Source organism: Nyctibius grandis, chromosome 5 (assembly GCF_013368605.1).
Source record: "Nyctibius grandis isolate bNycGra1 chromosome 5, bNycGra1.pri, whole genome shotgun sequence".
Taxonomy (NCBI): domain Eukaryota; kingdom Metazoa; phylum Chordata; class Aves; order Nyctibiiformes; family Nyctibiidae; genus Nyctibius; species Nyctibius grandis.
In genome coordinates this window covers 36,477,985-36,622,163 of record NC_090662.1, presented here as the reverse complement: position 1 = coordinate 36,622,163, position 144,179 = coordinate 36,477,985, and the positions used below count along the sequence as shown (strand labels likewise).

Below are 144,179 nucleotides of genomic sequence, written 5' to 3'. Positions count from 1 at the left end.
AAAGTTGAAACAGCAAGCTCCTGTACGCATTTCTTTCCAGGGTGAGGTTTGCCATTTAATGATGGTATGTAGCTCTTGAGCCTGAGCAGGGACAGGTCTCATCCAGAGAAGCACCCTTCCCCTGCACAGGGCTCAGGTCCCTCACCACAGCTTAAAAGTCAGCACACATGCCCTTTTTGTACTAGCAAGAACTCTTGCTGTCCCCAAAAGCCTCCTGGAGAGGGTCTTTGTGGTTCATAGTGCCTGACTATATGTTGTAACTGTCTCCCCACAGGAGGGGGGCATGGGATGGCTGAGAAGCTGAAGGTTCATGGTGCCAGAGCTGCAGTCAGCACTGGTCCATCAACCTGAATTGCTGGATCTCTGCCTTGTCTTACAAAAGCAGAGGACAGCATCTTCTGCCTTAGCAGGAGACTCCAGTAACAGGGAACACTGCTGTAACTGGAAGTAGCAATTAAACGCGATACTGGTTGTGCTACATAGCAGGACTTTAATAGCTCAGAAGTTAGGAGAGTAAAAGTAATCATCATTCACACAAAAGCACACATCAAAATGTATTTCTTTGAAAAACTAAGGCAATTAATTTAAAATCACCAGGATAGAAAAAATAATTACATCTATACCACTGAGTGAAAGGAAGTATTGTCACTACTATCATAGTATCATAGGCTCATAGGATAATTCAGGCTAAAAAGGACCTCAAGATGTCACTAGTCCAACCTCCTGCTCAAAGCAGGGTCACCTCTGAGACCAGACCAGGTCGCTCATGGATTTATCCAGTTGGGTCCTGAAAACCTCCAGGGATAGAGACTACACAACCTCTCTGGGCAGCCTCTTCCACTGCCTGATGGGGAAAAAGTATTTCCTTTCAGCCAACATGAATGTCTCTTATTTCAATTTATGCCCGTTGTCCCTTGTTCTCCTGCCATGCACCACTGTGAAGAGCCCAGCTCCGTCTTCTTGCTAACCTCTCCATGGGCACTGGGGGGCTGCTGTTGGGGCCCCCCAAAGCTTCCTCTCTTCCAGGCTGACCAAGTCAGTTCCTTCCTCTCTTCCAGGCTGACCAAGGCAGCCTCTCCTCACAGGGCATGTGCTCCAGCCCCCAACAAGCCTGGGGGCCTCTGCTGAACTCACTCCAGTTTGTCCATGTCATTCTTGGCTCGGTAGCTAGATATGGCCTAACAAGTGCTGAGAAATGGGGGTTAATCCCTTCCCTCAATCTACTGGCTAATGCAGCCCAGGAGTGTTCCCAGCACCTTCTTCTCCTTCACGTGCCCAGAAGTGTACTCCAAGAGGACTCACTGAATAATTTTCTGAGGGAACAAACTGAGGCTGACCAGGCTGCAGTACCCTGGGTCGACCTTTGTGCCTTTATGAGGATGGATGAAACACTTGCCTTTCTTCAGTTGTTGGGGACCCCACAGTGATCTCCATGACCTTCCAAAGATGATAGAGAGCAGCCTTGCAAGGCATCAGCCAGTTTTCCCAGCAACCTTGGATGTAGCCCATCTGGTCCCATGGACTTGTATGAGTGAAGTTCTCATAAGTAATCCCTGACTCAACTCTCATCCACTGCTGGGAGTTCTTCCCTTTGAACCCTGGGAGACCTTGTAGCTGAAGACTACAGCAAAGACAACACTGAGAACCTCACCCTTATCTATGTCTGCTGTCACAATTCACTTGCCCAGGCAGCAATGGGCCCTCATTTTCCTTGTTCAGCCTTTTATCATTGATGTAGTGCCTGAAGCTCTTCTTGTTGCCATTGACATCCCTTGCAAGTCTCAATTCCAGCTGAGCTTTGGGTTTCCCGATATCATTGCCTGGGCAATATTTCTAAACTTCTCCTTTGTCATTCTTCCACCTCCTGTATGCTGCTTTTCTGCACTGGAGCTATGCCATGAGCCAAGACAGCTCCTGTTACACCCACCTGCCTTCCTGAATATCAAGGTGGGCCTTGCCTATGCTTGGAGGATGCTGTCCTTAAAAGCTTGCCAGCTCTTCTGAGCATCTTTCAGAGCTGCCCCATGGGGTGCCACCTACCAGTTCCCTGAACAAGCAGCACTGTGCTTGCTGGGAGTCCAGGGCCTGTGCTGTGCTGCACTCCTTCCTCTTTCCCCACAGGATCTTGGACCCCAGTATTGAATGGCCACTACAACCATTGATACCACTGACTATCATGTCCCCAACCAGCTCTTCCTTGTCAGTGAATAGCAGATGCTGGGCAGCATCACCCTGCTTGGTCCTCCCAGTATCTCTGTCAAGAAGTTCTCCCTTGTTCCAAAGCAAAACATTAAAAATAGGGATTGAAATGATAAAAATATGAGCAAGGTTTACAAGTTAGCATTCAATAAACTATCCATTTCAAGCCATCTCTGAGTTTGATCACAAGCATATTTTATGCATTAGGGGAAGAAAAAAAAAGATAACTTTTATTTTGTATCAAAGGAACAGAGTGGAAGGAACAGAGTAGAAGAATGGATCCTTTTAAACTCTGGCTTACTGCATGAGATTTTCAGCTTTTGAAAGGTCATAAAGAACCCTGAAAGATCCATGGATTGTCTCCTGGAATGTGAGAACAACCAATTAGGTCAAATTACATCTCTGTAACGTAATGCTGAATCTAATAGTGATCAATATAGGATGCCTAGGGTTTGAGTATTAGAAAGAATACAAATGAAGGGTGTTCTTGTGTGAAACGCCATCTGGTACCCCAGGACACTGTCTCATCTTCAGCAGTCATTGAGTTTGGACTGTTGGGGCTGCAGATTGCATCTAAACCATACTTCTAAACAGTCTTGGTAATCCCGTCCTTCCAAACTCATCTAATTTCCTTTAGAGTTCATTTATAACTTTAGTAGCAATAAATTACACAAATAAACCGTGTGTTGTGTTGGAAAAATGCTTCCTTTTGTTTGTCTTAAACATACAGTTGAGGCTGTCCCCTAGCTCCTGTGTAATGAGAAACAATGGAAAACAACAACAGTTCCCCGTTAACCTTCTTTCCACTGTACGCAGTTCTCATAGATCCCCATCAAAGCAGCTCTCGAGCATTTTCTTTCCTGATCAACTTCCCTTGGGATACATTTCATATGTCCATCTGTCTCTTATCCCCTTCCCATGTGTCTCTCCCACAAACACGAGTTTGAGAACTGTTTACAAAACAGTCCACAGATCTCCTGGCAGACTGTTAAGCAAAACACAGTTTCTAGCCAAAGTCTGTGTTTTGGAAACTGTGTTTCTTTAGTAAGTAGAGTTTGATTTTTATTTGATTATCTCCATTTGCTAAATGTGGTTAGCTAGCATTTTACAACAGCTATATTTCATCAGCTGGAAAGATGAGAGGGACTGTGATGCTGCATTTGGAAATGGGAGTGGGAGAAAGATGTCAGGAATGGCCTTCACCAAGGTCTTTTAAGTTTTATGTATGCAGAGGGCTCCCTGCATCCCATGTCAAGGCGACTGCTGTGTGGAGGTCATCCCTGCCACTCAGGAATTCAGGTGGGAGGCTTTGGAGGAGGAACTGGAGATTGTCAGGGAGAGGCAGGACAGGGACACTGGTGTGTTTAGCCCCAGTGCACAGAGCGTGCTGGCGTTTGCCCCCTGGGCTGTGGGCATCCTACCACAGCGGTGCCCCGCTCACCGTCCTGGCTGCCTCATGCCCTCAGGAGCTGGGTTTGTGCCTTTCCTGCCACCACCCTTTGCTTCCGCATGCAACATGGGGCATGGAGCAGCACCTTTGGTGTGCCAGCATCAGGACACAACTCTTCCTCTTTGCCAGGGCTCCTGCAGAGCATAAGGCGGTCTTAAAATACTATCCTTGGTGCAGTCAGTAGGATTCTGGGCATTTTTGCCTTGGCTTTCGTGACCTTAGGAGCCATAATCATATAAATCAGTGCCAGAACATTATTTCTTGCCATGAATGTAGAGTTTCAGCACACAGCAGAAGATGGGGTGACGAAGCAGCATGTCACAGACGAACTCCCTCCACAACTCCCTGCACTGATGTGTGAGGCTTTACAATTCAATATGTGGCAGAGCACATCCTTTCTGTTTTTTTTTTTCCTTATGGAGCTGGTCAAGGTGCATTTTACTCTTTTATTAGCAAGCCAGGTCCAGTAATTTTACTTCTTAGGGGAGGGCTTACTTTGGCAGTAACTCTTCTGATCATTCAGTCCAGAGCTGCATGTGTTGTCCTTACAAAACAAACTCCTTCCCCTGCCTCTCATCCTCTCCTGTAAACACAAAACCCACCAGTCAAAGACATTATTCTAAATAAAGCTGGGACAGGACAACATCTTGTCTTTTTCTTACGATGGCCAATAATGGTGATCAAGATTAAAAGAGAAAGAAAAACAAGGTGAGGCTATTGATTCTTTCCTTGGTGACGTTTGGTTTTAGTCTAGGCTTTGGAAGACCTAGAGAAGTTTCCTCAACTCTGTCGTATTTTATATCTGTCTAACTTATTTCTCAGTTTTGAGTTTGAACAGAAGAGCACCTCTCCTATGAAGACAGGCTGAGAGAGTTGGGGCTCTTCAGCCTGGAGAAGAGAAGGCTCCAGGGAGACCTTCTAGCAGCCTGCCAGTACCTGAAGGGGGCCTACAGGAAAGCAGGAGAGGGACTTTTTACAAGGGCATGTAGTGATAGGACAAAGGGCAATGGTTTTAAACTGAAAGAGGGTAGATTTAGATTAGATATTAGGAAGAAATTCTTGACTTTGAGGGTGCTGAGACACTGGAACAGGTTGCCCAGAGAAGTTGTGGATGTCCCCTCCCTGGCAGTGTTTAAGGCCAGATTGGATGGGGCTTTGAGCAACCTGGTCTAGAGGAAAGGTGTCCCTGCCTGTGGCAGGGGGGTTGGAACTAGATGATCTTTAAGGTCCCTTCCAACTGAAATAATTCTATGATTCTATGATTCTAAGTCTTGGCTGTCAGACACACGTTCGTAGTTTGTGGATGGAGAGAACCAATGGGGAACGTACTCAGATACAACCTCTGAATTTTCAGTTTAATGAGTCATAGACTGTTTAACTTTTTTTCTGTGTAGAGTAGTAAAGTAACTGAACTCTCATGTTTTCCACAAATAAAGCCTTTTGTTTTCTAGCAGCTCTGTTGCTGTAGCACACCACGCAGATAGTTCTTTTTCTAACTATTTTCACATCACAGTAAAAGGAGTAACCTGAAGGTACTTAACAAAGTTGATGGGCATTTTCTTTGGCAGTAGTGTCAATATTTTGAAGACTTTTCACTTTCTTTTGGTTTAACCATTTAGCACATTGTTTTAGTTTTCTTTAGTACCTTAATGCTCTAGATCTTTTCCTCTTATCTATCCAGACTTCTCTGCTAATGGCTGCAAGCCTTAATTGTGTAAAGTTAAAAAGAGTAAAACATAAAACATTAGTTTTGCCAGTGCAGATAACATACAGGAGATAACAGCATTTACCTATGACTTTCACCAGCATAATCTCTTACAGAGTATACTGAAAATATGCAGACAGCCAATCTGCGTAAGGTTTCTGTGAGTGCTCTGGACAATATTTCTGACTAGATCTTCATCTGATTTAAGTTGGCATTAGTGTGTAGACTACACTTTAAAATTATTTCAGTTATGTGCACTGAACTCATGTTTATCTCAAATTTAAACAAAGTTTAAAGATGGCCAAAGATCACAAGCTCTTCTAACCGAGAGCCCATTTGTTCTTACTTGAGTGACAGAAATTTTAAAGCTGGTTAAAACTGCTATGCAGCCAGATGCTTTTCACTGGGCAAACTGAAAATCCTGATTCAGAAAGGCTTCCAGCGTATATTCAGTCTCTTTGATACTCTGTAGAAAGAATTAATATGGTACAGAAAAGTTCCAGAAGTTTTCAGGGAAAAAAAAAATCCCTATTTATTCCAGGGAACTCATATGGGGTAAAAAAAAGTAGAATTAGATTTAAAATAAATTTTCATGTGAATGATTAAATTACAAACTTACTGGTGAAATAAACTGAGAAATATTTAGAATGTGCTTTCCATAAGCAGTATTTCAGATTATGATAATTTATTTCAGAATTTATCAGTTCGGAGTTACAATTCCTACATATCATCAACAAAATGTACTGTTACTCTTCAATATGATTCTATTTTAACTACCTTATGATGAATACTAATAGGAATACCATGGGTATTTTGAAAAATTTTCTCTATAGATGTCTGTATTCCATATTTGTATTATAACATCAGGTTAAATTCAGTTAAATCCTATTTCAGAACTCTATAGATACTCTTATTTTAATTTATGATTAAAACATAGTGATGGTTTCTGTTTTAAATTTTTTTTTAAAGAGATAAATCAAATTTATATACCTTAGTTCATAGTACATCTTAATCTCTAATACAAAGTTTATAAATCATTAATCAGAAGTAAATAATGTACACATTTTTAATATATTATCTAATTGCACTTACTTTATACTATCCAAATTACACATGCTACTTCTTTTTTCTTCAAGATATACATGCCATTTAGTGTCCACTTTGTTTAGTTTTAGTTAGCAAGTAACTATTACAGATTATATTGCTTCGCTCCTCTGTTTTTTTAATGAGGGTATTTTCCTCTCAAAACCACACTCATCCATTTTTCTGTGTGTAGCTGCAGGTGGACCTCTACCACTGGAGAAATCGGAAAAGTTGTGGTGTTCTCCTTCATTGGTGATCTTGGTGGGCATACTTTATTTTTATAGGACTTGTAGGAACTATGGATATAAATTAATAAGAAACATTCAGTTTAGGATTTAGACTTTCAGTTAGACCTTGAAGAGAGTTTGAGCAAACTACAGTACTTCATCAAAGCTCTTGAAGATCCTATTTCCTAAAGCATGAGGGGAAAAAAAAATCAATATTTTGTTAAATAAGCTGTTAACCACAAAGGTTTAGATCATCCAGCACGAGTTTTTGACCAAGGGAAAGGGAAAAAAAAAAAAAGATGCAGAGACTTTGTGCTCTACATCCCCATGGAGGGGCTAGGCAAATTCCTGCGTATGTGCTGAACGTTTCAATGTCAGCCGTGGTGCGGTGGGATCCGGGGGGGAAGTGAAGCCACCACCGCCAGTGCCACCACTGCTGCTGTCCTGCTACTGCTGTCCCCCTGCCCAGCCTCTGCTGTCACTCCGGCTCTGGGAACAAGTACTAGCGGGTCCATAAAGAAAACTGAGCTTGTGCCTCTTTCCAGCAAGAAGGATTACCTCTGCATTTTTCCAAACTCTGCAAAGGTTGTGTTTTAAACACTCTGTTGAACCCCACATTAGTACAGGTCTGCTGCATATTGAGTCAGCTCTTTTATTTTCTTTCAAGCAGGACAGAATATAATCTGATGCATTTCTAAGCAGTTGCAACAGCTGGAAACACATCTGCTTTCTTTCCTGCGTGGAGATGTTGTATACCCGTTGTGAAGGACATGGAAGAAGATTTCAACTTCTTTTTAAATTTTCTTCTGCCATTTTTCATAGTCTTATTTGGGTTTGGAAGGTCTCCAACACGGAAACTGCTAATTCACAATTTTTTGTTGCACGTTATTGGATTTGCAGTTTTGGCAGTTCTTAAGAATCAATCTTCAATCAGCAGCTTAGACATTTTCCCAAATGCCTATATTCAGACTGTTAAAAATATTATATATTTATATAATGTATGCTATATATCAAACATAATTCAGTTTTGCAGGGTTTGTCTGAGGTTGCTTGCAGTGGAAGGATCACAGTTCTGATCAATCTGTTAGATCTACAGGTGTTTCAGTGTTTCCTACCCTCTGTCACAGTTTTCTGTTTCATTGTGCATTATTAGGACCCTCTTAAACTTTGTCCCCTAAATAACGCCCCAGGCAATTACTCACTGGCTTGTGCTAAAGGCAACTGTGGATAATCTAGCTACAGCAAGGGAACATGCTTCCCTGGGATTCACAGTCGACAGCGAGTATGCTGTCTTTCTGCTTAGACACTATGCTGTTAGAGGGTTAAGAAAGGTTTAAGACACCACATGTTTATTTGACTTATCTTCCTTTATGCACAGGGTTTCTCCAAGCTTTATGTTTCTCTCAGTTCTCTGTACCCTGCACTCTGCACAGCCTCTCTTGCAAGTGCCCTGCTTCGCCAGTTGTGTGTGGCAGGGTCTGTGATGGCCCTTCTTTTTGCTTTTGGTTTGTTCTCTCATCTATAGTTTCCCCTAAAGGTTGCCCTTGAACATCTTCTTTCTGCTGTTCCCACCCACACACCACCTCCTGGGTGCTGGCTGCAGTACAGTACAGTGTTTCATGGCTTTCACTACTTTAGGTTCAGACTGATGCTTGTGATGACAAGCCAGTTCTGAGGCTTAATTTTTCTTCCTACCATTTGTGTTGGTAGAATTACAACAAAGAGTGAATAAGCAAGCCCTGTTCATCTTCTCCATGCCACTCGTGATTTCATTGACCTTAGATGTCTCTTTTCCATATAATGAGTCCTGCTGATTTAATTTTTCCCCTTTCAAAAGGTGTTCCAACTTTTGGACCACCCCCCTTTTCTTTCTCCTACGCCTGTACCATTTCTACAATGATTTTTTCAAATGATAGAACCTGAAATGTCACCAGTAAGACAGGGTAAATTCACACCATCTACACAATGCCATCATTTCATTTCTGGTTTGGTTTTTATTCCTTTCCTATGTACTGAATGCGATCATGTGGCACATATAGGACAACCAGGCAATAAGGCCCAGTCAGTGTGGGTTTAGGAAAGGAGATCCTGCTTGACTAACCTGATTTCCTTCTATGACAAGATGACCCACTTAGTGGATGAGGGAAAGGCTGTGAGTGTTGTCTACCTAGACTTTAGTAAAGCCTTTGACACCATTTCTCAAAGCATTCTCCTGGAGAAACTGGCTGCCCGTGGTGTGGACAGGTGTACTCTTCACTGGGTAAAAAACTAGTTGGGTGTCTGGGCCCAAAGAGTTATAGTGAATGTAGTTAAATCCAGTTGGCAGCCAGTCACAAGTGGTGTTCCCCAGGGCTCAGTATTGGGGCCAGTTCTCTTTAATATCTTTATCGATGATCTGGACGTGGGGGTCGAATGCAACCTCAGTAAGTTTGCAGATGACACCAAGTTGGGCGGGAGTGTTGATCTGCTTGAGGGTAAGAAGGTAGATCTGCTTGAGGGATCTGGAAAGTCTGGGTCGATGAGCTGAGGCCAGTTGTATGAGGTTCAACAAGGTCAAGTGTTGGGTCCTGCACTTGGGGCACAACAACCCCACGCAACACTACAGGCTTGGGGAAGAATGGCTGGAAAGCTGCCTGGCGGAAAAGGACCTGGGGGTGTTGATCGATGGTTGGCTGAATATGAGCCAGCAGTGTGCCCAGGTGTCCAAGAAGGCCAACAGCATCCTGGCTTGTATCAGGAATAGCGTGGCCAGCAGGACTAGGGAAGTGATCGTCCCCCCGTACTCGGCACTGGTGAGGCCCTGCACTTCAAGAAAGACATTGAGGTGCTGGAGTGTGTCCAAAGAAAGGCAATGAAGCTGGTGAAGGGTCTAGAGCACAAGTCTAATGAGGAGTGGCTGAGGGAACTGGGGTTGTTTAGTCTGGAGAAAAGGAGGCTCAGGGGAGACCTTATCACTCTCTCTGAAAGGAGGTTGTAGCGAGATGGGTGTCAGTCTCTTCTCCCAAGTGACAAGTGATAGGACAAGAGGAAATGGCCTCAAGTTGTGCCAGGGGAGGTTTAGATTGGATATCAGGAAAAATTTTTTCACTGAAAGAGTTATTAAGCATTGAACAGGCTGCCCAGGGAAGTGGTGGAGTCACCATCCCTGGAGGTATTTAAAAGATGTGTAGATGTGTTGCTTAGGGACGTGGTTTAGCGGTGGACTTGGCAGTGCTAGGTTAATGGTTGGACTTGATGATCTTAAAGGTCTTTTCCAACCACAACAATTCTATGATTCTATGACACAGTCTATAGGCTGGGTCTCTGCAATCACTTGGCAGAGCACAGGGGAGCAGAGAGGACGATGCTGTCCAAATGTTTTCTCCCTGTGATCATGGCTAGTAAAGCTCCTGTTTGACCTGTCCTAAATTGTACTTGTGTTATTATGCACTTGGAGTCTCCAGATCGCCAACACTTAACAAAGCCATGTGTCTTTCTGGCCACTTTTAACTGTGAACAGAGAGCTTCCCACAGAGCTACCAGCAATGACTCTAGTTCTCTTTTCTGAATGGTAACAGCCAGTTTAAAATCCATTAAATTCTATATGTCTAGTTAAGGTTGTTTCCCTCCATATTCATTACTTTACCTTTATTGACTTTGAATTTTGTCTGTTATTTTACTGCCGACATACTCAGAGTGTGTTCATCAGACTAAACGTAGATGAATGGCATCTGAGCCAGCCACTGTGTGCTCCCGTTGTAGGCAGTGGAGAGAAAGAGACATTTCTAGGGTTGTGATTCCTCCAATTCTAATGTATATATCTGAAACAGATCAGGGGAATCAAGCCTTTAAAGTGCCTGTTTCTCTCCACTGAGTACGAAAGGAGCCTCAGGTGACTCTCAGTTTCTCTAATGGCTATGTTGTAGATGTCCATGGTTAGGAAAGATGAATCCCACGTGTGTCCTGTTGTGAGCTGCCTCTGTCACACACATTGTGGCCAGCTTTTGTTTATATTGCCCTAAACTATTTTGTATCATCAACAAACTCTGCCACGCTGCTCTTCACTTTTCTCAGATGATTTGTGAGTAAATGGAGCACACAGCTGGTGGGACTCCTCTGGAAATCTCCCTTTTTTAAGAAAAATGACCTTTTGTTCTTATCCTTTCTTTTTGACTGCAAGAGCTTTGTTTATTTAAAAATCTTTTGGGAGGGACCTTGTCAAAACCTTTTTGGAAACGTAAGTATGCTGCGTCAACAGCACCACCACAACCTGTGCTCTCACTGACTCTTTCCAAGGAGCTCAGTGGATTTATGAGGTAAGATTTTCTCCCTACAATCTTCCAATTGTATCATGTTTGCCCGGTGTCTCTTAGTTCTATGATTTATCATAAGTTTCCCGGGTCAGTGTTCCCAAGTCCGAATGACAGGTCTGTAGATCCCTGGACCTTTTCTAATTTTCTTTTCCAAAAATGGAATCATATCTGCCTTTTTATTCCCTTAGCATCTTTTAAGTGGTGGGTTGTGCACTGCAGTTAGCAGTTCTTTTACAATCACAGGGAAATATGGGGAAATATGATACACTCCTGCTGATTCATTACTACCTATTTTATTGATCTGTCCTAAATCTTCCCCTACTACATTTGAGCCGCTCCTATTTTTTTCTCACCAGGAAGGCCCATACAATGGGAATCTCCCTGAGATCCTCTTCTGTGGTTACAGAGTCCACTTAGCTTTCCTCTTTCTGGAAGCCCCATGGGCCTTATTGATTACCTGGCAGGCTGCCTGCTTGCAGCATGTTTCAGAATGGATTGACTACTTTCTTTGATTCCTTTAGCTAGTTGTCTCTCAAAATGCTTTTCTGACCTGCCTCCTTATGATTTTACCTTTTGCTTACTAGAACTTATTCTTTACCGGCCTCCTAGTGATTTGTCCTGGATGTTGTTTATATTGATCAAATATTTTTCTTTCTTTTTGTGATGCAAAGGAAGAACAAGATTCTGTTTGTAGCAGATTAGATTAAGTGAAGCAATGACCTTCATTAGGCACATATTATTTCCTGATTATTATGGTGAAGAGATAGCTCGCCCATTTCTGCTCACAATCTATACTTTCAGTAATGAGAAAGAGAATAATTTCCATTAGTCTGAGATGGCCGAATATAGGCAGCACAGGTATTTGTGCTCTGGTACCCTTCTTTTCTATGCCAATTTTAGAATGCTTTCTGCCCCATTAAAAAAAAAGAAGAAACACCTTCCATTTTTAAATTAATTGAGTTAATGCTGTTCTCACAAGAGAAGAACTTCCTCAGAGGAAGGTCAATAATGTAATTAGCAAAACATAAATAGGAAAGTGGTGCTGAAGAACCAAGTTGCTGGCCAGATGCTTTGCACAGTATGGCTGGTGGACCCATAGGGCTGTGGGTGAGGTAGGTGTATCCCTGACACCAAAGGCCAAAATCTGCCCTTAGAGAGCATGGGGATGGAGGGTGAGAGGCAGGGTCTGTCCTTCAGCTTGGCTTGTGGAAAAGACAGAATTTGGCAAAATAGCTCTTGAGGCACTTGAAATTCGACACGTACTATGGTTTGGTTTTATGAGCATTTGATCTTTTGCACCTTTGCATCCCAAGTGTGCACAAAAGGCATTGTTTATGTTCTTTGTTTCAAGAGTTAGTTTTTCATCAGATATTCGTTTGTAATATTCAATGTTTTCAATTTGTGCTTTGATATTTATTTGCAGATATGAGTCTATCTGAACCCTGGAACAACATATAGCCTACTAATTCAGTCCACGCTCTCAAATTTTTGATCTTAATGAACCCTGTGATCTCTGGGAGGTTTTTAGGGAGGGAATCACAACTAATTTAGAATAATAGCCATATATGAAAGTTTGGACCTTTGTGACAGTTCATAAAGAGAAAAATCAACAGTTATCCAATAAATTACTGGCAATGAATTGTTGTCCTTGCTCTATTAAATACCACAGGAACAGAAGAATTGCTGTATTTTAACAGCCCACTAGTCTGATGAGTCCATTACCATTTCTTGCACAGTGGCCAATACCATATGTTTCAAAGAAAGGTTCAACATATCCTATGAAAATATTATGTAGTAAACCACTCACAGGAACAGTTATTAACAACTTCTGACAGCTAGTGCCTGATTTATGGCTTCAAACATGGCAACAAAAATCCGAAACGGTTTCATGTGTCTTTTCCCAAAATGACCCCTTTGAGTAACTGAAAGACTATAAACCAACACCGGGGTTCCACCTGCACATTGTGGTTTTGGTTTTGGTTTTGTTTTTATTTTTTAAAGAAGAGTTAATGGCATTTCAGGTATTTACTTGGTATCTTCAGGAAAAGGACACTTGTATTCATCTCTGTAACAGATACTGGAAAGGCAGTGGAAAAGGGAATTTCCCCCCACTGTTCAATGGGAACAATTGAACCACACCATTAACAGAGGGAATGAAGTCTATCTTACCTTCTCATTTTGGCTTCTCAAACTCCAGCCCTTGTTCCATCAGATCACAATAGGGTTTAATAATACAGATACCTTCTCACTGCTGCTAACTGGATTGAGACCAACAACTAATTTTACATACAGGAATGTCATTTTCCAATTGCTAAGCACTATTATCTTTCAGTCACTACTATGCAGAATCATTTTCACTAACAAGTCAAAATCTCTGGGTATTTTTTATTGCTTGTGATCCTTTTTCCTCATATGATTCAACTCTTACGTGGGTATATAATACTAGTGAGACTGTAAACTCTAATAATTTGGTCATGCGGAGCTCATCTTTAGGTGTTTGAATGCTCTAAGCTTGGTTTTCCTGATGTTCATTGACTAACACGTGGTTCCAGATTTTATTTAGTAGCCTGTGATTGTTTCTCTAAATACATATTTGGGCATGGATTGAATACATTTGGCAACACTACTTAGCCATGGATGACTGATGGACCATTACAAGTCATATTGACTGTGGAGAAGGTTAATCAGACAAATGTTCTCATTAACCTGAATCCTATTCATTATTGAAACCCAGACAATTTTCATTTTCACTGTGAAGTTAAGGCATGAATTATCTTATTATAAAACATGTTTATATACATGTTAAGTGTGTGTGTAGTTTCCGTGAGAGCTTTATAAAATAAGGAATATATTGCACAAAAATATTTTGTAGTGCTCTGCAATCAGAAAAAAAAAACCAGTACATGTAAATGAACAGAAGACTGTTCTTTTCCAGTGTACAAATGCATGAAAATGCTTTTCAGAGACTTTTTGTCAGCTGGTGACCTTGATGGCTCTTCTTTTCTACAATTTTTCTATTTTCTGTGTTCTTGTTTTTTGTTTGGTGGGGTTTTTTTATCCTGTTCAGTTTTTTTTCATTGTTTTATGTTGATTTTTCATTTTCCTTGGGCTGCTTCCTTGCTTAAAATACATGATTTTCCATTCCCTTCAGTAATGGTCCTCTTATTATTTTGTCTAGCCTCTTCCCAGTCTTGCACACAGCCTTAGTTAGTAATCTCACAGGTGGCACACTCTTGTCTCCTAGTAGTGCCCCTTGTGAGCTTTATTTCTCAAACCACTAGGTAAAGCCCTATTTATTTATCTTATTTGGCAAACATGCTATTCCATGATGAGTAGTATGTAGATAGCAGGTCAATTTATTCCTTGTGTGACTCAAAAATGACATAGTTATTTATATGATTTTGAATTATTAATGGCAATGTGCTATATGTATGACTCCATCTACATGTGAGAGAGGGAACAAGTCCAAATGAGTCCAAGGTGTCCTCTTTCTTTACAGTCGTCGGACTTCCCAATAAGTTTCATGTTGTACAGAATGCTGGAAGCAGTAGTATCTCTAGCACATCCTATAAACATATGGGGATGCCAAACCATAATTTAAATACTTAAAATCTTGTCTGTGCTGCTAGCTGACCCTGTCAGGATCTTAAGTCTCTAGGCACCTACATTTTTGCCAATAAAGTCCCTAATTTCTTGAATGATAGGTTGGGAACATGACCAACACCATCTCATTGCGGAGAGTAACTAGGTATTCTCAGATAGATAGCGACTAAAAGTGATCGTTTCTTCTATCAGATCAAGGTTTTGATTTCTTCTCCAATCAATGATTCATATCAAATAACTGAATAATCATGAGAGCAGAGACTGGAATGCAGTCCTCTTCCACCCCTACTCCAAGTTGCTAGATTAGAGAGTGATTTTCTGGCTCGCTAGCCTGACAGACATGTAGTTGTTTCATAAAAACTGGAACAATTTACTGGGAAAAAAACCTGGCAGAGCGGTATCCGGTTATACGCTGGTGGCCACAACAAGATCTAGGTTAAAATTGCCTTGGACAGAGAAGAGTGGCCAAGGCTCCCACAGACCTGGATGGGTGTCCTTGCTTCTCCTAGAAAGCAAGGAAAGCGAGAAGGTCGCATCAGCAGCTTCCTGGGGCTGAGGGAGAAGAGGCTTTCATCCCAGCCCCTTAGTGCCAGCTAGGTGAGAGGGTTCCCCATTCCTTCTGGTAGCTTTCCTAGATTCCATTCAGAGGCATGTGGGCATCTCCACATACTCAACAAGGAGCCTAGGTACGTAACCCAGGCTGGTTATTTCTGCAGGGGCCGAGATCTTGGATTAATCCCATGTAACAGGCAGCCTAAATTATTGTCTGGAGTTCTCCATTGACTTCAGAGGAGCCTAGCAAGATTTTTGTTCCCGGCTAAGGTTCTCAAAGTTAGTGGGATGAAGCCAATCGAAAGTGCCAAAAGTTCAGAATTGCAACACACAATATTGCAACATCTAAAGCCTTTTGTGGACTGATCTGCTGGGGAAATTCTGGTTAGGTAAACGCAGTGGTGTTTTACAATTGATTTTAATAGCCCTAGAAGTCATTTAAAGAATTCTGTACAAAAGCTAATGCTGCTACTCTAGAAGTAGGTATTAACTGCCTTTGCTCTGATAATATTGAGGGATCAAAGCCATTCCTCCTAGGTCTTGCTGTAATGAAAGATGGGTTTTAACCGTTCTTTAAAAGCAGTGAATCTTTTCAGTTCTTTTTCTCCTAAAAGCTCTTTCTATCAGATGTATTTCGATAGAGTTAGAATCATGTCCCTGTTTTCTTACTAAATGCTCCTATTTATATGTTAAAAAACCTGGCAGGTTCGCAAGTACTGAAAAAAATCTCAAGGGGACAGCATTTTTGAAATGGAAGGGGATTTGAAGTGAAAATTCATGAATATCTCTGTGGCTGGGTATGATTGCAAATCTTAGAGAGATCTGTGACATGCTCTTGTTCAGCAGAGTCCAGCTGGGAGCCGGCAGGTTGTGTCTGTGCAGCCCTTTGCTTTCTGCCTTGATGGGGAAGGACGTGGGTGCTCTGGTGCAGGTAGGAGAGGGGACTGGCGCTTGCATGGTGACTGTGGTTACAGCTGGAGAGTAGGCTGTCTGCAGGGGTTCATAAAACCTGGATCACTTTCATGAAACTGGGCTGCTGTCAGACTTTTGGTTTCGTTCTTGATGAAGAAATTCAAGATTGTGGAAACTTCTCTGATCTCGGCACTAACACACAAATCACTAGATATCTGCTTTGGCTTTTGCTGGTTACTTCTCTATGAATACTTACTCTACAGATGTCTTCAGAATACCAATCACCATATTGCATCATGCATCCTTAATACAGGAAGCAATTATAGCCACTGCCAAATCCAAAACATCTGCCTGAGGGAAGATCTTGCAGGCCCGGGGCATGAAGGTGTTGCTGTGAGATAAATCAGTGATGGGTTATTCCAGCACTGCCCTGTTACGTGGCTCAGCTCAGTTAATTTCATCTGATCATGCCTCCATCTTACTTTTTTGCTGTAGTGCCCTTAAACTGATGGATGAAAAGGGCCCCAGGAGCTGAGAAGGGCTGGAAGAGCTACTGTCAGCTGCCATGGGATTAGATCAAGCACTGCAAGGGAAGTGCTTGCACTTCCTAACACTGCGTGTTAGGAAGGATGGCACCACTCAAGATACTGGTCCACATTTGTATGCCTGATTGAAAGTCACTAAAGCCCGAGAACATACACAAAGATACCTCATTATTATACTTAATGGGAGGTTGGTTGTGTTCTATCAGGTTTCCTTTACGTTACAGAGTAGCTGGACAAAGCAGAGTCTTGCCACACCAACAGGCATCATCTAAAAGCCTGGAAATACTTCTGTATAAAGAGAGATGGAAGGACCACAGCTGCTTGATTCAGAGTGGAAGATGCACAAAATAATAAATGTTACAGACAATCAAGGTCTCCTATTTATTCTTGAGCACAATGACAAAACAAGGCAATTTGAAATGAAAGTGAAAAGCAGCATATCCTGAGTGGTGCATTAGTAATTTATGGTATTGATTGATGCATCAAAACGAAGGATTTAGTAAAAATAAAAACAAGGAAATGTCTCTGTATGGAGAATGAGAAGATCTAAACCCTGTTAGACAGCACTGGATGACAAAAGGCAGGCCCCAAATTAATTGGTAGTGGGTTTCTTGTCCCTTCCTTTTGGCAGTGATGTGAACAGGAGTCTTAGGTGGCCAGATGATTTCTCTGGTCAGGTGTGGCAATGCTGTGCAAACAGGTTTAGGCATGATTTTGCTAAAATGCTCAGCATGGCTTGTGTGTATCCACATTTCCAGCTAAAAGCTGTTTGATGTGACTTCAGTTGCATGCACTATGGACAACCTGTTGTCAGCAACAGTTGCTTTTCACAGCCTAAGCAATACTAAGGGAAGTGAATTTGGCAAGAAACTTAATTGAAGAGGAGTGTACTCATTCCTGAGGTAACTCCACTGACCTCGCTGGAGCTGCTACAGAGTTCAGTCTAGCCTTGACCTGTTTTTCTTCAGTTTGCCAGTCGTGCAGCTGGAGAACTGCTTCTGCTTCTGCTGTTCCATCCATCTTTGTTCAAAGTAATAAGAAGAGAATTAAAAAGGGTTCAGGGAAGGGTGGCAAACATGATTGGAGCAGAGGAAAACTCTCATATCAAGGGAGACTGACAAGGTTGGAGTTGTTTCCCTTAGAGATGAGACAAATAAAAAGGAGAACTAAAAAATGAACCCAAATAATAAATAGTCTAGAAGGACTCATCCACACGCCCCTTGTGATCTGCTAAAGGACCTTTAGAGGTCCATGACAATGTAATCAAATTAAGATTCTGCTACCTGCCTCTCCCTGCCTGCTGGCTGCACAGCTGGGCTCTCTGCCCTGTGCTTCTTTTGCCTTTTGGGCTATAAAGGCTGAAGACCATTAGTATAGGGAAGGTAGGGCAGGGGCAGTTGTTGTCCCTGTTTCCCACCCATGAAAACAAGGGCAGTCACAGGAAGTCAGAGAATATTCCAAGCCAGAGGAAAGGGAGATACTTCTCCACATAATACACAAACATCCACAGAGACAGGCAATAAACAAAGTTTTGAAGAGATTGTGCTTTGTAACAAGACTTTCCTGGGCTCTAAGAGCTGCTGGTAAATCTGGGTGCAGCTGTGCACGCTGGGGGAGGCTGCACGGTGGTTTTTCCATCCTGTGAGCCAGGCTGGGTGCCTCGTCGGGTGGTGGTAGTTAGAGGGCTACTGCCCTCCCAGCCTGTTGCTGTAAATCTGCTTCTGGTTACTGCTAACAGGTATGCTAGCATGTTTTCAACAGCTTACAGCAATTGAGGCTTAGGAGGAATCCTAATGTGGCACATTCATTATGCTACCTCTGCTTAATGCAAGGGATCTCATAATATCTAATGCTGACCATCTGTCTGCTGTTGAGGTGGGACGGACAGGGTGGGATGGACCATGGCTCCAGCTCCTGTGCTCCGGGGTCTGCATCTGCCAGCACTAAGGCCATACGGCCACCCTGAATCCTTAACAATTACTTTCCTCTCCAACAGGGAAATAGCTCCTTTCTTGACTCCAAAACCAGCTATATGTTGTCTAGAAGAGAAGTTTTTGCAAATCATTTCATTTTAGAGAGGGGTTCATGCTTTTAAAAGGGGTTCTCCTGTGCTGTTTCAAGCTCCACCCTTTCTTAGTAACATCTCGTTCCTATTGCTGAGAAGACTACCTAGTACCTTTTTGGATCAGTTAGGGACTAATGTAACACTAAAGTTATCAAAGTTTGAAAGCCATAAATGGAAATAGACTAAAATTACATGACATGTATTGAACTTTTTTAGCAGCTCATTGCTTTCACTAAATGAGGGAGTGCTCTGCACCCTGCCATTCCCACCTCCACCCCCTGCCTACTGCTGGTGTTTGCCTTGGGCTCTTGAGCTGATGTGACTCGCCATGCAGGCAAAAACCTAACATGACAAAAGCCAGGAACAGTTATCTGTTGGGATGGCAACCTGAACAGGCTGATGGCAGCTGAAGCGAGTGATGACTGGGTGCTGCTTTTAATTGTAAGTCACCCAGCTTAGGGTTTGGGGTTGGTTTTTATTCTGCTTGAGATAGTTTAAAATATCTTTTATATATCTGTCTTCTACAACTGCTTTGATAAGCAGGTAGGTGATAAGGCATTGTGTGATGCAGCTTTCCAGCTGCAACTAGTCCAGTCTCTCAATTTGAAATATGCATTGGTCCCAAAGGAGCACATATGGCCCAGAGCAGGCTGACTGTACCCACTGGCTGGGGCACTTGCCTGGGCTGGCAGATGTCTAGGCTACTGCTTCTGTGCCAGTGTTTCAATATTATACAGTAAGCTGCTTTTATTTGGCTGAGCAATTGATGGACTGATTAAGAATCTCTTGCTCTGTTGGTGCTGCTTGCTTTCCAAGAATGAAGTTTGGACTCACTCGCTCTTTTACAGCTAGGAGTACCCACTTTCACACTACAGGGTTACAACACACATCTGGGAAACAGGAGACCTGCCCTCTGCTGCTTTCACTGCTAAAGGAAAAGTTCATTTCCCTTAATCACCTCTCGCTTACCAAGAGCCTGCACCAGCATGTGGGAAGACGCCTGGCTGCTCCCACGGGATGCACGGTTCCCTGGACGGGAGAGGGGATGCACAAAGAGAAGCAGCGAACGTGTTTCCCAGGGAAAGGCAAGGCTGAGGTGACCGAAGCTTCAGCCACACTGGGGAGTCAGCTGCCTGAGTCAAGCCGTTATCCTGCATCAGCTGAGCCATGAGAGTCGATATAGTGTGTGTACGTACCCCGTGGTCAGCATGGAAAGCAGTATCTCACAGAGTGATGGAAGTGGGTCAGAGCGGACGCAGTTTCTCACACATTTGCAGTAGACTGGCAGCAGAAATGCATAATCAGTTACCACAGTTCAGCTGGTATTTAGTAACTCTGGGTGATGGTGATATATCATGAGAATAAGTCCTAAAAACATGCCACCTTGTGCCTCTGTATTTCATAGGAAACAACCACTGTAACAATCTCTGAGGACTCACTCAGACGAGTTCCCTAAGCAGTTGATGATAGCGCTGTACGTTCTCAGTAAATTCAATTTCATGTCAGTGTACTTTATTCTATGAATTTTTCATGCAGCAGCAGGGATGGGGAGTGCCATGTCCTCGCCTTTTGCGTGGTGGTTCGCTCACAGGACATGTGGGTTTGTAACCCAGCAAGCCCCAGAAATGGTAAAAATGCATCTCATGCCTGGGCTGGTTATGCTGGCTGGTCCCTTACTGCCCAGCAAACACCTGCAGGGGTGGTTGCAGGGAGAAACACGGTCATTTGGGAAATGAGAAGGACCAAGGCAGGTGACCTGCTCACAGGGACCGAGCCCTGGAGAACAGCAGTGGATCCCTGCTCCTAGCCTGCAGCGGTTTGTGCTGGGAGGACTGAGTCTCTGGGGCGTTTCAACTTCTCTTTCTTCCTTAGAGAGTCTTCGAATTCCAGGAGTTTATTCTTGTCTTAATATGAAGGGATTTACACTGATCATTCTTGTTAACAGCTGCTAACGGGAATATTATTCTTAAATCTCTTATGTTTTGAAGTGCCATTTAGTTTTCAAAAAACTCTCAAATTTTTAAGCATTCATGTGAAGAAAAAACCTACCAGACTAGCCTCTGCACTGCCTAGCTGATGTTATACAGCCTTCTCTGATTAGCTTTTAGAAATTATTTTTAGCTTAAGTATGTAGTGTAGAGCCCTAGACACAAAGCTTTTACAGTGCTTATCACTTCAAACAAGATATCAACACCCCCCCCCCCGCCTAATAAGAACAGATTGTAGGTGTGTAAGGGACTCCCTTTTTTCCTCCTGCAGACAGTTTTTACTTTTAATATCAAAAGGCTCGGCTGCAGTGATTCCCTGGCCGCTTCAGCCTGACTCCAGTGACGGCTGAGGCTGCGGGTGGGCTCCCTGCAAAAACTGGGGCACCTCCCAAGTTCAAAGCGAAGCAGCTGGAGATGGATGGGACGCACTCTGCAGACACATTTCCTTTCATTATTTTTAAAATTCCCTTTACTATATTATTTTGCTGTATTTCTATTCTATTTTTCTTCTCGTTTTTCTGACCCAATTAATGTCGCTTCACCAGAAATGGTTTGTACAGTCGTTAAAGGGGATCTGGGAAGAGAGAGCAGCTGTAAAGTAGATGCTGGGATGCTTTATCTGATAGCCCTCTGTGACTGCCCCTCTTTGTGTTCTCGAGGCCTTTGTATATACTAACCTGACTTACGTGAGTTTATCTAAGGAATTTAGGCAGTTGTACAGATCTCATTTTATGGGGGGGTTTGGGATGCTTATGTGAAAATTGAGTATATAAGTGGACAAAAATAATAGTAGAATAGAAGGCTATGTAAAGGAATTGCCTTCTAACACCCAGACAAAACCAGCAGGTTTGTGTGACCTAAAGCACGTAGGATGAGCTTTCTGATAACTGAGTGTAGGAATGCTTATTTAGGCCTCAAATATCAGGTTGCCAGGGTTTTTTTTTATTTTAATGTATGTGAAGAAGTGAAAGATCATTTGCAAAGTCAAGTGTAAAAGTAATAGTGTCATACAACAATTGCAATATTTTTTCAGGTGAACTTCTGAAGTTAACTGTTTGCATATTTAATTTTTTTAAAGCTTTAATTAAGAATATATAAGCTTTTCCATCCTAAGCTCTGGCTCACATCTGTTGAGTTGATGTCTTACATATTTGTTCTTTTCTAGAATAAAAGTCACTTGCTTTTAGATTGGGCAAAATTTTCTCGAGGGGTCTTCAGTACAAAAATTATGGAAAACATGGCATAATCGTCTTCGTATAATGTGAGATTTTCCCAAATTGAAAGATTCCTAAGCCATTCTTCAGAATATGGATGCAAAAGTTTATTTATAAAGATATCTGGCAAATTATCTTTATAATGGCATTAGAAAACTGCCCTGCATTGCTGCAAGTGAGGAGGGACGGCTATTTATCACTCTTGCCGTACCAGCCAATTTCTAGAAATGAGTCTGGCCAAAACAAAAGGAGGAGGACAAGTGTAACAATCTGTATTTGTATTTTATTAACATTCAAAGTGGGTTGCCTTTTCATGTTAATAGGTTTTAATGACTTTGCGTGGGAGAATGTCCTGTTTAAAGAAAGAGGGAACAGCTCATAAGTTCAAATATAGGAAAAATAATTTATCGTAACTCACGTAGCACGGCAGCATATTGAAATTTGTAATGTAACTTGTGCTGCCTCAGTTGTGAAATGCCCTCATCTTTATTCCACTCCATACAGTTCTGTAGTCAGCTGATAGACTGTTGCTAATAACAGTTTATCTTTAATACCTTCACTAACAGCATTATTTTGCAGCCCATTTTCAATGCAAGCTGCATTTTAGAAATAGACCCTATATTAGATCACATCCTAACGGCCTCTACCCCAGAGGGCAGAAATAAGCTGCTTAAATAACTTCATTATTGCCTTTGTGAATGCTTATATGGGCAACTCGGAGGCTTGTTGGACGATGGGGCTGGGCTGCTGAAGCGTGGACAGGCGGCCGTGTCTGCCCACTGTCAACAGCAGCGGTGGGGTCTCCAGTGGAAGAGGTTTTTCTCGCGTAACCCAGGGAACAGCCGCCAGCAGGCCCTGCCCCGCTGTCATTAGCGCTGTGTCATTTGGGAGCGCGCTGATGGTTGACGGCAGGTTTGCCTCTGATGTATAGGCGATTCTGAACTTTATTAAAGCTGCCCTTCACTTGAGCTAAAGGGAGGAAGGATTGGGAGCTGAGGTGGGCACTAAATTCACTAAGGCACGTCAGCGAAAAGGGAGCACCTAAAATCAGAAGTGCAAAATGAGTCCAGAAAAAAAAATTCAGTTGCTGCCTTGCTCCTGTTTGCCCTCCTTTTGAAAGTGCAGTGAAACTCCATACTACACCTTTAGATGAAGAGCAGAATGGAATGTGACTTACGGGCCTTACATGAGGAATTGCTCTCCTAATCCACCAGACAGGTAAATTGCATTGCATTTAGCCAGTAAAAGGTGGATGTTGGAGGAAACAGCCCATTAAGTCACCATTTACTAGTCCTAGAGAGATGTTTCTGAAGAAATAGATAACAAAGGTGTGAGAGAGCAGCCAAGTCTCTCATCAGCTTCTGGTTTTCGGTTTGGAAAAAAGACGGCAGTGTCCGGATCTGAGTGAGTCACACAGCTTAGAGTAAGTCCCTTTAAAATCCTCTTATTCATTACTGCACAGATGAGAGACATGTGTGCTACACGGGTCATGTGTTATGTGCAAGCAGTATCTTGGATGCTGTAGGGGACTTTTCCACAGCTGAATGTCCAAAAGTCCTCCTTGTAAGTGGTGTCAGACCCAAGGGCAGAGGAGAGGCTGCCTCCCTCCCAGGACAGCGCTCTCAGCCACCCTTTCACCGGCCCTGGAAATAAAGTGGGTTTATCCAATCTTTACTCCTATTTTTGGTTTTGACGGTGTTTCAGATCCTAACCCAGTCTGGGTGAGGCAGTGGGGCCATTGCACAGCTTGGTGAAGGCTTCAGGTGAGGAATTGCAGGAGGGCTGGAGCCTGGCTGGCCACATGGGGCTGCCTTTGCACCCGAGAGGTTTCAGTCCCGGGAGCATCCCGGCCCTCTGACCCGCTCTGCCTCTCCCTGGCCCCTTCAGGAACCACTTAGCTGATTAGCACAGCAGAAGACTAATTAAGCACCAGCATTGCCTACTTTTCCAGCTGTAGGAAAAAAACCCCTAATTTGGATTCTGGTTTGGGGACTCAGCCTCAGGCTGCTTCTTCCAGATGAGGTTGCACGCTGTGGAGGTGACGGCTGTTGCAGGTGAGGGTGTTGTGTGCGGGGCCGGGGCTGTCTGTCTCTTGGGACTTCAGCAGAAAGCCCACCTTCTCAAGAGAAAAAAAGCTGTTTCTTTTTCCTTTGTCCCATTTCTTCCACTCTGCTCCCACCGACAGATTTCTGCTCAGGGTTTCCCTTTTGATGAACTGGTATTTTTTCTGAAGACAAATAGGTGTTGTTGAACAATTCCCAGTCAGCTGTTTCCAGGATGATTAAAAAACTTCCCAGAGAGCTAGTCCTGGTGTGGCGTGCAGTGTGTGGTTAGAAAACCAGCTTGCAAACATGGCCCTTGGGACCGGAACAAGCCTTCAGAAACAGCCCAGGGGTGTTGCAGATACGGTGGGTGAGCAGAGGGGAGGGACACCCAAGGGTGGGATGTCCCTGGTGGTGCCAGATGGGGCTCCACCGTCTGCCAGGGGAAACAGGGGTCATGGTGGGTTTCTGGCTCAGGGTGGGAGCTGGCAGGGGCAGTGGCTGAAGGGTGGCTTCCAGTGCTGGGACTTGTGGCTCTGTTCCCTCATATGAGCCCATACTGGCCATGAACTGGTGATGATGAGTTTGCAGGGTGGGACCTTAAGTTCATAAGAACGAAAAAAAAACAGGAAAAAAAAAAGTAGAAAATTGAAAGCTTGACTTTGGATGGCCATATCTCATGGAGAGAAAATCTGGCTGCTGGAGCACTCCCCTTCTGCTTTTCCTCATTTAAAAATGCAAGTTGGAGTGGGCGCTGGCAACCCGCGCCCTTTGCAGGCACCCGTACTGCTGTTCCCAGTGAGGGGACCATGCTTCGCCCTGGGGCTTCCCAAAGCAGTGAGAATACTTGTGCTACTATTAGTAAAACTAATGTGGTTTTACAATGAAGAAAGCAGTTTTAAAATAAACCCAGCCTTTAGAAAACAATGTGAATCAGTACTTCGTTTCATGCAGTATCATACATCTCATTTTATTTCTAAGCTAAAACATCATTAACAAATGTAAAGTACATATCAGAAAATATTGCATACCTTTGTAACTAACTGATGTAAATATCCTAGTTTAATTGCAAGATTCTTTGTGTATTGTGCTTTTTCCTAATTTACAATCCTGACAATTTGTTCAGTCACGTTTGGTACATACCTAAGATCCAGATCCAAAAGCACTGAGATTTCTTAACTAAAAATTCCTCTAACGCTTAAGTTTACAAATGTGAATCTTAAAAACCACCTAGCATCTATGTAGCTTTTTTACTGGTTAATACAAAAGTGATGGAACTTTTTCCACCCTTCTATAAGTTATGATAAACATATAATGCATTGATCAGGTTTTCATCAAACCTCCCAGCAAGAATAAAAACCAAACACACTTCTTGACAGATACAGAGCACTAAAAATCAGCCTAAAAGCAAAAAGAAAACAATCTTAAAATCAATTCTGTTTGACAAGTAAAATTTTCAGTTCTATCTGGCATCAGCTTTTGGACTATAAATTGTCTCAAAGCATATATTAATGTCTCTAATGGGAAAGGGTCACGTAAAAATCTGGATTTTTTTATTTCGATCAAATTGCATGACAAAGCTAGGAAAAGTTAGGCCTCTGGTGTTATCTGCACTGTTATGGACTTACATGTGTTTTAGCACCAATACTTTAGTCTTAGGTCATTGTAGAATTATGTTAATTTTCACACCATGAGATCTACAAATCAATATGAACATATATATATTTGCTCATTCACACACTTTCCATGGAGTGAATATCATAGAATCACAGAATCATAGAATGGTTTGTGTTGGAAGGGACTTTAAAGATCATCTAGTTCCAACCCCCCCTGCCACAAGCAGGGACACCTTTCCTTTAGACCAGGTTGCTCAAAGCCCCATCCAACCTGGCCTTAAACACTGCCAGGGAGGGGGCAGCCACAACTTCTCTGGGCAACCTGTTCCAGTGTCTCAGCACCCTCACAGTAAAGAATTTCTTCCTAATATCTAATCTAAATCTACCCTCTTTCAGTTTAAAACCATTCCCCCTCATCCTGTCACTACTTGCCCTTGTAAAAAGTGCCTCTCCTGCTTTCCTGTAGGCCCCCTTCAGGTACTGGAAGGCTGCTAGAAGGTCTCCCTGGAGCCTTCTCTTCTCCAGGCTGAAGAGCCCCAACTCTCTCAGCCTGTCTTCATAGGAGAGGTGCTCCAGCCCTCTGACCATCTTCGTGGCCCTCCTCTGGACTCGTTCCAACAGCTCCATGTCCTTCTTATGTTGGGGGCCCCAGAGCTGAACGCAGTACTCCAGGTGGGGTCTCAGAGCGGAGTAAAGGGGCAGTATCACCTCCCTCGACCTGCTGGCCACGCTTCTTTTGATGCAGCCCAGGATGTGGTTGGCCTTCTGGGCTGCAAGCACGCACTGCCGGCTCATGTTGAGCTTCTCGTCAACCATCACCCCCAAGTCCTTCTCCTCAGGGCTGCTCTCAATCCATTCTCCATCCAGCCTGTATTTGTATTTGGGATTGCCTCAACCCACATGCAGGACCTTGCACTTGGTCTTGTTGAACTTCATGTGGTTTGCAAAGGCCCAGCTCTCAAGCCTGTCAAGGTCCTTCTGGATGGCACTATATATCTTTCACTCTTATTTTTTTGTCATCACTACGATGATTAATCTAAATTGAATCTGTTAATACAAAATATATTTTTTTTCTATTGACAAGCACAGATCCTCGCAGAAAGGTTCTTGGCTAAAGTTCAGTGAGTCCAGCGCAGAGCCACGAAGATGATTAAGGGAGTGGAACATCTCCCTTATGAGGAGAGGCTGAGGGAGCTGGGTCTCTTTAGCTTAGAGAAGAGGAGACTGAGGGGTGACCTCATTAATGTTTATAAATATGTAAAGGGCAAGTGTCATGAGGATGGAGCCAGGCTCTTCTCAGTGACATCCCCTTGACAGGACAAGGGCAATGGGTGCAAGCTGGAACACAGGAGGTTCAACATAAATATGAGGAAAAACTTCTTTACGGTGAGGGTGACCGAACACTGGAACAGGCTGCCCAGAGAGGTTGTGGAGTCTCCTTCTCTGGAGACATTCAAAACCCGCCTGGACACGTTCCTGTGTGATATGGTCTAGGCAATCCTGCCCCGGCAGGGGGATTGGACTAGATGATCTTTCGAGGTCCCTTCCAATCCCTAACGTTCTGTGATTCTGTGATTCAGTGTTTCTGGTCCAAGTGGGAAGGAAAGAGGAGGAGGAGAAGGAGGGAAAAGAGGAGCAGGGAGAAACATTTACCCTCTTCCTCCTGCCATGGGTGAGTCTCTGGGGCCCATCCTGGAATGCTGAAGGCTTTGACTCAAATCAGACTTCCCTGGCTTCAAACTTGGCAGGAGAGTGCCCAAATGCTGGATGGTAGCTGGGATAAGAGTTAGCTGGGAAGGACTCCCTGGGTTTCTTCTAATGAAATCATTTTATACTGTCATTTTAGATAATTATGCATTGGTGTAGGGATCTCAGTCTACTTTCCCCAAATCCCAGGTGAAAATGGTTTACTCCAGCCTTGTTCAGCCTTTTAAATCTGTTTGTGGAAAACTTCCCAAGGTCTTGGGTTTGCCTTGGGTTGTGGAAATATAAACCAGTTTGGACTCTTAGAAACTCTCTGGGAGGGAAAATATTTCCCATTCAGCTCTAGTAAAAAAAAAAAAAAAAGTTTTTTTCCTTTTTACTCAATTTTTAAAGGTAGCTAAGAGATAGATAATTCATTTCCTTAAAGTTGCCTTTTCGTGGAGCAATTGATGTACAAATGTTTCAGCAGATTAAACAATTTGGTCTTGCTACATTGGAAAGCGGTGCAGACAGCAGACCTGTAAATAGATTGAAAAGAAAAAAATGCTGGGAAATGCTTGCCATGAAATTAATTAGGTGTTTAAATAGGAGGAGCTGATTTCTGTGAAACCAAGAGTGCTTTTTAATCTTACAGAGTGGTTCAGAGATTCAGTCCTCAAGTAGAAGAAGTCCTAGAGGGCAGCTCTAATGTGTTGGTAAGCAAAGGACATGGACCAATGAATAAGAAGGCAATATCTGTTTTATAAACACATTGAGACAGCTTCATCTCTGTAATGTATTCATCGTGCAGCAGTAAAAGCACTTTGGCCCCATGTCTTGAGGAACATTCAAGTTTTACTGTTATTGCAGTGTGTCGCATGTCCTGCTTGGTGTTACTGCACACTCAATATATCTTTTGGGCTTGTAACTGGGGTGTGTCGGGGGGTATTTCTTTATACTTAAATAATCACGGGCCAGATTTTCAAGGAGTGTCAAAATGTCTGGCTGCAATGGAGTCAATGGGACCAAATGCCTTTATACCAGCTGGATCTGGTTCTGTGTGCTTAAAAATAGCCTAATGAGGGAAGGACCCATTTACCTACTGAGAGGTTTTGTGACCTACTTCTGCAGCTCTCCTTGTTCAGGAAGGCTCTGCTGGGCTTCTGCTTCTTCATCTCCTTGGTCTCCCCCAAATTGCTCACAAAAGCAAATTCCACCAGAGAGAGAGACAGCTGCTTCTGCATGTATTAATAATACACAGCTCTATAAATGATTAATAAAAGATACCACTGACTTTGAGTTATGGTGTAGTAATTCACACTTAGCTGTTTAGATGGCTCTCAGCCTTCATCCTTGCATTGCGCAAGGCACTTGGGATGAATGATTACCCTGTCATGCAGCCTAGTTGTTTCTAGTTGCTTAAATTGAGCACTGCAAATATCAGACGGGGTCATACAGCTCATTATGGCACACCAGAGAGACCTTGCCCACCACACGGATGGTCAAAATCAAAATGATCAATTTTTCAAGTTGCTTAATGATGTATCTGTGGGAAAACTGTTAGCCCTAGACTGCAAAGGCTCTGTCCTTTGGCATGCTGGGGACCTAAAGCTGGTCCAAAGACGTGTTTAAGCTTATGATCATGTTTAATCACATGTACAGACATTTTGGTGGATCCCAAGAAGTGCCTAGTGCAGAGCGAGGTCCTGCTGCTCCTCCGGTGGTGGATGTGGTCACGTTGCCTTCTTCCAGCACTTTCTGCTGTGCCTCTCCGTGTTCGCCGTGACATTTGTGTTTGTGTGAGATCTATCCCTAAAAAGAGAATACTTCAATTTCAAAAAGCTTTGCAAAGACACAAAAAAACCCAAACAAAAACTGAAAACTGAGAAGCTGGGGGCTTAGTGAATTAAATTGTCCATGTGTGATAGAGAACAGAAGCAGAAGTACAAATTTGCGTGGTTACCTGCAGACAACTGAGCGCAGTTCCCGTTTTACCTCAGGTGATTCACCACATCCCATTGTCAAATCAAAATGGATCAGAAGGATCACACCCGAAAAGTGTCAGTTTTTCACTGTTCATTACAAAGGGATCCTAGGGTGGCTTGCTCAGATATAGTTGTTTATGCTCCAGAGCCCTAAAACTTGGGGAGGTGAGCCTTAGCCTTCAAATCCCTGTTTTCCCCATCCTCTTTCACATTCTGTTGGGGTGACAGTACACAGGAGATGTTTTATATGCTGTGTCCATAGTACAGGCGAGTGAAAGGCCACAGTCATCACTAACATCCTGTTCATCAAATAATAGTCAGTGTTAAAATGCTGTAGTTAAAAAGTGTCTCTGCTGATGTGGAGTTTGTAGGGGTGTGAAATCCCCACAGAAACCTTGTCCCTGATCATGGTCTGCAACTGGGAGGTGGAAAATCCTGTTGGGGTGTCCCAGGTGGAAGGATAAACTCCAAAGTATTTAGATCCCCAGTTGAAGCCTCGCTCCCCTTCAGAGGAGAACATGGGGCCTCAGGAAAGAGTTTGGTGCCTTTGTGCTGGTTTCTGAGTGAAACAAACCTTTCAGGGGAAACAATGCTAATAGAGTCATCGCTTTGGCACATGAGCCCTGCTGGAAAGAAAGTCTGTTAATCCCCTCTATAGTCTCTCTATTTATACCCTTAGGCTGCACATAAACTGGCCAAGTACAAGAACAAAAGCTGACTAGAAATATCTCCTGTGACTGTTGTTCTCATGAGCTATTATCCCCTTTATTAAGGATCAGGCTAAGAACAACCTCTGTTAAGGACAATGTTCTGCGAAGAAATGTGATTATCATGCTGATTTAGGTGAAACTTGGTCCTGTAGCTTGCCTCTCCCTCTCCCCTCACTGCCCATTTTTCTTACTGTGCTTTTAAGTGGTGGTGCCATCAGCCAGGCTGGAGGAATGCCTTGACCCCAGCCGTGTCCCTTGCTTGGGGAGCAAGCCGGGTCGGGGGAGCGTCTGGGCTTGCACATGCACCAAGATCAGTATCAGCCTGGAAGTACAGTTTGTCTTCTCAGCCATTATTTTAAGATATTCGGTAATACAATTTTTACAATAAAAGAAAACAAAATCTTGGACGATGTATTTGTGTGTCACGTTACAGATGGGATCTTCTAGAGAAGGGGAAGGCATGGGACTGTTCACCAGATCACTGGTGTCCTTTCTTGTGTTTCTTTACTTACGATCGTTTTAAGAAATTAATGTATTTGATATTTCATTTGTTTCTTTAGTATATCTGAAGCTCATTAATATGATTATCTTCTCTGTGTTTTTTATTTCATGAATATAAAAATCCACACCAATGTTCTGTTTCACCATGACTGAATGGAGATGTTCCTTCTCGAGCTGGCAGGCAGTACAGCACGGGTTCCTTTGTGTCAGTCAGATCCAAAGAGGAAAACAGACCGAAGATGGCCTTTCTGATCTTTCTGCAAAGTACATTTCCAGAGGCTTTTGGAGAACTTCATCCTTCATGGAAATGCACCATCGACTGAGAAGATGCTTTGGAAATGTAGAGTGCAAACAACTCCAGTGGTTTTGTTAGAGAAAAAGGAGAGGGGGAGTTTCATCATACTTGGCTGTACTGAACGTGAAATTTCCTCTTTGGAAAGCTGTTTGTCTGCGTCAAGAACAGCTGTGATGTACCTTATGTTCCTGCAGTTAGAACTGTTGAAAAGATCTGATTAGACTTATGTGTAATGGGGTTACAAACAGTGACCAAATGTAATGTTTCCATTCACATATTAGAAGTATGACTGAGGATAAATTATTAGATAATGTGGACTTAGGGAGTCTATGAACTGAACGATGGAGATTCTTGAAGTATAGTAGTAAATTACTTTTTCAGACTATGTGGTTACAATTTTCTTACCCTTCCAGTATTGGACAATCAAAAATTTTATCTACAGGATACCCTGACCTTTCAAGTCATAATCCTGTTTAAGGCCAGACAACAGGAATAAATGAAATCTATGCAAAGAGCAACACATTGATTTGTAGGATTTTTGTACTTCTTGAGCTGTGATACTCATCTGTGAAATGAAAGTAAGCTACTCTAATAACGGCTTAATTATAGATAGGCCAGATGAGGCTGTTGGTATTTAAAGACAGAGCATGTTTATATTTAAAGAGATGAAACTCGTGCCACACTGGAAAGATAAAGCAAAAAAAAGGATAATGAGATAACGAGTGGTAAGAGTTTAGGCTTATGTCTGGGGCTGACTGGGGCCAGATGTTGAATTTAGATGTTGTGGTGCTGGATTCTTATGAGTGTGCTGCTGCTGAGAGAGCCCACCAGTGCGGGGCAGAGAACTGCCCTGATGCCGTTTTGACCAGAAGCTACAAAACTGCAAGTGTAGTCAATCCTCTTTCTTTGCAAGGCCAAGTGAAAACCAGAAGCAACAGGAGAAAGCAAAGATTTGGGAATTTTTGCACAAATGTGACTCTGTCTGGGATTTCAAAGTGGGTGAATCAGACATTTCTGATTTTTGTAAAAGCAAGACAAATCAGAGTATATTTATTAGGTCATATGCACAAATCAGGCAATCCTGAATCTGGAGGAGGGAAAAGAAATCCACCTCAGAGTCAAGGTTGAGGCATGCTTTTATCTTATTGCTGAGTGAAGAAGGGAGAAGTTGGAGACCCTATTGTCCACCACGCTGAAGATTGTCTCTTTAGGCTTGACTGTCTGAATCCACAGCTTGTCTCTGTCCTGACTGATTATTGTAAAAGTTTCTTTCTCTATTAAAAAAAGGTCTATTTAAATCTTTCATAAGTTTTTATTTTCCTGAGAATTCAGCTTTAATTGAAGAAGGATATCTGGAAAATGGAAGTGGTCCTTCTGAACCAGCTGTTTGCCAATGTCGTTAGCATCTCTTTGAGAAGCCACTTCTGAGAACAAGCCTCGCTCCTTCGCAGGTCCTCCAGTGTCCTCCTGGCTAAGCCTTGGTTGATGTTCAGCTTCCTCAGGGGGTTTGAATTTGTCCTGCTTTCACTTCCTTCTGGCCTCAGCTCTGCATTTTGAAGATGCATACTCACAAGTTAAGGCATCACATATTGCTCACTCCTGCTCTGACACAGACAGGGTTTAATATTAATCTTTGTTTACTCAACAGTAAGAGTTGTATTTAATCTAAGATCTGTTAAATTTAATGCTGATAAATCGAGCACTTTCTTAATGTATGCTCACATTCTGTCATAGTCTATTCTATATGTGCTGTACAAATGTGATGCATTGGCTTTGTAACCACACAAATAAAGACAAGAGACGAAAAGCATTTGCAAAACAAGTTACTTTTCTGTGAAGTAATGGAGCTGTGAGAGCTTCAGTTCATCCCATGCAAGGCTGAGGGTGGCTCAGCTGATCTAATACATTATTACCCCTGAAAGGGCAGGTCTCATCCTCCAGCTTCTGGCTGTGTGCTCCCTCACCCCTTGCACTGGTTCTGGTGCTGGCTGGATCTGTAATGAACCAGTTTGACTTGCTGATCCAGAACAAAACTGAACAGGTAAAAATGGAGGTAATTTTCTGCTGGGATGGTGAGTTGCATCATCTTCACGAAGGGCCTGAGGAATGCAGTGCACAAGTGCACGGTGAAGGTTAATGGAGAGGGGGAGGGAGGATCCTTTTGGTAGCAGAGATCTGTTAAACCCACTTAGCTGCCCCTTCCACTTCCTCATCCAGGACTTGGGTCCATGAGGGTTTAAAGCAATCCAAGTGGGTGCTGCTGTCCTATCCTGCTGTGCCCTGCCACAATGCCCTGCTCTTTCCATCCACCAGCAATCGTGTCCATCTGGCCCCGCAATGAGCTGGTTCAGTGCCCTAGACTGGCAGAAGAATATTCAGTATTTGTACTGTTTTAGTTTGGTCTCTCCCAGTTTTGCATCCTGAGCTAGTTCTCCAGGATGTCAAATGAACACAAGTGATAGCGGAGAAATGTGCAGGAAAGCTTGCTTGGGAACACAGGAGGTGGTTGAACTGTGACAGAGGTGGGTTAGGTTAGTTAAAACTGTGGCTGCAGTTCTATAACATATCTGGTTTCTGCATTTCTGTTTCCCCTTTGCTTGAATGAAGCTGGGAGGCACAGCTACATTTTATGTCTGACTGATTTTTCAGCTGTACAAAGCCATATGTATACAATGGACCTAACTCTGATACCTGGTTTGCAAAAATCTCTTTGCCCATAGGATGCTGAGAGGAGCCTAGAAGAAGGAGAATCTATCTAAAGAACAAAGGTACATTAATTTTAGTAACATCATACACAGACATGAAAAACAAAACCTGAATCACCAACCCATGTTCAGTCGTCAAAAATGTATGCAGCTGGTCTGATTAAATTGATGAGGTACAAAAATTAGCAAATAACTTACCTTAGACTCTGATAAGGCTAAACGGAGTTGTAAGAAATGGATGGACCTGCATTTCCAGGCCCATCCATATGTCAAGTATAGCAATGAGAAAAATTTCCAGCAGCGTTCCCATATGTACTGTAGATCATACTTTAACTGCTTGCTACTTTGGGCATCCTTCTTGTATTAAGGTCCCTGTACGTGATGGAGTTTGTAGTGCGGGTGATACCTTGGTGAGCTATGCACACCTTCTGTGTGCCCGTGACTGCTAAAGGCCGTTGCAGAACTAGAGCAGTCATTGTCTTTGATTTAGTAGCAAAACCTGTTTTCATTACTTGATCTCAAGTCCTGAGGACAGCCCAAATCCTCCAGTACTGGAGCTTTCAATAAGACATTGTTTGTTCTGCTGCGCTGTCAATAAGATGTCATTACTTTGGCTGCAAGATAAGAAAGGATTTGTTAATGGCTCCTCTTGGGGGATGGTGACATTTTTTCCCCCCTTATAGATCACTGGGGAAAAAATACGGGAGCAGGCTGACAAGGAAAGAAAATCAGTTGGGCTTATTTTTTGTATTTATGCCTCCCAGTTAAAGATTTAAGTTATGAAGAGCACAAATGCAGCCTTTTTCTTTTGTTTGTAGTCATGTGTGAAAACAGTGATATAATATGCAATGTGCATATCATATACATCTTTCTAAGAGAAAAAAAGGTATTATGGTATCTCTTTAAAAGAAAACTGTTGTGAGCTGTAACAGGTCTATAACCTGTCACTAATCTGGAGTACGGGTACTCTACGAGAGGCGGATCAGTTTTTGCCTTTCCCAGATCTAACTAAGTAGTTACTAATTAACAGCAGATATGGCAAGAATTTTCAGCTCTTGCTCTGGCACTGCCGTCAGCACTATAACCTGGGGGCTGCGCAGCTGGGGATGGAGCTGCTCTCGCCCTCGCCCCGTGACCTCTGCCTCTGGCCAGAACCTCCTGGAAATAGCCCTGTCTGGGGTCACCTCTGTCCCTGACTGCACAGAAGGCTTCTGCAGGCTGCTGTCATAAAAATCCCTGGTCATCCTGGGTTTTCAGAGACCAGGTGCCATTTTGGCAACCTCAGAAATAACAATGCCATATTCTTTGCAAAATGGCATTTAAGACAACGGTTAAGGGCCTGATTCTGCCAATTTTTAGCGGCCTGTATAATCTTCTATGAAGTTAAAGTTATGAGCACCCAGAGGGCACGTCTGAACTTGAAAAATTCACTTGGCTTCAGGTGAGCTCAAGGCACAATAGCTGCCCCTGAATAGGGATATTCAGAGAACCCAGACCAGGTGCCAAGACCAGCTCTTCCTGTTCACAGTTGTGCAGGGGACTCTTAAAGACACAGCCCGGCCCGGTCGTCTGGATAACCAGCTCAGGCAGGCAGGGAAGTCCCTTTTTTAAATCTCATTAAAATAATCATGGGATAAGAAGCACATTTAGTTGTATTTTGGTAGATTTCTTGTGCCACAGATGTGAGCCCAGCTGCACTGGTCTCTGGAGGGGGCTGCCTGGCTGCTGGGCTGCCTCTCCTACTGCCCCGTCCCCCACTTGCCACCCTGTGTGACCCTTGGCCAGGATGGCCGTGCCAGCCTAGCCACCCATGCCACCACAGCCATCCATGCTACCACAGCCACCTATGCCACCACAGCCACCCATGCCACCACAGCCGCCTGTGCCACCACAGCCATCCGTGCCACCACAGCCACCCATGCCAGCACAGCCACCCATGCCGCCATAGCCTCCTGTGCCACCGCATTCCTCTTCCCGGTGCACAGCTGCACAAACAGAGGGGTTGGCACGAGGCAGCCCCAGGGTGGCTGGGAGCCTGTGTATGCTGGCACAGCCACGAAGTATTTTCACGGGACAAGTAACCTTAACCCCTGGCTCACCTCTTGGTAGCCAGGCTGCTCTCAGCTCCATAAAATCCAAGAGCATGACAAATCCCAAGTGCCATCGACCCTTGGTGTAGGGGATGGATATTCAGGGCTACATGCCAGGCGGCGGGTATGGTCACTACTTCCACCAACTTGTGGGCTCCAGCAAGGGAAGATCCTGCAGTGCCCTTGCCACAGAGGCTTACATGTAACTCTGCTTGCTCTGAGCAGCCAGACTGGTTTAGAAAATGACTGCATGAATGAGCACAATACCGCTGTAACAGGAGACCAGTTGCTGGGAGTCAAACAGGATCCCAGAGAATGGGGAGGTAAGGCAATAGCCGCAGATGGCTGTGGCTCCCAGCACAGCTTATTTAGCCACTTCTTGTGTGACGTCCACCCAGAAGCAGAGAAATGATGTGAGAGGCTTACATGGATACTACATAAATATCTAAAAAATTAAAAATACCTGATTCTCTGTTAATGCTATCACAGTTGGCTGTAATTTCCCTTGTGTTGCACAATTTAAGAATTCCCCTATAAACTCTCTCTTCCTATGCTAGAGGTGGCTTTTTGGTGCCCTAGCCTGTGCTCATTGCACCATGGAATGCAGTGGGATTTTCTCCATAGTGTGTGTCGTGTGCTTTTTCTTCTTTTTCTTCCTCTTCATCATTTAGGAGATTACCATAGCCTACGTATTTATAGAGAATAATAATATATCTTGATACAATTGGATGGAGGACTTTTTTCCTTTACTGGAAAAGAGCACCTTGCAGTGTGAGGTGGGCTGGGAGTTACGTTCCTTAGAGGTGGCAGAACATCCATCAGTGTGTGCATATGTGTTTGAAAGAGGGTAGAGGATACGTGTTCACATGTGCGCTTCCATACCCTGTGTTAGGGATGCCTGGAATAACCAGAGAATTGATGAATCCATTCTAAAAGCAAGAGAAGTGATGTAATTTGTATCTTTGCTGACTGATAAACTGTAACTTTAACCCCAGTGGTTAGCATTGCTTTTACAGGATAGTTGTATCAGAGACTGCAATAAAAATTGTAGGAAACAACTTTTAAAGGCTCTTGTTTTGATGCACTTCCAGCTTGTAAATAAAAAACACTTTCACAACTTTCCTGGAAAAAATTTGTTACTATTATCAGGCTATTAAGATACATTATTTTCTCACAACTAAAATATTGCCCCAAGCCATGTGGAGGTTTTTTATGACTAACTACATACATATCTTCTCAGCATTTTGTGTACTGGTTACTGATCCATAGTTGAGGTCCATATAAATGCAAATAACAGTAAAGTCTGCAGCCACCAGTGCTGCTCCCCTGTATAGGAAATGCAGCTTTATTTAGTAGATTGGAAATGACAGGTGGGCACACCAGAGAAAAATCTAGACTTGGTGTGAATTGCTGGTACCTTTGCTGAACTCTCTGGTGATGTGCAGGTGGAGTGCAGTGACAAGGTGGGATGTATCAGGTGGTGCAGAGCACAGCTTGTGTCCATCTGGCACGTGTAGGGTATCCAAAATCAGTGCAATTCATCTGCTCTGTGACAGAAAGAATTGAAACTAAGCAGGCAACATCAGAAGTAATATGCTACTTTGCTATTTGTGTATTAAGCAGAAAAATACTGAAACCTGTTCTTTGAAGGGGTTTAAATGTATCAGTCAATTTAAAAATACACCGTCCTCATATAGATTTGGCCTATGGTGATACTATATCCTTCTGCTTGTAGGAAAACAACCCTTATTATGCTTCATCATAGTTCCTTTTGTTCTCCCTCTGACAAAGCCAAACTGATGCTTGGGTACTGGCATTCATACGACATATAGCTCTCCATCAACAGAAAATAGGTTGGAAGTGGTGGTACCTCTGCTTCCACAACTATAATGGAGCTACACTTAAAGTAGATCTTAAGGGGAAAAAAAACCAACACACCTCAATGCAAAGAAGGTCTCTGTTTAAAATTACTCTCTAACCTTCCTGTTCTCTAAGTCTTAGAAAAGGATTTCCTTGAAACAGAGAGGAAGAATCAGAGCACAAGCAGAAGAACTGGTAGTGGATGGATGGATGGATGGCTGGCTGGCTGGCTGGCTGGCAGTGAGAGACAGAGAGAGTGGACTGCCCAGAGGTGGGAGCATCACAGACTTGATCCAGATGAAGAAATAAATGATGACTCTGAAACATAACACAGGTTTTATCATGACAGGAGTGAAAGGGTATAAAGACCTAAACTGTTTATTTGTATGAGAACATAATGGTCCTTGTCATCAACTTGGTGTTGAAAGGAATGACTTCCATCTAGAGGATGCAGAAAAAACAGGAGATAAATTTCAGTACTAGTAACAGTTTAATGGAAAAAGATTGAAAAAGATGAGGAATATGGAAATTAGACAGGGATGACATTCTAAGAATTTAAATGTGGTATTTGGCAGCAGCAGTATTGTTCATGGAAAGCAAACTGCTAATCAACATCAGATGTATTGTTATTTTAAAATAGACTTTATTTAATGACAATAAATATAAAGAAATCTTAATATTCAGAAACTAATAGCTAACATTCTTAGAAAAAATACAAAAAATACATTCTTACATTCTGAATTTTATCAACATCCACAGAGTCTAAAACAGTGGTGACGGTCTGTAATTTCTGGTGCTTGTTAAGGCAATGAAATGGTCACTGGTCCAAATTCACCCTGGCTTCAACAAATCTGTACAAAGTAAGAATCTGGCCTACATATAAAGTGTAAAAAAGAGTAAAATTGATTTATAGTTTAAAATAAATGTTAATTTTCCCTTGAAGCAGATCTTTAAATATTATTAAAATGAACTAGCCTAAAAAAAAAAGTAAGTTATAAATACTGATATGTTGGCAACTGCCCCCCCCCCCCCCAGCGTTTTGTTCTGATGCCCGTGCAGACCTCTCTGTGTACAAGCAGATCACATTTCAGCAGTTGGAGGTAGAGGCTACAGAAATTGCACAGCTTAAGGGATCTAACTATTAAAATACAATTATTAGGCACTCTGTTGGTTTTCCTCTTCTTTCTCTCTCATTCAGAACTCTGCTCTGAATAACACTGTGCATATGGCAAACTGAACTGAAGTCCTGATATAATGTCTTCTGAAATGAAATGAAACAGCTACATTAGCAAGGAGCGTGGCACTTCAGAAGCAAATCACTAGAGGAAAAAGTTGATGTTGACTAGCTGATGCCCAAGCAATACTCACTGCTCTCTTCAGCCTAGCTCTGCTTTCAGCTCTCTGGACTAAGTGCTGTCAGAGACCATTAAGTGCATATCTAAAACCTGCCTTCTGATTCAGTTTAAACTAAGAAGAATCCAGTCCATGTGCCCTGAGACCAGTCTGTGATGGGAAGCACCTGCCAGAAAGTGGGGACAAGTGGAAGACTAGTTTCAAAAGCACACTCTTGATCTGCACAAAAATGGTAATGTAGAAACACATCTAAAGCTGATTAGGATTTTATTATGGGAGGAGCCCAAGTCATAGATATACATGGTTTGCTGATGCAGCATGTTTTTTAAATCATTATTTTAAAGGCTGGAATATAAACTCTCGATGACACTGAGGGCCAACTCCCCCTTTAGGAAATGCTGCCAACTGACGTAAAAAGGAGCAACTGAGAGAGGCCACAGGAACCAAACAAGGAGCAGAAGACCATGCACTTCTAAAAATCAGCCTTAAGCTGTGCCACTGCTCACAGTGGGACCCCAGGCAAGGCACTGGGGCATTATAGTAAGTAAGTTTCAGCCCTTCAGTGTCAGAAATGCAAATGGTTCTCTGGAACCTGTGAGTTTCTTTCTTTCATCTTTCCTTGATTTTTGAACCAAGCTTTCCTCTCACGTTCTTGCATGCAATCACGCAAAGTCTTGCTGAGTGAAAGCTTGTGTATCACGACTGCTGAAAGGACTCCCCTCGTGTGCTACCTCTTCGGGTTTAAACGTTACCATTTCAAAGGATAGGCTGGAGGTACACAGCAGTCAGTATTTGGAAGTTTTGCTGCAAAATTCAGACGTTTGATTCCTTCTGATTATTAATGAGATAAAAGATATTTTATAAATGCTACTTAGTTTCTGCAAATAAACTTCTTAATATGTAAAAAGCTATATGAATAATCTGCCTAAAAATTCTGCATATCTATTAACATTTGAGTACAAAATTACAGACGCAACAGTAATCACACGGTTTACAGAGTACAGGCATACTTTTGCTTTTTTAACAAGATTTTAGTTTTCAGGATTTGTAGAAATTGGTCCACTAAAACTGTTAAAACAGAAAGCAAGTTAATAATCTGGAATATCACTGCTGCAGACACAAAGTGGAGCTCTACATACATGCTTAATCTGTAATTCACTAACTCCCAGTTTGCAACTGGAGTCAAAATAGCCAAGCAGATCTGCAGCCTAATTTGGAAATGACTGATGGCTCTAGCACATGCATCCACACCTCTAACATCCTTCCTAGTTATTTAAAGCTTCATAACATGGTTAAGGCATATTAAATGGTTTATTCCAATCTCCAGTTTCAATAAATTCATGGTCTTGTCAGAATTCACTTTATCACACAAGGTTGTATCACAACAGGTCCAGCTGCACATTCTTCCTATGTCAAAAATCTATCAGGGAAGAGCACGGTGCCTCTAGTGTGGGAGACATGCAAAAGACAGCCCTCCACAAATATTGATTTAGTACGTGAAAAGACTTTCAACACTCGTTACTGTTACAGGTAGGAGACCTTCAAGGCTATGGTCATTCAGAGCAGAATGGCCAAGTGAACTAATGAATGTACATTGACTGGGGAAAGATAAAATGCCTGAGTTTTCTACTCACTCCGAGTGCTGTGAAGTCAGTTTGTATGCATTGATTTCAAAGGCAATTCTCCTGTTTACACAGAGACTGATGAACAGGATGGGCTTGCAGTCCTGCTGGTCCTTGTGATCCATGTCCATGATTAATTGAAATATCTTGTTATCCATTTAAGTCCCAGTATGCATAGCTAATTCAGTGTAGCACACAACAGCGCTTAGTATGTCAATTCCAATGGCTTAACAACATGGTTTTGAGTTGCATTTTCCTTCTTTTTCCTTCATGTTTTGGCTTTTCCTCTTCATTTTATAGTTGGGATTTGCATTAGCAAGTAATCAAAACTCCTTCAGAAGACGTGATTCTATTCTTACAACAAATCATTCTTGTTAAGGTTTTATTCAAGTCAAACATAGCCAATGCCCAAAGTGGAAAGCACTCTATGGATCTGAGAATTAATCTGCAACGTCTTAAGATGATAAGTTTTATCTTCACATGTTAAAAAAATACTTTTAAAAAATTGGTAACTCTTATTTGAGCTGCAGTGGTTGCATTTATCCAAGGGAAACAGGTAAATGAGCAGGTAACAGTTGCAAGAAACAATGTTTAGTAAAGGGAATTAATCCAAAGTGTTTGATTAGCTATTGGTAATATCTGGACAGGTATTAGTTGGCTAAATACTGTTATTCCATATAAAAAAGTATTTATTCAGCTTTAGGTCGGAAAGTGCTGTCGACTCCTTTGATAATTTTGTCGGCTATTTTCCCCATGTTTTTTTTCACAACTTTGAGATCATTCTCATGCAAGAGTTTCTGTGTTAGGTACTTCTCTCGTTTAACCTTGCTCTTGGTCTTTTGTGATACATCCGGAATTACGTATGAAATAATAAACTTCACAAAGTATGTGACATGCTGGGGAAGGTGAAAATGAAAAAAATGTCAGTCAGGCTGAACAGGACATTATTATTATTATAAATGAAATGCCACATTATCTCTTAAGACTCCGAACTGGTTCTGTACCAGTATCTGTCACAGTGGAACTGTATTTTAAAAAGCAGACACGACTAGTGAGTAGAATAATTGTCTGATAAACAAGGATTTCTGAATTTCTAATCCTGATTTTAACAAGTACTTCTCTGCCTGCTTTGGGGAAACCCTGGTACCCAGTGCTTCCCCCCTGCATGGAAATATTGGTTACAGTTTCTTTTAAAATTGTTTTAGGTTTGTTCAAACTACTCTGGGGCAATGGACTTTTCTCTGCTGCATCTAACCAGTTGCATGTTTCTGATGACTTCAGTAGTCCCTGAATCAGTACCTAACTACATTTTATAATGAAATAATACCTAATATTCCTCTCCCTTCATCTTGGACCGACTCCCATCTTTTGTAAGCTGAGATTGTAGCTGCAGAGGAAGGAGCAATTGCTTTTTGATGCTCATCTAGAGACTCACCTCTTGCAGTGACTGTCTTTATACACTTCACTCTGCTAGTGCAAATGTATTATGTACATGTATTCATGAGGCTGTGTGCAAACTTCCTCTAAGTATATGTAAAAATACCTTTGGTGTACCAGTCCCTTCTATTTCTGATACTAAAAATCATTTTACAGTTCTTGGGAAAAGAAACTGCAAACATGTTGGGCAATCCTTCGCTCATGTCGTGACTTCAGAGACTTCTTTTTCTAATGGTGCTACACTTTATTTACATCTCCCAAGCTCTGGCCCATGCTAGCACACGTTGCCAGCTCTGATAGCTGTGCCTGGACAGAACGTCTTTGAAGGATTTTTCTGCATGGAGGGAAGAGAAGTTTGAATAAATAATGCTCCAAAGCCTGTACACTTACCTCCATGACAATGATGAAAGCCAGCTTGGCTGCAATGACATGCCAGTAGTATATGTTATGCTCATATTGGTGCTGGTGACCAGGAGGGTAGCGGAGATCCCGGTATCTGCAAGCAATATAGGAAAGTCAGGAACTCGTCTCCGGCATCTCTGCAGTAAGGCACTGTGGCCAGAGGATGGAGCAAGGCATGTCCCTGCTTAATGCAGCCAGGAACAGCTAGCTGCATGTAACTGCAGTAATGGGTCAATTTCATATCTGCAGAATAAGCTATATTTAGCTGAAATGTCCTTTTTTTGCCACTGTATTAAGAATTATTTATAAAAATTTAAAGTGCTTTTTTAGGAAGGCTATCAATTTATGAGAAAAACAAAATAAACTAAGAATTTTCTGACTAGCACAAACTTATGGATGAATACTTCCACTCAGTTCTGCCATTCAAAATATGCTGGCTTTTACTGTGTTTTCACATTTCTTATTGGATATTGTTAACCGAATTGGATGATTTAGATATTAAAAAAATATATTTATTATTCTCATTGGAAAAGAATGGTTATTTGGCACTTGCCTGCATGTCGTTTGGTTCCCAAACCAAGGGGAAAATGGCTTGCTTGCATTCTTGAAGTCTGATACATTGAAGACAGAAAGTGTACTGTTTATATACCCTTTCATAGTGTGACTGCTGTGACTCCCATAAGGAGGGACCGAAAAAGACCAATAATAAACCAGACGAGGAATCATATCAGATGTAAAAGCAATTATCATAGCCTGCATTTTAGAAAAAGAAGACAAAAAAGCAAAGTAGTGTTCAAGAAATAAGCCTTAATATGTATGGCTTTGACATATACTTAGTATCTCAAAAGTTACAGTATAAGCTAAAAATAGAAAATATGTGCTTTTCCAGTCAGTGGTTCCCTCTGTAAATGAGCACGTTGCCATAAAACAATCTCTTTCTGGAATGTGTGCTCCATACCGTTTTTAAATTACGCTAGCTCTGCTGGATGCCTTAAAAAAGTTATACTATAATATACTTTTTTCCTTATGAGCATCCAGTGGAGGTCAGCAGCCAAACTCACCTTAAAGTACTCTAAGGTAACCTTCAAAAATGTGCTTGCTATCAGATGTACTTATGAGATGCTTAAAGAAACCCTGCCTGATGAGACTCATGGAAACAATGGAAAAGTCCTTCAATAACAGAAAATTAAATTTCACCAGGAAGCCTGAGGTTTGACTAAAAGAATTAAATAAATGATATATATAGCTGATCCACCTCTGACCCTAGAAACATCCCACTCTTTCTGAGGTGCTAGCCAGCCCAAATTCATCTTGGCAGTTGTTGCCTCATAAGTTTCAGTGTCAGTACATGTGGAAACTGCTCTTGATGCCAAGATAATTTTTTTAGTAGCAGCTGCATAGTGCTGTTTTACATGTGACGTGACCATTTGTTTTTATCTTGCTCCCAAGAGAGTCCCTGTCCTACTCAGTCTGCTAGTCACAAACTGGGTAGGAAATTGGATCTGTGGGTTTGTTGTGGGAAGTCTTTTCTAAACTCATGAACTTCCCAAAACATCCTATTCTGGGGGACAGGTTAACTATGTTTAATCCAATCTCCTCCCCTGCTATTGCAAATTCAAAAGGTTTCGCTATGAGGAAGACTTTCCACTGGCAAGATCTGCAGCTGGGTACCTAGCAAGAGGCTGCCCGGCCAACTCATGACGCCAGGCATCCCTGGTGCCCAGCACCTAGGAAGGAGTGACGAGCTGCGCTCCAGGGCTGAAAGTCTTTTGTCCCACAGCAGGGGGAAAAAACACTTGACAACATGGGTGGAAAGAACCAGGGCAGAGACATGGAGGAGAAAAGTGTGAAGGAGAGATCTAGTAGTAAAGGTGTGGGACAGGAGAAGGGGCAAAGTTAAGCAGTAATGGGTATCAGAGAAGCATAAGAACTGGTTAATAACTGTATTTTATTCCCCTTCCCACCAGCCCACAATTCATGCAGTCTGTATTTCCTTAATTTCATGAGATGGGGCAAAAATCATTCCCTTTCATGCGGCATTCCCAGCAAAAGAGCCTCAACATGAGGAGGTAATTGTAACAGTTGTTAAAAAAGGGAAGGGGAGAGAGGAGGAAGGATGAAAAAAAATGCAGACACTTCTACAGTTCCTCAGACAACACTTTGGTGGCAGTGCTAGCTAAAACAACCACTGTCCCTCCTGCCTCTGCCCCTACCAGTCCCTCAGGCATCCGTGCAGCTGTGCAGCAGACCAGATCATGGAACTGAACTGGCGGGGAATCCCTGCCTGATCCACTCCCTGATCTGGTTCATCATGTGTTTGTCAAAGTGCTAGTGCCAGCATGACACAAGAGACATCAACAAGGGGAAAAGACAGGGAAGGACAAGGGCAAGGAGCTGAAAGGGGTGCAAGACCCACCTCACCTCAGGTAGCACCACTGCCAAACGTTGAACACTGTCCTAATGTCTCACCTTTTGAGTTGGCTTACTTTGAAGTACCCAAGAAGCTAAACTCTAGTTAAGATAAAAGTTGCAGAAAAAAGACTTAAGATTGAGGCTGTGGTCCAAAATCTATATTGGGTTCTCCAGAATATTGTTACAATTGAGTTCAGTCTAGAGAAAGCTAACTTGGATGATGAGAAAGAAAAAGGAGGCATCCTAAGACTAAAATAAACTCATTTAAAATTTTCAAGGATAAGATTTTTTTTTTCGTACTGTACTCTGGCTTAAATCAAATGTAGTTGGCATGAACTTTTAAAACCTGTTTTTAAGCATTACATGCCAGTGTGCAATGAAGTGAAAATTATGTGTTGTTTATATTTACATGTAGAGTAGGTGTTTTTGACTGACAAGAAATATATATTACTGTGTCTTGCAGTTGCAGGGAGAAGACTTCATACCTAAATGACTCTGTGTTTAACTCAAGTACAGCCACAGTAAGTTTTAGTTAAATATAATTTCTTACTGTTCACTAGCTCATCCAGTCAGACCATAAATGAACTAATAGCAACTGGACAGTAAGGCAAAAAAAATCTCTTCTCCCTTTGGACCAAATGAATTTGATGCTGCTTCTGCATATCATTTAGAAAGATGCTGGAATACGACATTTACACAACTTAATATTTGCTCTTACAGCATTTTTTTGCAAGGCCCCAGGTCTCTCATTATCCTAAATCTGAACCCTGTCTCACTCTCCTCCCTCTCTCAGCATGATCTCCAGATGTGCTCCAGAGACCTGAAAGGGCAGAAAGACAAAAGCTAATCCTGTGGCATCCTCTCAAAGGAAAAACTTTTTTCTCCTGAATTATGGGCTGCATTTCAGAATATTGCACTGGAGAACTACAAACAAATAGCACATTCTCTACTTTCCAAGCTTTACTGCACACAGTTTTCCATTTATACCATAACTAATTAAAATCAGTCTTCAAATCAACAACAGATGCTTTGGTATCATGCAACAGCAAGACCAGTGCCTGAGCGGCAAGTTGCAAAACAGATAGTTTTGTGCAAAAGTTGCTTGCAAGCTACTAGCAGGTGTTCCAAAGGTAATACATGAAGTAGAAGATGATACACTACCCAAGTCTAATCAGCTGTAACAACTCTCACAGAAGAGAAGAAACAGTTTCTGTGTACTAAGGAAAAATCAAGGAAGGGATGGTAAAGGAAAGACTGATGGCCTGTACTGGATCCTGGATGTCAAACAAGAAAAAAACATACTTAAAGGAAGAAAGCACCTTCTAGCATTTGATCTAGTATATGGCTTTATAGCCCACACTTCATTAGCAGGAAATACTGATCTCTTTGAGGTCCTCACAACACCTGCAGCAAGGCCTTTTGAACATGACAGTCTCTGGTGCTGTGCCCCTCGCACACTAATAGCCCCACCGATGTCAGTGGCAAATGCACTGCACTCACAGGGACATTATCTAACGCGTGAGACCTCCAGAAAGGGTGACTCGAAAAGAAACATGCCTGCAGTTAACAGTCACATGAACACTGGGATTGAGTGTCTGCCAAGGAGGACAGAGAGTAAAATCAAGCTGTCAATATACTTTTGCATATTGAGGACTCCATGTTTTCAGCAATGCCTTGAGGAGTATAGGACATAAGGAGGAAATTGGAGTGAAAAAAGGTTGCAAAGCTCCGATTAGCCTCAGGTGGGTTGTCGACGGGTAATGATAGACACCTAAAAGTATTGCTGGGTCATTTTTCTGCAGAATCTAGGGCAGGGCATGAATACATTCCTAACAGAAGCCTACACGTGTCTGAGTCACTGTAAGGTCACCAAAGCCACTTTAATTCTGCCCTGAATATCGTAAGGACTATGACTAAGGTACTTGTAACAACATTTTAAAGTAAAGTAATCTTAAGATGTATAGCCAGCTTCTTATTGCATAGAGGTATTACCAGACCCAGCTGGATTGACTAGAAAAGACAGTTAGCTTATCCAATAGCATAACATATTTGTTTTTCTTCTAGGGCACCAGAAACTTCTTTGCCTTTTATTTTATAAGTTTTGTAGCAGCATAGTTGAAAAAAGGATATTGATGCACCAGTAATGTTACCTCTACTTTATTATAGCTATGCTTCACCTGGGAATTTGCACTATCTACATAATCTGCTGGGAGAGTTATCATTAACAATCTTTTTACAGAGACACTAAACCAAAAGAGCCCCAAAGTATCTCTGGTGCCACCTGAAATTTCTAACAATCTGAACATGTGCTACCAAAGTTGCATCATTTTTGTTTAAATTTTAACACCAGATTTACTAGTAGGCCTTGAATGTTTCACATGCCTATGGAACAGCTGGATTTATGTTTGGCTTGCTTCAGCAGAGCAGTGCGAAACAGATAAAGCATATGCTCTAGCTTGTTGTCTGCCTCCCAGATTCTCTTGCAAATTCTTCATCTTCAAGTTTTGTTCTTTCTTCTGACATTTCTCTGTGCTTAATTCTCTGCCTTTATGTCCTCCTGAGTCTCCTCCCTACATCCTAGCTATGTTTACCATACCTGTTGAATTGCTGTAGTGTGAAATAAAGTTCTGAAAAAGAATAATGGCCATTTTGGGAGACCTTCAAATACCTGAAAATACATTTGGTAGCTGAGGCTGACATATAAAATTTTCCTAATCACTGAAATCCATCCTGGGACTCCTATTTCTATGTGGTACTCCCCCCTCCCCCAAAATAATGAAAACAAGCTACTGAGAAGGTGATAATCCAACAGGCAGTCAGGTCATGGAAGCTCATCTTCCCATTCTTTGAAAATAGCCTCATTCTTCCAGGGGCAAAATGAAGACTTTGAAAAGGCACCTAATGACTATAGAAGGTGCCTGAGATACAGGAAAACAAGTTCATGCCCTTATTTAAATTCTAATTGCTCTTTTCCTTGAAATAAGCCCCTATCGGGTTAGTATCTATTGTAGAGTGCTCAGCCCCATCTTCCTCCTCTTACCCAAAGTCCACCATTCTCCAAACAGGCAGAGCCTCCTGTGAAAGTTTGGGCTAAGATGAACTCTTGTCTTCAGACTCAGATGCTTTCTCCAGAAACTCCTACTGAGTGTAATAAGGTACTGTTACTGCAAGGGTGAGGTCCCGGAGGAAGTGACTACCTTTTAGTGTGTCAGAAGGAATCCCTGACCACACCAATAATAGTAGAAAATGGTGACCTTGTTGAAAAAAGCTATTAACCATGGACAGTCTGTGGTGTTACTGTTCCTGCAGAGGAAACCAGTGGTCACTGCTCTTTTGAGAAAGGCCAGCAGTGGAAATTTTTTGAAAGATAATGCATATTAACTACTGTTTAAGAAAAAGAAATAAAATAATTCACAGTGGTAAAGTCCAATGGATTCTTTTTCTCCCCACAATGCAGCCTATGTATAAGATCTTGGTGAATTAATGACATGGGAAATTTGAAAGGTCTGAATTTCATTGTTAGGAGTATATTCATCAGAAAAAAAAAAGTCTTTTTAAATATTTTAAAGAAACTCATTTAAAATTAATTTTAAATCCAACTGAAAACCAGAATAATTTGCAAATTCTCAGAAAATTCGTTCCAATCTCAAAAGGTAAGTGCTGCAATTTTGAGCACACATTGTATTTTTAAGTGCACAAGAAAGAAGATGAATTTCTAAGTGCAAAATTGCTTAAAGCCAAATAAAGCATGACCATAAGAATTGTAACAATTAGAAACAACAACCAATTGTAACTTAGCTAAGCTGCAATCTAATTTTTTCAAAATTCATGCATTTAGCTGTAGACTGTCTGAAAAGATCTCTGTGCTATGCACTATAATTTTAGGAAAGATGCACTATAGTCTTCATATGTAACAGATTTTTCGGAAGACTCTAGCAACTCTAAATAAAATTTCTTCTCTTTAGATATAATATTTTAGACAGTAGCCATATTCTGTTTCCAAAACATCTGGAAACCAGCTGAGAGCCTGTTTCACAGGGGCTGAAGCCGTAAGGGACTGATGCTTGTAATTCGTTTAGGATCATTTAAATGCTACATTGCCACACGTGGTGTTCCCAAGTTTGCATGTAACACCTGCGGTGAAGACATTTTACCTTTTGCAGTTGTTGGCCCAGTACTTACATTAGTGACCACCGCCAGAATGGCTATGCCTTGCATGATGGGCTGCCAGGCACCAATGTCTTGGGCCTTCTGTGGAACCATGCGCCTGAACTGGGTCGTCAGCTTCCACGCATCCAACCGGATTTCCAACATGTTGTTAATAAGAGCCAGAAGAGGAGCCAGGGGGAACGACGCCACAAAGAGAGTGACAAAGCCAAACTGTATAACTGTCAAAGGAAGAGGTTACATACATTGATGAAGATTTCACTTACTGGAGATAAGCATATATGAGCATGTATACTTTATATACTCCAATGATGAGAGAGAGAGAGAGAGAGAAGAAAGAGTAGCTGAGATCCTAGCAAATCTTATGTATGAGAAGATAAGAGCACAACAGTACTGAAAAAACTGCTAGATGGAGGGACAGGAAAATGTTACAAGTCAGAACACACCAAGAGGGTATTCAGGGTATTTAAACATCCAGTTCTTTCTTATGTCTTCATCATGAAGACTTGGAAATCTAATGACTGTCTGTCTCAGTGTTGAGCTGGAAAGCCCAAACTAATAATCATGTTAGTGGTGTCTGGGTACTGCCACAAGGACGCTGGCAACGCTGTGACAGAACGGATGGTGGCAACAAACTGGAGATCTGCCAGATCCCAAGAGACCAGTGACAAGTACTGGTGACTGAAGATCCCCAGCAGAGCAGTCTGACACAGGGCTCTGCTGTACAACACCAGAACGTGGCAGTAGTCTGCCTTCTGGATGCATTTGTCAGAGGATGGGGCAAAGAAGCAACAGTTCTCCTCCTTGTACAATTACATGCTGTTCCCTAGCTATAAACTGTATTGAGGTGTAGCTGCTTAATAAAAGCTTGCAAAACTATCTATAATGGCTCATCAAAACTTGGATTGGAAAACATTCATGTCTTCTCTGTATATAAACTTACTAAGTGTTGCTTGTATGAAGATTTTCTTTAGAGCATGTTTGTATCCAGCAGTGATAGCGAATCTGCACTAAACTGCCACTTACCCATTTCAAGATACTCATAAAACAGTCCAAGTTTTCCAATGGGCTGCAGGTGGTAGTCCTGTTCCCAGCGTGGAACAACTTTTTCTGATCTAGCAGCTGTGCAGTATCTTCCAATTAGATTCTTAACCCAACTATCAGCCAGGGAGAAAAAGATGACTAACATTGGTAAAATAACCTAAAAAGTTCAGTAAACGGAAAAAATGGACATTTGTGCTGTTATAGCTTTGAACAGTGGATTTAGTTATTCTTGAATTACTGAAAACTTCCTTCAAACATGAGTATAATCCTCTGTTGCCTTATCCTGAAAACAGTTATTTACAATCATAAATAAGAGTGTAAAAGGGCTATATATCAGAAATCATAGTGATGTTATACTTATGTTTGTACAGATGAATGACCACATAAAATTCAAGGTAACAAAAAATCAAGTTAAATGTGGGCATGTGGTTAGACAGATTAAGTCCTTCTGATCACAAAATTCACAGAATCATAGAATGGCTTGATGTTTGGAAAGCACCTCTGGAGGTCATTTGGTCTAACCCCTCCTTGCTCAGGCAGGGCCACCTAGAGCAGGCTGCCCAGGACCATGTCTAAATGGCTTTTCAATATCTCCAAGGATGAAGAATCCACAACCTCCCTGGGCAGCCTGTGCCAGTGCATTGATCACCACTCACAGTAAAAAGTTGTTTTCTTCTGTTCAGAGGGAACCTCCTGTGTTTCAGTTTGTGCCCATTGCCTCTGGTCCTCTCACTGGCCATTAGTCACTGAGATTAGTTTGGCTCCCTTTTCCTTAAGCTCAGCCTTCAGGTATTTGTACACACTGATGAGATCCCCCTGAGCCTTCTCTTCTCCAGGCTCAGCAGTCCAAGCTCTCTGTCTTTCCTTATATGTGAGGTGCTCCAGTCCCTTAATCATGCTTGTGGCCCTTTGCTGGACTTTCTTCAGTATGCCCATGTCTCTCTTGTACTGGGAGTCCCAGAACTGGGACACAGCACTCCAGGTTTGGCCTCCCCAGTACTGACTAGAGGGGAAGGATCACTGCCCTCGACCTGCTGGCAACACTCCTCCTAATGCAGCCGAGGATACCATTGGCCTTCTTTGCTGCAAGGGCACATTGCTGGCTCATGTTGAACTTGGTGTCTACGAGGATCCCCAGTCCCTTTTCTGCCAAGCTACTTTCCAGCTGGGTGGCCCCCAGCATATAGCATATACTGGTGCATGGGATTGTTCTTCCCCAGGTGCAGGACTTTGCACTTCCCCTTGTTGAATCCCATGAGGTTCTTGTTAGCCCATTTCTCCAGCCTGTCAAGGTCCCTCTGGGCGGTAACACAACCCTCTGACTTACCAATTTGGTGTCATCAGCAACCTTGCTAAGGGTGCACTCTGCCCCTCATCCAGATCATTAGTGAAGATGTTAAACAGGACGGGACCCAGTACTGACCCCTGGGGTACACCACTAGTGACTAGCCTCCAACTAGACTTCAAGCCTCTGATCACCACCCTCTGGGCCTGGCCATTCAGCAAGTTTTCAGTCCACCTCACTGTCTGCTCATCCAGCCCATTCTTCAACAGCTTGTCTACGAGGCTTTTATGGAAGACAGTGTCAACAGCCTTACTGAAGTCCAGGTAGACAATATCCACTGCTCTTCCCTCATCTACTGAGCCAGCCATTTCATCATAGTATGTTAGCAGGTTGGTCAACTATGACTTCTCCATGGCGAATCCATGCTGACTACTCCTGATGACTTTCTTATCCTTCATGTGCCTGGAAATGGTTTCCAGGATTAGCTGCTTCTTCACCTTCTCAGGGATCAAGGTGAGGCTGATCTTGTCATCTGAAAGGCTTGCACGAGAACTTAAGAAAACTGATGAATTGGCTGTAGCCATTTTCAGCAGTTGAAGAACTGTATTAAAAATAATAAGAGGAGTGGGGGCAAATGTCTATCAACAGAGCAAAAACCAAAATGGTTTTCTTTATACTTGCAGAGATGTAGAATGAGAGAGCAGTTAAGAACCAGATCCAGAAGTGATACTCAGTGTTTCAGCACCTAAATGTTACTAGTCACTCTGGGAAGTGAATTCAAAATTCTGGTCAGATTAATATATTTCCTGTACACAGAAGGGAGAGTAAGTTGCCCACGGCTGGAGCTGACATCTGCAGGCATGCTCAGTCTAGGGACCCTTCCCCAGGTAAAATAAGATGTTGAAAAGAAGGATGGGTCTACATGTTCATCCTGCAACCAGCAGCATATATGGACCATTGGGGTCTGGAGGAACCATATCTCAGCAGAGCACCCTAGCCGCAACCCTACACAGTATTTACGACATGCTTTGAAGTGAGGTCACTGTGCAGCAAAAGAGCACAATTTGTGGGCTTGGAAGAACCACAGCCAGGGGGAATTAAATGCTGCAGGCTGGTGCTTATGGCATTCAGGAGGGCATGAGCAAACTGGGAGTTCCCTACTCCAAGCAACATAACAGCCACTGATCGGCATAAAATAAAGAACAAGTCCTGGGAGAAGGAATAGAGTTCTGGATAGTATCTTAACCTAAATTTAATGGAGGGCATTTGTGGTTAGCACTTTGCTTATTGTTTACATTAAAACATGACCTTCCAGAGATCTGCCCCACTGAAAGAGAATGTATAGGCACTATGAATGATGAACATGACTGTAAAACTAAATGAGTTAAATTAGTAGCTTACGCATGATTTTTAAAAACCCGATGTATAAAAACAAATCATTCCCCTCAATATTAAGCAATAGTATTTAGTTTAATATTTTCAGAGCTTCTATTGCCTCAGTTTTAATCATCCAACCTGAAACACATTGAGTCTGATTTGCAGAGGAAGAAAGTCTTTCTGATTAGAACTAAAATCAGTCAGGATGACAGAGACAGGAACTCAGAGCTACCAGACTGAAAATATCCAAACTGTCTAAAAAGGCCCCAAAAGACTAGTCTTTTTCTTTTAGAGTTTGATATGTGCCTATCAAATTTAGTGACCAAATGCCTCAACGCATCAAGCAAAAGCAGTATCTTTCAAATATGAAAGAGCAGGTTACTTAATCATTTGAACTTACGGAAGAAGAACTTCTTGAATGTTGTTCCAGATTGCTTTGCCTCCTACTATGATGGCAAGCTGAGTTGTGAGTTCGAGAAGACATCCGCCTGGATCACACTGAAGGTTGGGAGAGACATGAAAAAATTTTGAAGTTGAGTAACTTTTCAAGCATGAATGAAGCATTTAAAATAATGCATTCTTGCTTTATTATGATAACATTTCTTAAAGCAATGCAAGAAGACTGTTTAGGCAAACCTTTCCAGTAATGTATGCAAAAGCCAATTCCAGGCCACATAGGGTCATATATGGTAGGTTGACAGGACACTAGTGAAAGAGTGAGATACCAGGTGAAGTCATGCAGCTTTGTACTGTGCTGTCACCAGGCGAGGGTGACCCAGCAGAACAGGAATTATTCTAGTGATGTTCTCCCCTTCCCCTCTGTGCTGATTCACAGGTTGTTGGACCATGGGAAAATAAGCTTGTCTGGGCATGCGTAATACATTCCTAAGCCCAACTGGTCTCGTGTCACATTCATTTACGCTAGGGGTTACTAAGGAGGCAAATGGCTTGGGAGGCAGTCATTTTTGAACCCTCATGTTAAATACATTCAGCTATGTTATACACTCCTAACTGCATCAGAATACTTGGACTAATGGCTCCTGCTGTTTAAAAACAAACACTATCATACATTCTTACCTCTTCATTGCGATACTTTCCTAGCCAATAAACTGGATTTCCAGGGTGACCTACAAATTTACCCTTAAAGAAGGCTATGTAGAAGCATGAAGAATAGTAGTTGACAAACTGGAACAAAAACATCTTTGTGGTCAGACTGTTTTCATAATCGGTCTGTGTCCTTGGAAGTTCTGCAATTAAAAAAAAAATAAATGAAAAAAAAAAAGCCAACCTACAAGTAACCTACAAGCTGCTTTAGAGCCTCAGCTGGGAAAGTATGTGTATGCCTTGTATTCCTTAATATGACTGAGAGCATTATAAATTAGATTGTACATTATCCCTGTGTATACTGTAACTGTTATGCTAATTCTAAAACTATATGAGTTGTAAAAAGGAAAGAACTTGTTCCCTGACAATAAAGAAAAAGAACAAGCAAAAATTCCGGTAACGTAGGGAAAAAAAAAGCACTGAAATCCAGCACACTCAGGAAAGATGCAAATGTAACACTTTGAACTGATGAAACAGTATTAAATGAAACTATATTAAAACACAGCACTACTTCACACATCTGAAGTAAAATAGCTACTTAATGTTGATGGCCTGCATATAAAAATAATAATATTTGTGACTGTTTATCTATTTAATAACATGGGAATGGTATCTAGCTTTGGAACAGTGACCTTATTTCATTTATTTAAAAGAAAATAGCTATTCTCCCCATAAACAAAAGCTAATGTAATTGAATGCGTTATGCGTTACTGATCTGTTTTCATAAAGCTTGGTTATTACAGTAATTTTCTTTGCTTTGTCTGTTTCACAAGCACAAAAGTGTAAACAATTGATCTTTCATGCTGTCTGTACAAGGAGTGTTCAGGGAAAGAGCTGAATATCATATTCCTTTGATATTGAGAAAATCTGTATTTGAAAATGTCTAGATGGTATTGTATGATCTGGTGGGAAAATTCTGAAATATGTGGTACAGGGGTTCATTTATTGGTGTTCTTATTATGCATACACATGCTATTTTTTCTTGCTATTTTACCCCAAGTTTCTATCATTTGAGGTACAGCAGCAGCATACCGAAGTCAGTAATCAGGATTGCCACTTTTTCATAGACGACATTGAGGACCATAATGACTATAAGGCTGATAAGCGAAGCAGTTACTGAAGTGGCTGTCTGTGGAGTCAGGTACTTGTGGATCGCCTCCGTTCCACTAATGTGCTGTGACAACGTTGCAGAAAACACCAGGAAAACCGAGAGCCTGTAGACAATGATTCCAATAACTGAAGCAATAATCAAAAGAATCTGCCAAGGGAATGCAAGAAAGATGTTGCTGTTGAACCATTGGCTTTAGAAAAAAGTGAGTTTGAAATACTTTTTACAATAGGCAAAAGGAAACCAATTGTGTGCCTGTCATTCCAGCGCAAGAGGATGATCAAACAAGGTAGAAGGCAATAAATATAGAATCCATAGAAGAAGCCTTTTTTCATGCAGCATAGTCAATCCGCAGGAAAGAAAAGAGATGGTCTGGTTTATGACTAATAAAGAGGTTTGTACCAATGCGAGCGAAGATAATGAGATGCGTAATCAAATCTTACGCCTTGAGGCATGTGATGGAAGAAGTCTCCCTCTTTCGGCATTGGGCAATTGGCAGGATGGCAAATGTACTAGCAAGTCTGCATTGATTATGGAGGAGGCTGTACCTTCTCTTTCACATGATAATATTACAGATACTGATATTGCAGACACCTCAAAGGAGTTGTAATAATGATCCATGCACCTCATCTTGCTTGCCATCTCCACTCTTTCTGCTTCTCCTCCTGCTTTTATTTCTTGCTAGATCTCTAGCTATTATTCAGATTGATGTCCATAGAGCTGTGAATCTTTTTTTCACTATCTCTGCAAACTGCCATGAATCCACCTATCTCCCCCTACACTGCCACATAAGAAGAGCGCAGTAACAAAAATGACAAACCCAGACCAAACCTCTTCCCTTCAACCTGAATTCCTGCCTATTTAAATCCAACAGCAAGCCTGTATTCTTTCCTATGTGTTCCGATGTGTTAATGCTGAGGCTCTTCTGGGCAGCCAGTCATCACTCTATCTCCTGTCTGTCTCCTATCACGTAGGATGAGGTCTTTTCCAGCTGCTGTTTGTGCTACAGGTGAGGAGGAGACACAGCATGATAAACCACTGAGCTTTTCAAGGTGATCTCTCTGGGTATGCTCACCATGTTATATATTGTTTCATGGGTGACTGGACTACTTTCAAGTTTTAGTTGTAATTAAAGCAGCAGCTCTGGAAGATTAGAGAGCGCACAGCTTTGCTCTGTTAAGTGAAATGAAAAACCTGAAAGAGGCCCAGGACTGTGAGACATGATATTGAAGCAAATGGCTGGAACAAGTAGGATAGAAACTGGCAGGGAGGAGAGCATGTAAACTGAAGCCTTTCCCCTACTCCCCCACCAAAAGCAAAGACATTTGTCTTAAAATAATGAGAGAAAAACCAATGGACCACATTTGCAAGCATAACTTGCAAGCTACAGCTGCAGGATATTTTGATACATATTTTATATTGACTGTATGCTAGTAAGTATTTGGTGACCACAGCTACCTTCTTCATGTGGGTCCATACCTTATGGGCTTGGTTTATGCATCAGATGGAAATCCAACTGAACCGGTTCCATTGTTACCTTTTGTTCAGTTCAGGAGGATCTTTTTTTTAGATACTTACTAGAGAAGTGAACTCATGAGGTGAAAGAATAAGAGGAGGACTTTACCCAGAAGAAGACTGCGCTTGTACAGAAAGTCATCCGTATGCACTTCCCACAGGCAGTGTATGGCACATGTTCTTCTTGCTGTTAAAAGATTTAGAAACAGATCAAGGATGCACCCAGTCTTTTTTTCATATTTTTTTTGTGGGGTCCAATTAAATCCTTTAAGGTATTGAGGGCAGAAAAAAGGAAAGACGTGGTTTTGTTTGCTTTCCTGCTTTGTTATCTGGGAAACTCACATTTATTCATGATTTCAAAAGTCTTTGATTACAGGGGTCTTTTTTTGCTGCCCATTCTAAGATAAAAATGACTCCCATAGAGGCTGAGTGTCCTCAGTTCCTACTAACTTCAGCTATAACAGGGTGCATAGTCCTTTTGAATGGACCCATCCTTCTTGGCTGATCATGGCATCCAAGGTCATTATCTTTCAAACCTCATTGGCTAAAATTAGCAGGAACTAAAATTTTGGTCCCTGATCTCATTATTTCTCAATTTATCCCATAGCAACAATAGGATGGCTTTCCCAAGGAAAATGCCTGCCTCAATATGGTGGTGTGAAAATTCACTGAGTCTTTATAAGATCTCTGAGGATTAAAATCATTATGTTTTAGCATATTCTTCACTCTTTGAACTGTCTGAAAGGAACTTTCTAGCTACGACTTTATACATTAAAGGTGGCATAGGTTTATAAGCTTTTAAACAGAACCAGTTCTTTTGTAGTACAAGGTATAAAAAGAACTATATAGGATAGTTTCAACTATGGCAGTTAATTTTGAAACTTTACAAGTGTGCTCTAATAAAGATTAGTATAAGGTGGATGGAATGTGAAAGCAATGCAAATGATCAGATAAACGCCAGAGTAATATATTGACAGAGAATAATAAAAAGTGAAGTTGAGCTGGAGTGAGCTACAGAAGCTAAAGCTACTCAAAATGTATAATAAATAGAGATCTAAACTAAGATCCTCATAAATATAAATCCTGTTTCATCGAAACAAGGATTATCCTTGTCCCGATTGAGTTTGCTGTTATTAATCGTAATTGCATCCACATGCACTTAGCAACAATACCTATTTATACATGTTCCAAACAGAAACATCTTTGGTTGAAAAAAACAGTCTTGGCATGATATATAATGTAACTTCTTTCCCTCTATTTCACCCTTTTTTCCTGATGCATTCTTAGGCAAAGACAGCAAATGCTCTGTGATCTTGGCCTCTGGCAGCAACACTGAATCATTTCTTGGTGGATTTAATAAAGTAGTCTCGGTCTCCTAAGCTGGGGATGGTGCCTGCTTCTGTTTATTTATGACACAGGAACCTCAGCAGTGCAAGCTCCTCCAACGGGCAACTACTTTAAGGGGCCTACAGTTAGGTGTAAATTCTCCCCCACGTATATACTTTGTAAGTTCACTATTTCCAGGCCAGCTTATCAGCTCTCCTTGAAGCACTGCTGATTTATACAGCTCCAGTCCAGATTCACCATTTTCATAGTGTCCTCTCACAACATGTCTATTGCAGTAGCCATCACCAGTTACCAGACTATTCCTTACCTGTGTGATTTCATTCATTACTACGTGAGTGCATCGAGCTTCATATTCTGGGCGAACTTGTTCTTCTTGCTCTAAGTACTCAACTGTGTCCCATTCATACTCCAGTTCAGCTTGCCGTCGCTTCCAAAACTCCAAAAACAAAGTAACTATCCACAAGATAAACAACAGACATGTGAGTGTTGGACACTGCGGGACCCCCTGGGCTATAACATGTGGCTCATGTTTTCCATACAGATTTTCACAGACGTGGAATAAACCCCTTATTGGCTGCTGTGATGGGGAAAATAACTGGATCTACTTCTTTATGCAATTATTGCTTTGGATATATAGGCACTTTAATAAGAGAAACCTGAGGTCAATGGTGTTGTAAGCACATGCTAAAGAATACAGATAAATTTATTTGCTTTCTGCCTAAGGCTAGAATATGAGCACTTTGGATGTTATACTATAGACTGCTTTTGAAAAAGTTTGTCATGGGATGCATAAGAAAGCAAGTTGGTTGGACAGGTGAAGACAAAATGCTGGAGAGTGCAGGACTTCTAGAAAAGAAAAACTCAGTATACCAAAAATTGCCACAGGGACCTGGGGGTCCTAGTGGACAGCAGGATGACCATGAGCCAGCAGTGTGCACTTGTGGCCAAGAAGGCCAATGGCATCCTGGGGTGTATTAGAAGGGGTGTGGTTAGAAGGTCAAGAGAGGTTCTCCTCCCCCTCTACTCTGCCCTGGTGAGGCCGCATCTGGAATATTGTGTCCAGTTCTGGGCCCCTCAGTTCAAGAAGGACAGGGAACTGCTAGAGAGGGTCCAGCGCAGAGCCACGAAGATGATTAAGGGGGTGGAACATCTCCCTTATGAGGAGAGGCTGAGGGAGCTGGGTCTCTTTAGCTTAGAGAAGAGGAGACTGAGGGGTGACCTCATTAATGTTTATAAATATGTAAAGGGCAAGTGTCATGAGGATGGAGCCAGGCTCTTCTCAGTGACATCCCTTGACAGGACAAGGGGCAATGGGTGCAAGCTGGAACACAGGAGGTTCCACATAAATATGAGGAAAAACTTCTTTACGGTGAGGGTGACTGAACACTGGAACAGGCTGCCCAGGGAGGCTGTGGAGTCTCCTTCTCTGGAGACATTCAAAACCCGCCTGGACGCATTCCTGTGTGATATGGTCTAGGTAATCCTGCTCCGGCAGGGGGATTGGACTAGATGATCTTTCGAGGTCCCTTCCAATCCCTAACATTCTGTGATTCTGTGATTCTGTGAAAAGCTCCTGTTCATTCAGTCTGCAATTTTTGTGTGGACAAATTATCAGTTTGCAGACTACAGGAGTCAATTACGGTTCAGGTAAAGTGGCTGAAACACGCCATCCTTCCTTCTCTGCTAGCATGAATCTGAAGGGGCTGCAGCTCTTTTTGCATGGCCTGGCACTTAGAAACTCTCTGGGCTGGGTCAGCAATTTCCCTGGACTCTGCTCCTACAACTGGAAGCACAGGGGCACAGGGTACACAGAAGCCTAAGTGGTGCTTGGTTAGACATCAGTCCAGCCAAGCTCATTACCTTGGCCTGAGACATGATGCAGGTAGGTCTGGCAGCAGAGGCAATGACAGGCCCAGCTGAGAAGGCTGGGAGGGGCTCAGGATGATAGGTACCACGATCCCCAGCGCACTGGGATGCTCTATTACTGAAGACAGCACGTCCTCAGACTAAATGAGTGGTGTGGCTCTGCAGCTCTGCCTCTGGGAGGAGTTAGTATCCCATCGCTGCACTCTTCCTTACTCCTATTGTCTGGGTGCAATTAATCCTAAATGTGTTTTGTTTAGTTAGTTTTGCCCCTCATCCTGAATGATGAAACATCAGTGCCATGCAGGTACAAGTCCAAACGTTAAAGGTTATTTCCAAAATCAGGTGTGGTCAATAAGCCCCAAACTGAAGCTTTTAAAAACCAGAAAACTCCATGAGATGGGCTATGAGATGACCTTGGCATCTGCACACAGGCAAAAGCCCAGGAAACCCTCCTCCCCTGATTAGCCAGGGGCCTCTTTCACAAGGATTTCTCCGCTACTTCATCCTTAGAAGCACAAAGACCATTCCAAGCAGTGGGCCGGAGGATCACATCTGCCTTCTCCTGCAGAGCAAGGAGACCAGTCTTCCATGAACCTGTAACTGCTGCCCAACCAAAATCACAGGAAGTTACAGATTATACTGATTAGCTCCAGCTGCAAATCCAGCTGCTGCTGGGGAGTCCTGAAGTGCAGGGCCTCCTTCTGTGATAGTCTCAGTGACAACAGTGAAAGAAGGGCACATAACATGGTGACAGCTCTCTCAGCCCCAGCACAAAGAAAACTTCCACTAGCTAAAATAAGCCAGCAGCTAAGTTCCGTCTTTCAGAGCAGGGAAGGAGCCGCTGCTGCATTTGACATTTTCCTTTTATTTTGAAAGCATTTTTTTAACAGTAGAAACAAATGACATTTCAGAATCAGGAGATCTGAGTGCTAATTCCACCTCACATTGGTAATTCGTGGTGTCTCCTTTTGTGTGTCCCTCAATACTGCCATTCAGTATGGCCCAGGTATTCTGCCTCTGAAGCTGTGTCACCAAGGACTGAAAAGAAATGCCTCAGTTGGAGAACATTTGTTTATTTAACTGATCTTGTTCAGGGACGGGATCCAGCTATGGCAGCAAGTAAAGTGGAAGCTGCTTCTTCAGGAGCTTTGCCAATCTAATCATGCCATCACAGGAGAAGTGGTAGAAGCGCTGGTCCAGAGCACTAATGCATAGAGGATTAATTCCTGAGGCCAAATTCCCTGATGTTTTATACTGCTTTGAGATCTTTGAAGGGAATATACTAAAAAAAAGAGGCCATTATTAAAAGTGTATTGATGATAATGAAGCAATAACATATCTAAAAATCTAATATTATTTTAATTGTTTTGGACCAAGACGTCCACAAAAGTATTAGAGCAAGATGAAAATTACAGCTGGAATTGCACCAGGACAATGGGTCATTTGGATTCAGTACAACTTTGACTGAATTTCTGTAGTACAATTCACCTCTTTATATAGTGGACTTATGAAAAGAATACTAATAGATCTTGCAGCCATCACTATAACCATGCAGCTTAACTTTGTAATTATTAGTCTTGGAACCATTCTTCAAAAGAGGAAACACAATTTTAATTAAAAAGCAAACTGCAAATAAATTAATTATTCAGATGACAGTAGAAGATTACATTAGTATTAAACTTCTAATTGTTTTTATTTAGATAATTTCTTGCTGGTATTTTGATTTTAGCATATATTTTGAAAGAAATAGTCTTTTAAAAATGATGTGTTTCATCTTCTATTTCTTTAAAACAATAGCTATTTTGAAGCACTTTGGGTCATCATAGGAAAATAAAAATACACTGTGCTTTACAAAGAAAGCAAATTATGTATTCTTGTCAGCCTACATACATAGTACCCTGTATATAGACCTAATATATAACTTATTTTGGTAATTTCTGGATAAGACAGTGCAATAAAATCCAGTTAACAAAGTTGCCAATATGAACAACTGAAACCATTTCTGGGAAAATAAACCTTGCCTAATCCCTTGAAAACAGCACCAAGTGGTTTCACCCATGGGAAACATCCTGGTTTCAGATACATTTTCTCTGCTAAAAGATAAATCTAGTGCTTGTAACTACTACACTTTTTACAATCAGTTTCTTAAATAAAGACAGGAGGAAAAAATTCCTGGGAAATACAATAAATGATTATTTTTCAACTGCCTTGCGCGGTCACACAGCTGTTAACAGGCACAGGCATCTCCAAAACTCTTTGGAAAAAAACACCTCCTCTGCCAGATATGCTTAAGCATGTGGCTGGCTCCTGCTGGGTGAACATGAGGCAGCTCTAATCACTTCTCTTGGACATTTCTCCAAGTCAAGTGAAACAAAACAGACACTGAAGACCAACTTTTAAGTTCTACAATTTTTTTGTTTTCTTATGATGCTATAAAAGAGTTCCTGTGAATGTATATATCTGCTGTGGAACTACCTACTGGTGAATTTTTGAGTGCTAGAAAATGAAGTAGTTGCAGGTTTATCCATGTTTTCTTGGCTGATGCTGGAGGCTTGGCCAAAATTAGATGACAAACCACAGTTGTTGAAATCCACTTACCCCATATTCCCATAAATACTGCAAACACCAGTGTTCCAAAGCTATCAAATACGCAGAGTTTCTGGGAAAAATGGAAAAGGAAAAAAAGGCTTAAAATATAATTGACTATTTTTTTTCCTACCACATTGACCCAGAACAGAAGCTGCTTACTGAACATGTTGATTTTTAGCTTTTATGTAGTTTAATTAACAATCTTACTGGTAGTGTTTCCTCAGTTTCTGTCAATGTATAAAACCCTCCATTAAATTAAGGAAATTAAATGCAAAGCCCAAAATTAAAAATATAAGCCAAATATGCAGCAAGAGGATAGTTAAAATGATGTAATATCAAACTTCCTTCCATCTGTTGCATAGGAAGAGGAAAAACAGTGCTTCTGCTCTGGGAACTTAGTATAGAGTTATGTATTTTTAATACAGCTACAAAAAGGCGATGGACACATCTGGTTCTCATGAGCAGGACAACAAATCAAGCTAGTTAGTAAAAACACATTGTGATGAGATACCTCTGTGGTCACAATTTGCCTTTTCTTTCCATCACAGCTTTTCCCCTGTATTCGTATTTGTTTTACCCTTTAAGTGCGCTGAAGCAGCACATTAAAGCTGGGCAAAATATTTTTGATGAATAGCTGAAAAATTGCAGTTTTGGGAGTGACCGAATCTATGGAAAGGAATGACAAAAGCCTAGTGAGACAAGTTAGTGGAGAAAGACAGACAAGTTCCTCTAGTCAGGAGCTCAGAGCAAGCGTCTGGCTGTGTCACATCTAACAGGACACGGCTGTGTCACAGCTTCTGCCATGGCCCACATCAGCCGCTCCATGTACCCATCTCCTCCTTGACAATGCGGGTCGAATTCAAGGCACGGACCCATATAACTTCTCTGAGGAGGGAGGAGGCAGAATTTAGAAATGTCAAAACATGCATTAAACATTTCCTTAGCAAAATTGATTCAGAGCTACTGAATCAAGATTTTAGTGATTGAACATGGGTTTTCTTTTTTTTCCCCCAAAAGGAAGAAGTACCCCAAAGTGAAACCAAACAGTTTATTTTTTTATTAAAACCACTTGTTGTTTCCATATCAAGTATTTGGGGGCTAAGTGAAATTAAAATAAAAACCAAATTTTTTCATCTTGGATCAAAGTGGAGAAATTATTGCTTCTACTTTTCAAAACTCAGTCACTGTATCAAAAGGCACAACTATTTGCACAGTTTTAGTAATTCTGCAGGACATTACTGGAGAAACGACATTGTTTTATGCATAGTACTACAGAAAGTGCAATTAAAGTTCCACAGCATGTCTATAAGCTGTAAATGTAGTTACCTTGGACGATTCACAAGTGATGGTGAGGTTCCAGTAGGTACATGCTTTGTCACACTGAGGGCACATTATGATTTTACCTCCTATGTTGGGATCACACACTTCTTGGCTAAAAACAAAACTAGTCAGTCACTCACCAGCACCAAATTCTTTAGTCCTTTTTCGCACACGAGGACAGTGCAATAATCTCAGGGAAATGAGAAATAATTTACTGGTGATCTGCTCTCAAGAATTCCTGCTCCCCCTGCCCTGGCCCCGGCAACACATCCTCATTTCCATCCTTAGTCCTTATCTCAAAAATGGATGACATGAGGGGAAAATAATTTCCATCCCTTGTACGTGGTGGTAATTCTCAAAACTGCTCACATTAAAAATAAAATAACTCTTCAAAGATCTCACACTCTTCAATAGGAAACCCACACTTGCATGCTCACGTAGGTTATCACAGCAAGTCTGAGGGGAGAAGGAAGAGGAACACTGCCTACCAGAGCAAGGAATAGCTGCAGAACTGAAATGGCTACCTAGTCCCTGTGGTCTTCTAAGGAGGATCAGATTGGAAAATGTGCAGAGGAGGCCTGCTAGGGTGATTCAAGGAACAGCAGATCTGTCTCCTAAGAGATGGCAAAAGAGTTCGGCTTATCTAACCTAGTATGGTGGAGGCTGAAAGGTGATGTAACTGCTTTCTATAAATACATCAGTGGGGAAAACACCAGGGTTAAGACTAGATGGGTATAAATTGGCCGCAGGAGTGGAGCTCTGGAACAGCCCCTCAGCATGTTTTGTAAAGATGAACACCCTTCCTGAAGGGGGTATAGAGTGTGATGGCCTGCAGAGGATTTGGCACAATGACCCAGGAAAAAACACCTGGGTCACTGTGCCATGGTTGAATTTCATCATGTTCTGATGAAGGAATCTGTGTCATGACTATATCTCTCCTCCCAGTGTATCCTGGGCAGCTGAAGTGCCCTGTGCTGTCGCTCTTCCTCTAGTCTCAAAATAGAGGAAAGAAATTTTGAGGGCTTTATCAAAGTCTTTGAATATCTCCTTTAAGGATTACCACTGTGAAAATTATGTATTATGGCACTTTGTATTGACTTCTGTCTGTCACTCTTTTCTACGTGTTTCTACACTAGGTGTGGTTAACCTAGTGCAAAACATAAATAAAATGGTGAAATAACAAACTCTCAGATATCTATCGCTGTAATGTTCCATGGACATCCATTACTCTTCTAGCTCACATTTTATGCCTGTACCTTCAAATCCACAGCCGTTGCTGCTCTCAAACACTTTCATTTTGCCTCTTTTATTATTCAATGTCTTGCAAACTCTATACAGTCCCCCTCTGTAGGGGACTGATCAAAATTGCATGTAACATTGAAATAGGCCTGATCAGATACCTCCATGTGCAGTTGTCCTTTGTCAGGCATCCATACAGAAAACAGCCAACTCCTACAACTGCAGCCACGATCAGCATATTAGTGTAAAAGCCCAGCCAAGCAAAGTAGATTCCAATTTTCTCTCCATAGTATTTCCTGTGGAGGGGAAAGATTTTTTTCTGAAATGCAAGTAAATTCACATTTCTGTTTCAAGTGGCTCATCATTTCAGACATTTTGTGCCAACTCGTATTGTCATATTCCTCTGGTTTGAACTTTGGGATTACAGAAGTATTACAGCTGGGTATTTCTATCAGCACTTTTATGCCTTTATAAGAGGATAGGAAGGGGAGAAAAAAAAAGGAAAAAGAGAGAAAGATCATACCTTGCAAAGAAAAATTTTAAGTGGTTGCCTTTTCATGAATTGGTTTATCATGAAACCATGCTCAAAAAATGTTCCCATGCATGAGCTCTTATGGGTGTATATACCTGCCCTCAGTACTGAGCTGTGCCTCTTTGATACCCCCAAAATCAGACCTAGTATGTAAAATCCCCAGTTCCGTCTGCATCAGTCCAGCTGCAGTCACACCAACCTTATGAAATCCAGAGGCTGCAGTTTGAAAATATTTTTAGGATGAGCCCATTCTCTGTAGAGAAGATATCGTTCCCTTGGGCAGTCAGGATCGGTTGACAGGTGCCTACAACTAGACTGCAAAACAGAAAGAGCATGAGAAAAAGATACCATTAATCTAACCAGCACAGATCAGCTCTCATCTCTGCAGACCCCATGCCATGAAGCCAGAGCCTGGAAGAGCCTTTTTGCCCAGTCTCACTGCAAGCCAGGAAACAGAGCAGGAAGGCAGGTCTGGGTGTGCACAAGGATTCAGGATAGAAGGGTGTCAGAAAGGCACCAAATGCTAAAGCAAACACAGTACATATGTAAGCTGAAAATAACAGAGACTCATTATGAACTTAAATCTAAGCACATGTCAGCATCTGGGCACTTAGGAATAGAAAACAGAAAAGGATCCATTCCAATTAGAGAACAGGACTGAATTAAAGTGGATTTTAAGTAGCTCTAACATCTAACATGCTTTGCTTCAAAATAATGTGCTGGAATGAAGGCTGGAAAGTCTGAGGGATAAAGCCAGGGCTTCCAGTCTCTGTTTTAAATTTAAAAGAGGGTTCACATGGAGATAATCCTTGTGTTTATTACTAGGTTATTTGAAAACTTATTTCAATAAAGCCTATCTTATTTGAGGGAATTTTCCATTCTACATTTGTGATGCAAGAAGAAAAGAGACATTTGTAGAAATCTATACGCTACTTTTGCTTTTCAGAGTAGCTGTGATATATAATTTTAATTGTATAAAAAGACAGTCATTAATTACTAGGCATATTGAGTCCAAATTCTCCATGCCATGATAGAAATAGCCTGCAAGGCAGGCTTTAAATTTTTAAGAGGAAACTTAAAAAATGGATAGTCATGAATTATAATTCTGTCCTGTAAAGCTTTGGGTTACTTACAAGAAACATGATTTGTCTTGATTCTGCCTTAAAGATTTCCTTGAAACCCTTGGAGGCATCTTGAATATTTTAAGCAGAGCGCAAACAGCTGAAGCAGCTACCATTCCTGACCTCCCATGTTCTTAGTGTCTTCTCAACAGAACACAGCTCAGACACAGAATGGTGGCTCGGATGGGGAGGAGGTGTGGGGGTGTGGGTATACAATAGATATAATGCAGAAAATCAGCCTTCAGTCTTTGATTACTGTATCCCATTTGCAGCCTCACATGGAGTTTTTCCTTAGTCAAATACTCTGAAATCTGATTTTTTTTCTCCTTCATTTTCTTTTTCTGTGCTATTGCTAGCCTTTGTCTGCAAAACAACTTTCAGTATAACTTGCTGCTTTAAATTATATACTTTAAAAATCTTCATAAGTGTAGACACAAAAGCTGGATTTGTTATTATTGCAAGATGAGATTCAACCCAGTTAAGCTTTTCTCCACATCACTCTGACATCACCTGTGAGGCGTGGGACTGGCCGGACAGAGCCTTCCTGCAGAAATATGACTTTCCCTGCACGTATGTCACAATGTTTGGGGACTGTGGGGATGTTTCTCACTGTGTGACACTGTCACGCATCCTAAGATGAGACTTGTATTCTGCATCTTTATTAAAAATGTTTGTATTTGATATGAATGTTAATACTGAAAAATTGAATACTAAAAAAAGGGATAATGTTAAAATTGATTTAGAACGGATGATACAGCGTGTCATTGGAACTATCACTCAGGCCAGGCACTTTACTGAACTACATGTCCCAGAGAATACAGGGTTAACACCTCCTAAATGAAATATGTTGGTTTTCAGTTATGGAGCTACATTTTTAACCAACAGTGCTTTGGAAGAGAATCTCTTTAGCCAAACTATGTCCTGTTCTACTATGTGGATGTAATAACCAGTCAAGGAGTAAGGCAATCAGTCGTGCTTGTGTGTTTTCATATAAACTCCACAGATACAGTTCAGATCTCTCTTTCAAAATATATTTTAGTTACATGCACTGGACTTACATCATGAAGGGGAAATGCAGCTTTATAGATTCCAGTGTCCAGTAATTTGTTAATGCCAAACTTTTTCACATTGTTTTTGATTGCATATTCCACACGGGACAGGATAAAATGAACCTGAAATTTATAAAATATTTTTATGTCTCTTGCAACCTGAAAGTAATCATACACAGCTATACCTGTTTCAGCATATAATCAAGCTGGGAAAGGGTAAGGAGTGCAGACAAAATTAATTGCACAGGGTATATGAACCATTCAAATCCCCCCTTTAAATTCAAGTGGAACAGAAGTGGGACAAATGTACAGAATATTTTTCTTCTGGATTATCATAGAATCATAGAATGGTTTTTGTTGGAAGGGATCTTAAAGATCATCTAGTTCCAACCCCCCTGCCACAGGATTGCCCACGCTGTTTCATAAATGACACAGGACTATTGCATCCCAATTTTTTCTACTTTTTCATGATGTTTTCATGAAGGTAATTGCACTGATTTGACTACAGGAATCTTTTAATTTTAAGATTAAATGCTAGAAATACTCCATGGACTTACAATTCGGCTTCTAGTTGCAGGATTGAAAAATGTGTCTTTGTCTTGAATATAAAAGTTGGACAAATGTTCCTTTTGAAAAGGGGCAGTGAAAAACTCTTGCTCTGGTTTGATGATATTTTCATCCACTCTGAAGAGTCTACTAAACCAGTTGAAAGCTGAGTCTCGAGTTTTCAGGTCACTGGGTTGCAGAGGCAATTTGATGTGCATAACCTCGGCGTACGTGCACAGCACTTCCCAAGGTGCATGCACTTTCACAAAAATAAGTTTTTCATCCAAAACCTAAAATGAAAGAATATTAAAAATATGTGTGTGAGAAAATGAAAGCAAAGGATTTTTCATAGCGCTTCTAAAACTATCCAGAATTTTCTTTCTCTTTACAGCTCATAGATGACCTATTCAAAGTTGCATTCTTTGTCCATCTCAGCGAATGTATCATTAGCTTTGTAAAAGCACTGACATGAGGTGGAAACGCTCAGGCATATAAAGGCATATAAAGGTATATAAAAAAAGACAGCTGAATGTTCCCTTAATGCTTAATGTTTACATCTCTGCAAAGTATTTTATAAAGCAATTTAAGTTCAACAAAGCTTCCCTCATACAGGTTAATTAGGAGTGTTTGTACATGTAGCCTGGTGGGTCAGCTGTGGCTTTGGAGCTGCCAGTGACTCCCCAGCAGTTCAAGTACAACTCCAGGGTGACTTGATGGAAACAGGCTAGGCACCCATGGGTGCTCCTGGGCAACATGAATTCCCAGCTTCGTAGGGAGAATGGGGAGAGTGAAAAGGCGAATCAGCCGAGACTATTGAGAAAAACAGCATGGGGCACATTTGCTCCCAGTTGCATATACAAACTAACACCAGTATGCAGCATCATGACAGCCACTCTTGCCTCCTGTCTACACATCGCCTATACGCCTTCTATTGACGCCCTGCATTAGGGAGTCTCAGACACAGTGGAATTACAGTATGCAGCTCGTTGGCTGATGAACATCGGTTAGATATCTGAGCTACCCTGGAGAAACTTCCAATTTCAAAAGTTGTAAGTATAGCAACAGGTCCGTGTCAGACTTCCAGCAAGCACTTTACTTTCTTACGAACGTGAAGAGCCAGGCTGCATCCTTGGATGTGCAGCAGGAGCTCTTACTGCAGAAATAAAATAAATACCATGATGCCACGGATTCTGAGTCTAATTTGTGAGGAAGGGGCAAAATGACCTTTTCTGGAGCCCACTACAGCTACTAAACGACAGTAAATTTAGCCTGGAGGTGATTGTCCTGGATGGGGAGACCCAGACAGAGCGCTGCAGCCCTGCAGGGCAGGAAGGAAAGGGGCTCTGAGGGGGTCTGACCCCCCCCCTGTAAAAGAGCAGCTCCAGCAGCTGGTGTGCATTATCACAGTGCTCGTGAACTGTCCGCAGGCAACTTCGCAGCCCAAAATATACAAAGCATGATAGTTACAACTGTTTGCAATGTGCCAGGCCCTGCAAGGAGCAGGGTCACATGCAGGAGCCCCGCACTGCTCCCCTGGCACGGGAATTCTGCCTCGCACACCCACTGGCTTCCCACACGTCCTACACAGCCAGAGTAGGGGGAGAACCTCTCCTCAGAGTGTAACAGTGATTTTTATCACTGAGCAAACACAACCTATTTAATCTCCCCACTTTCCATATTTTACTTCGCAGAGGAAGGAACAGACACAAAGTTTAAAAGATTTCACATCAGATCACAGAGACGCTACTGATGGAAAAAAGGTGGGCCTTTTTCTCCTGAGAGGACAGAAAAGTTACAGTAAATTCATATATCCAGTTTCCTTATTCCCACAGGGGCAGCTTTGCTCTCAGACACAGCCCATCACACAGAGACGAGCACTCACCGATCTCGTTGCTTCAAGTTGCAAGCCGTTGTTTATCAGGTTTGATTCGTATACTTGTCTCTTCTTCTGTTAAAAGGTATTGAACACTGTAAAACATCTGTTCCAAATTTCACAAATACGTATGCAGAGAAGAATGGAGTTGCCTCCCAAAATGAAGAATCATTAGGTCTTTATCTCTATAGCTCACTTGACAGCTACTGTGGTGATAGGTACAGTCTTACCTACTAATCCAGATCAGTTTTTTTCTGTCTGATAAGCAATATTGACCTCAAACGCAACTGAGGAGAATTCACCCTCTTAGTTTCTGGTACATTACAGAGGTAAAAATGTGCCCCAAATTTTGTATTTTGAGAACAACTACCCCTGAAAGTTGTGAACTCCTTCACATTCAGTCACTAATTGAACTACTGACGGCAGCCTCCTGCCCCCCATTAATCTGCCCGTTAGAAAGTCTTCATCTTAAGGGCTTTCCATCCCATTTTCCTTCCAACAACCTGTAGCTTTATTAATCATATGAGTTCACATAGTGGTTCAAACTGTAGTCACCCTCTACATTTTAGTCCATGGAGAAGCATCCCCAAAGGAAGAAGCCAAGAGCTGTAGCACTTGTAGAGTCAGTGGTGCTATTCTAGGATCATTCGATGTGCCCAGAAGGTCATGACAAGTTTTCCTCAGTACAGATGAATTTCATGGATCATTTTAATTTCACTTCACAGTACCAGCACTTGGTAGGTAGTGAGTTACAAAGAATCTGAAATGTCTTGCAGTCTTGGATTTTCTTCTCAACACACATGACCTCCCCCCAAAAACCACACAGAGACAAGCAGCCTCTCTCCCCTCAAAATAAGAAAAATACAACTCCATAAGGAATTAATTCTGAAACTTGATGTGAAGAAATCCAATTTAAAAGCTATCTATCTGCATCAACTGGATAGTTCCCCAATGAACAATCTGTCTGTGTAAGTCAAGGCCAGCCAGCTCTCCTCAGACTACAAGCTGCATGTCAAAATATCAGCACGGGTAAGGAGGGCACCTGGGGCGGGGTGAGGCTTCTGTAAGCACTTTGCCAGAAGGTGATGACATTAATGCACTGGTGACTGATAGCTTTATTCCTGAACCAGGCTAGGCATGCAGCGAGGTTCTCAGAGTGGCTTGGTGATACTGCTTTCTTACTCCCAGATTGCTTTCATGCCACTGGCCAGTTTTTTCGTTGTTTATATGCCCTGTGCTTAAGGGATTTTTGCCAACCACTACTGGAACTTGGAGTTTTTAAAAGAAGAGTGGTCCAATGGTTTCTAACCAGTTAATGAATGACCCTTTAGATGAAGTCTTAGGATCTTGGATAGGTACACGGAAACTGGTCTTCAGGACCAGACCCAAGACCTACACACTCTAAGGGGCAAAAGCCAGATGCTTCAGCAAAAAGGGCAAACATCTTTAGGAGTTCCACAGGAACAGGTCAGTTGTATCTTCACCTAAGTTTCATCCAGTTCTTTAATGTTTAAAGACTGTTGTAAGTCCCCAAAGCAGAAAAAACTATTTTTCCAAAACTCTAGCAAGTCTTGGAATTAATAATTATAAAACTGAATAATATAAACAGCCCACCCCATTTATATTTGTTAGTGCTCAACTACAGCAGCTGTTTGTGGCAATGCTCATGATGGACTAATTTCTTATTTTGTTAAAAGGTATTTCTTTTATCTGTTTTGGGTTTTCTGCCTTTTTATTCCAGTGAATATCGCCTTCTTCTCAGATTAAGGGCAAGAAAAGCCAAATCTTTCAATGTTTTCTTCTTTTATCAATACTTATCACATTTCTCCTTATTCCTCTCTTTTTGCAGGATAAAACCACAATCCCAAAATTTGAAAGCACTCTTCATGGAGGTATCTCTCCATATCCCATTAATCCACTTGTTTATTGGTGACAGTATAATGTTCTTTATATTTTTATTGGATATATAACATTGTGTATATATATATAAAAATACACATTTATAATGTAATATATTGTATATATCTAATACATTCTATTATCTAGAATGCTGATTGTAGCTGTACCTTAAAGAGGACACTTAATACAGCTGTTTCCTGTGACATCTAAGTCTCCTCCTTGTACTAACAGCACTAACTTAGAATTCCAAATGTGAATGAGGTTTTTCTTTGCAGTAACATATTTCCTTGCATTTTTCAACATTTCATAGGTAATAGTGCTCTCCATTCTCCTTCAAAGCTAAAGCTTCACAGTCGTCTTGGCTTCTGAGTAAACTACAGAATGATTTCATCTGCAATTTTTGTTATATCATAACTCAATCCCCTTACCAGATCATTAATGTATGTAGTACACAGCACAGGAGTTGTTTGTTACTCCACTATTAACTCTTCCACCATTTCATCCTACCTCTTTGCTTCTTCCACATTCACGTGTTCTTTGTAAGGTGAATAATAGTGAATCATGAAAATATTTCAACTTGAGTTCTCCTTTGTTTCAGCAAATAAAAAAGGCAGAGGGCTTAATACCTGTTTCTTTTCTTCCTAAATAGCACAAAGATGGATGCAGGGCAATTCTCATTTGTAGGAGACTAATACTGTATTTTTTTTAATCTTAACCATTCAGATTGCTTTAATAATTTATTATGGCAAGGAGTTCCCCAAATTAATTTTGCCCTCAAAATCTTAGAAGAATGTTGACAATATTAAGGTTTCTAATAATGCATTAATGCAAGTAGTGAGAAACAAAGCCCCTGGGAGCCTTTGCTAATTAGGGGCTTTGCTATTTTATATAAATGATTGAATTATGCATATGATGATCTATGGAGGAGCTAGACTTTTACCCAGAGGAGTCTATAGTGGTTTTGTATTGACTGGGGAATACAGAATAAAGATATGATAGCTTATTAGGCTGGAAGGTGGAGACTGTCCAAAGTTTATTTTAGTATCTGGCGTTTTGCTCAGCAAGGCTAAGTTGTAATAATACTGTAACCATGGTAATGCTGCTGATCTAAATCTGACATAGATTTTGATGATTGAATGGCTAGCCAATAGACTAGGACACTATGGGATGCATAATCACATACAATCTTGAGAAAGCGAAAGCATAGTGTAAGTAAATGCCAAGTAGTACAGGCATGTAGAAGGATTAGCTCTTGGGAGCTGCTTTTTCACCATAATGTGAAATGTTTCAATGTCTGGTGATTGTCTTGCCAAGCTGAGGAGACTAACAAGATTGTAGGTCTGGAAACTGGTAGCAGACCACTGGCAGCATTTTTCTCTGTGTTTTGTAAATGGTGGGGAGCACTTGCTTTGATTACAGTGACAGAAGAATGCCAACTCATATCTTTGTTTAGTTTATTTTGCGCAAAGTTCCTCACAACAATATCCCTGTGGCTTCAGGGGAAAAATCCTAACAAGGAAGGAGTGCTTGAATAGCCACCTCTGCCTTACCTGACAGGCAACAGGTAAATCACAGTCAATAAGAGAAAGAGCATGGGGCCCAAAGCCTTCCCCGTGGAAATCAGCTAAAAGGAGTGGAGACAATCACTGTATCAATATTAGCTGCCAACTCTCACAGTTTCTTTTTGGTATTTGGAAGCTTTTCTGAAAGTCCCAGCTGTCAGCACCAGGAAATTAACTGATTGAGAAGCTCTGCTTCTGTAAACTTCTTTTCGTCATGTTTGAAGATAATCATAAAAATGTGAAGCAGAATATGCTATAAAGGCTGACACAAAAAAAGTAAACCCAAAGAACTCCAAATACAGATTTTCTGAGATACTCTCTGATTTTAAGACAGCCTCGTGATTTTGTGAAACATGATTCATGACCACACAGAACTGGCAATACCGCAGTCTAGCCCTTCTCTCAACAGTGCCTTCTAGTCACCCTGCTTGGAAAGACCCATTTCTGGTCCTATGAATGTATGCAGTAACTTCAGAGTAACTCCTTCCTTCCATTTTTCTTCCCATCCTCTGTCACCCTTCCTTCCATCCATTAGATGAAGAAGTAAAATGTGGGTTTGGGGTTGCCTCAGGAACAGAGGTTTTATTTCGGTGAGTTCCTGCTTCAAACCCAATCCATCCAGCAGGGACCAGGGCAGGTGTGACTGCCCTCCTCCCACTTTCAAAGGTCCCTTTCATCCTTGTTATCAGACTTCATGGATATGTCGGCTGGGCACACCATGGACATGTAGAGCCTGCAATCCTCTATTGCCTCAAATCACTGCATAAAATGGCACCAAGGTACCCTTCTTTCTGCAAAACCAGGTATTGTTCTGTCACTGCAAGTGTGACGCATGCTAAACAGCAGAAGTCCAATTAGTTTTTTAAGTTATCCAAGGTTTTTGTTTGTCAGCTATCTAAAATAAACAAGTCTAGAGGCAGTCACTGTTCACTGTTTGCTTATGAAGACAAACTTCTTTAGCCTTGCAGAAGTTCTCTGTAATCAGTAGTTAAAAAAAAAAGATTGTGTAATATTTTCTGTGAATTATGGTTTTCATTTAATTTGAAAAAAAACCAACCCTGTTTATTTCTGTGAAGCACAGATTACTTCATGGTTGGAAATGAAGGTTTTGCTCACATTACTACTTAAATTGCTGACAGTCTTTCCGTTTATTTCTGTTGGGGGAAGCAGATGGACTAGAATGACATTCTGCATCGATCTATTTTTATTCTGCCTTTCTGGTGCTGACCGTTTAACTTTCAACAATGAGCTCCTTGAGGACCCCAACAGATAAAACTGGCATTTTGGAGCATTCCTGGAAAGACTGGTGATATTTAATTTCTATTCTGATGGTAACCTATCCTGACAAATAAGGTACATAAATTGTAGGTTTAAAAAACTTGCTTTGGGCAGGAATTTCAATTGCTTGCAAGGTACAGTTTCTGGAATCTGGTCCTGACAGTTTGATTTTTGCTAGTGCTTGCAAAATTAATTGTATATCAACTTGAAAAGGTTTGGAGTTCAAATTGAGTTGCACATATGAACCTTATCTGCTAACTTCTGAATCTGTAAATTGTGTTAGAAACCTCCACGAGGATGTCATTTCAGTAGTTTGACTGCCTCCCTTAAACCAGATTTCAGAAACACATGAAAATGAGGGAAGCACAGCACCACTGTGCATCTCCAAGTGCTCCAGAATCCCATATTTTTGTTCCCTCTATCCAAATCACCCCCATGTTTTTAATTAAGTTATTTTGTTCTCTCCTCTGAGATGTTTTCCCAAGAATACCGCTAATTAGTACACAGAATCACAGAATCACAGAATCACAGAATGTTAGGGATTGGAAGGGACCTCGAAAGATCATCTAGTCCAATCCCCCTGCCGGGGCAGGATTGCCTAGACCATATCACACAGGAACGCTTCCAGGCGGGTTTTGAATGTCTCCAGAGAAGGAGACTCCACAGCCTCTCTGGGCAGCCTGTTCCAGTGTTCAGTCACCCTTACAGTAAAGAAGTTTTTCCTCAAATTTAAGTGGAACCTCCTGTGCTCCAGCTTGCACCCATTGCCCCTTGTCCTGTCAAGGGATGTCACTGAGAAGAGCCTGGCTCCATCCTCTTGATACTTGCCCTTTACATATTTATAAACATTAATGAGGTCACCCCTCAGTCTCCTCTTCTCTAAGCTAAAGAGACCCAGCTCCCTCAGCCTCCCCTCATAAGGGAGATGTTCCACTCCCTTAATCATCTTCGTGGCTCTGCGCTGGACTCTCTCTAGCAGTTCCCTGTCCTTCTTGAACTGAGGGGCCCAGAACTGGACACAATACTCCAGATGTGGCCTCACCAGGGCAGAGTTTTAATGCTGGGCCATTTTCTCAGTTACACTTGTGCAATTCTTTTGAAAAAGTACAGAAAGCCATTCAAATCAAATATAATGATGGTCCCAGGACCCAATTCTTCTCTTGCTGTGGGAGAATAGGTGGATCTGTACCCCGTTTCTCTGAATCCAGTAAATTGGTTACCTAGGTTGAGGTCTGATTTTCAAGTCCTTCTCACTAAATTCAGTAACTGTCTGGGGACTCCTCCACTCTCAGTATCATACAAAACCATCCAGTGCAGCACCCAAAACTTTTAACTTCAGAAATGTAGACCTATAGATGTCCACTAGCAAGTTAAATTCTGCCCTGAATTCCACGTCATGCAATCGGGTGGGGCGCAGTGCACGTCAGACAGAATTTCTCCCAGTGACTACACCCCTGGTCCCGACATTTCACAGACCTGTAACATTGCACATGGCCAGTGGGGACCTTGCTGCTGACCTCAGTGAGGTGAGGATTTCACCCTACGAGAAGAGACTTCACTGGATCTACTATTCTTTAATAAGCTGCAGTTTCCAAATTCTGTGAACAATAAACCTCTGGATAATAGCTCTATAAAACTCTCAGGAGAGTCAAAGAAAGATCAGTATGAGCAAGGAACATATTCAGGCTTAAAGCACCTTAAGTTACAGGGGATACTGCTTATAAAATTTGGCATTTTCAGTTAATCATTGATCAGAGACAGACCGTGATGTATGCAGTAATTAAAGCCAACAGTAAATGGTAATACTCCTCATTTTGGTATCCTGTATGTCATCACAACGGTAGAAGTCATTTGCCCCAGAAAAAAACATAACCAAATAAAAGACAGTAAAGACAAGCTATTAACTAGATTTTATGCCAACACTGATGAAACCTTACGTATCTTATCTTGGGCAGCATCATCTCCACACCTTCCTGGGAACTGCGGTAGGCTAAAATGTTAATTCTCTCCCTGTAATTCCAAGGATGCAAAACTGTGCCATAAATGTCATTTTCCTTTCCATCTCAGACATAAGGTATATGTGTTTTGTTTCTTCTTTTCAAATATTCTATTCACATTTATTTCTTTTTTACTTCTCAGTTTCTCTCACTCCTAGTATAAGAGTGAGGTAGGTCCCAAGGCAACATGCTGCATCCCACTCGGGAGGAGGTACAGTAAGAAAAATGTTATCAGTGCTGCCAACCTCTGTGCACCATTTGCTTAGGGTATGAAGATTTGCAGCACATACAGCTTCCTCCACTTGCATAGCAAGTGGTCTCAAGTGAGATGAAGGACCTCTCTGTCTTTGAGGTGACTAAAGTGTTTGTGTGCTTGAATCTGACCTGCACCTATCCCATCCTAAAAAGTCAGCAAGCTTATGTCTATGCACATTGTAAAGGCCTGTTCCTCCAACAATAGATAAAGGAAATGCATTTCTAAACTGATGACACCTGTATGTGAGGCACCAGAGGGAGGGAGCCAGTACTTCTGAGTTGTGTCACAGGAGTTTGGTTATGACCAGGTCACTCATTTCAGCTTATGTGACAGACTCACTGAACAAAATCCTCTCTTCACTCCTGCTTCTCCTTTCTCCACCTCTCAGTGCCCTCTGGTGCTTCACCCTATGATGTGTAACGTTTTGTCTATTTCATGGTCAGCTTTGGATTTTTTCATTAGTTCTCCAGCTCAGTCTCATCACACTTGTAACCTTTGTTCTTGTCCTTGGAAGTCCTCTGTAACTTCCACTTCTTCATCCTTGTCTCTTTCTATGCTTTCTACCACCCTTTCAGCACCATATGCGTTGCCAATATTAAAATTCTTGCCTATGCCTTCCACAGTACCCCTACGGCTTCAGATTCTCCCTGTCCATGGACATCCTGGCTCTGAAAACTGCTATCACTGCTGTTTTCAGTTTCCTTCTGACACATCCGTGACACCTCAATCACGTGTCTCAATCTCCTGTGCCATACTTCTGTCCATACAGCCTTTGTTGGTCACTTTACTGACAGGCCACGCATCTGGCTCTTGTTCAGCTTGCTGTCCACCAAGACCATGAGGGCCTCTTCCACAGAGCTTCTTCCCAGCCACTCAGTCTTCACCTTATCTGATCATTAGTCTAATGTACTCTCGTTCTCACGTTTGTTGCGTGTAGGTAGACTGCTTCCTTTTCCTTAGCACACCACAGATTCAGTGTGGCTGCAGATCTTTGTAGGACTGAGACTTTTGAGAGTAAGCTTTTTTTGCAAGCACCTAGTGCATAACCCACAATCTCCTGGTGTAATTATTCATGGTTTTGTTCTAGCTAATGTCCTAACATTAATGTTGCACTAAAAATACTACTCCATTGCTCACATTAAATTTCCATCACTGTTTGGAAAAGACACTCATTATATTTTTAAGTACATTTGGGCAATGGCCAAATATTACAAACATAGATGTAAAATGCTAATTGATAAAAACAGTTGTTTCCAAAGGGGCAGCTTTTTGTTTCTAATTACCTCTTTCAATTAAATTTTATTGCTGATCCTGTGATCATGTGTAATGCAACATCCACCCACTGCAGGACTCCCTCAGACCCTATTGACAACACTCCTTATGCCTGCCCTGTTAATGCCAAGAACACTGTATAATGAATACCAACCAACTTAGCTACAGGCCTTTTTACTCCTACTCTTCACTTTCCTAACTGCAAACCATTATTTGTATGTGAGCTGCTTTCAGTGATATCTTTGTCCTTGCCTGTCTCTACCAGAGGCTTCTGCTGGAACATGGAGTTGCTAAATCAGAGAAGGAAGTGGGTGGATGTGAGAGCGCAGATGCCGAGGGCCTACAATCCCGTGGATGGATATTTCTCAGTAGTTCACAATTAAAATAGCTTAGTGGCATGGCTGAGCTTGTTTTTGTGGCCCTGTGTGCCATAATGAATGCAGTCCACTGATAGAACTACTGATCCTTGTGGGTCCCTTCCAACTCAGGACATTCTATGATTCTGTGATTCTACTGAAATAACTAAAAAATAGTAGCTAAAAATAGCCTATATGATTGTTGCTCATAGGTGCTAAGGAGCATCAAACAGTCACTGGCTTGAGTCAGAAATTTTTTGCAAGGTCCCTATGGAGGGTCAAGCTGTTGAAGTGTCCAGGGAAGGAAGGTATAGGGAGAAATTCTGGTAGCAAAGTGATGTACAATTATTTCCCATAAGTGACTTAGGTACTTTATTGGGCAGAATGTCAGCAGCTATGTTGGTAACTGCGATCTGGAGCAGCTGGTCAGCTGCCTCCTTCTATGGGTTCCTCTGAATACCCAGATTTTAATACCAAAGTCCACTAGGGGCCTAATTCAATCACTGTGGGTACAGAAAATTGCCCTAGTCTGAAGATCTTGGTGTCTAATTCTAACCAGGAACCTGATAGCAGCATTTTTCTGCTCACATCTCCTGAAGGGTTCCCTCCCAGGAGGATGCTCTGAGGTCACCTAGCACACACCGACAGACACGATGTGCAGTGCTCTGCCCATTTACACAGCAATCTGCTGGCTTGAGCTCACCCATGTTCCCTGCTCAGTTTGATGGGCTTCAGTCTCCCAGCTCCCAGGAGTACTCCTAGGACAGGGCAATGCAATTGCTGTTCTGGGTGAGGGCACTATCCTTTCTGACCACTGCTGTAACATCCAACAAATGATTCAGATTTATACTGAAAATAACTTACCTTTTGCTTTTTACGATCACTCCTCTTATGAGTCATTTTTTTGCTTTCATCTTCATACACCAAAACAAAGTCAATTCTTCGCTGCCCATCGCTGAAGAACAAGGAGTCAGGCTTATCATCAAAATCAGCCTGGAAGACAGGTAGGACAGGTTAATGTGAAGAACTTTACTTGTCAGTTCCTTACTTGCTTCCTATTACACAGTATTTCAGAGAACAGAGAAATTCAACATGTTGGACTCATATAACACAAAGACCAAAGTGACAACAAAACTAGCATGGAGTAGAACAGAGAAAAAAAGGTTGAAAGGTCTCTGCATGACATTAGAACAGCAGAACTTTGACCTAATTTTGTTCTTTAAAAATAGCATACGAGCTTTTGGCAATGGGAGGAGCATTGGGATGCAGCACCTTTCCCGAATAACGCATCTGTCAAGTAATTTGCATGCCATCATGGATATAATGTTAGATAGCCTGTCTACAAGATACGTTGTTGCCTGATGGTAGTTTCAGAATTAGTGCGTTCCCATCTGTCCCCTTACCTGCCAGAAGTTTAATCATCTCTGCAATTAAAAAAAAACAAAACAAAACAAAAAGCCCAGTAGTTTCATGCACACTAATCCACCATTGCCCAGATAATAAAGAATGTGACCGGGCTGCAGATGAACTCTCAAAATGGACACATCCTATGTGGATTTATTTCTCTTTTTATTTGCAACATCTTAGCAAGCAAAAACCATTGCTGTGTGCCACACATCCATCATGTTATAATATATGCTAAAATCAAAAGGATTAATATATCCATAAGCCATTATCTAGTCCCTGGAGAAAAGTAGGATAAATTGTCATATCCACTAATAACATCTTAATGTGTTATTTCATGTGTGAAATGATACAGACACATTGATGATGAGGGAACCTGAATCCTCGAGTAATGACTTTGTAGTTTCTTAGAGTACTCTGAGGGCACTATCACATGTAACAACCCCTCCTTTCAGGTAAGATAAATAGCTGTAATGTTATCAGAATCATCATGTAATGAGCACCAAACTTGCAGGTACTCAGCCAAATCCATCCATGGTGTTAATGAGGGCAGTGCCACTGAAGTTGATAGATATCGAGTGTCTGAAATGGGACTCAGCATTGCATTAGAGATAGTAAGATCTCCAAAGCTGGCAAGACTCCCATACAGAACAGCAGAGGAGCCTTGGCTACCAAACGACTGGGCATGTAGGGTGGCCCAGGGTAAGATCAGGCCACTCAAAATGGCCCAGAATAATCTCTTGAACATGCTGTGTCTTTGGGGACATGGAAAAGATTCCCAGATGTCCTATAACTGAAATTTCCCTGTCAGTGCAGACCAAACTTCATGAGGGATGCCAGGTCCAGTTTTGGGAGCTCTGGGATGTCTGGTCCACAGAAAGGCACATGAAAATGTGGTTGTGGTGTCAGAAACCCCTTAAGTGCAGACTGAAATGGTTGTTCTTCAACTGTGATAAAACTGAGAAGAATGCCAGTCTTCAGTCAGGAGCACCCCAGTTCCAGGGAGCATACAGTGTTTTAGGAACCACATGTGTTTCCAAAACAAAATTTCCCGGGAGTTTTATTCTAAACCTCTCCCTGTAGACTCTTTTGTTACTGTTTATTGGGTGAGTCAAAACAGCTGACCAAGATGTGTCTCCCCATAATTACGACAGAATTACCATATTTTAAATAAACTCAGGGGAGATTAAACTCACTATTCTTTTACGTTGTATATGCAAAGGCTAGGACCTGCTGCAAAGACGTCCTGTTAACTTAGTTGCTCAAACAGCCTGAGCAGATTCTTGGCTAGAACAGTTCTCTTTGAATCTCACCTGTGCCTAGAGATTTGTGACAAACCTGACAGCAAGCAGCTGCTGACTTACATACATGCATATCTATGCTGACCTGTGGCCAATATATACATATATTCTATATTAGTTTCACAACCTGGCCTAAGATTCAGAAGCCCCCTAGGCAGTCACCAAATCAACATACAACTGCACACTGTGAATAAAGTTTTAGGGAAAAAAATGCTTTAAACTTTCAGATGGCATCACCAGACCACAATGACACTGAGTACCTCTGTCACCCAAAGCAAGTCACAGATGTGAATTTCTAAATTCTTGAGAGCTAGAGCTGGCATAGTCCCATCAAGCCATCAGACTTGACCTGGACAAGTTTTCCTCTCGCTGAGGACTAGCCACAGGTGTAAAATGCAGCCCTGCTATGACCATTTCCTGTCTCATTTAAAACATAATCATGTTGACTAGAGTCCCATTGGGTGGAAGGCATCAACAACAACAGTCACCAACAGCCCCTGTTGGGAGGCAGCTTGGGAGCGCAGCAGAAGGGCGGGCGCGGGGAGGTCAAGGTGGCCAGGTGCAGAGCCCAGCCCCGCAGCCCCAGCTCTCCCCGGGGACCCCAGCAGGCTCTGTCCCACGCTAACACTGCCCTGTGTTGCAGTGCTGGAAACACTGTGCCCAAGCCTTGTGATAGTGAATAAGGAGGGGAAGTGTTGCCACTGCGTAAAGCAGAAGGTTTTTTAATTGGGCTTCTTCGTCTTTTGAATCTTAGAAACAGCATTATAACTTCTGCTTAAAGAGACAGAGTTCAGCTGTGAAATTCAAGCACTTGAAAGCATAGAAGTAGCAATAGCTTTGAGGTTTTTTGCTACAGTTTTTAGCTCTTTTTCCTATATAACCTATCCACAGGATAGAAAAGAAAGAAATGGCAGATGGCAAACATCAGATCAAGTTTTGATCTAACAGGTTTTGATCATCATTTGTGATTGCATAACTTCACTGTTTAAATAATTTTCCTTTAAATGTAGTCTCCTTTAAGCTTATAAAACCAGGATGTGACTTAGTGATAACTGGCTCAGCTGGATTGTCAATAACTAGGCACAAAGACTGCCTGTTAATCAGTATTCTGACTCATGAATTTCCTTACATACATGATTTCATTCACATGAGTATATGCATGTTACCATATACATACACCTTTCTCTCTATATATAACAAACTATGCATATATATAATGGAATATATATGAAAGATTAATCAATATTGGACTGCATGAATCCAGCTACACAGAAGTTCATACATATGAAGCTAACTTAAATGTAATCTCTATTGCTTTTAATCACTAGGGCAATGTTCAATTGACCTATCCATAGACACTTTATATATCAATAAAATAATAAAGAAATGACTCATTAAGTCTGAATGCTTAAGAGATCAAGATTAAGACCCACACAAATAAATTATAATGTAACATTAAATGTTGCTCAGTTAAAAGTAAGAACTAAAATGCAAAAGGGAATGTAATAGTTAAGGTTCCAACAGCCGCATTAACTTAGATGTGTGGTATATCTTTTAATCCCTGCTGGATAGTTTGTAATGAAAAATCATATATTATTCAACATAATTACCAGGGGAAAAACAGAACTGAAAACCAAAAAGATGTGCTGTACTCTGAAGTTATAATTCCGTTGAGACAATGTTTGTTTTTTCTAATAATATGTAATATTATTTGACAGTATTACAAATGTTATCATCATACAAATGCACACAAGCTTGTATGCATAGACATATAAGTTAATGGGGCTGAAATTCCAATACATAATTTTTCTTAAGTATTAGTAGCAAATTAGAACCCAAAATAATGAACAGGCCCATTGATACCTCTTTGTTTTGTGAGGAACAAACATGAGGTCTATTTATTGCACTATCTAATTTTCTTAGTCTCAGCATAATCACATTTGATTTGTGCACTCTAATGTTATAATAATACCCCAGTGGACAGCAGGTTAATATTGATTAACATCATTACTAAGTTAAAAAACCCCAAACATTTAACTGTAAAATACTGATTATATTTAGCACATACTCCACAGCACTTCTGGACTCTCAAAGTGCTGTACAATCAACTGCTTGCCCACCACTGAGAGATGGGGAACTATTAGCTGCTTTATTAACAGAAGGAATCTGAAGGATTTCAACTGTGGCTAAAGCTTTCTGAAACACTGAGGGCACACCTACGTGGGCTAGCCTAGAGGCAGCACAGCCATGTTCATGTGGGTGTACCTCTGTGTTTCAGTTCAGAGCACGGTCAGATCAGGTGAGCATCAGTGTCTCTTCACTCCAAGGAATGAGACTGGAGGTAGCCTGCAGTAACAAAAAGCCCAGAAATGTGTACGATGCAGCCACCACCTCCTCAGCACCAAACGCGTTGTTCTACAGACCCACTGCTTGGGTCCTCACTGCCAGCAGATGTACACACAGCTGGTGGGATACTGCCAGAGCTGGAAGGTGCTGCACTGATGCAATCACGCTGAAGGTCCCTGGTCAGCCCTGAGCAGCCCTCTGCCATGCACACGCCCTGCTTACACAACTTCTCTTAATCCCCCCTGATTCTGGCCCACCATGGCCACCTCAGCACACGAATAAGGAGCTTCCTGCACTCTTTGCTAACCCAGCACAGGCAATTGTTGGTAAAGAGCATCTGCTCTCCCAGCTCCCGGGACAGAGTGGCACTTGGAGAAGGGACAAGTGGGAAATGAAGATAAGCTTGCCCCTCCACGCAGGGCTGTAAAGGCTGAGGTAACTGGTTTGGCTCTAAGTGACTGCATCATGGAGCCAACCCTCAGCCCCTTGACTCAGAGCTTCTTCTCAGGAGGAAGACTACCGTGTACTCCTTCTCATGTGTAATCAGGCTTGCCAGTATCTAAGGGGAGTTTCCATGTCTCACTCTTGAGAGAGTCATGTAGTCATGGCTACGTGTGACGCCTGCAGCAGAAGGTGAAAGGAGACCACTCTGGTGGGAAGCTCCCTTCAGCAACAGTGATGCTCCATGCCAGGGGAGAAAAAATAGCGGCGTGACAAAGAAACCCATCTTCACTTTTCCAGGCTTCTCTGGGCATTATATTGTCCCTGTTAAACATTCAGTGGGGATAATGGTGGGAAGGGCAGCATGGAGACAAGCATGAAGAGAAATATGTGCACAGGAATTGCAGTTATTTATTGTTTGCTACACCCTGAACAAGCACAGTATTGTAAGCTGATTTTTTTTAAATAACAGGAGATTCTGCAGGAATGACTTATCTAACTGGAAGGATGAAAGAAGTGCTTTATTTCGTCTGCAAGAGCCTTTGGTGTGACTGTCAATAGCACCAAATGTAATCATGACCTGAGGGATAAACTACTTGTCTGCGCCCTCACATAATTTTCAGATATGCTTCAAAACAGCTTCCTGCAGCATGCCAGGGAATAAATCAGTACTGGGAAACAAGAGAGCAGAGCAGAGCCTGTGTAACATCGCCTCTGCTGACAGGCATCTGCAAAAAATCCTCCGGCTGGAGCACAGCAACCGTCTTGCCGGGGACCCGCAGGCTACACTTCAGTTGTGGGTTTTACATAGGTGAAAATTTCAGAATGCTTGTTTAGGAGCACAGTTATTTCTCTCTAGAAGCCTCAGGAAACTTCAAATGAAGTAAATGAAAAGGAAACAAATTATATTACCAGGATATTATGAAACATAATTATTTGTAAAGTGCTTTGACATCATCTGGAGAAAACGTTACAGAAATACAAAGTTGTTCTTACTGTTACAGCGATATAACAAGATCTTTTATTACTTTATGTTCTAAGTGACCAATAGAGACAACTTTCTGACATTAAGAACAACACAAGCATTTACTTCTGGAAGATATAAGATATATACCAGATACTTCAGGAAGATATAAGTTTATTTGCATACCACATACTAATGTTGGTCTGTCTCCATAGGGCTACAAAACCGTTGTGCGTTTAACATTTTTCCTTGTCACTCATATTTGCTAATAACAACAGAGGACTGTTTCAGTTCTGTTTTTAGCAACAATGAGATTATCAGCAAGCACTTAATCAGAAGGAGGTGGGTTTTTTTTTTAATTTCCTCAACATGGAAAGAAACTTTTGATCTGTAACAAATTGAAATAAACTGAGACTAAAGACAAAGTAGAAAAATGTGGGGCGTCATTACAGTCATATGTTTCTGTCAGCAGAAAGTGGTTGGTAACTGGCCAGGCATTGGGATGCCTTGTCCCCTGAGCTAAGTTTGGATGAGACACCCACTTGACTTCCTGCCTGAGCGTCACGTTGCTGCTGGCTGCAGAAGGAATTCCAGTCACTGCTGATTAGAGAGAGACCACACGTCCGTACTTTTAAAGGTGAAGACAGTACTCTGCTGAAAACCTGCTTTTCAGCACCTCTCATCCTTCTCTGGTTGCAGGAGCTGGGAAACTTCACTTCCCTGAAGCCTTCTCGCTGCAGAAATTGTATTTGAGGGACATCAGTGATGGACAATTTGAAGAAGTTGTCCCCTCCTCTGAAGATGTTGACTCTCAAAAAAAATCTTACATCCAAATTCAAACTATCTACCTATAAGACTGCAAAATGAAACATCTGAGAGCTGGAAAATGCTTGAATTAAGGCTGCCTATGCAGTTTTGTCTTTCTTGTACATATTGTTTATGATACATTACTTAATTGCAGAACCACATGCCGTACTTCTACCCTCCTTGTAGTAGTTAGGGAATGCTCCTTATTATCTTCTTTATTCAATGTCTTTTTTTTGTTACACCTCATCTAAACAGCCTGAACGCCTGAAATAGGGGTTTCCCTCTGACTATGCCCATGGTACCCTCCTCATAGAATCTCCATGTTCTACAAAATGTTGAGAAATTTAATTTCACAAGATCCCCCAGGAGAGAAAGTAACAGTATAACCCTCATTTTAACGGTGATCACACAAGGCACCTAGAGGCCAATGCCAAAACCGGTTGACTGTCTCCTAAATTTGAAGTTCCAGCTTGAGACAGCAGGACACTGACATTTTTCCAGAGAGCTTAGCAATTCCCTCTCTTCAAAGAGCACTACGCTCACTTTCAGATCCACATCTGACTATTTTGAACTAACGCAAATAGGGCCACAGATGCTCCCCTTTGACACTCGAGAAATAAACAAAGCTGGATGTGACTTTGTGTGAGCCTTGCACCGAAACCCTGTAGCAGGAGCAGGAATAAAATCCAGTTATCTAGGACCACACTCAGTTTCTTTAGTCATAAGAACTTTTCATTCCTTCCCGGCAATTTCCTGCCACATTCACACCTTGCTGAAGTACTACAAACAACATCCTCACAGAATTTGGGCTTTTTGGAGATTAATGTTCTACTCCTGTGCTGAATGAGGCAGGGATCTTGAGGCAAACTTAGCATGTGATCCTCTAATTAGAGACAGAACCATAAGAAGGACAGGACTGTTTTTATTAGCCAATAACTTACTCAGTTTTGGCTACTCTAGGACAAGTTGCAAAATCAAATCAAATTTCCAGAATACTTCCAGCTGCAAAGCACGATCTAAGTTTAGACAACAGGCACAGTACTTCCCTCTAGTCAATCGTTTAAGGTTAGGCTTCCTATTCAGTTTCCATTTCTAACTACAATTAGCACTCATCCATTTCACAGATAGGCTCAGTAGACCTCAGTTTTATCTTCTGCCCCTCCAACTCACTGAAACTGCCCAGTGGCCACCAAGAAGGACCTGACATCAAAGAAGCAGTGCAGAAAACATGCTGCTAAAACTGAGCAGAAATTACAACTGCTGGTTAACATGAGTAACCAAAAATAAAAATTTATTTTGACAGTTGATTTTCAGTAGAAATAAAAATAAATTTTACTGAAACTGCTCAGAGGAGATTGTTCTAATCACAAGGTATATGACATTTTGGCTGGTATGGTGCTATTTCACTCTATATAAATACATTTTAAAAAACTTCATTGTACCACAAGGAGAGTCTAAGAAGGATTATTATAACATCATAGTCAGGGCACTCAGTTGGGAAATGGAGGCTCTTGGTTCCACCTAATGCTCCAAAATATGTTTAAATATTTTTCCAGAGGCTGAGTCAGCTTGAAATGAGGAACACCCTGCCACAAAATGCTGGGGCTGGGGCAGGGGCAGGGTAGATGAGGGTATCCAGCTCGCAGAAGGAAACTAATTTCCTGGTACTTTGAGTACTTGTTTCCTATAGCAGAGGCAGGAACAAACTCCCCTGACCCATAACTATGACAAGTACTTTGCCAGCTAAGCTGCTAGAGCAGCTGTACACCTTGTCCTCCTGTAACACTGACCCACTTGTAAAAGGAGCTTGAATAGAAAAGACAACCTATAAACAGCCGAAGCCAGTGACACTAACCACTGTCATTAGAGTAAGGAAACACAGAACAGACTTTTTTAATTTATATGGAGTTGCTCTATTAGCTTTAGGATGAGTATATGATTTTAAACCTTTTTTAATCCAGGCTTATGGCTATTTCCTTGTGCAACTGCAGACCATTCTTGTACCATTCTAGGGGAAAAAATAAAATTGGACTTATCAGCATGCCAGTTGGGCATCAGGCTGGCAAAGCACGTGACATGGCAGGGCTTGTTGGGGTCAACTGGCCAGCCCTTAGAGATAAATGAGATTTGAGGCAGGGGATCTTTGGCTAGAGCCAGAAACCTGTTAGCTGCAGAAAACATTAGGCGAGCTGGGGAACTTGAGCTTTGGATAAAGGGAATGAACACCTCCAGGTCTTTTTTCTTCTTGCCACTTCAGTCTCTGATTGGAGTAAGGAATTTCTTGGTGTCTCCAAGATTTCTGTAAAAATGAATCCTGAACTGACATGTCAGCCAACTAATACTTGGGTGTATACGAATCTATAGGGTATGTATTTATATGTAGGGTGCATTCGTAACCATTTATCCTTGTATACACACACAGAAATCCTATGCATGCATGTACAAAATTATATATCGAAAGGAGGTGTATGTGTGTATCAGTTTATAGTGAGTATATATTGGTCACTTTTAATTGAGTCCAGTGCCTATGTCAACCTACACTTTCACATCTGAGTCAGTGACTTCAGGTACCTTCACAGAAACAGAGATGCAGTAACTCAGATTCAGTCACACTGATGAACTGCATGTGCTAAAAATGCAAAGGAATGCTAGTCCTCTGGAACAGGTACTGACTGTTGCATACCTATACGAGAAAAAATTACAGGTAGTCATAGTTAAAGTAAAGAAGTACCCACCCATTCAGGAGTGTGAAGGTTTTGCTGATCTGGCACAGTTCCGTAAGTGGGAATAACCACCTGGTTCAGTTCCAAGACTAAAAATAAACATAAAAAATTAAAACATTTTGTGTGGTAGGTGGGTTTTTAAAAAATTTATTAATGGTTTGTGGAGAAGCCACTTTATTGCACTTCTTTAGTGTTTCAGAAACAGAATGTTTGTGTCTCCCCCTTCAGTTATAATCAGCAGGTGGCAAGAGAGCAAACCAGAAATTTCACGAGGATGACAAGCTAATTCTAGGAGAGCATCCTGACCAAGCTACAGGGATGCAAAGCATCCCTTTGCTAGTATGTGTTATTTAGTGTTCCAGAAACTCTATCTACAGTCTAGCAGTAGTTATGTTTATCTTTCGACAAATAAGGGTACCAGAACTGTCTCCACCTGCACAAATAACCCTAGCTTATGCTGACTGTACTTCGCAGGCAATAACAAATAACAGTACCAGGGAATTCTTCAGAAATCCTGGAATGGGTGTGATACAAGCAGCGATGCTGTAACATCCATTCTGTAACAGGAATGATTTTCACATAATGTAACAACACACCTACAAGTTCAATGTGTATTGATGCCCCAGTGACTCCTCACTCATTTTGCCAATACCTGTTAAAAACCAACAACCTGCAAACTGAATTGCTTTCCTGAAAATACAGCATAAAATAAAAATGAACTTGTGAAGTATGAAACTCCATAATACCATTATCAAGCACACTGGGAAAACTGGCCACCAGATCAAGCACGGGATAACACACAAATTCATCTTAATAAAGCTGCTGGAAATAAGTTACAGAAGCTTTACAATCACTGCAAAGTATTGGTTTTAGTTTCTTAAGAAATATTTTTGGGTCTTAAGAAGAAGACAAATACCATCCTGAGGCTGAAGATAACATCAAGTGGCTGAAGGGAGAAGGCTGCTTTCTGCCTATGCATGGCAGGCAGATGGACCCCACGTGTTATTTTTAGATCCTTAATATAGAAAAGTGTCTTAGCCAAGTCTGTCCTGTGCTGAGGAAAGGGTCATGAGTATCAATGGTACCTAAATGCCAGTGTTGTCTGGAAAGGATAGACTCAACTTATCAAAAAATACTGTAATACTAAAAGAAAATCCCTGAACTCTAAAATAATCTAATACATAGTAGTCTTACAAGGATAGCTAAATGCCCGTTAGATACAATGCCAGGACAAACATAACTGATATGCCTGTGGGGGTTTTTTTTTGGCCCCAAAACTTCATTGATATGTGGCCAAATTCTCAAGAATTTTTAAGAAAGATTTTTTCACTGATGATGCTCATTTATACCAGCTGAAGATATGTCAAAACTCTTAGAAACAGAGAACAAGATGACTACTCTTTACAGAACAACTCTTTTCAACAGAATTCTCTCTTGGCCTCTAAGCAGCTGAATTCTCTGGTTTAAATACTCTTTCACAGAGTTTGGTAGGGACTTCGTTCCAGATGTTGAGCTGTTAGTTTCCAGATCTGTACTGTGGTGATAGTGTGTCCTCTAGAGAGGAGACAAAAGCAAGTCCATGAATTTTTCCATCAACATTGCTTCAGAAACATTCGAGTCATAACCCAAAGGTTGGCCCAGTTGAATAATCAAAGTCCATGAGCTCTCAAAAACATTAACATCTTTAGAAACATTTCCCAGCATTTAAAAAAAAGAGCAGGAAAATGTGGACTAGTGCAGCACACAAACATCACATGCTGAGACCATAACATGAGGATTCGGAAAACGTGAGCATCTCTCAGCAGCTTCTGCAAGATTGCTGTATATGCGCATCATTATATTTTAATGGGTTCAGCTAAGACTAATGTGAGAAGGGCAAATACTTATCCTTGATGTCAGTGTAATGGGCATCACCCTACATTCCTTAGGGCATTCTTTATTCTCTATTGGGACACAAAGATACCCAGATACAAAGTGCTTCTGAAAGCCCACAGAAGAGGGAATATTTCTGCCCACATATAATAGGCAGGGTGAAGGAGAAATATAAGCATCTTGCTTTGAAATATAAACATCTGCTCTGAAACTCTGTGTGCCATTACATGAAAGAAGCAGATGTGGACATAGACACGAAGACTTCTGCCAGCCACTGAACTGCAGTAACGAGAATCATGAGTTAAAATGGCATTTTTGCTAAGTCCTCACAATGTGTAACTACACATCCCTCATCAGTGCTGTCTAGAAATCCTTTCAGCCAGAACTGAAGAGAAGGGGGAAATGTATTCACAGCAGGAAGGATAACTCCAGGTCTCCCAAATCCTGATGGATCTGGGGCTGGCCAGCCATATCCTCTGGAGAAATTTATATGTGGGTACAATTTGCTTCTGCCTCAGTGTCTCTGGCCAGCATATCTTCCCCATGATATGGTAAGTGTCATGCACACTTTATCATTTAGTCAATATTTATCATCTTAAGACATATTTACTTGAAATACCACTCAGTACAGTCCCTGGGCCATTGGTCCAATGAAAGGACTCATGCAAAAGAGACCTGTCACTCTCACTTCTTATAGGACATGAGCCCAGAACTTCTCTCAAATCTAATACAGATTAATGTTTTTGTGAAGGCAAAAATATAAAGCAGTGACACTACCTGAACCTGTACTTAGATAAGATTTGTTCTAGCAGTGGTTTGCAAGGACAGCTATGCCAATTTGTGCAGTTTTTAGCTGGAAGAGACCATTCTAGTCTGTCAGAAATACAAAAATGGTACCTGCAAAAACTCAGCTTTGCCAGAAAAGCTGCACCCACGCAAGGTGGCAAGGTGCTTTTTCTACCCCCAAAATCAAGTCATTTCTCCCACCTTCCCCCCAGCATTATAGTAAGGTCAGTTTGAAGTATGGAGGAGAAGAAAGAATATTGCAGCACCCAAGTTTTTGGCTGGACATTAGGAAAAACTTTCTAACAGTGAGAACAGTAGAAGAGACTGTCTAGGAAGGCAGGTAAGGTCATGTGAGGTCTTCAACATCAGAGAATCTTCAGTACAGATTAATTAAATATCCTGGAACAATCTAGGTCAAGTTGAGTCTGGCATGAACCTTAGGAGGGTGGCCTAGATGAGCTTTTGGGGTCCTTTCCAGACCCAGTTTCCTCTGAGTGTAAGTAAGTCTGGTCATAGTGTTCTCATAGTTATGTCCAAAAAAGACCACTGTGCTGACATTTTATATTAAAATAATAGTTCTGCTTACTTATTTCTTCTTCAGAAGCTTTATCACTCCTGTTAATGTTTGGGTAAGAGCACATCAAGTGTAGATGCTTATGTTCTACCACTCAGCCAAGTAAAGCAAAGAAGGAGTAAGGGAACAAATAAAATCTATTGGATTTGTGCCAGCATACTCTGATTTTAATTGACTGATGCATCAAGTTCTACCTTCAAGCAATCCTGGCAGCACATGCTTTTGTCAGAACATTTTGTTTAATTTCTTTGAATTGTAATTATATATTTTGAGTTCCTGCTCCATGATACCAGTTGGTCTTTGTTCTAGTCCTTTCAAAAGATGCTGTTGTAAAAATTTTATGTACTGAAGCTGTGCATGCTACTTTACAAGAACTTCTCAGTGGTATTTGAGCTGCCAATATATCAGTGGTATTTCCATCTGCCCAGAGATCGTTCTGCAATCCAGGACACAGAATTGCACTTAAGAATGTCCAGCCCTCTGTCTCTTGGTCCAGGACACTTTCCTCAGCAAATGCAAGAGGAAAGGGCAGCAGGCATCTACTGAAGGAGAACACTGAATAGATGGTGTGCTTCAAACCCACACTCTAGCTTAGCTCACAGCACTGCCCTCCTGTAGCCATGCCTTAAACAATAACCTTCACTGCATCTAAAAAAGTAAAAACATAGACACACTTAGGCCTCTTAGACCCAAACAGATTGCAAAGAAAATTAATATAATAACAAAATGTTTCACTGACTGGAAAATATCACAAAATATTTACACGTAATTTTTATCTGAATTGACACATTCCCTGAAATGTTTGTTTGACAGTCCTGCCACCACATTAGAACAGAAAAAATAGTTATTAGTAAAGCCTATTTATCCTAATGAAAACCAAATGAAAAGATCATAACAGGTTTGCCACCGTGAGGCTCAGAGTACTGGATGGAGTCAGATAGTTCCCATCTGCTTGGTTAAACAGGAAGATCCAAAGATGGTGGGCTTTGCCCAGATACTGAGTTCTAAGTAGAGATGATCCTGCATCACATGGCTTCCCAGAAAAAAGACCAATGTTGTGGTAATGTCTTCCCATCTCGGCAGGCTGCAGTCATGCTAGCAGAAGATCGGTTTTGTGATACCATCATGCACAACACCCAGAAGGCAACCAAGCAACAAGTCCCACCTCACAGGTAGTCTCAGAAGCCATGAGAAGGCATGAGGTAAAATACTGGATAACTGAGTCCTGGAATAAATTAAAACTACTCTGAAGCCCATCATCTAATCAAGCCAAATTACTTTCACCTTATTTCATAAAAAAAGAACAAAACTACTGCTATCTGGAATAAAACTAATGTTTCAGAGAGATTCATCTTCCCAAAAAAGGATGAGTATTGACACATCCAAGCCAGGGTACCATGTGAAGAAATGGCAATCACTGTATCAAAACTGTGGAAATAATAATGAGGGGAGAGTATCATTAACAGGTGAAGCAGTCTAAAGATCCAGAGTCATGCCTGAATACCAGATGGGGACGGCAGTAAAGCCACTGTCCTGAAAGGGACTTTATGTAGATGGCAGCTTTCTTAAGAACATCCAGCCCTCTGTCTTTTTGTCCAAAAATAAAAAAAAATGTGGTATTGAAGTACATGATTCTGTCCCGGCTTTTGGGGAGAGAAGGTGGGGAAGAGGGGGACGAATTGATACCATGTTGTTTTAAATGATCCAGAAGATCAAAAAGGCAGAGAACTGACAGTACAAAGGAGTTTCCCTACTGAGCAATGATTTTGCTTTTCCAAATCTTAATACTTACCCAGAAAGTGAAGATATTGTTATAAACATGACTACAAGCTCTTTAGACTAGACAAAACATCTGCTTTCCTTCCTGTTATATATATGTATAAAATTAATATATTAGTATATATTAATTTTTATACATGTATATATATAATTTAAAAATTAATATAATATGTATTACTAAAGCCTATCAGAACAGACCACAGCCTGTTTTAAGGGTTGATCATAGAACAAATATTTTTTTCACTTAAATGTAAACTATTCAAGCCATGCGTAATACTTGCTGAAATATGAAGTGAAATAAAACCATTGCACAAGTCAAATTTTTTCTGGAAACAGAAACTGTTGGACTGATGATACACTGTTTTTTGACAGCCACAATCTCTTTTGTTGGCGCAGAATATTTCTTCATTGTAGTTTATTATTTCATGTGTTCAGTTCATTGTATAGGAGTACTCTCAGAGCTAAGAAACTATTCAGGAGTTGAAAAAGCAAGAATATGTATTTTCCTTTTTAAATCTATTAATCAAAGAAAGAAAGAGACAATGAGATCCATAGCTCTAAAACACAATTAATCAAGGCCATTAACTTCCTTGAGCTACTTCCTTTGTTTAAAAAGTCAGCTTTAAATGTAAAATATCCTTGATGGTCTTGATCTTTATATATCAAACCACATATAAAATAGTCTTGTTTAATCTCCTAAACAATTTTGAACAAAAAACACCCCATCAAATCCTCCTTAGCTAGGATAATATGTTAACCTAATTCCTTTCAGTTCACGGAGCAAATGAGTAAACATAAAGAGTTAAGAAAAGAGTATCTTAGGTTATCGTTCCAAAATGTAGGTCTGATCTTTTTACCTTGCTGCTTGCTACGTGGAGACATTATTATTGGGAGCTTTTTGATGGTTAAAGATCTGGGTTGAAGTGACTTTTCCAGACTAGCTCTTCTCTGGGATACAGTCTTTTCTCCACTCACATATGAGGGCAGCCATTATGATCACGAATTATCAATGGTTTCATCTCATTCCACCAAAATACTATTAGTTTGCATTTAGTAGCACTCATTCTTTTCAGTTCAGTTATGTGATTGGAATCTGTTTAAATTAGTTTTATTTCATAGCTGTAGACCTTTTTGATGAATGCATGCTACTAAACCCCATATTCTTCACCTTCTGAAAAGTTATGTATTTGAGGTGAAATTGAATTACTTTTATAACAATCTATACTTTATAAACTATTATTTATAGTTAATAAGAGATCTATACAGCTGCCTTCCATGTGAAAGTCTTGTTCTCTTCTTATGGTCACCTGCAGTCTTACAGCACATGAGAAAACCAATGACAATTAGTAATGCCAAAATGGCTTTCCAAGCTGTCAATAAATTACATTCTTTGTGCACTCACACAGAGCAGATCTGCAGGTATAGACAACCCAAAACCTAATCTGTGCCACATAATAAGAAAAACATTGATTTTAATTTCGGATGCCCAAGAATACCCCACATGAAGATATAGAAGCTGTTGGATCACAAAGGAAGTGAAATGGCTGCCTTGGAAGATGATTCTTTCTTATTTGAAAGACTATTCTTTCCATTAAGTTATCTTCTTTTACAGCTGTGCAAACAAAAGATTGGGAACATGTGGTATGACTTTCAAAAATAAATACTCTTTCATGACTAACCCTAAACAGGAGAACATTCAGTTGGCAATATAATACAGAGTATTGCTGTTCTAACACCCCATGTCCTGAAACAGCCAGCTCAGAGTCAGGGTAGCTCACCAAAAATAATGAAGTAATTAGCAGGCGGTTATAGAACAAGAAATTAGACTTTGTGAAAATTATTCTGCTGATAGCAGTGCCTAAATATTTAAGAGGCACTGAGTTGGAAGGTTTCAGGGGCTCAGTAACCAAATTGTCAAACAGTTCTTATGTGTCCAGAGCTCAAAGTGGGACACTTCCTCAAAACCTGTGGCAAAAATCTGAAATCATTTCAATGAGACCTGGACTAGCCCCAACTTCAGTTTCGAAAACAAACACTGGGCTAATGACTTTATAGTTACAATTCTGTGAATCCAGAGAAATCCACTGAAATGCAAATGCTGGCTCCTGGTTTTCACTGCTGCAATGCATGCCAGAACGAACCTGTCTGCTTCCAGTCTGCGCATCAGACACCAGTTGACTGTAAATCACTGTAGAAATTCGGTTACTTATTAGACTATTCTAAATGCTTTTTCTGAAGCTAAACAATTTACCACCTCCAGCTGAAATTGCTGTCAGAAAGCCAGCAGAAAGACCCAGCACATCAATACCTGGCTCTGAGCCTGGTGTCACCAGCAGAATTTTGGGGTTTTTGATCATGGATCAGTTTACACAACACTAGGTCTGCTGGCAACAGACGGGGTACACCTGTCTCGAAGGGGGAAAAGGATCTTTGTACAGAAGTTAGCAGGGTTCATTGAAAGAGCTTTAGATTAGATTTGAAGGAGGAAAGGGATAAAACCAGGCTCACTAGAGAGAAACCTGGGGGCAGCATGCAAATGTTTGTGGGATGATGTGCTGGCGAGGTCCTTCGGTCTGCCATCTCAGCGGAGGCAGGGGAGAGAGCCATGCGGCAGCAAAGACGCGAGGATGATTGATGTGTTAGAAACTATGGAAGCACCTGAGAATGATCATGTAGGAATTCGGGCTTCTCCCCAAAAAAGGGTGGTGGGATCAATAGCCCAACTGAAGTACATCTACACCAATGCACACAGCATGGGCAACAAACGGGAGAACCTGGAAGCCATTGTGCAGCAGGAAAACTACAGTGTAGTTGCAATCATGGAAACATGGTAGGATGATTCGCACAACTGGAGTGCTGCGATGAATGGCTATAAACTCTTCAGAAGGGATAGGCAAGGTAGGAGAGGCAGAGGGGTATCCCTGTATGTTAGGGAGTGTTTTCATTGTCTAGAGCTTGATGATGGTGACGATAGGGTTGAGTGTTTATGGGTAAGAATCAGGGGGAAGGCCAGCAAAGTCTGCTGTAGACTGCCTAACCAGGATGAAGAGGCAGACAAAATACTCTACAAGCAGCTGGGAGAGGTCTCACAATCGCTAGCCCTTGTTCTTCTGGGAGACTTCAACTTACCAGACATCTGCTGGAAATACAATACAGCCGAGACGAAACGGTCTAGGAGGTTCCTGGAGTGTGTGAAAGATAACTTCCTGATACAGCTGGTGAGCAAGGCAACTAGGGAAGGTGGAACTCAGAAAAAAAAAGAGAGTTTATGACCACCTTTGGAAGAAGGGGCAGGCAACTCAGGAGGACTATAAAGACGTTGTGAGGCTATGCAGGGAGAAAATTAGAAGGGCCAAAGCCCAACTAGAACTTAACCTGGCTACTGCCATGAAAGACAATTAAAAATGTTTCTATAAATACATTAGCAACAAAAGGAGGGCTAAGAAGAATCTCCATCCTTTACTGGATGAGGGTGGGAAACACAGTGACAAAGGATGAGGGTAAGCGCTGAGGTTCGTAATGCCTTCTTTGCCTCAGTCTGACCTTGGTGCCGGGGAAGGTTATGGAGCAGATCATCTTGAGTGCCATCAAGCGGCACATAAAGGACAAGCAGGCGATCAGGCCCAGTTATCTTGGGTTTATGAAAGGCAGGTCCTGCTTGACTAACCTGATCACCTTCTATGACAAGATGACCTGCTTACTGGATGAGGGAAAGGCTGTGGATGTTGTGTACCTAGACTTTAGTAAAGCCTTTGACACAGTTTCCCACAGAATTCTCCTGGAGAAACTGGCTGCTCATGGCTTGGACAGGCTTACGCTTCAATGGGTAAAAAACTGTCTGGATGGCCAGGCCCAAAGGGTTGTGGTGAATGGAGTTAAATCCAGTTGGTGGCTGATCACAAGTGGTGTTCTCCAGGGCTCAGTATTGGGACCAGTTCTCTTTAATATCTTTGTCAATGATCTGAACAAGGGGATCAAGTGCACCCTCAGTCAATTTGCAGATGATACCAAGCTGGGTGGGAGTGTTGATCTGCTGGAGGGTAGGAAGGCTCTGCAGAGGGATCTGGACAGGCTGGATCGATGGGCCGAGGCCAACTGTATGAGGTTCAACAAGGCTCAGTGTCAGGGCCTGCACTTGGGGCACAACAACCCCACACAACACTACAGGCTTGGGGAAGAGTGGCTGGAAAGCTGCCTGGTGGAAAAGGACCTGGGGGTATTGGTGGACAGCAGACTGAAAATGAGCCAGCAGTGTGCCCAGGTGTCCAAGAAGGCCAACAGCATCCTGGCTTGTATCAGAAATAGTGTGGACAGAAGGACTAGGGAAGCGATCGTCCCCCTGTACTTGTACAAAAGTGGTTGAAAATTAATTATTTTCTCATAGCCCTGCAGTAGATGAGTTCGAGGGAGGCCTGCCGGTGGGATGCTGGTCTCTCTGTTCAGTGCCTTGTCTTTGCACAACCATTCAGAAGTGGTTTACTTTCCCCACATCTTATCAGTTCAACAGCTTGTGTTCCTATCAGAGGAACACAATGATTCTGGATTCCTGAAACTCCAGCTCTCCCTAAAAGGGGAGTTAAGGCAATCTGACACTCACATCCCTGTTGGATGTAGTGCTCAGATAGGGTAAGAGCACCACAGAAACACAGAGGGGGAAAGGAATGAAAATGTGTGCTGTGCAAGGCTTGGATAATCTGAGTCAATCAAGGCTTGGAGCATGCTGTTAATGAGGAAGATAAAAAGAAACCTGCAATTCCTACCAGTTTAGTGAATGAGGCAGTGGACTTAAGAGGAAAAAAAGAACAGTATGATTGTGTAATTAAAAACTGTAACATGCATGCAAACAAACAGCAGGCAAATTGAAGTTGCCTGAGCGATGTTAATGCTGACATTGCCCAACTTCTAAGTGCTTGAATTTGCAACCTTAATGTTAACATTTTTTAGGCATAATGTATAATTAGCCGCAGCCAGTTAGGGATGCTATGGCTCCTGTTGGTAACTGGTAATATTTACATTTAAATATGAACAAAGGATTACTGCTGGCAATACTGTATTATTTAATCATACAGTCAGTTTAGAAATGAAATTGTATCTGAAGCATTTGAGAGATTCCCTTGAGCAGAAGTGATGGAACAATTATTACTGCAATTTGACGTGAGGAAATTTTGCTGAAAGTCTAGAATTTCACCTAATCAGACAATTTGATTAGTGGTCCATGTGTAGGAGCACTCTTTGCTGCTGATGAGTAATTTCAAAATTCACCGTAAGAAAAGTAATCGTAATAGCTATGGACACTTTTTCTTAGCAACTTGCGTATCAAATTTATTAAGTTCTAAAAGTCAGTTCAGAATAATGTAATTAGTGTAAATTCCATACCATGATTGATAGAAAAAAAACCCAGTCTGTGTTTTAGCTTATTGCAATCACTATGAATAAAAAGTTCTGGATTCTGCTGACAATTCAATTCATGGTGCCCAGCATGAAGGCAAGGTTTGACAGCTTCATGCCAAACAGTTGTGGCTTTGAAGACACAGAGGTTTCTATATTGCTTTCTGGAAAAAGAGGCATTAACAATAAGGATGTATGTGTGCATGCAGCTTTCTAGTAACAGTAATGTAGGCAGACTGATGGAAAATAAGAATATGCTTTCTCTGCCTGGCATTGAAAAGTCCACTCACTATACAGCTAAAGAAAAATAAATAGATGCATATAAAACTACCAACTCAAGAAACCTATACATAAACACATTTGGAAAATATGAAGGCAATAAAAACAAACTCCAGAGTCACAAACATTTTCCCTGGACTTTGAGAACCTGGAAGTAGAAGGAGGTAAGATCTCAACAGTCATTATAGTTCTCTTACAAGACAAGGATGGAAAAATGCAGTGGATTCCTTTGAAAAGAGAACTCCATGCTGAAGGTCCTGGTCATTTCAGTCACTGGTAAAGACCCCCCAGCTTTGGGTGACATGAATGCACAGATCAGGCATTACACATTTACCAAACCAAGCCTTGAGCTTAGGCACGATTGGTAGTGCTACTAGATTTCCAACGTAATGCCATCATGAGCCCTGCACCTTTGGCTGCAATCAGCCTCCTGGTGGGATGGGTGACCTGTCATCTGGCTTGTGAGCCCGACTGGTGCCTTGTCCCATATATCAGATATAAGAAGGAAACTCACGACTTCTCTGTGGTCATTCAGACTCAGGCCCTAGCACTAGCTCCTGGCTTTTGTCCTTGGACAGACTGCCTATACATTTAGAAAGGTACTGGCATTTTAATTTCCCTTGTATTATGAAATGAAGCAAACTTGTCCAGTTTAAAAAAAATGGAAAATTCTGCTTATATACTTTCAGAGACAAAGAGAAAAAGGGCAGTGCTGATCCTCAGAAACACGTATAATTCAGTATTTCAACCTCCCTGAAAGTAAACTTTTCTCACTAGACTGCAAGGAATTTGTTTAATATCAAGTATACATTTTCTTACTTCTGTAGACTTCAGTTCCCAACATCAGCACAGGTAGAAAGCTGCCTGATCATGTAAAAGAAAAGCTTTTTAATCTTACTTATGGTCATATCTTTGAACTGCCTTCTACATAAACAAAACCTTAAAAGTTCTGAGCACCTGATGCATCAGTCCCCTGCTGCACATAGCACGGGTGGGATATGTTCATGCTGAATTCACACAGCTAGGATTTCAATGGTCGCCTTTCCTGTAGCCACAGGCTTTGGTTTATTTTATTATCTGGTTTATTATCTCAAAAATAAATCACCACATGACTCCTCTCTCCATGTTTGCTGCAGGTTGGCACTTAGTCTGTATGGTGCAGTCTGGACCCTGAGAGCATCTTATGTCACTTCTGAGTGACATTTCTCTTCTGCATGAGCCAGATCTGCTCATATGGAGTCAAACTCAGCACTCTGAAGGCCAAGAGAATCACTGACCCTAAAGATGACAGAACCAAACAATGAAGAAAATATTGAAGGGGATGAAAAAGAACTGAAAGACTCATCCTGAAAGCAAACAGGATTTCTCTGGCATTTATTTCTTCGTGCAAGGTGTTCCTGAGGAATGTCCTGTTGAGGAGAATGGTTAGTGGGTTTGTTCAGTGAACTGTACGCAGTGAGAGACGCAGAAACTCCTCTGACAGACATATTTGGTCTTATCTTAGAGTGCAGGATAAATATCTATCCCCAAAACATTTAATTAAATGCAGAGGAAACAAACAAAAAAAGAAAGATGAGGATACACCAGCCATAACTGATAAATGGAGTACCGTTGTTTAGACAGATATTTATGCTTCCATCACGAATAGCTTTGGAAGATAAACCACTGAAAAAAACTCAACAGTAAAAAAACCCACTCTGAACAGCAATATACAGTCTTTGGGGGCTGAGACTGCAACATTTACACACTTAAATAACTTAATGGATGCTGACGGTTCCACTTAACTCAAAAGAATTGTTCTCACATTTGTGTCATGTTTGACTTGTAATACATCCCTACATGGACTGATGTGCAGAGATGAGCAGCAGCTTGCTACCTCAAAAGTTTATGCTGTTGTGTGAGGAAAATAGGAGCAAACTGCAGGTAATGCTGTGAAAATCAGGATTCCTACCATGGGCTGAAAGGAGTAAGTGAAATTTTGGCAATGTAACAGCTATCAGAAGCACTACACTGCTTGGGTCCAAACATCATAAAATGTCATTGTTTATATGTGTTTTCTTTCCCTGAGAAATTTGAGATGAGTTGTTAGTGAGATCTGACTTAAATCAGCTCTGTTAAACCACAATATTGCTGATATTTTAAGAGGTGCAAAGGCTAAAACCAAGAAGCAGTGTAAGCTGCTTATCATTATTGTGCAAGCACTCTACCTTCCCTGCCTAGATCACATACGTGCCCAGAACCTGGCCTAATACCCATGCATATCTCTGAAGGCTGATTTGCTGAAGGACTGTCACCTAATGCTTCAGTGGGGACTCTAGAATTAACCCTCTGGTCAAGAGTATGATAAGTTGTTTTTTCACCTGCTCCAGCACTGAAGCACATCATCGCACAAATGCGCCTGGACTTCTGCCAGTCACTGACTGCCTTCTTGAACCTGAAGGAGTTTTCTTCATTGCTTAAAATAATGTGAGGTTGGGTTTTTTTTTCCTATCCCAGAGCAACTAACCCAAATCAGTTGTCCTTAGGCAGGAAACATAAAGAAGACAAGCCACTTTTGCTTTTGTCATGAGATAGACTTGCCAAGAACAACCCGAAGCATACTGTCAAAATTACTGCCCAATTACATGGGGAACGAGCGTACCCTGCCTTCGGTGTGTTTTACAGGAGGGCAGCCCAGGCAGAGTGGTTGCCCCAAGCTACAAACACAGCTTCTTTAGCAGCCAAGCTGATCCCATGGTGTTCCTCACCAATGCCAAGCCTCCAGGCGGCTGTGGAGACTTCTCATTGGGAACTGAAATGATTAACCAAAATTGTAATTGCAAATCACTGTTTGGTTAGACTTCAATGCCTATGGATCAATGAGCCCTCTAATTAGAAATTCGAAGTTTGACATATGTTTATAAAATTGTGCTCATTGCTCTTAAATTTACATGTCTCCAAGGAGACATATTTGAATTTCTGTAATGAGTTTCTCAGAATGTTTGCTTTAAAGTATTTCCTACTCTCAGCTGTTATACAGTGTGTTTACAGGAGGGTCCCAAAAAAGATACTTTTAATTACTTTGACTGTGAAAATATTAAGCTTAAAGTCAAAGCAGGCATTTTTGAGCTATCTTGCATGTGTAGGTGCAAAGGCTCATGTCTGTAAGCATTCCCGGTGTTGGACACAGAATTTAGAAATAAACTGTATACTTTTGTTTCCTGATCAAGAAATACTTTGCAGTTTTAGCAATTGAAGGACTTTTCAGATTTTTATTCTAACAGCTGCAGCTTAATAACCAACTTCTACCTAAACCCACCTTCTTCAGTGCATAAGAGGTCTAAAAGAGAGCTGTGGTCTTCTTGCAAACACCAATAAACTTACGAAATTTGGCCTTGGAGCTCTATTTGGCCGGACTGCATTGCCCCTGAAGCTTCTTCTCTCCTCACTTTATTATCAGCAAGGAACAAGTTAAAAAAACAAAAATCCAGCATTGACTCACTTATTCTTTAGGTTATATTGATTTCTTCTTCTTTTTCTTTTTTTTTTTTTTTAAAAATAATACATTACATCTTTGTCTTACCAAATATTGTAGGAGTTTTTGCTGGGCTGTTTGTCTTAAGTACAGCCATCAGTTTATAGATTAAACTGTCCTTTCATGCAGATTCCTTCTTGTCTTTTATAGACAGCAGAATAATTAAATGAATTTAATTATTTTTCCTAGAATAAATCAGTATATACGGAGATGATGAAAGATTTAATAAAGATATTTCCTCCATTAGGGACTAGTTCTGCATTCTCTATGAACAGCATTTACAAAAATAATGCTATTCCCACTCTAGTCAATGGGACTGCTCACAAGGGTAAAGTGTGCATTGTTTGACCTCATCCTTGTTCATTAATGCCTATAAAAACTCCATTAGACTACTTAAGGAAAAAACACATAGGAGAACACTAATAATTTTAGCAATATTACACACAAGCTAATAAAACCCTCTGACAATGCTAGAGCCCTCTGGGTCATCATCTCAGTCTTGTTTTGTTAAACGCTATTATTTCTAACTGCAGTGCCAAACCTAGAGCAGTGGAAATTTTTTGCAAATAATTAATGGTACAAATATAGTCTTCTTTTTCCTGCCAGATAAATTACCTATGAACACATTGTGATTTTTACTATAGATTAAAAATATGCATGAAAATGCCACAGATGAATTATTTTCATTCACTTCACCCACAGTTATATTACCTTAGTCCCTTGCCGTAGCTTATTTTCCTGATGAACTGACTTGGAAGAATCTTTATGCCACTGCTTATGAGTTCCTGACCAGATAAACGGGTGAATAGCTGCACTGGTCAGCTTTACCCTTATGAATACTGTCAAGAGTTCTTCCTCTTTCTCTTTTACTGACAGTCTTTCTCAATCTGTACCCAGGTCTCAGTGGGTGTTTTGCCTTTACTTCCACCTCCTTACTCTTTCCATCTCTTTAACACACATTATTTTACCACACCCTTCAGTCAAGAACCTGGTCTGTGCTACAGGAGTCTCTCCACTGATCCAAGTTCTAGTCTTTGGTGCTTATCTCAGGCTCCCTCAACTGACAGCAACAGACCCCAGCTTCTCCACAGGCTGGACATGGCTCTTCAACTCCTCCACTGTGCCAGATCACAGCAGCGTGTCCTTGGATTACTAGTATCGGTTCCTAGCATCATTAGCAGGGTTGCTACACAGACAACATTTTGTAATTTGCTCTCATATTTTCCACCCTCATCGACAATCCAGACAACATTTTCTCAGTTAAATATTCCTCCAACAAATGAAGGAAATAACCTGCAATCTCTCACCCACTGAAAAGTCACTAATCTCATCCCTTCTCCTGACCAAAATGCATTAGCTCTGGCACCACCACAGCACAGGAGACTCAATGCATCTCAACGTAAGTGCTTCTAGCTTCCACTCTTCATTCCAAATTGTCTTCCCCATTAAGTTAAGATTCCTTATCTGACTGCAATTTCCCAAAGTAATAATGGTTGAGGGACTCATCACAGGTCTCTGCTGCAGCAGTGGAGCAAGAACCAAGATCTTCCTGTAGACACTCTCAAAGTCAGATGCCTTAGCAAAAGATCCACCCAAGCTACAAGCCCACAGGACAGAAACACACCACAGACACTGAAGTTATCAGAATTTAGCCTGCTGCAGTAATTGCTCTCCAACAGCTCTTCAGCAGAACAGAGGTGGCGGTTGTTTCCTGCAGAAGAATACTAGTGCAGCAGCTCATTCCAATGACTGCACTGTAAGCAGTCTGCTATGCAAATATTTAATGTCCCATGATAAATCACATCTAAAAAATGCTGGAGAACCTGACTAACCAGATGAGTGGGGTCAGGGGAAACCCATCAGGAAAAAAATGAAAGTAAGGGAAACTATAAAAGCAATGCAAACTCTGCTATTGGTGGCAGTTCCTACAAAACTTTGATTTTCAGTTATGTCTAAAGAATATTGATGATTAGTGGTTTAGCTGGAAATTATTTAATGTAAACACTAAATTGAAGGGTTCAATCTTATTCAGACTTTATACAATATTTTGAGATGAAGCTGCAACTTCTACCACATGAGGCATAAAATCAATTAAAGAATGTTTATGCTCCAGCAGACTTGTAACTACACTGCTTAAAGTTCACCCAGTTTGTGTTTTAACACATTTTTGTTAGTTTTCCAATCTGAGTCTGGTATTCATTAAAGATGTTTAAATGTGGTCTCTTTCCAAAACCATTTGGTCTTCCTGGTTCTTCCTGCTAACGAGGTCTATGCTGGTCAGAATCTTACCCTTTTACAACCATAACACGCACATTTTATTAATATGACTATTTCCATTAGCAAAACTATCTAGGTTCTGCCTAACTTGCATTCAGTAATATTATACCCTTCAACAGGTCAATTGCTGCATAGGAGATGGACCATCTATATTGATAAGGAACTGAAAGGCTTGTGAAGAGGAAGCTGCTCTGACGTGTGTGCAGGACAGGAATTATAAAAAGGGAAAAAGGGGTTGTACTCCCACTTGATGGTATCATGCAGTGGAAGAATATGTGGCAGGCTGCCTGATGCTAATGAAGGACTAAGTCTTCTCCTTTCCCTACCCTTTGCCACTCAGCAGTCCCTCTCTGATAAACCAACAACCGCGTCAGGTGAGTTATCTTTGCATAGGCACGATATGAAACCACGTATATACAAACATGAGGCCTAAGCACACCTCTTGACTTCCTTGGGGAAAGTATCCCATGTGCACGTAATGAGCTTGGGGAGTGATTCTGAATCCTGCAGAGGAGTGCGGACTGCTCAAAGATTAAATCAGGCCATCTTGAGGTTGAGGACTTTTTTTTTTTTAATTAGCTACAGTGATGCTTCAGGATCTCACTTCTGAAGTCCATGCAGGGAATCATGCCTACATGTCTACTGTTGTTATCACATGCTTGAGTTTGGGACAGGTCAGAACAAGGGGTAAAAATAATTCCATTGCATCAAGCAAAAATATATTTCAGATGCCCATATAATTCCTTAGGGAGCAATCAAGACACTCATCCTGTCATGAAGCCTTCAGATAGATGTGAGATACCTGAGTAAAGTGTGAAAGGTGGAGAAGACAAACAATATTGCACTCAGATGTTTGCTTTCTTAGACTGATTATCAAACAAAATCTATTGTGTGATGACAATTCACATGACTGCCAGTTTCCATTTCCCACAGAAGACACTGGCAGCAATAAGATAAAAGGTATGGTGTCCTTCTTTAGGCTTTTGCATTGCTACCGTGCTGCCACCGATATACCCCAATAGAAAATAAGGCCAAAATGCCATGAAGAATCAAGCTGCCCCTGTAAGGAGGTTGTGGGGGGGAATACTTCTTTTGGTAGCCAAGCCAGTTTATGCTGGCTTGACATGTTTGTGACATTACGGCCTATAGCTTTCATTTCAACTTCCAGAGGGGATTTGACTAGATGATCTTTTGAGGTCCCTTCCAATCCCTAACATTCTGTGATTCTGTGATTCTGTGATTCATCAGACCTGAACCCTAACACAAAATGTTAACGTCCCAGTGGGCTCTCATCGTGGCCAGTGCAGCAGCTGAACACATACACTCTTCAGTGGGCAAACTGTCCTACCTACACTCACAGTGAGCCTGGATTTGAATCAAAAACCCCTAAAAAATTACAAGTGATATTAAGCCCATGCCTCGGTGAATTTTTTTTAAATTTTATGTTAAAAATATGAATCAAGTATCAGTTTAATAATATATATATTCTACAGAGCAATACTTCAGACTGTTAGAAAGGACCATGCCAGAGGCACACGCTGTAGCAATAGTGACAGTCCAGCCAAAAGCAAGCTGATTTTTTCTATTCATTATGATACAGAGCTTAGCACTGGCATCATATTTCCGTCCCCACCTTTGTTTTCTGAACGTAAGAACAATACACAATCCAACCCATAGCACCATTCTTCAGCGCCCTCCTCCTTGATATTCACAACCTGTTAAATGCGTTATCTTGTTAAACACACCTGCAGCGGCTCCATATCCTTAAGGTCTGCAGCACCTTTTTCAAGGATCTTCTCATGCTGAGCACAGGATATTTAGTTTTATTTTTTGTGCATTGTTTATAAAGCACAAAAATAAGCAACCTTTTTTCCTGACCTACCCTAGTTAATCCCAAACTGAGGCTAATTAACACTTTTTTGTTTGACTTTGCTAGGAGAGTACAAGAAAGTATTACCTCAAACTAAAAATAAACAATAAAAGAAAAAAATCCATTGTTCTTTATAAGGGATAAGCTGGAAAGCATTACAAAGACTATTTAATTTATGACAGTTAATTGCACTCATACGAAATCACCCTTGTGTTTTGTACTTTTTTTTACCACAGCAGAAAACATCAGTTTTAGTATCAGTTCCCCCTTGGGGTTTGCCACATGTCTAGTGGCAAACTAGACCTTAATTCCACAGCATGCAACCGATCATTTTCTAGGAAATGGCAGGTACCAAGAAATACCAGGATGGGGTGATTTAAATGATAACAACTTTGTTGAACTTACCATGCATACAGTAACAGATCTTATTCATCACTCATCTTTAATTACTTTTGAAAGGTCCATTTGTGGGACCCACAGATTGACATAATGTCTGTTATGTCATGCAGAGATCACCCCTTCCATGTCTCTGGTCTCCTGAAATTCAAGCTCTCTACCTGCACTTTGATATACTGCTTAAGTTGCAAACCAGCTGATACTAGGACATTTTCTTGTGAGTTTTTGATCAATAACTGTAACACTACAGAACTGCTGGAGTTCTGTACCATGTAGCGCAAGCCTGGTTGTTTCCTACATATTAATTTTAATAATTTTAATAAGTTTTTTACAAATTATTATGCTTGAAAAGTAATTTTAAAAATCTAAGATGTTTAGCATAAATGTGTATAGGGTATTTTTCCTTTTAAAAGAACATGTGGGCTGTGTAAATAGAGAAAAAACTTTAAGGAATCACCTGTGATAAATATCCAATATAAAACTAATGTCTTCATAACCAGGAAAAGAAATGGGTTGATACAGTGGCAGACAAGTCCTCCTACAGATCATAGCCTTATCTGTAAACTGCACTCTGTTCTGTACTCTGTTCGGTACAGCTAAATCCAAAATACAGGAACAAAGAACACTTTCAAAGTACAGAAAGTTTTTAATGGACAACTGGGAATTCTGCTATGGTAGACAAACTTTAAAAAGAGGAAAATCTGGTAAATTTGTGAAGTTTATAATTTTCCTAATTTCCTGCCTGATTCTTGAAATACTCTGATCTCCTCCAGAGTTTATGAATTATAAATAGATGCCAAACAGTAATTATATTGTACTTAAATATTTATATCATCACTATTTGTTTTTTAGTAGTTTTGTAGAAAAATCACTAAATCAGAATTAAAAAGTGAGTGATACCAGCAGTCTACTGTTCAAATGCAACCATACTCGGTGACAAGATTGTTACTCCTGCATGGCTTGGATTCGGTGAAACTCTGTGGGCAGAAAGTCAGAAAATAAAATTATTGAAGTATAAAGAGAGGATGAAATGTAGGTAAACCATTAGGGTAACAGATATAAGAGGAAGGACATGAAGGCATGAAAGGTAGTTTAAATTTTAACCAGTATTACAGGCCAGTGTTTCCTGGCCCTGTACAAGTCCCAGTTCACCATGACAAGTCTCTCACTGCCTCAATAGCAAATCAGAATAAATGAGATGTACGTCTACATTCCTGCTTACTCCTGTTGCTCGTCTCCCAGATGCACACCTACAAGAAGTGTTGCAAACAGAGCACAGAATCAGGGAGCAGAAATTCTTGATTCTCAGCTCATCAGACACACCCATCCCACAGTCTTCTTCAGGACAGTGGGTGACTGAAATGGCCCAGATAATTTTTACGTTGATTACAAGACAGAGAAGAAAAAGAGAAGAAAACCAGGTGTGATAAAAGTGGACTGGAGCAGTCTTACTCATTACTGTAGGTAGACTGAAAAGCAAGGTATCATCCTTTTCGAAAACAGAATTACATTTTTTGAAAGAATCTGCTTATAAAGCCTTGCATGTTATAAAATTACCAGATCTGATCCCTGCCCCTACTGCCGAGCAACCACTTCCAAATTTCCCACAGTGTGGGGATTACAGTTAATAAATTGCAGACAAAGCCACATTTTTCAATCAAGGAATCTAACTGTTCAGACTTTCCATTGCCTTTAGAAGACCTCTATAGAGAACTGACCATTTCACATCATCATGAAGGCAAACACTGGAATAATTTGTAGAACTCTGTTGGTATACTGTACATTCATATTGGAGTACAGTATATGATATCAATAATGTTTGTAGGGTCATATAAGAAGCAGGTCAGGTTAATGAAGCTATTGAATAGGAAAAAATAGAAGGTCTAGGCAGGCAATAGGATAATATTCAGTATATGCCATGAGGAAACAAGCAGAGAACAGGATGGTGAGCAAAAATAATGAGGTGAAGAATAGCTACACCTGCTCTTCACCATTCGGATTACAACATCATCCCTTAGGACAGAGTTCCAGTTGCACAGTGGGCTGCACAAAACTAGTTATTTTAGGTTGCAACTCCACAAATAATGCTGCTTGAATAAGCCAGTACTGTTGTACATTTTTATTGTAGTTGGTAAAAACGTGTGCTGAACAACAGCATGAAATACTTTTCAGAAAGAAGAGCTGGAATCCTCATCAGCACAGTATCTACATTGTGTGACAAGAAAAAGGTTAACATATGAACATCCCTTTCTTGGGCATCTATAAAGTATGGCTTGATGATTACTGTAGTGGTGTCAGAAGATGGGGAGATGTTGTACACTCAAGGCTCAAGGAACAACTAGGAGATATATTTGAGCAAAACCAAGACAACAAAGAGTGAGCAAGGTGCTAACATATCTCAATGAGGAGAAAACTATTTCGTGTGGAATGGTTAGTCAGAACGGATGCCTCTGGATATTGCCTGCAGAAGTTAATTTTTCTGGAGAGCACACTCGGTTATTCTGTAAATCCCAAAACACAAGCAAACTAATTTAGATATGGTATGAGGTTTGGCACCAGGGAAAGAAAAACTTTACAGTTTATGGAACTGTCTGACAGTTTCTAGGCAGAAAATAATGGGTTTAGAGAATTTTAAATACTGTGTCAACCGCAGCTCAATGTCCTCCCCACCATTTCTGCCTGGTAACAAGGTATCTCAGAAACAAATTGATGTCACTAATGTAACAATCCTCTTGAAAACAGTCTGACTCCAAAAGAAAAAGTTGCCCATCTGGTTTAAGCACTGGAAAGAAAAGTTTTCAACTTGTCAAAAGAGCCTAACCTTAGGACAAGACTTTCTTCCTTAAGCACAAGTCTGACCGAAACAATCCATTTCAAAGCTATGTATGGCCGGCAGCGCGGTTGTGGTGCCTTCCTGTGGACTGGGACTCATGAGTCCAGCTCTTTCTCTGGGCTCCTGCCTAAGTCTGCTTCTGACGTGAGTGGTTTGCTAGTCATCAGCGTGGATAACGAAAACCAACTATATGTCAATACAACCCAGAACATCGCCTCTATGTGCCATCACTACAAACTTTGATATGCCATAATAATGCTTTCCTGATGAGCTATGAACACTTGGGATTGATCTTGAATAGACCTGGCAAGAGTTCAGAAGTCCTGCCTACTTGCTAAAGCAGGGCTGGCTTTCTTGGGGAAAATGCAGATGCAAGTGGTACAATAAAATGGGAGGCAAATGGATGATTTAAAAGTTTCTCAGACTAATAAAATAGCTCTCCTGTAATTATATCTAATGTAAAAAGCTCGAGACTGTTATCCATGCATATTGCAAGGCAGCATAGCAAATGTGACAGGGCTGGGCACTGGGTAGCAGGCTTTGTGTAACAACTCATGAAATCAGCACTGCTCAATTTTTAGTCAATTTTGCCACATAGCATGTGTTTTTCCAAACTGCTGCAAGCAGAACATGCAGCTCATGATTTGCTGGCTCTGGGAGCTGAACTAACCCCAAATTTGATAGAGAGTAATGAGTAGGAAACAATTTAGTTGTTCTCTGGGGTGAATGGAAAGAAAAAGACGTGTTGATTAATACACTGCGGTGCTGATCCACCCTTTAATTTGGGGAGTGGAGTCAAAAAATATCTCTGCCTCACTTCATAGGGAAAACTGAATTCTTCTTTGGACTATTACTGTAAAGCAAAGGATACTCCCACAGCATCTGAAACAGAGGCTAGTAATGTTGGAGAAAAGACATTCCCTGATTTCCACAGACATTGGGTGAGGCTCAAACTTTGTACACTTTTGGAGTGAGCTAACTGAATAAATGAGGCAAACTGTACTGGCCATTATTAAGGATCAGTATTTAGAGGCAACATAAGTATAAGAGAGAGTTAATGCCACTAGAACTTTTTACTAATGCAGAAATCCAGTCGCAATATTAAAAAAAAACAAACAACAAAATTCAGTACTTGTCATTAAAAATATTCACAACCTTTTGAACGCTAATGAGCAGGAACCCTTTTTATTTGATAAAAATTATATGTACAAATCTATCTTCTACTTGCTTGTCCAATTGACATTTGCTTGCATTCCTTGCTTGTTAGATCCATTTTAACAAGTTAACTAGAAATAAAAGTCTTCAGAATATCTGGGGTACTGCAGCTGAAACCAGCTTCTGAACTGAAGTAAATCTGTGTCTCTTTAGTGACATGAATAGACCCCTTCAGTCTGAACCAGCTGAGAACCACTTCTTTTGGGCTGTTTTCTGGAAATACTTTAATAGAATTAATTCCCACAGTAAATACCAATGTCATTGTCCTAGTCTGCTGCTCTTGGGACAAAGCGAACATACACTGCCTTTGAATTTCCAACTCTCCCGTCATTTTACTGTCTGCATTTCTGGCAGACACAATACGCATTTTTTTCCAGCCAAATTACTATCTTTCTATGCTTTGGCAATTTTCACCCTTGCATTTTTTTTTTTTTTTGGGGGGGTGTGTGTCTGTGTGTCATTTTCCCCTTCCTTTGCTTGGCTGTCAAGTTAAGACCCACAAGACAGGCAGCATGGGGAGGAATAGCTGCTGTCCCTCGAAGCTGGTGCCAGCCGCACGGCTCGGCCCCGGGGGATGCTCATGCCCGGCGGGGTGCGGAGGCGAGGGCATTCTTCGCATTTTCCGAGGGAGCAAGAGACCCTGGCACGGGCGGTGCCTGTGCTGGGCGATCACTGCGACACCGAGGGTCGCCAGCATCCCACTTACTGCCAAGTGCTGCTTCTGTGCCATCTCACGCGGTTCCCTCCCAGGGGAGAGGAAGAACGAGGTAGTTTTCGGTGCTCCTCTGCCGGCTAAGCCGTGCCGATGCTATGGGAGCAGAAGCGCAGCAACGCGGCTCCACGAGGCAGCCCCACCGGCACCCACCGCCCGCACGGGCAAAGGGATCACGTATTTGCCACGGGGAAACCATCACAAGTTGTAGCGGAAGGAGGTGAGCTGCGGTGCGAGCACCCTGCCCGACAGACCCCCGGCCCCAACCCCTCACCGCCCGGGGCGCGGCGCCAGCAGGTGCCTCCCCCCACCCCGGACCCCCCTCCCGCCAGGCACGGCCCCGGGCTGCAGCCCTCGCCCACCCACACCCGCCCCGGGGGGTGAACCCGACCCCCGCCGCGGCGCAGCCCCCGCTGTCCCGGGGGGCACCCTCCCCGCGCCAGCCCCCTACTCACTGGTCTCCCCATCATCTTCCTCCTCCTCCTCTTCTCCCTCCTCCTCCCCCTCCAGATCCAGCAGCACATCTTGGTTCTCCGCATTCATCTTCCCCGCGTTGCTGCACCCTGCTCCCGCTCTCCCGCCGCCGGGGAGGTGAGCCCGCCCCGAGCCCTCCCTGCCCCGGGGGCGGAGCGGCGGCGCCGGGGCGGGGGCCGCCACCCTCCCGGCAGGCGAGCCCGCCCGTGCCCCGGCAGGCTGGCGCTGACAGCCCGTCCCGGGGCTCTCAGGCTTGCACAGCTCCTGCCTGAAGCCGCCGGCCTGGAGGAACGGTGAGCTCTCGGCGCGATGCGAGACCGGTAGCGATGTGTTTCCGTACTCCCGGCATCGTTATCACCCTCGGGCGTGCAGTTTGCTGGAGCTGGAACGGGGAGAAGGCACTTACTGAGCTTTGGGCAGAGGGAGGCAGAGACCATTGTAAAAATCGTGCTCTGTAAGCAAGCACATTTACTCACTTTATTAATAGCATCCTGAATGATTAAAAGGGGGAAGTTGGAAAAACAGTATATTAATCCTTGTGCGTTTTGTTCCCTTTTTTACAGTTGGCCATATTATATAATTCATATATGTGATCATATCGTAAGCTGACCGAACACCATCTTGAAACTAATGAGGGAACCGTTTTTCTTAACAGGATCCAGGGTGAAGATCTTAGAAAGATTTCTCTGCTTTCGTCTGTATGTTTACCTTTTGAAAACTGGGTCAGGAGTGAAACCCCTAGGTCTTTTTGAAGTATGTCAAATTATGCACCCAAGCATTGAAGAACTCACCATTGCTAAATACTTCTGAAAATGTGAAGCCCACGTATGTAAAAAACCCCCCAAACCAGGAAGTATTGGCGGTTATTTGGAGAAGGTAGCAGAAGTTGGCAGGGGAAGGCTCAAGGACTGAATAAAAAGCCCATCTCTAGAGCTCTACTCATGTAGTCAACTCAGTTGTCTGATTCACAGGTGAAAAGTTGTCTTCATCTCCATCTTCATCTGCAGGTACAAACTAGAAGAACTTTGCAACACAGGGAATGCAGAATTGTCACTATGCAGAAATGCCGAGGGGGCAGAAGTGCTGACAGAAATGGATTGGCGTGCTCAGCAATACACCCAGATACTCACACATGTTGGTTCTGGGGGAGAGAGTTCCTCAAACGGAAAGACATCTGGAGGGATGCCCAGAAAGGAATTAGGCTGAGCTTGAATAGTGGGAAGAAATGGAAATAAGACTGGAAATATGGATTGAAGAAACAGGGGAGTCCTGTTTGGGGAAAGGTGAAAAGAGCAAGATAACCTTTTTTTTTTTTTCCTGTGTAAAGCAATAAATACCTATAAGCAATCTATTTTCAATCTGTAGTCGGTTGCTGATACCAAAATGGCCCACAAGACCCAGGATGTCTAAAGTGTACAAACAAGATTCTGGACCAAAAGCCATTTATCAGATAAGCATGTCACTTGCTAATACGGTTATCTGCTGTCAAGCAGATATCTTTATGTACCTGTATTGTGTAATATTCAGCTGCCCTCCTTCCTCATGGGTCCTCCCCAAACTGTGGTCCCGCTGGTGACATCGTATTTCCTAAACGAAGGGAGAAGAGCAGGGATTGTTACAGGCAAGGTATAGCTTACGGTTGTGACATGAGATTTGTGCACTCTCGGATATGCACTAGGGACATCATTGTTACCTTAGTTAAGTGCTTCTTATTTTCACATTTCATGAACGAAAATGTAATAAAAAAGCTGCAAAGTGCAAAAAAAAAAGTGTAGAAAAGAGGAGCACTTCGAAACCAGGCTATACACAAACTGTCTTTTTAACTTGAACCTGCTAAAAATACAGGTAGAGGATCTACCTCTTCAGTCCTGCTCTCACTGTAAGATTTCTCCCAGCAATTACAGAACATAGAGATTTCATAGGCTTCATTCAGCCCTCAATACCTGAATGTTCAATCTCCTAGATTGCTTTAGAGCCCAGTTTTGCAGTTACCTGAAAAGGCCATGGGAGTACCGTGTCTAAAATTCTCCTAAAACTTCCTGAAAATGCATAGCTATTTGTTTTTTAACTTTATATCTGATGCAAATATTTTCATGTGTACTTTTGGCAAATCACCAAAGCTTCAGAAGCTCAGTTTGGTTAGTCCTGGAAAATGGAGATAAAAAAAAAAAAAAAGCAAATGAAGAGAAAAATGCAACAGCACCACCCTGCTGCCATCTCTTTGTCAGACAGATAATAACAAAAGATCTGCTCAAAGAACTGCAGTTGTGTAACCTCTAGCCAACAAATAGAGTTTTTCAAAAGTCAGCTGAAATGAAAAAGTTAGGCTAAACCAAATTATTTCCCCCCCCCAGTTCAAGCATAGCTGTTTTCAATTTTATTGAAAAAGAAATAAAAATGTTTTAACATTCCTGGTAGTGCGAAACAGAGCAGAAGCCCATGGAGACAGTGGAAAAATTGCTTCCATGAGTAAGAGTTTCATAGCAACCACAACAACACAGGTCAGGAAGAGACTAAAAGAGATTCTTTTGGTGGTGACAAAACTTTGGCGCAGACACCAAGTCTCTAGCTGACATGGATCTGGGCTGGCACCAGGGTCTCAGCGTCATGGGGCCTTTGACGATAAAACTGGTGCTGAGCATCAAATGCCGTGCAGTCCAGTCCCCAGCAGTAAGACAGGTCTGAACATATCCAGACATTGGTGACAAATGTTTGCCGGTCATGTGCTTCACAGTCTCCGGTAAGGAGACCGTAAGGTCCCCAGGTATGCTCTTGCCAGGGTTTCACTCCTGTCGATACTCAGCCAAAATCGTTTTGCAGCAATTGAAGCTGTTTTCTTCTTGTCCATCTCCCAGCATCCATGAGATCAGCTGGTTGTTGGCCTCTTAATAATAACATATTACATATGGAAAACTATCACCTTAATTCCTCTGAAGCCTTTCTCATCCACACTACACAAATTCAGGTCTTTCAGCCTTCCAGCATGTATCACTGTCCATGCTTTCCTCTCTGCTAAGAAGTTAGTGTAAAAAACTCAATGTGAGACTCTATGGAAGGAGAAGGTGATATTATTTTATAAAATCTCGAAGTACATTGGCTTTACCCACTTAGAGTCATTTTCCCAATGATTTAATTCACTTACACCCACATATTCATAATAACCAAGATGTAAGTATTCAGGTGATCTGGCCTGGGTCGCTTGTATCCAACACAGAGGACAAAGGGCTGTGGAGTCTCCATCCTTGGAGATATTCAGAAGCCATCTGGACATGGTGCTAGGCAACCAGCTCTAGGTGGCTCTGCTTGAGTGGGGAGGTTGGACCAGATGACCTCCAGAGGTTCCTTCCAACCTCAACCACTCTATGATTCTGTGAAAGGACACCACGTATCAGGTCCTCATCACATCTGTTAAACTATGACAAACTAATTTTTAGACAGGTCTTATACTCAAAAGCCAAAAATTACTACAGTGTGATTCTTTTGCATCAGAATTTTGCTTACTTCCACCTCCATAAATTTTACACAAGCCTGCTCCAAGTTCCTTAAGGCCATAGTCTGTATTCCAGCTGAGCTGAAAGGAAAAGGAATGGCATACACAATGTTCTGTAACTTTCTTCCAGTCTTCCTGTTTTTAGAGTGTAGGGTCTTCTGCTGGCAGGTAGGCTGTGGTTGGTTTTGCTGGAGTGCAGGCCTCCTGGGCTTAACACAGGCAACAGTCCTCAATTTTACTCTTGTGGACTATGGCCTTGTTTATGAATGTAGTCCATTTTTTACATTGTTCTGCTGTTTCTTCTCGTGCTTATGCATCTATACCCACTCATACTTAACTTCTGCCATCTTAATATTTCCATTACAGGTCAGTACCTCTGCACACCTTCTTTCATTGCCTAACGCTTTATTTTAAGGTACAGCGCCCAACAACAAATACTGTATTCCAGGTAAGAATTTGCCCACAGTGAACACAATTGCTGTACCATTTTGAATGTGATGCTCCTTCTAACATAACCCAGAGCGACAATTACTTTTTTTTTGCAGCAGTATCATGTTGTCATCTCATGTTTCTATTGCACTCTGCAATAAGTCTTAGATTAATTTCTGCAGTTGAGTTCTTTGTCAGGCTATTTCCCTTTTGTATTTCTGTAGTTGATTTTCTGCTTCTAAGTAGACTTTTTTCCCCTTGTTTTTATTATATATTCTCATTTGATCAACTCTTTCTCATTTGTCAAGATAATTTTACATTCAAATGTTGTCTTTCATGGTGCTTGCGAACTGTCAGGGGAGAAAATCCATACTGCTTAAATCATAGTTATAGCAGAATAAAGACGATGAGCATCAAGGAAGCAGGCAGTCAGCAAGGTAGGAGGTGGAGGACTGGTAGGTCAAGTGTACTTAAAAAAAAAAACTTCGAGGGAGTTTTGTGGGAGAGCTATCAACTACTGAAAGATACTGTATTAAGGCTGGTACAGAAAATTGTATCAATGAAAACAAGATTTGGGAAGAATTGCAGTAGACAAGTATCACTGTGTGAGGAATTCTTTAAGGATATGAAGGTCAAAGTGGTCCGTCACTGTGGGGTTCATTGCAGAGCAGAGAACACAGCCGTCTTTCTGTTCTGCGCTCCTAGGTGGAATGCAAGAAGTAATTATCCCAGAGACCAAAGTCCATTATTTCACGTTTCATAAAACTTTAGACTTTTTAATAACTGCTGGGATATTGTACCTTTGTGTCTGAAAGCAGGTGAATTTTAAAGCATTACTGAAAGAATTTGAAACTCGGTAACAGAAAAGAGACCATTTGAAATGCTCTATTAGATAGCCTGCAAAGCCTTTGTTCTAATGGAGAAATAAAATCAGAGAGAAAATAAAAACAAATAAAATTGTCATTCATCACAAGAAATTACCTTAAGTGCACCAAATTATTCAGAAAATTGCTGCACTAAAACTTAGTGAAAGAAAATGTAGCAGAATGTACTTCCAGTTGACCACAGCATATATTTTTCCTGATACTGTCACGTTAGTGCTTGCAGTCTGTTCAAGTCTAGAGAAAAATGACTGTGGAGAGTTTTGAGATAATTTTCTTTCACCAGGCTTTTGTGTTTATTTCAGTATGATTCACAGATAGGGAGAGCAGTGAAGCATTAAGGGAAATTAAAATTACCCAAGCCCTGTACAGCTCTAGTGTTTTTCTTTTACATTGGTCATGTTTCCAATTGTATGTAATCCTCCCAGATTTCTTAATTCTCACTCTTGCATGCAACCTCCAGTCTGAGATGACAACTTCAGTCTCTTTTGCCCTCTATTGAAGTGAATTGGTAATAACAATTGCTAATAAAATGTGAGCTACAATATATAAAAGATGATACAAGCAATTGATCTCAGACCAGTGGTGTGTGTAATTACTTTACATAGAAGTCTCACAAGTGCTGCCAAGTCTTCTGCTGGCTCCTACCTATGTGTTCTTTTTACCTTCTGTCACTAGCTGTCCTTAGTATGGGATGTAGACATGGTAATTGTATGGCAAACTTTTTGTCTGATATTTTTAACCTGTTCAATACAAAGCTTTTCATTCTTAGGAAGGGTCTATACATGGCCAATGTATATCTTAGAATAATAGAGTTCAAATACTTTTATTTTTCTGACACAAATGTCTGAACTCAAATCGTTCAGAATGTTTACACTTCAGGGAGTTAGTGGGGTTATTTCAACAGGTGAATTACGAACATGAGCATACAATCATTTCATTTGCAGTGTGCCACACTAGTTTTATGAGATTTTAGTTGTACTTACAAATAAAAGAAACTAGTCCCATATCTGTCTGGATATCCCTAAGTCACGGGAAACGACTGTAGCAAATCTTACGCATTCTTCAAGAGAGAGCATGGTCTCAGTCATCCTGCCTTACCCCGCAAGCGCACAGTAGATGACTACATTACCATAGCTAGGTGCTGTGGAAGGCAAAGTCACCCGCATGGGTTAGTTAGTTCAGGTATGGTACATTACTAACACGACTAGTCCTTTCAAAGCCGGTGCTAGTACCTGGGTGTGGTGCTGCCCTTTGCATGGGGATGTAGCAACCTGCTCTGAATTAGCTGCGATATCTGGGCATCATGTTCAGCTAATGGAGAAGGTATCTCCCAAACCTGTGAGACTGCAAACAGACTTTGTCTTAGTGCTCTGAGAAGATGCAAAGAGCTACATTTAGCACTGACCTGAATCCCATGGAAATGGGGGGGGATACATATTCTCAGAGGGGTGAAAAACTGAACTTACTTTGTGATAAATATGCATATGGGAGTTTATAGATAAGGTCAGAAAGGTTTGTCATGGCAGTCAGACTAACTCATGTGGGTTATGTCCCCTCCCCTCATCGTCATCATCTCCCCTTACTGCAGTGGCTGATGCATCCCACACTGCAGCTGGTGTTCATTTTTACTCTGCTTCCAGCGGGATAAACACGTGCTCCCTCCATGTGCTTTCAGAAAGGCTCTGTGTTTGTGGTCAGCAAAGTGCTTTCAGTGACTGCTGTTGTACATCTCTCTCACCACTTCCAAGCACAGATTTTCCATTAAAAGTTGAAGAGAGGGGAAGAAAGAGGAATTCTGAAATCAACCCCACAATTAGATGAGTGAAGACTTAATGTCAAAATACTTCACAGTACTTTTAAGGATAATTTGGTTCTATCCTGTGGCCATGAAACAATCTTAAAATAACTTGTCAATAACTGTATCCTGCAGGGATAAAATAATACTTTCTGGCTTTAATGAAAAACCTGGCAATCAAGCTTCATAAGGCTTTACTTATAGCTGAAAGCATCAATATAAATACACAAGAAAACACTTAGCAACAATTTGATTCATGTTCACGATTTTGATACTCAGCAGTTCCTCCCGACAGGTAGAGGGAAGCTTCAAATTCCTTTGGTTCCTTCTCTTCCAGCAGAAAGGAAACAACAGCTTTCTGCTATTTCTGGATCAGACTTTTTATATCCGGATGGATAGCTCTCCTGCTGGGGCTGGTCTTAATTTGCAACAGTCCCTCATCTAATCTTCAGTAACATCCCTGTTGCTGGGTTGTTCTGCTGTTAGACGCTATGTCTGTACTTGCTTGTGGTCATGTAACTGGTGTACATCAGTGAACACCACAACTCATGATGTGAGCGCCTTCTGTGACCGGCTTTAACGCTTGCGCAGGAGTTGGAGGAGCACATATGTCTGTCTGTATGTGCGTATCAACACCCTTTCCTCTCTTCTGCAAAAGGTGACGATCTGGTCACCAGTCCTTCCTCATTCTCCACTCCATTGTGTCATGTTGCACCTCACTGTATTTCACCTTTACTCCAGGAAGAAATTATGCTGATAGGCAGACAGGGAGAGTCCCGATCCTCCTGAAGGAAATGGAAGAAGGGGTTGTGCTGTATGCTGGTTTGGAGCCCCAGGAGAAATAACAATGTGCTCTGCAAAGTCTCTTCATTGCATTTGACAGAGAAATTGATCCTTTTTCATGTATCTTCCATGCCTTGCAGAATGCAAGATAGAAAAACACTGTTATTTGCTACTATGAACCATTAAAAAAAATCTCTCTCTCTCTCTACAGAGCATGAGAATTTCCTAACCTCAAGGTATGAGTTGGTTTTAAGCAGCTTCTTTCTTCTCTCCTTGTGTCATTTTGCTCTTTTATTTTCTATCAAAAATGAGCTTGTATGAACTGTAAGATGTTAGTTGGATAAAACTGATATCATTCACTGGATAGAAGCAGGAAAGGAAACCGATAGATGAGTGAGGAAGCCGGGACCACAGACTGAGTAACCCATCCTTTGCTATATGTTTGACACCTGCGATAATTTTAAAGTGAGGAGTTTGCTCTGTTCATCTCTGTGGCTTCGGCCTCCTCAGCGCAGGCTGCTGCATCGCCAGGAATGTGGATGCTTTCTGCTGCCCAGGATCCTGTTTTGTTACCGCTTCCTCCTTTGGCTACTTGCCAGAAAATCACCTTGGAAACCCAGGCACCAGTTACCATGGTCACTTGGAGGAGAATGTTTCCTTCCGTTGCATTGGGTATTAGGAGGAAGTAACCCACAAGCTTTTTTTGCTGGAGTAAGTTTGGCGGGATTGGACTCAAAGAGCTGCATTCCAACCTTATTTCCTCCATCAAATCCCCAGCGAAACCACTGGAGTTGCAAAGTGTAAATAAGGGCAGAATGCAGCTTTATGTGAACATGCTCACACTGAGCTGTGAAATGATGTCTTACAAACAACTTGCCTCTGACTTATTATCAACACAGAGAAACTGAAGAGTGAGATAAACAGGAATAAAATGGAACCTTGTTCTCCCTCAAACGCAGGCACATAATATTCCACAAACAAGAAATAAAAGCCTTTGAAAGCATTCATCTGATGGTTGAGATGAAAACCAGCAGTAGCTGGCCAAACTCAAGGTATGACTGTGCCATTATCCCGTACTCAGGAATGGCTTGGGGATGGTTGTGGAAAAAAGTGTGACAAATACCACAAGCATTTTTGCTGACTCCCAGGATCCTGAAATGAGCTAGCTGGGTTCAAACACTGTAGGATCAAAGGCTAACCATCCAGATGAGGAACTTGTTGGATTCCTCTAAGGAAAACCAGAAATGTTCCTCAGGCTGGTGTGTGAAGTCTTGAAGTTCCTCTCTGTTGTGACCACATACGTTGCAGCAGAAACATCCTCACACCAGGTATTGTATTCAGGCCAGGGGAAATACAGCAAAACCATAATGCTCCTCTGTGGCCTGAACTTTTCCAGGTAAAGGTTGTCACCATTCCCCTTCCATCTCAAAGCTAGTTTCCTTCTGAAAGGTGCTATACCCATCTAGTTCCTTATAGAAACAAGGTGCCTAACCACAGGGTTCAGGATGCTGATGAACTGGTAGATCACAAAGGGATCGAGACTATATTGTGACCCTGCAGAGTACCAGAAAATCTATTTACCACTTCACAGCAGTTTTCCAGACCTGCAATTTGAAGCCATTGCGATTGCTTGGTGAACAGTAACTCTGCTCATTGCAATTGGAAATGGATCCTTCAAAGCTAGAAATCTTCCTCCCCATTTACAGACCATTCTCAAATGTGGATCTGAGACACCAAATCACTACAGTTCCTGCTTCTTCATTCTTACTTTTCAAAACCTTCCATTCTGAAGAAAAATTATTAGGGAAACAGTAAATCCAAAGTCAAGTACCACAAGAGTATTTTCTGTTAAATTTGATGTTTCAGTATGGGGATGTGAGTGGAGACACATCACTGCCAACGCACAGAAGGATGTGAAGAGATTTGAGCTTATTTTGTCTAAGCTATGAGCTGACTAGATGCCAGCCAGCCAGTCCAGAAGCTGCATAAACACGGTAGCATGCCTGATGTGTTGCTATCTCTGTCTAAGCCAGTATGCCCTTGCAACCCAAAATAACCCTGCATGTTATTTCCCATATTATACTGAAGTATGCAGAGACTAAACTATACGATTGCTGTGGCCCTTTCAAAACCAGTTTAAAGAGAATCAGTTCAGAGAATTCAGGTTGTTTGGGGCACACTCCGTCCATGTTGGATAGCCCATTAAATCATGCTAACTTTCACAGCAACACATTCGTTGAAGCTGCTGTTGAACGATCGGTCAGTTCCCTGTTATGTGATATCCTCTCAGAACACCCGGGATGCTTTTACTTATTTGCATCACCATCAGCAACTTTGATTCCCCTGAAAGCAGCTGATGGTTTTCAGTAACCACAGCTCAAGTGAAGAGTTCATCTCTGCATTTATCAATTTTGTGCATACCCTGCAGAATCGTGGATAGAGTTACAGCCTTTCACTGCTAACAAGAGAGAAGAAAATCAACTCTGCTGATATTAACTTGCAAGTTCACTTCTGAAACATCTATCTGCACCTTCACTACCTACTTATTTGCAATTTCACCACCATATTGCATCAATTATGAAGTTTAGTTTCTAAACAGATACAGCAAATTCTGTAGAATTTATGAAGCCTTCATCTTACCACGGATAGGGTGCAATGAGGATTGGACCCTTCCCTGCACTTCAAGAGCCCCCGGAAAGTTGTGTTCACTTCTAGTGATTTTTTTTGTTGGCCACACACTCCAATTGCCCTGTACATGAACTGTTCCAGCAAAGTCTAATATTAGGCCTGGCTCACTAACCTTTATTTACTTCTTTGCTAGAAGATTACCTTCTTTCTAATTATCCATGCCTAAACTGCAAACATCAGTTTCTCTTAACATCCCTCCCTTAACTGGACAAGACTAATATTAATTCTGTTAAAGTTAATTTCTGCTAAAATTGTTTTCAATAATCCATTATTTTCTGGTGCAGTTATTTAAGCAGGAGCAACTTGGCTTGGCTGTAGGAACGTGGCATGTCAAACTACTCTATTTGTCACTCTTTCTAAAATGACACTAAAAATAATTAAACAACATGAAATGGCTGCAATATGAATTGATAATAACGTAGGAAATGCCGAAATGTTGGCTGTCTGCACGTCCTTAGTGGGTTTACCCACTCTAGCACTTTAGTTTACACTTCATAAAACAGCATCATGTTACTTTTTTCCCATAAGTCTTATAGGAAAACAGCACCACCAACAATAATAATAACGACGACGTAATTACACATAATTATTATGTGGACAAAAAGGTCCACCTAACAACTAGTGCTCAGGAATGGAGCCTTAGCTAGATAAAATAAGGTAATATTAGAGCCCTGCAAAGGGAAGCCTTATGAGTATGTGCTTGTGACAGGGTCACTTCAGAGAAGGAGTGTCAGAGCAGAGCCCATAGGAAAATCAGTTGAACACAGCCCTGCACACAGATCATGGTAGATGCAGGATAGGGGGGCTAAAGCAAAGCACTGAACGGTTTCTTCTCTGAGTGGGTCTCACATTCTGTCTGATGGGTGAAGCAAGGCTCCAGTGGCAAAAATAGTATTTTATAATGCAACTACAGTTAGTGTCAAACTTGGAGTTGCAAAGGCCTTTTCTAACTTGGAGATCCCTGACCTTACTTCCAAAAAAACTTCCAAGTGTTTTCAACAGCAGCCTTTGTGTGTGTGTAATACAAACCAGTTCACATTACTCATACAGTATTTACATCATTTACAACAGAGAAGGAAATAATTCCTTATATAAAATAATTCCCCTGATCGTTTCTGTGAGTGATGGATCTCTGCCACCGAAATGCCACAGAATATAGTGTATCCAGTTTTATCCTCAGCCACCGAATATAAATGTCTTGCTCCATGCTGGACTCAGTCGCATCTGCATGGCAAAATTATTTTCTGCTTCGAAATGCGACCAGCAGCTCTTGAGATGTCTCATCAAACAATGTACGCATCCTGCAGCTACCTGCAGATGCAGCACTGTTAACTTGCCTCACATTTACCAACATGTTCATGTTTTCATGGTTGGTAAGACCTTTTTAACACAAGGCTATGCATTAGAGGAGGAGGACATGGCATTTTAGCCAGGCACATGGACCAGCAGTGTGCTGCTGTGTGTTTGCAGCAAGAAGCTCCTGCTGAACCCCCACACAGTCTGCAGTCCATCTCAGCACAGATAAAATGGCTTTTGATTAGTTTTTTGGGCTTGGTTTAGGACACAGGAGGTTGTACAAGCCAGAAAGAAAACACCTCACTGCTCTTGTCTGGAGGGCTGTGAACAGCACTCCAATATTTCAAGAAGGAGATAAGGATGGGGAATTCCTGGGGAATGTGGGAATCCATCCATCTTCCTGTTAGCGGGTGTAGGAGGTGGGGCAACCCTTGGTGGGTCTCACCTCTACGCTGGTGTGAGGGAAATCTGGTCCCTTTTCATCCCTTCCATGCATGCCTTTCTGCTTAGGGCCCTGGAGAGCCTTCACATGTTTGTGATGCTTCTGCCTTTGGAAATACACTTCTCCTGGTCCCACAAAGGGCCCTAAGCATGCTTTTTCCCAGATGTTTCTGGTGATCATCCTCACGGTGTGACCTTCCAGGGACGAGGAAGAGCAATGTTCTATGACATGCAAGAGATATTTGAGTGTGCTGCCACACTAAGGAACATCAGACAGCACTGGTCTTCAAAATTACAGCCAGGCACACCTAGTTGTGAGCTGAGACTGATGCACTGATGGGTCGGTTGATGGTGGAAGGAGCCCAGTGTAAGACAAGAGTCTCCTGTGGTCATGAGAGGAAGAAACTGAGTTGCTGAGCTACCCTCAGCTATACACCTGGAATTCCCAGATCATCTGTTATCTCTGATGTGCAGTAACACGATATAGTATTTTGGTTTGGTTTTATATTTCTTTTTGTCGAAGATGAACGTTTCTGACTTTATAGTCTGAACTTTCAACTTTGATATATCCAACTAGCGCAAGAAGTTTTCTCTAGGAACCTCAGACCTTTGTAAAGGTCAAATCTCAAAGTCAGAATTCCATTCTGAAAGATGGTTTCAGTGGGGGTTACGGTGCATTAGGCTAGGGCTTGGACAAAATCTCCTTGTAGCTGTTGGCCATGACAGCTGTTTTTGATTCAGAATAAAATGTCAGAAACAGTAAAGCTCCTTTGTGGAAATAGATAGCTGAAACAAAAAGAGCTATTGCCAAGAACATAGCAATATACGCCATTGTAAGGATCACAGATAAAAGAGAACGTTTTCTTTGGGCTGAATACAAATGCAGAGGTGTGGGCACTGTCTGATGGAGCTAGATGTGAAAAGAAGCAGCAAAACTACCACAGGCTGACACAGAAACATCAGAAAAGCAAGAGGATAACCAGAGCAAGCATCAGGCACGTGGCCTCATGAAAAGTCTATAGCCAGAGATGACTTTCCATGAGAGCTCTGCTAAGAGGATTTTGACATTGAGAATAAAGTGCTTGCCTTTTTTTGATAACTTTGTTTTTAGTCTTTGTACGTAAAAAGGAAAAAAGTCAGAAAAAGGTCTGACTTTAACATCATTTTTTCTTCCTGGAGGAAACTTTCAGTAAGACTCCAAACACTGAATAGCCAAAGGAATAGCCAAAAAGGAAAAGCATCTCTCCCCAGAATCTTGCCGTTGTTCCAGGAGGCTCTGTCTGGGAGGTGGTCTGGTGCAGCCACAGTCCTGACAGGCAGAGGGGAATTCAAATTGTAACCATTCAAAAAAGTTGTAACCATTTAAAAAAATATAAAAATTGTAAAAAAAAAAAAGGGAAAAATCAAATTGTAAGTCTTTAAAAAAATGTGGAACTCCCTCATGTACCATGCCATGAATAATTAATAGGACAGTAACAAGAGCAATAGACAAACATCATTATAGCCTGTGCTTGTTTTGTACCTCAACTGGAACAACTCCACCTCTCCCCCCCTACTTCCACACGGAGCTAGGAGAGATCAAGTGAGCAGTGGTACCACCTCTCCCCGGAGGTGTGCTGGGCCCAGCCAGAAGAAGTGGCGTGTCTTGCCCAGCCAGGCACTCCTACTTTGGTCAGCCTGGAGGAACCTCCCTCTGCCCCTTACTGGGAAGAGTAATGCTGTTTCCAGACTAACTGGCTTTGAGTAGCACTTGGAGTTTCTTTCTGATCCCACAAGGAACCATAGTGGAAGCATTATGGAAAGCCAGCTACTATGTCTATGATGGGTTTCTCACCCATACAGTTGCTTGGGCTTCCTTGAGGAAAGCCTCTTCCTACATAATCTGCAAAGCTTCCTCAGATGAGAAAAATCTTCCTTTCCTGTGAGCTCAAAGGGCCAGCACCTGTGGAGCATCCTTTTAACTCAATTGGTCAAAGTTAAAAGAGACTCCCTACACTACAACGCACAAAAAACGAAAGGGTGGGTGTAGAAGGCCTTCAGGGGTTTGTGCAGAAAATGATTAACCAAGGGAAACTGTATATTAAAGTGAAAGTAGGTAGGAAGCTCAAGCCTGGAAGCACAGAGTAGCAGCAGCTTCTGTGAAGTTTGTTTGTGCATTCATTAGCCTGAGCCTTGTGGGACTAGTTATTTCTTTAGTGAATTTCCATTTCCTAGAGCTCTTTGAAACTTTCTGTAGTTGCACTTATCCCTGAAAATCCAGGCTAGACTTAGTATTTAAAATGTGTTTATAATTTTTGAAGTGCAGAATATGGGAAGAGGGTGCTGACACCAACAGGGTACAGACAGAAAACAAAGCAAAACGATAATTTTCTAAACATATGCTTTCATTAAGAATGAATTAACAGATGGTTCTGGCAGCTTTAGTTACGGCCAGTAGTGCAATGCACTCACAAATTCAAAGGAGAGATGCTATCTCTTGTGAGTAGAACAGCTTATTAGAGGAAATAGTCTTGGAATAAATACCACCAGTAAAAAAGAGGAAAAGGCTGCCCATTAGCTCCTAATAAAAGTAGAAAATAGGTGATTGTTTGAAAGAAAAGAGAGTGGCCCTTGAAATTTGGCTGTTCCTATTTACATTTTGAAATAGATATGGCCATACAGATGTTATGGGCTTTGAATATCTGGACATTGAGAAGTTGCCTCCTCCTGATCCAGGAGAGGTTTCCATCCATCAAGTAAGCTGAACTGCTGGGATCTGTCTACCTTTTGGGAAGGGCATCGGAAGGCAGAGTAATGGGCACAGGCAAGCAATGTCTTCTGGCTGCTTTCAGGAGCTCAGGACCCTTCAGCAATGCCTGACAGCAATTAGGAACCTTATGCAGCTGTCCCCATTTCCCACTGCCATATCAGTCACCTTCAGATGGTTTCATTGTTCAGTGAAGGAGCCAACTGTGTACCTGGTGTTATGGGTATTCGGGGGTTTTAAAAGGGTCTAGATGAATCATGTTGCTAATCAGAACTATAAAGGAGCCCTTTCTTCCAGTTACACCTGGGATGGCTTTTCATGGAAACACACGTAATTTATTAACTAGTGTTCATTAGTATCTATAAAATGGTGTGTATAACAACGATACTGAGATGGTGTGTGTGAAAATGGCATTTGTAAGCTGCTTCACCCTGGTAATGTCACTCACCGCTGTCAGAAGCAAGCTGTTACTAGAAAGCCTCAGCAGATGTTCTTGCACTCTCTGGGGGAAGGGATGTCATTAGGCATTTCGGATGGAGGGAAGGGCCATTATGCTTCAGAACTCCTTTCCAGTCTCACAGAGGTTAATAATTCCCAATGATTATTTAGTTGATCTTGATCTAAGGATTACAAGACACTGATAGGCTAAGAAACTCTCCAAGATCACAGGACAAATCATTGATAGACCAAGAAACAGCAATGGAAAGAATCCAGACTCACAGATCGGTAAAGACGAGTATGTTTTATTTACAGAGTACTTGTGCCTGTCTATAAAAATGGATCTTTACGGAAAAGGTTAGCTGAATAGTCCAGGACTGGATAGTTAGTTTCTCTAAAAAAAAAGAAAACTCCTCATTAGCTTTGGATAAAATATTTTTTTATGTATAAATTTTTCCACAAATAACATTAAATAAATTATCAGAGACTGTGAAGGCAGCATATAGCTGTAGTACCAGCATTTTTCTACAGAGAAATTCTTAGGGAAAACTCTTCAGCTGATACATACTGAGGTAGCTCCAGTGACTCCAATTGCATTAGGAGATGTACACCTGCCCAGTGTACATCTACATATACATACGTATATGTCTGTAATCTAGAAATATACTTAAATTGCTACTGAAAGTAACTGAAAAAAATCCTAATACAAATATAATGTTTTACTAATAAGATTAATAATATCAAATTTTCATGATCTTATAAGAAAGAGCACATAGTGATTTCATCTGGGCGCTGCTTAGTTTCCTGATCCCGGTTTGAAAGAGTCGCTGCTAGCGTGGAGTGATTTCCACTGCTGTATCTAGCAATACGTGGCAGTCACGTTAGTGCAATTAAACACACATTCACTCATGCATGCCCGGTGTAGGCACCAATAGCCACTAAAGTCACTTTTAGCCATAATTTACATGCAGCCCCGGGGTAGCTCATTAGTTCTCTCTCATTTCTATTTATATACCCACGAACTTTGTGGAAGAGCTGGGGGTTGTTTATAGGCACCTCTGAAGCAGGAGGCAAGCCCGGCAGCCTCCGGGTGGCAGCACGGCCCCGTGTGCCGCCGCAGCCCGCAGCCGGAACGGGGCTCGCTCGCCGTCGCTGCCACTAGCACAGACGCGGCAGCAGCTATCGGGGGGCGGGGGGGAGGGAAAAAAGAAAAAAGGGAAGAGAGAAAAGAGAAGAGAGAAAAGAGAAAAAAAAGAGCAAAAAAAGGTACGAAAGAAGGAAAAAAAGAGGCTTGTTATACTAACAGGCTGGGGTTTGGAAATATTAAACGGAGCAGGTTAGGTGACGTTTCTCTAGGAAAATAAAAATGCATTTAACTATTGTTTTAAACTTCTGGAGGCCTTTAAACAATTAAAAAATATTAGACATTTGTTGGCATGTTAAGGTAAATTTGACCATACACAATATAAGGAGGAAAACATTTTGTATGGTTTATATCTTCATGTACACACTCTGTATTTGAATATACTGATTTATTTCATCTGTATATACGTTCCTTTAGTAAACAAGATTTAACTCATAACTTACACTGAATAAGAATGCTTTGGTATTTTTAACCATGCAAAGGATTAATACATAAGAAAATGCACAAGTGCTGGTCAGATTTTGCCTCCCAGTTACTTATTTCAGTGCCTAGTACTTCATTTTTCAAAGGCAAGAAAAGCCTTCACTTGCACAAATAAATTTGTAGTACTGAAAATTTAGGTTTGTCAACCCAGCCTGGGGGGTGCAACATGGAACAGCAGTGCTGTTCACCACATGAGAATCTGAGAAACAGACTTCTGGAAAATAGTTCCCCAAAATAAGTGGTGTTGGTCCCAGGGAGTCCTCTCTTGACATCTGTGTACTGGAAGCAAATTTGCAACAAGGCGAAGCTGCTCTGGTGCAGTGTACTCATGGAGTTTCCATCCATTCCTCCTGCTGATCCTCATACCAAGAATTAAAAATAGGCAAAATTTAACAAAGAGAAAATCAAGAGTGAAATCCTGAATATTCTGGTCAACTTTAAACATTTTTTTTTTTAGATTTACCTTCTTCCCTTTCCAACCTTAGCCCACTGAATCCACCCTGCCAAAGAGAAATGGTCATTACCGCAGCGGTTTTTTAAAAATACTTTTTTTTCAGCTGGGCCACTCTAAGTTTTATTCAGCACAGCTCAGCAGGAGAAGGACGGTAAAGGAGAAACTGTCAGAGAGCTTACAGTAATTTCTTGAGTTTCATTCACTTAATGCTGTTAGAAACTCATATTCAGAGACAGGCATGTCCTATCTTGTCCTCTTGAAGCGAGGTCTGTCTGGACCTCCCAACGGTGGAAAAACAAAGTTGTAAAGTTCCCGTTTGCCGTGTCCAGCTACTCTCCATCCCTGGCAAGCTCCTTCCTCGACTCTGACATGCCCATTTACCCCTCTTCAGCAAGGAAACCCCAGGGGCAGACAGAAAAGTAGCTGCCTCCACCAGCTGGATCTCAATGTAGGTTGATTTTGCAGAGAGGGAGGGGACCTCCAGTATGGAGAGACACCAAGTTAAAGTCCTGGCAGATTAACACCTATAGGAACTTTCCCTTAGCAACAGATAAGGAAGCAGGACTATGCAATAACATTTGGGGAGTTTGCTCATTTTTATGCTTTCAAATGCAAAAACTGAGCTCTGACCATGAGTCCCGTGTGCTGGATAACATGCTTTTTGTGTTGAGAGTGTGCTTAGAGGCTGTGTGTTCATTATGTCTCCAGTTTAACATATTTTCCTCTGTCTCTGTCTGCAAGGGGCACTATTTTTTCCCCTCAAAAATAATAATCCAAAACGGAGATTACCCTTATCCAGCATGCCCATCTTTGCCAAACACTTAAGTAGAAGCAGTTGCCTTAACAGAAGAAAAGGGGTCCCTGTAGGACCCTATGGGGTCCACTATGGGACCCCATTTTGCTGTGAAAGTAATCTCCTCAAGTTCTGTGTGCTGAAGTAACTGGATTCAAAGTGTTTGCCTTTAGATTTTACAGTCTTCTTCCTCTATTCTCAGCCACGCAAAGAATATTTTAGTCATCTTCCTCTACTCTCAGCCATGCAAAGAAGTGCGTTATCTCAGTTTTCACTGTGACAGACTGGTACTTACTCCGACTCACTAGACTGCAAATCCATTTGTAAATAAAAGGAATTCAGACAGGATGCTACCGTTATGCAGGAGTGATTCAGATGTTTGATTTTGCCTACAAGGGAAATGATGTCTCATGGGCTATAAAAATAGAGGAAAGTTAGTGGTGTTCATGTGTCCTATGTTGTCTCTCAGAGTCCTCGCAAGGCTTCCCTCTAGCACAATACAAAACAAAGATGTTATATTGACTTGATGCTTCTTCAAGGGTAGCAGTAAGAGACCCTTCTCTACTTAACAGGATGGGAAAATATTTGTTGTTACACATTTTGCACCTTCACGCTAGGAAGAGAAGACCCATTATTCCTATCATTTGAGTGTAAAGTTTTGAGGATTTGCCTAGGCTTGAGACTGAAGTATTTATTCTTCACTTTGTCACTGGTTTTGTTTTAATTCTATCTAAACAAATAATTGTTAGTTTACAATTACTGGAGAGACAATCTAAGCCCAGGACACTGACTGCTGAACAGGCAGGCTTTCCCTCCCAGGTTACCTATACTCTCGGAAACTTTTGTGGGCAGAGCTCTTGCTACCATTGCTGTACTGAAACATTGCATTTTTTCATGACGAAAAAAGACTCCATATTTCCAGGAAGGAATGGTATTGCTAATTCCATTGCTGACATTATAACTTTCAGAAGATGGAAGCCTTTTGGTTTGGAGTCACACATACTTGTACTCTTGACTATTATGATTTGAGTTTGAAGTAATTCGAAGTAGCCTTACCCTACCCATTCTTCTCCAACTGGCAAATGTAGTCCAGGATTTCAGTGGCAGTTGAGGCAGAAACCTGGCCACAACCCTGAATGGTTGTTTGCCAGCTGACTTGTCTGTTGGTATTAGTGCACAGCCTTGTGTGAAGGCTGTTACTGGAAATGCCTTTACCGAGCTCTGTCGTTGCAAAGGAATGTAACAGGATAACAGGTTATCGCTATGTTTTTCTTCTGTCATCCTTGTCAGGGAGAAGCTTGTATTATGCTTGCTGTCAGATTATTGCAAAATGGTATATGTTATTAATCTAAATGTATTAATATGGTAACATATATTAGACATTACATCATTCCTGAGGAAGGCTTCCTACAATGCCAGAATTTTGTGGCAATGGCTTTTGCATTCCGTTTCTGTTCTCTCCATCACCAGAAGTGAGATATACCACCTCTGATAAGATCTGTTCTGGACTCTGCGAGCACTTACATAAGCGTACCAGCACTTACAGTATGTCTTTGACTGCTGAGAGTGAGAAGAATTTCAGCTAAAAACTAAGTGATACATGAAAAAATACATTATTGGAATGAATACTTACAATCTAAATACAAGAGGCTTCAAGATCCAAGATATACAACAATGCATGTTCAGGAGAGTTTGCTCCAGTTGCTCAGAGTTTGTTAGATCTCTATCATTTATTTGTAACAGTGTAAACTCAGGTAAACAATAGGGTTTTTTTGGATTTACAGTAAAGCAAGATGGAGTGACTTCCGGTTAAGCGACTATTTTATTATTATTAGTAGTAGTAGTATAAATATTAAAATATAATTCAGAAGTTATACAGCTCCTGAGAGAGGAAAAAGCATTGTAAAAGCACATTCCTTACCTACAAATGGGACATTCTGCTTCCATTCCATAAGAGACTCCGAGTGTGTTTACACTCCTCTTCAGAGCCCTGCATAATACAATAGGTTTTCAAAATGACTAATTCCTTTTCAAAACTTGCATAGACACATAGGTCAAGCCCTCATATCTAGGCAGAGACATATGAACTGGAATAAAACTTACTATGTATACACTTCAGATTCCTGTATTTGCAAGGTTTAATATTTTTTCTAAGTATGTTGGTTATTTTTTTAAATACACACACACACATATATGTATAAATATATATACACATGCACACATTGTTCTTATTCCTTAGGAGGGATTTTTATTCCTCATAGAGAAGCTGGGAGACAGATAAAACAATTTCTGGAGTCACCTTTTTTTTGGAGTTCATTAGTTTTGTATTTTGAGTGCAAGTCTGCTGCATGCTAGACTGATGTCCAGTCGAGTATGTGCCTCTGAGTATGGATTGCACTTTTTTATTGCGTTAGAAAACCTGGGACACATGGTTTTCTCTGAAAAACACGAATGTCTTCAGGCCAAATGAGAACAGCAAGAAGCCACATATCATGCTAGCCTGAGGAGCCTCATGATTAAAGTAAACTGCATGGTATAAAACAGCAAACTGAAATGAAATTGTCTGGCCACAGCTCTAACCTTCACGTTCCAAAGACAATACAATCTGAAGACATTATCTTTTTCCTTAACTACTGCATCATCTACATCAGACTTCATGAGACATGCAATCTGAGCCACACTGAAAAATCAGAGCATAGGTCCCCATTCAATCAGTGCATCTCAAACCTGCTGCCTGAAGTCACACCTGAAAAGTGATTTAGAAGACCTAAATGATGAGCAGGAAGCTGTCTAGGCCTAACCAGTGGAAAACAAAAGAGAGAAAAGCCTAACCCCAATGCTTGTCTCTTTGGCTAAGGCTTATTTCATGTACTTGAATATAATCATCTTTCATATACTTCACATACCACTTGTTCAAGAACTGAGAGGGCAGGTTTCAAGTCTTCCTCTGAGTTTGTGTTACATAAATTCATGGTTTAATGCACGCAGTGTTTCCTTGATGATTTCACCCACTGCTCAAAATAATTTGTGACTTTGTAACATTTTATGTATATAATAATTACTTTGATTCTCATTAAGCTTGATTCATAACTGGATTGTTTCATTGTAGTTAGTTTTCCTAATGTTAGAACAGTTTTGTTCAGATTTTAATTAACTTTGAATTGCTGAGTTCAAAATTTTTCAATAAAAAGCTTAAAATCCTCCAGAGTTGTTGTTTTCTTTCAGGGCTGCAATACCGTGGATGGTATGAAGTAACCTCAGATGATAAACTTGAAAGTCACTTTGTTCTCCTTCTGATCTGATAGTCTCTGGTCCCTTTGCTCACATTCCAGTGGGGAAAAAGGCACCTGCTGTCCTGGGCCTCCGAGTATGTCCTCATTGACAGATAGAGGAAGTTGGTTTTTTAAATGCCTAAGCCAAATGCATAATGGAACAGAGTCCTAAGTCAAGGAAGATGTTTTGAAGATGTTACTTTAATTCCACTCAGAATTGATAAAATTTAAGCTCATAATTCATGCAGACATGCATACTCCTGCACTAAAGCCACATTTCCATTCAGCATGGTAGTCGAGCAGAGCCTGACCTTCTTGACTATAATTTTAGTGGCCTTGTGCTTGATGTAACTTGCCAGCGGTGCTGCTACTGGAAAGTGCCAGGTTCAGTCAGGTAGGGCTTCTCCATGCAAAGCTTTGAGATGTACCAAAGTCTGGGACATTATATTAGAATACATGTGTTCAACAAGCTTTCCTTCCCTACTCAAGAACACAGAGTTCAAAGTTTTAAAACACAGGGAACCATTTTTTTTTCCAAAATAATTTAAGAATAATGATTAATATTTAAAAGATTATTATGTTTTATGATGTTTTAATGATTAAATGAAATGTTAAGCCACTTTAAAAAATGGCAGATGAGCACCAAATACTTCTGTGAGAGGCAACAAATAGTAAAGTCAGTAATATCAACCCTCTTCGGGTGCGTTGGCAGTTACCTTGGTTCCCCATCTTTCTCTAGCAGTCATGAGACAGAGGTCAGTGAAGCAATTTGTCTCTTTGATTCTCATGGCCTCCTCCTCCATTGTACAGCCTGGCTTGCTGTCTAGGTCTGAGAGGTCTGGAAATCATAGAATCAATCACAGAATGGTTTGGGTTAGAAGGGACCTTAAAGATCATCTAGTCCCAACCCCCCTGCCACAGGCAGGGACACCTTTCCACTAGACCAGGCTGCTCAAAGCCCCATCCGACCTGGCCTTGAACACTCCCACGGAGGGGGCAGCCACAGCTTCTCTGGGCATCCTGTTCCAGCGTCTCACCACCCTCACAGTCAAGAATTTCTTCCTAATATCTAATCTAAATCTACCCTCTTTCAGTTTAAAACCATTCCCCCTCATCCTGTCACTACATGCCCTTGTAAAAAGTCCCTCTCCAGCTTTCCTGTAGGCCCCCTTCAGGTACTGGAAGGCTACTATAAGGTCTCCCCAGAGCCTTCTCTTCTCCACGCTGAACAACCTCAACTCTCAGCCTGTCCTCATAGGAAAGGTGCTCCAGCCCTCTGATCATCTTTGTGGCCCTCCTCTGGACTCGTTCCAACAGCTCCATGTCCTTCTTATTTTGGGAGCCCCAGAGCTGGATGCAATACTACAGATGGAGCCTCCCGAGAGCAGAGTAGGGGGGGAGTCTCATCTCCCTCCACGCTTTGACGCAGCCCAGCATATCGTTGGCTTTCTGGGCTGCAGGCGCACATTGCTGGGTCATGTTGAGCTTCTAATCAACCATCACCCACAAGTCCTTCTCCTCAGGGCTGCTCTCAATCCATTCTCTGCGCAGCCTGTATTTGTGCTTGGGATTGCCCCGACCCAGGTGCAGGATCTTGCATTTGGCCTTCTTGAACTTCATGCAGTTCGCACAGGCCCAGCTCTCAAGGCTGTCAAGGTCCCTCTGGATGGCAACCCTTCCCTCCAGCATGTTGACTGCACCGCACAGCTTGGTGTTGTTGGCAAACTTGCTGAGGGCGCACTCAATCCTGCTGTCCATGTCGCCAACAAAGATGTTAAACCGTGCCGGTCCCAATACCGACCCCTGCAGAACGCCACTGATAGTGGCGATAGTAGGAAATGCGGACAGGCTCATCAGTTGGCTTTTGAAACACAACTGCTGTGGGCTCAGTTTTTTTGTACATTTTCTGCTGCCACCTCTGGATACTGGGGCAGCCCAGCTCAGCATCTCTGGCCACCTCCCTGGCCAACTCAGGGAACACTGAGCAGCATGTGATTTTCTACACAAAGTCCCTGCGGGAAGAAAGGCACCCCCAGAAGAAGACCTATTCTCCATCAACCTTTAATTAACCTCAGAAGGAAGAAAAAATCTGTATTTTAGAACCTGTTTGCAACTGTCCTATGGCAGAAAAGCAGGCAATGCTGCTCCATTATTTTAATTTTGTCATGGTTTAAAGCTGGGCTGGCTATTAAACCGATGGCCAATGGTTCAAACCAGGACACATTTGCTCACCAAGAGAAGAGACCAGCCCTCCTGTCCCTGTGAAGTCCCCAGGCAGGTGGGGGCCATTCTTCATTCCCATCACCTGCAAGCACATACTGGTGAATGCCAGGTCAGAAAGATGTCAGACACCTACACATGGGAAATTTTGTTTTTTTTCAAAGTAAAAATATTTTTTATATTTGTAAAATTACATATAATTACTAACTTGACCAATATTTGTTTTGCTTAATTTTTCTGTTTCCCATTTCAAGCACCATACGTCTGTGTAGGGCCTTATTTCAGAGGGACAGTACACACTCGTAGAGTAGCTACTCCTTGAAGTATATTATTGGAAAGTATTTTGCTCTCAGTCATTAAAAGTAAACTCTGCCCAATTAAAAATTTTTTTTTTAGAAATGCCTTTTGACACTTTCATAAAGCTCACCAAATCACTATCTATATCTACATTTCAATTCTTCTAACAATACTAAGTGGAGACAATAATAAAACCTCCTTATCTACAAACAAAATTAGGGCTATTTCAAATCTAGTGCTAAGCAGTTCTGGGCTTACAAACATATGCCTATGAAAAAAAGTTAAAAATTACTAAATAAGCTGCTGAATTGCTGATCCCTGATGTTCCTAAATAATTGTATTTATTCCTTTGCTTTAATCAGGGCTTTCATTAGCACATGCTACTTTATTGTTTCATATTAAAATGAATGTCAGAGTCAAGAAGGCTTAGACCCCACTTGGTTGGTTCATAATTTAGCATGAGTTATCAATTAACTTCATTAGTCAGATGAAATATTATTTGCACAAATAAGCATTTCAGGGCTAAACTAAAAGGAAGAAATCTCATTCACTTTCCAATAAAATTGTTGATCTGCCAGTACTGGAATCTCAGCCACTGAATGAATAAACTCTTTGCTTCTCATATGCAAATATTCTCCTACTGCAATCTGATAGATTAGAGAGGTATTCTTACACATAGGTTTTTCAAGGTCCAAGATTAATGAGAAGTTCTCAATAATATTATTGGCCAGATATGACATTTAACACACACTAATGTAATTAATCATTTAGGGCATGTAGGTAAGTTGTGGTGTTTATAATACAAGGATGCATTGCAAAGTTATTTCATACATGGGGGATTTTCAAAGTCCCGCATGATGACATTGATATAGTGCTACTACTCTGTTATAATCTTTGTATATTATTTAAGTGTAACAAATACTTCATTCATTGCCTGCCCTAAACTTTGCATTTGGTGACATTCTTGCTGCTGTGTTAATATCGGGTCTATTAAGCTGGACCTCATGGTCCATTACCCTTTCTTTAGGCCTGACCCCATGAAGTTTAAGGGTCTTGAGCACAGTGTGAAAAAGCAAAGGGTTTCACTCTCACCCAAGGAGCTCATTAGGACTTTATAGAAACACAAAAAATACTCACACAGTACCAACATTTGCACTGAGGGATACTCACCAGACAAACAGCCTGGTGTCAGGAGGTGTTCATTGTTCTCTTTTTCCAGGCCTGCACACCAATTTAGCAGGCTAACTAAAGGGATCGCTCATTTGTAATCCCCCATTTCAGCCTTTGTAGCAGAGATTCATTTGCCAGCATCTTTTAACTTTGCTTCCTTGAAATTCTCGTTTCACTTCAGACAGCATATTTGAAATGAACTGAAATACACTGGCTAGGATTACACTTGCCAATTGCTATAGTGGGATTTGGAGGTTGTCTTTGTTTGCTGCCTCAAGGCAAGTAAACAGTCATTCACAGTACATTTTTAAAAGACCTTTCTGCAAATCACTTATTGACTGAGGGCCAGGTTCTGCTCTGTTTACCTGCCTTGAATAATGCTTCTTTTCTCCCGGATTGCAGTTACTGAAGGAGTAAGGCACTACAAAAGCTGCAGAAGGCTGTCAGAGTCTGACCCTAGCCAAGATAAGAATAAAGAACTGCTCTTCTGCCATTAACAAAACAAGTTTGCTCTTCTTGGGCCATAGTCCATCTGTTTACCTGTCTCTACAAAGTGTCAGCATCTTTGGCAAATATTCTGTGTGCCATTAGCGGACAATAACACAGTTCGCTATGGCTCTGGGTTCAGTATAAAACATCTCCTTATAAAAGACACTAGATCATTAAGGCTTTTGCAGTATTCAGCCTCTGAGCACAACGACGTAGATAGTGTCTCAACCATATTTGAAACTGTACTTTTGTATTTAAGACTCTGATACGAAAACCTGAAGTACTGGTTTTTAAATATATTTTATTTCTTTGAAAGCTGGGGCAATATTTCTTATTGCCTGGGGCAGCAGGAGGCAGCTCACCGGGCGGCAGCCTTCGGTATCATTTTCAGAATTTCCACGCCTTCTGTAAAGACAGTAACAACAGATTTGCAAACCAAAGAGACCCACTTTACATCAAACCCAAAGGGCTTTTTCTTTTTCAGGAGAACAGGAAAATGTGTAGATAATTTTGTCTGGCAAAGATTCCTTTTAATATTTCACAATAAGGTATCTTTCCATCAGGAGAACCTATTTAGATTCCTGGCCATTTCCCATGTTCACTACATGAGGTTTTGCCCTAAGAAAGGGCAACTAAAGTTAAAGTAACTACAGCTTTGGGTTTGGCCTGGAGTGGGAAGCTGAAGTAAGGAAATTGTTGTTTGCACATAAATAGCTTCTAGGGGGGGTATTCCTCCTTCCCTTAGATTGACATACTTTACACTATGAAATCAGTGGAGAAACATATGGCAGGTATTTGTTATTCTGTTTCAATATATCAGCAACACAAAAGTAGCACTGCATGACACTTGTATATCTTTACTGTGAACAAAACTAGTTTTGTTAGTCAACGTGGAATTTTTCTACTTTAAAAAGAGCTACTGTGTAAGTCAATTTGGTGCCATCACTGGATACAACGTAAAATAAATACAAACAAAATAGGTGTAAAATAAATTGTCTCTTTCCAGTGTTACCTCTATAAAAACCAAACCAGATGTACAGCACCTATAAAGGATCATACATGAAACTGAACAGAATCCCTTACAATGGTATGATCCAGTACAATCATGTAAGAGTAGTAGGCCTTCTGATGTGGTATCAAATGGCAAAAAAAATCATAAAGGTGGGTTTAACTAAGACCAAAGAAAAGGGTGATTGCATGAGACCTAAAAAGAAAGAGATTTATTGTATGAGGTGCAAGAGGTGGGGCAGGGGTCTAATAAATGCAGATGATGCAAGGACATTACAAATGACTCTTCAAGTTGAGTTATGAAAGCATACTGAAGTACAGGTATGGGTTTGATATCTGGGGAAAAAACAAAGAGGTGACCAGACTTTGAATCAAAACAGAGGAACATTTTTGTAAGTTAGACACAATAGTAAGGAAAACCCCACATTGTCAGCAGCTGATAAGGTATTGCCTGTAAGCGTCAAAGAGAAGATCCTGTAGTGGTGACCAGCAATACTATATTTCAAGTAGTTTGAGAGAATAAAAAATGGCCCTCCCATTGAGGCTGGTGTGAGGATAGTCAGAAAACCACATAGCCATAAACCCTTCAAGTAATCTATTTCATGATCACTTCTGACCTTTTGAAATTGCATTCCCAACTGGAATAATAATTTGGGACATTATAATTTCCTACAAAGGGAAATTTCAGGTAAGTGTTGCCCCCAAAACTTGTAGATGATTTTACTGTTTCATTTTGATGAGAGTGATTACTTGGTATTTTAGCATCGAAACCAAGTGCCAATAGCAACAAAATGTAAGTTTTCAGTTTTATTAATGAACTTCTAGACAAAAATGATTGTGGTATTTTCAAATGAGTGTTTTCCAACCAAAACCATTTTGTCAGCGTTTGACTAGCTGTAATGACTTAAATAATGAAAAGTGAATGGTTCTTACATGGTACCATTGAGACGTTATTCATTCTTCTGCAGAGTAAAAAAATAAGACATTTAAATTACATGTGTGTGTGGGGAAGAAAGAAGAGAAGAAGTAATTGTATACAAGGGAGTAGGTGCTATGCAAATACCTGGCTAGATTACAATCTACCTTAATTGAGTAATTGATCACATCCTTTTGCCTTCTATTTCAGTGACCTGAGAAGAGGGGTTAAATAGGGGTTACTGGGTGCAGTAATGTGCTTATAGATGGCTATTGCAGAATCAGAGTTTATGTCCATAGGATGGACAGACTGACAAACAGTGATATGTTAAATAACACATGGTAAGTATGTCAGAGGGCTATTCCCTGGCAATTGCATCTCTTTGTAACATCAGGATATCTCCTAAATAATTTCTCCCTGTTGGCCCAGTGTCTCAGTTAACTGATGTTCCAAATACAGGCTACCTAGGTATGATTTGTTGTATTAAAAAAACCAAACAAAACACAAAAATTGTTTCAGTAATTATTTGGAAAGATAACTGGGAAACATATGAACAGATACGCATTAGTCAGCATGGATATATAAAGGGAAAATTGTGTTTGACTAATGTGATTAACTTCTTAATGGGAAAGACAATGAAAACTGACAGGTGTGAATTAGGAGACATCCGAATTTGACTACAAAGAGGCTTTTTGATTTAGCATCACATAAAAGATTGATATGTAACATCATCAAATGCAGTATTGATGGTGACATTTTATACCGGAGAAAAATGGTTCCTTAAATGAAATAAGAGAGCTGTATTAAATGGATATAAACTGAGGGATGTTGTAAGAATTGTGATTAGGTATAGCATTTTTCAAGTGATATATAAACACTCCGTAACAGATGTGCATTTGTGCAAAGCAGGAAAAAATTGTAAGGCTGAATTTTAGTGAAGAGAAAGAAAATGAATAGTTTAAAGTATTGGAAAAGATAGATTTTAAAGTAATAAATCTTAGATCAAATTTATTGTCAAAATTTATCCTTGCATTTCTGTGAAAAGAATCAGAAAAAGGTTTTTAGAGTAATAACAGAAATTCAAATACATCGCTTGATACTTGTAAAAATTTGGGGAAGGAAATAGCTTCTTTGCTATTTGTTTGCTTAGAGCACAAAATGTAAATGAACAGCTTGGTGTGCTAATTTGGCATCACAATAAAAGCACACAAGTGAAGAATACAAAAGACACCGAGCGCAGGTAATAATAATAGAGTTATAGCTCACAGTTTAGCTATTAGAGAGCTCACATCTAAGGAGCTTCTAAACTACAGAAACAACAATTCTTTACATGCCAACCTGTAAGGTATGAAAAGAAGAAAAAGAGGATTTCTTATATGCAGTCTTGTATTTTCACCACAGTACAGTTTTATGCATACAGCCTTGCACCCCACGGTACTGTGAATCCCATCACTCTTAAAATATTTAAGGTACAACTTTAAGATTAAGTGAAAGCTTAACAGTATTAACACATGCTTGAAATAGCGTTCCATGTCAGGAAAAAGCCATCAGTACACCAAGACAATGAACACTATTCTAATTTGAAAATAAGTATTCCTAAAATAGATGATGATCTTTTCACTGATCTTGACTTATGAATTTCCTAAGTCAAATGCCTAAATTGGGTAAGACTCAAAACAAAGATGAGGCAGAACTTTCATTTTTATATTTGACTTCATAAAACTTGTGTAACTCTACGGTTAGGACAAAAAATACTGATGCTAGTCCATATTGCTTATAAAATAGTTAATTTCTGAAGATGTGAGTACCCTCCTACCGACTATAATACTTCGAGTTATGATTAGGCCTAACAGAAACCCTTAGAAAGATTAATCATACACTTTCAAACAGATCCTTATCAGACATAACCTTCGAAGTATGATTACAGGTCCCTGTGTTTATGGCATTGTTCAACCAGGCTTCTCACCAGCTTTTGGGCAACTACAAAATCTGTATTTTCAGCAGTTAAATGCACCATGGACACTGAGTTCTCCCATGGCCCATGGGAGTCAGTCACCTCCCATGGCGGAGGTCACAACCCAGTGCCCATTCCATGCCTGAGCATTCCCTGGAGCCCACATGTAGGTTTGGTTTTGCCAACATCTCTGAAAGGGCCTGTTTTGCTTGGCAGAATCCAGGTATGTATAACGGATAGAAAACCTTAAGATTAAATACAGTACTTAGGGCCTCTATTAGCAAAAATACATTCAGTGAGAAAGACGATATCCATTTTTTATGCTTTAGCCACATGTACAACTAGGCAGCCTCAGGCCAGCTGATGCAAAATCTAGAAGCTATCCCCCAGCAGAACACGAGAACTTTTCCCCAGGTTGCAGAGAGGGGCTTTTCCCAACACCTTCTCTCCTGCCCCGCAGAACTCCTAGTCTTCACTGTGGTCAGCTTAAGTGCCATGTCCTGTGATATACAAAACAAAAAAAATAGCATTTTGGTCTAAAAAAAGAGTATCTGCAAAATAGGAGCTTACAATCTTTACCCAGAAGATGCCTAAATACAGAGGACTTGAGGTTTTGTAGATCCCAGTCTTATACCAGTATAAGGACCCATAAGTAAGGGCTGTAGAGGTTCTCCAGAAAGATCTAGGAATATTCTTTCTCACCACCTTCTCTCAGCTCAGGCCGCTCTCTCTCGAGGTCCAATATACATTGTAAAACCTATTACATGGAAAATTCCCAATTACATCATTATTAAAAATTGGTTTGAAGTTGCAGCTTAGTTTATACAGATCTGTTGTCAGGAACTTTGTTCCTGGATAGTAGAATAGGCTCACAGGATAATTCAGGCTGGAAAGGACCTCAGAAGGTCTCTAGTTCAACCTCCTGCTCAAAGCAAGGTCAATTCTGAGCTCTGATCAGCTTGCTCAGGGCTTTATCCAGTCGGGTCTTGAAGACTTCAAGGGATGGCGACTACACAACCTCTCTGGACAGCCGCTTTCACTGCCCGACTGTCATGGGGAAAAAGTTTTTCCTTATATTCAGTCTGAACCACTTTTGTTTCAATTTATGCCTGTTGCTTCTTGTTCTCTCCATGCTCTGCTGTGAAGAGCCTGACTCCATCTTCTTGCTAACCTCCCCATAGGTACTGGGGGTGATGTTGGTTCCCTGCTGAAGCTGTGTCTGCTTCAGGCTGAACAAGCCCAATTCCTTCAGTCTCTCCTCACTGGGCGAGTGCTCCAGTGCCCATCTAGCTTGTGGGCCTCTTCTGAACTTGCTCCAGTTTGACAATCTCTTTCTTGCATTGGTGGGCCCAAAACTGGCAGCAGTATCTAGATATGGTCTAACAAGTGCTGAAAAACGGGAAGCAATCTCTTCCCTCAGTCCAAAGGCTGCTGTCCAAACATTCATACAGCCCAGGAGGCTGCTGGCCATCCTTGCTGCCAGGGCACGCAGCTGGCCCTGGCCAGCTCAGCTGCCCACCAGGCCCCCAGGGCTGATCCTCCCAGCCTGGGCTGCTGCAGGGTTCTTCCCTACTGGGGACAGTACTTCTCATTTGTCATTGCTGAATCTCACAAGGTCCCCTTAGTTCTTGTAGTTCCCCAGCTTGTCCTTTTTCGGGATGGGTGCAACATTTGCCTTTCTCCAGTTGTTAGGGACCTCTAAGTCTCTAGGACCTTTCAAAGATGACAGATAATAGAGAGTCATGTTTTATACATGAGGATAGTTAAATACAATTTGTTCCTATTTGTTACAGGAACAAAAAAAGTTTTAACAATGTTAGGCAGACATCATTTTGTTCAAAGACCTCTAATGCAGTGGGTGAAATCTTGGCTCGCAGGAAGCCTCTGGCAAAGTTCCCGTTGTGTCCAGAGGGAAATGTAATGGCATTTATAGTTCAGTTAGGACTTGGGTTTCCTTTCTCTGAAGCTGTATTTGTCAAAGTAATAAAAAGCAACTTTTATTTTTTGAAATATACCTGTGTTTGCCCTAAGCATGACTCAAAGCCCCTCAACAATGGAAAGACTATAATTTTTTAGTGTACATTAGATCAGCTGTTTAATATCAAAATTTCTGTAATTAATTAACCTTTTTAATAAAGGGAAAAATAAAAAATCTGCAGGGAGCTTCTAGCTGCCATACAAAGTTAAGAGGGTTAGTACTGCTGTACTGTGCTCTGTATATCTCTACTATTTTGCACTATTTAGTTGCAAGAACAGTGGGAATTTTCAGAAGAGATTAAACTGATGCAACGGGTTATTTTTTCTAATTAATCTTAGGAAACTATGCAGATTTTATTGCTGCGGGAATACTTGGGCTAAGCATATTTATTTTACTTTATCTAAATCTAAAAGTTACTTTATCTGAAATTGTCTCTCTACCTGACAATCAAAGAAATCATGGGTTCCTGTAGGGATTAAATCAGGAAGCAGTTTTTAACAACAACAAATTGAAACGTTTACACAAGGAAGTGTTGCTTTTATAAGTGATGGGAAACTTCCAATTTGATTACAAGCAACCTTTGGCTTCCTATCTGTTCAACAATAGGCCATGTTGTTAAGGGCAATTTCCATGCACAGCATGTGGGTCCCATTTTTTCATCCTTAGACATGGTTGTTTACTGTTCAGAACTGTTTATGCATTTTAATCAGGCTTATTCAGCAGCCCTTAATAAATCACCACTAAGTGAATATACCAAAACAAGAACTATTATACAGGATTTGTTCCCCTTATGCAGTATTTGCTGC

General features: G+C 41.4%; 1 protein-coding gene across 1 annotated transcript; it reads right to left on the bottom strand.

Moving 5' to 3' along the window:
• Positions 1–40,986: 40,986 nt before the first annotated feature.
• Positions 40,987–112,274, bottom strand: ANO6 (anoctamin 6). The gene is made up of 20 exons (XM_068401728.1): positions 112,187–112,274; positions 88,249–88,325; positions 79,115–79,243; positions 69,640–69,705; positions 67,769–68,047; positions 67,221–67,334; positions 65,241–65,356; positions 64,671–64,805; positions 63,277–63,382; positions 61,960–62,020; positions 57,803–57,948; positions 56,258–56,335; positions 54,558–54,783; positions 53,499–53,668; positions 52,822–52,919; positions 49,742–49,872; positions 48,731–48,936; positions 42,690–42,889; positions 42,125–42,230; positions 40,987–41,193 (listed from the first exon to the last, which is right to left on the bottom strand). Exons 1-20 carry the CDS (start codon positions 112,272–112,274, stop codon positions 40,987–40,989), a joined length of 2,739 nt encoding a protein of 912 aa, XP_068257829.1.
• Positions 112,275–144,179: the final 31,905 nt, after the last annotated feature.

Bases quoted from the DNA above. Each gene is read 5' to 3' on its own strand.
- ANO6 (XM_068401728.1), bottom strand. From the start codon at position 112,274: ATGAATGCGGAGAACCAAGATGTGCTGCTGGATCTGGAGGGGGAGGAG. The intron at 79,244-88,248 runs GTGGGTACTTCT...CCTGTCTTCCAG, and splicing joins ACCTTCACACTCCTGAATGG to GCTGATTTTGATGATAAGCC. The intron at 53,669-54,557 runs GTATGCTGCTGC...TTTTAATTGCAG, and splicing joins AATCCTGATTACTGACTTCG to AACTTCCAAGGACACAGACC.